Genomic DNA, 137,455 nt, shown 5'->3' with positions numbered 1-137,455 from the left:
AGTTCCCACACTCCGGGCAGCTTGCCTTGACTACTTCTTTCATAACTTCCTATGTCGCGGACCTGTTTCCTTCCCTTCCCATAGCATCATAGGATTGCAAATACCTTAATATAATGGTCATAAGCAGTTCCCACACTCCGGACAGCTTGCCTTGATTACTTCATTCATCACTTCCTACGTCACGGATCCGTTTTCCTCCCTTCCCTTATAATTTTTGGAATGCAGATACCTAAATCTAATCGTCATAAACAGTTTGCACACTCCAGACTGCTCACCTTTAGTACTTCCTTCACCACTTCCTACGTCGCGGACCCGTTTTCCTCCCTTCCCTTATAATTTTTGGAATGCAGATAACTAAATCTAATCGTCATAAACAGTTTCCACACTCCAGACTGTTTACCTTTAGTACTTCCTTTAACACTTCCTACGTCACGGACCTCAAGCTAGTGGCGTCATTTGATTATATTTATGATTCATACCGTTTCTGTTCTAATATCTGTGGAATAATGCCATCAGCTATTTCTTTATCTACTGCATTCAAAAGTCAACAGCTGATCATATGTCTTTGTTTATGTGTCAAATACTGCTTCCATAAGGATTACATTGAAACTTTGAGACCCAGTGGGGCGGATTCCTGAGAGTTATTTTTAACGCCATATAGATGTTGGCACTCACAGATATGGTCTTTATCACCACCCAAAATTTGAAAACGATTGATTCAGCCGTCTAGGAGGAGTTTGCGTATTACGAAATGCATAAAAGTCGACGTATAAGAGCTTCGCTCGCTTCGCTCGCTCCGCTCAAAAATTAGAAACAAATATTATAAAACTAAAAAAATGTAAAAGAGTTGAACAGAGCCAAAGAGGTTATAAAGCAATCAAAAATGTAGGTGCTGGCCAATAATAAGATGTTTATTAGAAATACACATTAAAAGATTCAATACGGTATAGGAATCGTAAAAAAACTTAAGCCTAGGCCTGATGTTTGCCTACTTTACCTTTACCAATCAAAGGCTAGGCCTATAAAAGGTAGGGCTTATATTGGTTGGTAGGCCTATGCTGGCCTAGATAGCCCAGAAGTAGGCTAGGCATTAGGATAAAATATTAATAAATCACTAGGCTGTCATCGGCTTAAAGCTTGACATTGTACAGTAACTTATAAGCTTACAAGTAAAATCTTATAATTAGCCTACACTTAAATCTTATTTTTGATTTGGCCACTTTCCCGAGCTTGTACATACTTTACCTTGTACCACTGTTTATGCATCTGTAAGTCAATTGATAATATTTCAAATTATCATTTATGTGTTTTTTTTTTAACTTTTAACACCTTTCTTTCTGGCTCCAACGATTGTTCTTGAACGTTTCAAGGCTTCTTAAAAGTAATTGAAACTCAAAGTTCCCTTTGCATCATTTTGTAATAATGGAACTGTAGCAGAATACTGGAACGGGAACGGGCTGTAGATCATTTTGACGTGCGAATAGTCACTTCGTTATAAATTATAGGAATATGAATGTGCGGTATAATATTAGTTGACTCACTTACACTACAGCTCATTTAGCTACACGATTTAGCTTTAGCTAAGCTCTCTTTCACGCTGCACGACTAGTAAACGGCAGAAGTAAAATAACGGCAGAACGGCGGTATTGGTTTACCATAAACGCCTGCAACGATGCGCTGCAAACCGCACGACGTGTAGCTAAATGAACTGTAGTGTAAGTGATTTTTAAAAGGCAGGAGGCAATGTGTCGAAATACAATCCATAGATCACACCGGGCTACAAAGTAGATTTAAGTCTTCAGAAACTCCTGTAACGAGAGGTGTGCCTCAGGGATCCGTTCTAGGCCCTGTGCTATTCCTCCTCTTCATAAATGACCTCCCCTCATGCATAACCCAAGGTAAACTGTGCCTTTTTGCAGATGATACTTCCCTAGCCTTATCCAGTCCCTCCCTAGAGTCACTCGAGCAAATGGCATTCATAGAGGCAAATACATTGCTTCAGTGGTTTGATGACAACCTTCTGAAAACAAACACTGCAAAGACCCAGCTGATCAACTTTCGAATCTCAAACAGATCCCACAAAGATCCGAATCTGTCACTTCTTCTTGATCAAACCTTCATTCATCCTGTACAGTCTGTTAAATTTTTAGGCATCCACTTAGACGAATGTTTAAACTTCAAATCTCATGTTGATTACGTGATAAAACGTGTAAGTATAGGCATTTTTGTACTACGAACATTGGCCACAACAGTCTCGTGAGAAGTTCTTCTTTCTGTTTATTACGGCTTAATATTTCCATATCTAGTTTATGCTCTGCCTGTTTGGGGATATGAAAATAATCATACCTCCTTTCTTTTTAAAATGCAAAAAAGGCTATTCGTGTTATATTTTCTCTTTTCAGAAGACGATCTTGTAAGGAATCATTCAGGTCAGCTGCAATTTTGACTCTTCCCTCACTATACATCTTTGAAACCCTTTCATTTGTAAAAAAACATCAGTCATTATTTACCACCAACATTAGCTCCAGTACATATAACTTACGCACATCATACAACTTAAACATTCCCGTCCATTCAACTTCATTTTTCAAACACCATCTCCTTTACAATGGAATTAAACTTTTTAACCAACTTCCTCAACATCTAAAGCTGGAGACTGATTTGCTCAGGTTTAGGAGAAAACTTAAACAAATTTTGGTTGAAAATGCTTGCTACAGAGTCCGCGATTTTTCCACTGTCATGTAGTCAGTGATTTCTGTCTTGTTAGATTACTAGAAGGTCACATTGTTTTAGTTAGTAGAGTTTTTTTTTATATTTTATCTTTTGTACATTTCATTATAAACTTGACTATTCCAATGCAATGTAATTTTGTAATTCTGGAATAAAGAACTTATGACTTATGACTTATGATCCGTCTTCTGTTTTTGTAATATTTATCATGAAATAGGCTAGTATAGTATACGAGCCAATTCCTGTGATTTATATAAATTCAGTAATTTTCCTCGTATACTGTACGAGCTTATCCCTGAATTAAAAATAATTCATACGTTTGGCCATAGACTAACCAACACAAGTAGACTTCTCATCCCATTGTAAATTTTGAAGCTCGTTTTTCATGTCTAGTTCATGTATGCCACACCGGGCGCTAGTGTCGACAAAATTTTGTTTCTATTATTTTAGGGTTAATTTCTTTATTTTTGCTTTACTGTTTGGTTAAATAACTAGGGGACAATATATTGTTTATGATCAGATCGTATTATTTGGTTAAACAAGGTTTTAAATGACTGTATTAACGGGAAACAAATTCTAAACAAAGCACGACCTCTACATAAACCGTACAGAACTAACAATAAAATTGTCTTCAGCTGTTCCATTAGGATGAGAAATCTACTAAGGGAGTATGTTTTATCTATGGTTTGGCTCATAGGTACTATGATCTGTAGAGTAAGTGAACCCTCTTAATTTTTATTTGATATTTTCGATAGGCTCGTATAGTATACGAGTCTGTAGTGCAAGTGAACCTTCAATATTATTTACGAGGCTCGTAGAGACTATGATCTGCAGAGTAAGTGAGCCATGTGTTTTAAGAATAACATATTTGGAGGCTCATAGTGTCTATGATTTGTAGTGTAAGTGAATCCTTACCGCAAATACCAATGAAAACCACAGAATCGTCAATATTAATGTAGAGTGCACAACGAGACTGCATATAATATAAGCCTACCTCTCGAGCGAATAAAAGCATTGCTTGTTTCATTCCTTCATCATCGGTTCTGCTTCTTCAGTGTACGAGTGTACTAGTGATGTGACGAGTCGGGTACTTTCCTGACTCGAGTGACTCGACTCGCCAACTGCCGTGAACTCGAGTTACGAGTCGAGTCAGACTCAACTCGAGACGTTCCGAGTTCGTGTGAGTTCGGCATTCTCCGTACGAGTTCGTTAGTTTTGAGAGTCGGCCGACTCGGTACCGGCCAATAGCGTGTCAGCTTTACGAGTCGACTCGACTCGACTCGAGACGTTCCGAGTTCGTGTGAGTTCGGCAATCTCCGTACGAGTTCGTTAGTTTTGCGAGTCGGCCGACTCGGTACCGGCCAATAGCGTGTCAGCTTTACGAGTCGACTCGACTCGACTCGAGACGTTCCGAGTTCGTGTGAGTTCGGCATTCTCCGTACGAGTTCGTAAGTTTTGCGAGTCGGCCGACTCGGTACCGGCCAATAGCGTTGAATCTATGCGAGTTGACTCGTAAAGCTGTGACGCTATTGGCCGAAAGCGAGTGCGAGTAAACTCGAGTCAACTCATTACGTCCCGAGTTCGTTAAGGTTCGGCTTTCTCCGTATGAGTTCGGTTTCTTGACTCGGCTTTTGCGAGTCGGACTCGTAACGTTACGAGTTCGTGTAACTTCGGCAATCTCCGTACGAGTTCGTAAAAGAACTCGAGTTGGAATTGAGTTGACTCGAGTTGACTCGACTCGGGTCTTGACTCGAGTCAACTCGACTCGCCAACTCAACTCGTCACATCACTAGAGTGTACTGTTTTGACTGTCTGCATTATTAGTCTGTATTGTGTATTCCTTCATCTTAAAAAAGGTTAGGCAAAATAAAATGCGTAGGCCTAATTTTTAATTTTGTAAACAAACATAAGCTTTGAAAAGTTAAAGGCATTGAAGCACATTTAAAAAGTGCAGGTTGTGTTCAAGTCCCCTCATACTACTTTAAATTCATAATGATTTATTTGTTCATTGAAATTAGGCTAGGCCTAGGCCTATTTGACATAAGATGAATAAGTATATTTAATATGAAACCTTATTGAGTACCGATTACCTTTAAAGCAAATACAAAAATATCCTAACCTACCCCAATGATGAATAGGCCCAAACAATAAGGTTAACTTAATAAAGGACCTAAGTCTACTATTATTTTCATTTGATAGGCTACAGAAATCTAACTAATAACACAAATCAAACGTAGGCCTATGATTGTTAAAAATTGTTAAGATTAAAAATACGGAAAAACATTGACTAGGCTAGCTTATAATTAGGCCTAAGTTTAGCTTAACTTATCTGAAACCACTGGTTATTTAACCAGTGCAGTTGTACGGTAATCGTTCTGGGGTAGACTACTGTATCTGTTGTCAAAAACAACCGAATGAAAATATCGATTATTCGATTGTTTTTGATTTACCGTTTGGGTCTGGTTAGTTCGGTTAACCTTACCTAACTAACCAAACGATATATCGAACCGTTTTCTTAAGGAAACCGACAACAATTTGCAATACCAATCGATATATCGATTAATATTTTCATTCAGTTGTTTTTGACAACAGATACGGAAGTCTACCTTCGTCCTGCCATCCAAACTGCTAGAAACCTATATTTGAGGTACAGGAAACCTAACTTTTTGTATAACTGTAAGCTACTCGTAATGGATTTTCAGACTTATATGTAGGCCTTGGGGATATTTAAGGTAAACCTAAAAACTGAGGACAGTCTGGTCTGACCAATCAAGGCTCACTGAATCTAGCAACCGAATGACAATATACCAACCCATTTGTCTGTGGACATATGAAATGTCAACAAATGTATTCCCCTACTCTTCAGTTGGTATTGATAAATTGAAGTTGCTTATTATTTGAGGCTAAAACCAGCACGTTCGGTATTTGTCGGGTGTTTGGTAATTGGAAGGTTTACCTCATATCTAAAATTAGGTGTCTCTTTTTTTCTAGACAAAAATGGAAAGAAGAAAAAGTAACCACAAGAAGAGGAGGAGGAGCAGGTCATTGACTCCCTCTTCAGATGAAATTAGTCGTCCAAACAGGAGAAAGCATGAGAGAGACGACTTTCTATATAGTAAAAACCACCATTTGGACACCCCAAAAGCAAGAAAAGTGCCAACTAAGCCTAGTCGTTCAAGACCACTCGATTTTTCATTTCATAAATATAAATATGAACTAAACAAAGTATTCTGTCGAGACTCTGATCTTGTTCAAGATATTGACGATTTTTGGCTGTTTGTAGAGAAGTATGAAAATATTAAAAAGAGAGCTGCAGAAAAGCAAAGAGGTCAGTAAATTACAAACAAATCACTATTTGTTGGATACATATATTTAATTATGTTTTAAATACGGTATGACTTTAATTCCTTGCTAAAATAAATAAAATGGTTAGGTACGTATTGTTCAGTACCCGATTGTAGTGTTAGTGATATAAAAATAAGACAACCCCCTGAAGTTGTCACACAAGTTGGCAAAATGTAGGACATAGGGTGAATATTATAGGGTACAACCCATTACCTGGTAATTATTCTGTATGGCTACAGTGGTTAAAAATATAATTTTGATATGTCTACTTACAGTTTTTTGCACGTTCCGAAAATGCAATAAGTGGGAGGTATTATAAGTGACCGTACAGTAAATAACTAGGCTATAATTAACAAACTTAATTTTCGATGTAATCCAAGTTAGTGGTGGTTTGGGCAAGTCCAAGTTCTAGCAGCCACTAACACTTAAAGAGGAGAAAGGTTTGTGGAGTGGAAACAGCTGTCTTAGTTGTTTACATCCGATGCAAAAGAAACAAAACTAAGTACCTACACTTGACAGTGTGAAAGCAAAACCTTAATAACAATTTGTGGACAACGATTCAATTCGTAAAAGCAAAGGGACTTTGATGCCGTTTCAAAAATACAGTACCGGTAACACTACTACGATACATAACTATAGTAACCTTGTTATTGTCGGAACGATCCTTTGTAGTTTGTTAAGACTACAGCTGTTTCATGCTTCAAATGGAGCACATCATCAGGTCGAAAGAATGAAATGAAATGAAATGTGCTTATTGTCCTTTGAATTTCTCCAAATTATTGACAATGTCATAAAACAGCTAAAGTTATAGCATAGTCAGTTAATAAATACAATATAGCTTTAGACAAAATGAGACATGTTACAATACATATTTTAAATATTACAATTGCATAATCGTTTTCTTAAAAAAAATCATTTAGAGAATAGAAGCCGGGGTTGTTCGAAAGCCATCTGTAGAATTTAGTTTTAAAAGTATTATCAGGATATTTTTGTATTAAATGTATTATCATGTTATATATTTTTAGTGAGATTACAATATGGCTTTTAAGAGTTTTAGACAGTCTGAAAAAATCTATGGTAGCAACGTTTTTATTCCTTGTATTATGAACATGAGAATTTTGTTTGATTGTAAGGTCTACGGCGCGCCGGGGTCGCGGCCTTTCTATCTGAGGCTCTCCCGTACTGAGGCTCTTCTAAATATAATAAAACTAGAACCGCTAGCCATTCCAGGGCAGTCAGTAGATATATTTTATTTGTATCACCTTACAAATAAAATGCTCGGAATTGCTCAAGTCGAGCTGGGAAACTCCAAGGTCCTTCCACTATTGAATTTTGAACAAACCGTATTTGTTGTCTGATAAAGCTCAGAGTGACACCTCACCACAGGGGGTCAACGATGTCAACACGCTCATCATCGCTTTATTGATAATTTTTAAAACAATTGTCAACGCTGTGTTGTTCTCAAGTGTCTAGTGCCAGGCTAATTTGCCGGTCTTTCTAAGACAAAACAATTTAATAAACTAAAATAGTTCCCTACTTGAGAGGCTAACTCGCCGGTCTTTCAAAGATAAAGAGAATGTATTAAACTAAAACAATTCCCTACTGGCCAGGCTAACTCGCCGGTCTTTCTAAAATAAAAAGAATTTAATAAACTAAAATAGCTCCCTACTTGCCAGGCTAACTCGCCGGTCTTTCTAAAATAAAAGATAATTTAATAAACTAAAACAATTTCCTACTTGCCAGGCTAACTCGCGGGTCTTTCTGAAATAGAAAGAATTTAATAAACTAAAATCAAACTTTAAATGCCAGGCTGATTCGCCGGTCTTTCTTCAACAAACAATTATTACTGTAAACTCTAAATATAAACGTTAATGCCAGTCTCACCAGCCTGTCTTTCTTCAATCAAACAATTCTAACCTCTGAATATCAAACTTAAATGCAATGCTCATTCCCCAGTCTTTTTAAATAAAATAATTTTAAACTCTAAATACCATTTGGAGATATAGCCTCTGGATCGTTATTGAACATAATTAAATCTAAGGCTTATCTTACGATCCAATTTATTATTATTTGGAGACCTAGGTTTCTACGTCGAAACGTTTGTTATCGTCAGTCCTTTGTCTCATGGGCTAGCTAAACTTCTTGTTTGCCATCTCTTACTTGAGATATTGTTGATTTAGTATAACTAGTGTCCCTGTTGCTCAGTGGTGAATGAAATAGTCAATGCAAGCATACGGAGTGTGGGAACCCTTTGTGACAGTTAGAATAATGTATCTGCAATTCTAAAAATGTAATGGGAAGGGAGGGAAACAGGTCCACGACGTAGGAAGTGGTGAAGGAAGTAGTCAAGGCGAGAAGTGCGGAGTGTGGGAATGTTGAAATTACATATAGTACTTTATTGTGTAATGGCAAAATGTTCTGCCTCCTAGAAACTGTCAAATAGTTAATAGTTTAATATCATATGTTTTTGGTTTTGTGTTTTGTAAATAAGATAAATAATTAGAATGGTTTGAATAGAAATAAAGTTTTTTACAAGTTCAGCTATGTCCTTATTTAAATGTTAAAAGCTACAATTAAAAGTAATAAAAGTAAAAGTAAAACTACAAAAATAACAGAAGGGAACCCTTTGTGATAGTTGGATTAATCTATCTTCAATACTAATATGCAATGGGAAGGTTGGCAAACAGGTCCACGACGTAGGAAGTGGTGAATGAAGTAGTCGAGGCGAGCAATCCAGAGTGTGTGAACCTTTTGTGACAGTTAGATTAAAGTATCTGCAATACTAAAATGCTATTGAAAGGGAGGGATACAGGCCCATGACGTAGAAAGTGGTAAAGGAAGTAGTCAATGCGAGAAGTGTGGAGTGTGGGAACCCTTTGTGACAGTTAGATTAATGTATCTGCAATACTAAAATGCTATTGAAAGGGAGGGAAACAGGTCCATGACGTAGGAAGAAGTGAAGGAAGTAGTCAAGGCGAGAAGTGCGGAGTGTGGGAACCGTTGGTGGCAGTTAGATTAATGTATCTGCAATACTAAAAGACTAGCGGAAGAGAGGGAAACAGGTCCACGTTGTAGGAACATCGAAGTATATCAACACAACATTGTATATAAAACAAATTGTGTTTTATACTCCGATGCGTAGGAAGTGGTGAAGGAAGTGGTAAAGGCTGAGTGTGGGAACAGTTTGTGGCAGTTAGATCAATGTACATGCAATACTAAAATGCTGAGGGAAGGGAGGGAAACAGGTCCACGACAAAGGAAGTGGTGAAGCAAGTTTTCAAGGCGAGCAGTGGGGAGTGTGGGAACCCTTTGTGGCAGATAAATAAATTGGATAATACTTAAATATGGGAAGGGAGGGTAACAGGTCCACGACATAGGTAGTGGCGAAGGAAGTGGTAAAGGCATGCAGTGCAGAGTGTGGGAACCGTTTATGGCATTTAGATAAATTAGTTAGATAAACATATATTGGATTGTTAATCATTTTTAGGTGATATAATAGCTCTATCGTTTGTATCTGTTATATATCATCATAATAGCTCTATCATTTGTATGTGTTATATATCATCATTATAAGCCATACGATATTTTTAAGGCCTTTACACTTTTCGGCGGCAATTAGTTTAAGTTAGATTATTTCAGTTTGGCTTAGTTTTGTTTATGATAGGCCTCAACAAATAAGGAAATAGGCTTCATTTAATCAAAAGACATTTTGTACAGAAACGATGGATTTACCTCCTATCGATAATTGTTGGAAATCCATTACGTATATCACCAATGACTTTGGTTAATTAATGGACGAGAAGTTAGGATTGTTGTTAACCGAGATTTGGTTAATTTGCCCATACAAATAACATTGTGTTCACCAGTGACACCGTTAAGTTAGTGCGAGTGAATTCTTTTGTTGCACTCACGTTCAATCATCTCGTTACGCGCAGAATAAGCGTACTACTAGTTTATAATGAAATGTATGCACAATGTGAAGCTGCCACACACCAACGCAACGGCCTTGTAATAAGGCGAAAAAGTACAAGCTCATAAAATGTAATTAGGCCTAATTGAATTTTTTACACTGAACCTTAGTTCTGTTAATAGGCTACTTTCATTTATGTCTTTATAGCCTACATTGTTTTATTCATGATTAAAAATATTTGGGTGGTACACAAAGACAAAATTATTAATTTATGTGGCATTGTACTCATAACGGAACTATTCCATGATACAAGGCCAATGGGTCAAAGCATTTTTGAGTTTCTATAGTTGAAATTATTTTTACAGGTGGTCCTGCACAATCCTCAGTTGAAAAATCAAATTTTGATAAATCCAGTCTAATCAACCTAGTCTTGACAACTAAAGTAGAAGAGTTGGAGGGAAGACTTCCTCCTCACCATGACGATCCATTGACAAAACAAGACCTTTTGGATTTTCGAACGATTCTTCTTTCCTACCTTGATTTCAAGCAGAAAGAGAAGTTCAACAAGTTACGGAAGCTGAGAGAGACTCAAGCAAACTTGCCCGTGTTCAACCACAAACAGGAGATCGTGGAGGCAGCAGCTCAAGAGAGGGTAGTGATTGTTGCTGGAGACACGGGATGTGGAAAGTCCACCCAGGTACCTCAGTATCTTATGGAGGCTGGATACAAACGAATAGGTAAGCATTTTATAAAGATTAGGCCTATTTTTTTCTAAATGTACACTTTGTTCTTAAAGCTAAATTTTAGCATCTCATTTAGTCGAGTAGGCCTATTTTTAACAAATTTTCCTATAGGAAAGTAGCATAGATAAAACATACTCCCTTTAGTAGATTTGTCATCCTTATAGAACAGCTGAAGCCAATTTTATTGTTATTTCTGTACGACCAACTGTAGGGATCGTGTTTTGTTTACAATTTGTTTTTTGTTATTTCAGCCGTTTAAAACCTCATTTAACCAAATAAAATGATATAATCATAAACAATAACTCGTCTCCTAGTTATATCACCAAATAGTAAAGCACAAATCATGAAAATAACGCTAAAATAATAGAAACAACATTTCGTCTACCACAGCGATCAGTGTGGACGTACATGAACTAGACTCAAAAAACAAGCTTCAAAGTTTACAATGGGATGAGGAGTCTAATTGTGTTGATTAGTCAATGGAAGGAAGTAGTTATTACCGTAGGTGGCACGGCAAGACCTAGGCCCGGGACCGATTTACTTTTTCATTTTGATGTCTCCAGAGGCCAAAAACACCATTCGTTGAAATTTTTATATAGATTTATATGCGTCCGTGAACGCGATAACTTAAGTAATTTTTGTCCGATTTTGATGAAATTCGGTTTAAAGGTGTAAGGCGAGATAAACTTGAATGAGTTCGCGTACCAGCATGATTGGACCATGGGAACGGGGTTTTATGGGGTAAAAATGCTTTTTCTCATTTTTGACCCTCAAAACACAAAATTTCCCAATTTCTCTTTAGACCTTTTTAAAAAGCTTAGAAAACAAATAATTTAGTATATCAAAGTGTTTTTGTATTTTTGTGTTTTTGTTATTGGTAAAACAGAGAAAATAAAAAAAAATTAAAATTACTGTGTTATTCTTAGGGAGAATATTGTAAAATGTTGTATTTTGCTTGTTTATGGATATATTTTGATCAAACTTGGCAAATTTATTTTATACTAAGCTATTAATATTTTACTGTAAAACACACTTTATTAGTTTCCTTGTAGCAGCAAACCTAGGCACTGGTTAAACCTAATGTTATTTAAAAAGATTTGATTGAAAATCAATTCAGACAAATGGAAATTCGCTTCATTGGCGTCGTCAGCATCAAATCTTTGAGGGGGACAAATGTAGGACCTTGTAGGACAAATGTAGGAGGGGGGCTACCGGGGGGCTTGGGTGGTGTAGCACCCTCCAATAAGGCAGGGGGTCCGGGAAAATTTTGAATTTTCAAAGCCGTTTGGTGACTTTCTAAAGCCATTTTTGACACCTAAAACCGTGCCCAATTGTCATTAAACTCCCATTTCACCTGTTGTTTGTCATGAGCAAATAGACATTTTAAATATTAAACTATGACGATTGCATTCATGAATTTCAAAACACACTGTAGACTACGGCCATATCCTCCTAAAAGCCGTTGGGTGACTTTCTACAGCCAGTTTTAACGTCTAGAACTGTGTGCAAAACCTCCCATTTCCCCATTTATTTGTCATGAATAAGTAGAAATTTTTAAAACTAACTATGACGATTGCATTCATAAATCTCAAAACACATTGTAGGCTACGGCCGTATCCTCATAAAAGCTGTTTACTGACTTTCTAAAGCTAGTCTATATGATTAATGTCTACATCTGTGTCCAACGGTCCAAAAACCTCCCGTTTCACCTGTTATTTGTCTTTGTCATGAGCAAGTAGACATTTAAAAAATCAAACTATGAACTTGTATTCATGAATTTCAAAACATAGGCCTACTGTAGACTACAAAGCCATATATTTAATCCTAAAAGCCGTATCGTGACTTTATAATGCCATTTCTAACGGCTAGAACTGTGCCTAATTGTCCTAAAACCTTCCATTTCACCTGTTATAGCCATGCAAGCAAGTAGATACACGTTTTTTAACCTTACGTTTTTCTCCATTTCATAGATCTGTCACAATATGTATACTGTAGTATCGAATTCAGTAATAGTATTGACTATATAAACTTTAATACTAGTTTTTATATAGTCAATGGTAATAGTCTACTGGTAGTACGCTGATTGCTGATTGATGCCTGTGTAAAGTCAGTGGCTAGCAGACAATTTCACAACTAACTAAATAGCCTATGAGTATGGAACATCAGGAAATCAGCTTTTTCGCCGTCCTCGCTCGCACGCTCTGCGCTCGCCTTTGCCCTAGCATGTCTACAGCTGACTGCTGTAAAAATTGGATGATGCGTACAACCTTCCATAGCGTAATATTGTTTTATTCGTTGTGCTATTGCCCACAAAGTTTATCCATGTGGAACTTAATACTACTCCTGCCATCGCTTATAAGTTTAATAAAAACTACATTGATGATGTCTGTTTTTTGGCATTGTGTGTTTTAAGAACAAAATGTACGTTTAAATTTACAAAACTGACTTTTCAAATATTGGGGGGGACGCGTGCCCCATGTCCCCTATGGCGGCGACGCCCGTGATTCGCTTAGTCGGCAGGTTTGCTGTGGCGGGGGTATTTTTTTCTGAGTAGCTTTGGGAAAGTGACGGTTTTAGGCTAGTACCTTTTTCAAATCAGAAAGTGGCAGCTTCAATCTTGAGAAAAGTGAGTCCCAGTAGATTATCAAAATCTAAGATTTTGATGGCTGGATACTGAATCCAGCTGCCCTTGTCTTTTAAACTTTTAAAGGATGACTAGTGTACCTGTTGCTCGGATTCGAGCAATTGCTAAGTATTATTTTAAAACCGCGTTATTGTAAAACGAATAACATAATTTCATAATCATAATTTCTGTTGACTTTAAAAGATTCGACTCAAAGATACATAACAATACTCAAGATGTATATAACAGATCGATATAATCAACATTTCTTGTAAATATCTTATCATTTTTCAAAAGCTGATCTTGTTTTTTAGTGTTTTCTACAAATAGCCTTACTCATAACCGCATTAGGTTGTCCATAATAAGGATTATACATAAAAAAATACATTTTTTCTATTTCTTCTCCTTGGTGGTGTTCTATGACTTTCCTATGTTTCCATAGTTTGCAAATCGGCTCTTTCAATAATTACTATGAAATGCAGCATAGTGTTAATTCAGTTTTCTTTTTAGTATATCAAATTATCCAGGCTCTCTCGTTTTTTTCCATTGTAATATTTATGCCAACCATAATTCAAAAAAGTAAATATTTCATTTCAACCAAGTCAGTAAATGTTTGTAGCAAACTGTTAAATTAGCATACTTATTGACTGTTTACAATCAACATATATTCTTCTGTTTACTTTTAATTTCTGGCAACAGCTGGAGTTTCATAACAATGTTTGTTTCCCATGTTAATCTTATGGAGAAATACGAAACTTTAAAGGGCCCCAGGGCCTCACTCTCTAATTATTTCCATAAAAAGAAAGTTTCCTGCACAACTTCACGTTACGCTCTTTCCAATGACACCAAAAACATGTCAATCGGTTCAGTAGTTTCGGAGGAGTAATCGTCACAAAAATCCTGCTTGCGTATTAAATAAGTTCTAGTGTCCCTGTTGCTCGAATTCGAGCAATTGCTAAGTATTACAGGCGTTATTTTAAAACGAACTTCAACCAAGTCAGCAAATATTTGTAACTAACTGTTTTATTAGCAAACCTATTGACTGTTTACAATTAACCTATGCTCTTCTTCTCACTTTTGATTTCTGACAACAGCTGGAGTTTCATAACAATTTTTGTTTCCCATGTTAATCTTATGGAGAAATAAGAAACTTTAAAGGGCTCCAGGGCCTCACTCTCTCATTATTTCCCTAAAAAGAAAGTTTCCTGCACAAGGACTGCAGGGTTCATTTTCTGCTCATCTAAGACATACTTATCTTGCTTTTCTTAGGTAAAAAATTTGATACTCAGGTAGGCCTACTTTAATGTTGTATCTTAGAATTGTCGAGTATTGTAAAAGTGTAATGATTTGTTGGTTTCTCAATTCAGCTTGCACACAGCCTCGCCGCATTGCATGCATCTCCCTATGCAAGCGAGTTGCATTTGAAACTCTTTCGGAGTACAAAAGCAAGGTTGGATATCAAATTCGCTTTGAGAGAAGTCGAAACCAGGAAACAAGAATTGTTTTCATTACCGAAGGACTGCTATTGAGACAGGTACATCCATGGGGTTTCTTAAAAAATAAATTCTAAAGCACCTTTTGATTGGTTAAAACTTTGTGAGGTTAAAGCACACTTTTTGAGTGGCTCATTCAGCCATGTTCTTTTTTTATAAAACATAGATTATAGCTTGGGATGTCTAATTCAGTTTAAAATAAACAGTATCAGCAATCTGACTCATACTTTACCCCTTTCACTTCTCAACAACCTTTATCATGAGTAAGCGATGGGACGGGAGTAACTATTATATTTACTGGGAAAATCACAAAAGTTGCAATAGCTTTTGAACCATAACTTTTACTAAGGGGGAATTGCACTATATTTTTAAGAACTACAAGGACCATAAAAGACAAATCCCAATCATAATCAGCTTAAAAAAAAAAATGTTCCGTTATTTTATAAGTTTTTATGGGAAAATCTAAATTTAAAAACAAATCCTGGGGATACCATGGATTAGTACCTACATTCAAAATCCCATCAAAATCGGACTTGAGGTTTTTTTAGGACACTAGGCACGAGCCCGGGATTGTTTTTCACATTACTTTAGACTAGACCTAGGGGTTGTGGCACTGTCACTTAAATAATTATTAATATCCATTGGTGAATTGATTTGGTGGGATTTAACCCGGGATCTCAATGACTGAAGTCCGACGCTTTAACCACTAGACGAGCTCGCTCCCCCTCTTAGTAATTTGTTTCATCATGCTTTTCAAGAGAATCAAATACTTCAAAGCATCATGGAAAGGACTACATGTGTGGTCTGTAGCACTATACACATCCATAAATACATACATACAGACAGACAGACACACACACTCATCACTTCGAAAACCACTTACTTACAATACTTTTTCCATATACTATTATGTATAGAGGGAGAAAGTAAAAGTCAATGATATATATCGTCAAAAATCAGCAATGTGTCTTCAGTATCCTTAAGTCAATGGTATGACGTAAAGGTTCACTCATCCCACATCACAAGGAAAACCTGTAGAATATTTTCTTTCCGAAATCTCACTGAGTATCGGGTCAAAATTATCTTATGTTAGTTCAAGTTGAACGACTTCCCTAGTGTGTTTCCTAATTGGACTTGTTATACCAGGCTGCAGGTGAAGGACATCTATCAGAGTATGACGTCCTAGTGCTGGACGAGGTCCATGAGCGTCACCTCCACGGAGACTTCCTGCTGGGAGTGGTCAAATGCTTACTGCTCCAGCGGCCAACACTCAAAGTTATACTCATGTCTGCCACAATCAACATCAAACTCTTCAGTGATTACTTTGGAGATAACACTCGTGTTATCCAGGTAATGTGATTAATATCAACTACCAGGGGACCGAGCATTGCTCGTTGTGCTTAATTTGTTTGAGACGTTAAATAAACTTAGTCCTACATATCTACAATCTATATAATTAATACGCTACATGAAACTTTGTCGGTTGAACTCCTCTGCCGTTTCTTAACCGATTTTATCCATTGACGTCTCATTGGAAAGAGCGTGTCGCGTAGATTTGCAAACTGGCCTTACATTTTTGAAAATGTCCCTTGGGCTCTGCCCCAGTGGCTTTGAAAGTTCCCATGTTATCCTTATGAAGAACATAATTGTTTACATTTTGATCAGCTGTATAATTGAATTGTTGTTATTTATCAATGAAACGCATTGAGTACATTTATTTACTATTTGAGTTTGTGTAAACATAACCCCCAAGACGGATCGTGTTAGTATGGTTGTATCTTAAATTTGTGTATTTATCGTTGTTTTGTGTCACTATGACGGATCATGTTAGCATGATTGTAACTGAAATTTGTGCATTTATCGTTGTTTTGTGTAGCTATAATTTGCTTATTTGTTGTTTTTTTTCTTTTAAATGACTTTGACGCAACAACAACGAAACAGCCAGGAGGCGTAATTGTGATAACGACCGCAGTTACAGAACAGTGGCGCGTAATAGGCTTAACTCATCACAGTCAGAACCTGACCCTGGACAATCTCAACTATTAGGTTACAAATGCGCCCTACCCCAAAACGACTTTTCGTTCTCAATTGGCCCTCTATCAATGATCTGTGTTGCCTGTACAGCGAGGCATTTTGAGAAGGAGAAAACCGGCTGGAATGCTTTAGGTTTATCAATAACCAAGGTAAACATGGTCATGGTCTGGGTTACACACCGGTAATCTTTTAGTTGACTCTTTTAAACTCATTGTAAATGTGACTGTTATTCGTTTTGAAATAACTCCTGTAATACTTTGTAATTGCTCGAATTCGAGCAACATGTACACTAGTATCCATGATATTATAAAACATAACAGTAGGACATTGACGTTGCTATACATGTACGAGTATTTAATGTTGATGGCAATAAATGGTTTTTATTTTATTGGAATACAGTCTAAAATATGTAATAAAACAAACTATTCAAATAACATTTACGGAAAGTAAATAAAAGAAACATCTTATAACACTTAAAACATATATTTACGCTTATACTGTTACTCACAAGACACTTAATATACATAAAAGATGGTAAGTGGTGATCGATTTCGATTGGACACTCCAATCACCATCAGACCCAATAGGCAAATGACAAGAATCTTGAATGGCCAAAAAAAATTGTAAAATTTTGGTATTGTTTCAATTTAAAGCTGTCTCATTTAAATAAAACAATAATTAAATGGTATAAAAGTTTTTATTATCTTAAAGTAGACTTAATGAGAAAGCTAATAAGGCAAACCGCAGATTTTTAAGACGCTTAGTTGTCCAACTATTGCTGTTTTACTAAAAGCTTACATAAATCCAATATGGCAGAAGTTTTTTTCCCAAATGGCGGCTTTCCGCCACTTTGATTTTTCTCGATTTTTAGTATGATGTTGTGGACACTTTTATTGAAAAAATCCCATATATTTCATTTCTTTTACCTTAATTTTGATGTTATGCTACACTAGATTTTTTTACACTAGATTGACTAGCCTAAATATTTAAATTGAAAATCTATTTTTGTACATATTTAAAGCAGAATTTACTTGAATTGTTGTTACTTTGAAGGCTGCGGCCTGGAGTTAAAGATGGCCGTGCTTGCAGCGCATCGTCGAAAACTACAAAACGTCTATTCTTATTTTTCCTTGAGGGTTTTAATTCAATGTTAGCATAGACAATATATTGTTTTGCGGTAAAAGACTCTACATTTTTGAATATTTGTATTCATCCCTTGCTTAGTAATACACCCCAAGTGTATTTATAATCAATGCTAAATAGTATTCATTGGAATGTTCTTTTCTTTTGTTTAGTAATTTGCTTCTGTACTGTAGATGATTTGTTACAAGCATATGTTACAATTTATTTATTTACATTTTCTTAAAACTGACATAGCTACTTGACAATCCATTTAACTAATGCAAAAATATTGAAATTTAATTTTAAGTTTTAACGAAAAACAAATTTTCCCAGAACAGAGCTTAGAAGGGATATTGTTTTTAGCCTAAAACTATGATATTTCTAACAAATTGGAGGAAATCGTTGGAGCCGTTTTTGAAATCATTGTGCGCAAACGTTACTCATAGATAACTGTAAAGCTTTAAACTATTGATAAAAGTTAAAAGTGAATTTAGTTGAATTTAGTCACCATAGCTGATGATTGTTGTAAATAATGCAAATTATCAGCCAAAAAACTTTTCCTACTGTTCTATTGAAAAAAAAATTAGCTAAAGCTGGTCCATATAGATGGGACACCCATAAGTTAAAGCCGTGGACGTAGAGTTTATCTTACAAAAAGACACTAATATTCCCTCTCATATTAATATTTTGAGATTAAAAAACATTGTACAGGGTTACTTTGTACAGGGCTGTGACCTTTTTAGTAGCCTATCCCAAAACTGTGATACACTAAGGGGCGGTTTGGGAGCTCGAGCCCAGCTAGTACGCGCCTAGTGTTAGACGCGCCTAACTTTAGTCCCCGGACAAGAAACCAGGCTTGGGAGCTCGCGCCTAAGTTGAAATGGTCGTAGATCAAGTATAGTCGCGCCTAAGTTGCAGCGCAGCTAGATGGACAGGGAATCGCGGGGAATTCATGTTTTGACGTTGGCAACGGCCACTGCAGAGCACGTTACCGTTGACAACAACAAACGATGAACAATTGAAGATGGATACAATTTTATCATGGTATATCAACGGTGGATAATTAGTAGACTATGGTTTAAGTTTCTGCATTGTACCATTGCAAAAATTTAGTTTTGTAAGATCGTTTATTTACATCTCAATGACGGCTATGTTTTATTTCTGGTACTACACCTTATAAATACGTACAGAGCAACATAGGCTTCTGAAAATCAATATGATTTCTTTCAGAGATCAAAAACATTAGGTAGCCTAATCATTTAACAAAGATTACCCTGTGTGTGGAACGGTAACATCTGAAACTCGGTTTCATGCAATAAAAAGCTTCAAAATTAAACAGCAATTGCCCTGTATAATATATGGGTATTGACGGAAATAAAATAAAGAGTATTTTAAGTAATTGCGGAGGTTATGATAGTGTGAAGCAAATGTATACCTATCTGATAATACTTACAAAAACATTTTTGTCAATTAAAAAATTTTTAAACATGACACTCTTTTATCTAACTTTCCTATAGGGAAGTAGCTATTACCGTAGGTAGCACTTAGTTCCGGGACCGATATACTTTTCCATTTTGATGTCCCTAGAGGCCAAAAACATCCCCTATTCGTTCGTCCCTATTCGTTCTAATGTTTATATAGGCTATGTATAGCCCATAGATTATATACACGTCCATGAACGTGCCAACTTGAGTAATTGTTGTCTGATTTTGATAACATTTTGCATGAAAGTGTAAGGCGCGATAAACCTTAATGAGTTCACGAACCAGCATGATCAGACCATGGGAACCCGGAGTTTTATGGGATAAAAATAGTTTTTTTACCTCAATTTTAACCCCCTAAAACATAAATCTTTATCTTTAAAATATTTTAAAGAGTATAAAAAACAAATTAGTATCTTAAAATGTTTTGTACGGTTAATGGCTACAGAGACTATTCAACAAATCTTAAATTTAAAACTTCCATGTGATTCTCATGGAGAAGTTAACTGTTGTAGTTTTGTAGTTTATGGATATATTTTGATGAAACTTGGCAAATTTATTTATTTTATATAAAGCTGTTAATATTTTAGTAAAAACACACTTTATTGCCCTCCCTGTAGTAGTATACTTACACGTAGGTAGTTCTAGTTACTTGTTAAACCTAAAGCTATTTAAATAAATTTAATTGAAAGTCCTATTAGGTTATTGGATATTCGCGTAGTCTGTAGGTTTTCTGTGGCGGGATTATTGATACGCAATAAAAATAAAACGATTATAACTGTGAGCTATTTGCAGTTTTTTTATGTTTTGTTTATTATCTCTTCACTCTTTCGTAGGAGGTGAGTGGGGGGGGGCATGTATGCGGTTGCTAATTTTTTCCAAGCTAATATAATATTTATAATTAAGGTACGGGTGCTTATAACCAAACTATCAGTTGAAATAAATTATATTCAGGCTCCATATTTTTATTGAAGTTAACAGTTAAGACAAAAACAAAATAATATTTCGTTAAATTACTTCCCGCAAGATTTTTTTATTATTTTGAACAACAGAAACCTAAAAAAAAAACTTTTATCAAATATACTTTGAGGGTAATGAAATTGTTCGGAATTTAATAACGAATTCCAATATAACATTCTTTTACTTAATATGTAAACAATTAACTTGCTAATGAGCTAATACCGGCATGATGTCGACTTAGACCTGCCCCCTGGCAGGACTAAAGTTGGGGACTAAACTCACTGATTTTTATGACGAAAACATATCTCTTAGTCCCGAAATTGGTCTCCCAAACCCACCGAGACTATCTCTTGGGCTGGCGCCTAAGTCTACTTGACTCCCAAACCAACAATATTTAGGCGCGAGATTATCCCTGCACAAGTTAGGCGCACGCCTAACTGATCCCGAGCTCACAAACCCGTTTTCGAGGCGGCAGCCTAAAATACCGGAAATATCCGGATTTAGTCGCGGACTAGCGCTAATACCGAGCTCCCAAACCGCCCCTAAATATTCCCACTCTAGCCGACATGTTCTAAATACAACAATACCATTGGCAAAGGTATGTGTATTTACTACTTCCCATTAATTGTAATTACTGCTACAAAAGCATTGAGTGTGAGGAAATTAGCCACCACCACTAAAGTTGTTTGTGATATCTAGATGACCACAAGAGTCTATGGTGATTTTCGTCTCATTGGGGTCCTTGTAATAGAGTATTAATGATTTATTGTTGGTGAATGAGGTAGAACCCAACTACCTTACTCAATGGGGGGGGGGGGATATGGACCATTGGTAAATTGGCCTATTCTTTTGTACTTTTTTACTCATAATATCCCTTTCCTTCAGGGTTTTTAAAGAATATATAGCTCAGGCTGCACTTTCTTTCATAATTTGTATAAATGTTTAGTTATTTTAGCTCTGAACAACTCGTAACCTTTGACCATGTATTGGCTAAGAAGTGAGCACCAACACAATGCTTGTCTTTTCCATTGTACTCTAAAGTAAGTTGAAGTTAAACAGCATTGTAACTGTAGGTTCCTGGAAGATTACATCCAATTAAACTTCACTATCGACCAATCATTGTGGAGGAACGTGCATCCAAGTCTGAGAGATTGAACCCTGGACCATACGTTCAAATCATGCAGCTTATTGATGAGAAGTACCCTAGTAAGTTGAGTATCCTTCAGTTACTAATAAACTAGTGGGTAAGCTACTGTATTTTTCTTTTGTTAGTTATGAGTGTATTTTAGACAAATGACATTTAGACACTATTCCCCCAGTCTGGTCTCGGACTAGCAGTTACCCGGCGTGCGTTCCTGCGCTTAACACCTATTATTTTAAATGGCAATTTGTTGTTTACGATAAATAATAAAAAAGCAGAATATTTATTTTACTTTAAAGCCAGTGGATAAACAATGTTTTTTTTTTTTTTTTTTTTTTTTATGTTTTTGTTTTTTTTTTCATCAGGTATATAAATATCCCTCAAAAGGTCAATCGCCAAAATTATGGCGACTTGTTTTGAACTAAGTGTATTGTCATGTTTTGTGTTGCTAAACAATAACCTCAAAAGTCTTTAGTAGGTTACATTAAATAAAGAACTTTTGTCTTGTTTTCCAACCTTGATATATTTCAATTATTATTGAATTTCTAAATTTTACTTAATAAAATGTTGTTGTAGAGGACGAGAGAGGAGATTTGCTGATTTTCCTGCCTGGGATGAGTGAGATTACAGCTGTTGTGGATGCAGCCAAACAGTACAATGAGAAGACCCAGGGCTGGATCATCCTGCCACTACACAGCACTCTGTCTATATCTGATCAGGATAAGGTAAACATTAACTACATCACACTTTCTCTGTATGATTTGGTTCATTTCCATGTATAAGTATGTAGTAGGGATGTGTTGATTCTTGATACCACTGATACTTAGGCGTTGGTATCGGTATCGAGAACCGATCATCAAAAGTCGATACTGATACCCGTCATGCCCACGTCGTCGGAAAACTTACCGCGAACACACAAGACAACGACGACGTTTCTGTGACCGTGGGAGACGATGATGTCTACACGGCTGCGGAAGATGTTCATGATTTTTGCAAAAGACAGTTTTTTTCTCTTTCAAATGTAAGAATGCAACAAACAACCCGTTGTAGTACAAATTCAGTCCAATTGTTTTTTTCAAATTGTATTAAAATGCAAATTAAATCTTTTAGGTAGATTTCTGTGTAGGTAAATCTGTATTCATCTTATCATCACTATATTATGTCAGCTACAGTACCTATGTAACCATTACATAGGCCGAGGCCTGCAGAAGTCTAATGATTACTTTGAAGTATCACACGACAACCTTTTGAAATGAAGATGTGTTTGTTAAGGCGTTGGCATATAAATTACAGCATGAGAAAATAAAATACATTCATAATAAATAGGGATGGACGGGTCCCGAAATTTCGGGAATTTTTCGGGAAAAAAATATTCCCGATTATTGGGACGGGATTACATTTGATTCGGGAATTTTTCGGGACGGGATTTGGTCCGATCGTCGGCAATTTTGCCGCGTCGCGAGTGCCGATAACGCCGCTATTGCGAGCGATAGGTCCCCGAACACCAAAGACATTTCGACGATCGTGCCGTGACCGCGGAATCATAACGACAATCGCGCCGTGACCGTGATTATTGGACCGACGATTGCACCGTGACCGCGAGTCATAATGACGATCGCGCTATGACTGCGGAGTCATACCGACAGTCACGCCGTGACCGCGGAGTCATAACGACGATCACGTCGTGACAGCGATTCATGGACCGACGATCGCACCATGACCGAGGATTCATACCGATGATCGAGCCGTGACCGCGGAGTCCTAGCAACGATCGCGCCGTGACCGCGGAGTCATGCCGACAACCGCGCCGTGATCGCGAGTCATACCGACGATCATGCCGTGACCGCGAGTCATTACGACGATCACCCCGTGACCGCGGAGTGATACCGATGATCGAGCCGTGACCGTAGAGTCCTAGCAAAGATCACGCCGTGACCGCGGAGTCATGCCGACGATCGTGCCGTGATCGCGAGTCATACCGACGATCATGCCGTGACCGCGAGTCATACCGACGATCATGCCGTGACCGCGAGTCATACCGACGATCATGCCGTGACCGTGAGTCATACCGACGATCATGCCGTGACCGCGAGTCATGCCGACGATCACCCCGAGACCGCGGAGTCATACCGACGATCATGCTGTGACCGCGAGTCCTAGCAACGATCGCGCAGTGACCGCGGAGTCATGCCGACGATCGTGCCGTGATCGCGAGTCATACCGAAGATCATGCCGTGACCGCGAGTTATATCTACGATCACCATGTAACCGCGAAGTCATACCGACGATCGTGCCGTGATCGCGAGTCATACCGACGATCGCGGAGTCATACCGACGATCACCCCGTGACCGTGAGTCATACCGACAATCATGCCGTGACTGCGAGTCACAAGTTTCTATAAGTAAATAAATAAAAGTTTCTACAGGTAAGTTTCTATACCTGTAAACTATTACCCATTTTTTTTGTTTTTTTGATTTTTGTTGATTTTGTATGTCTTTTTTGGTAACTGCAATACTCAAGATTTTCTTTTTATGCACAGAAAAAAATCCCATCCCGAAAATCGGGAAGGAAATAAAAATCCCGTCCCGTCCCGTCCCGAACTAAAAATTCAATCCCGTCCATCCCTAATAATAAATGACAACAAAATTATTAAAACCAATTATAAAAGATGTTTTTGTTTTAGGCTACAACATTTAATTTGAGTTGTTGAGCCTGCACTGTTTTAGTGTAAAACCTGTTAGATTGTAGTAAATTACTAACCTGACATAAAAAATGTCAACATGCTGTTCTCCTGGCTGTAATAATTCTTCTTATTACGGGAAAATCAAAGGAATATCATATCATATCACAGGTAAGCTTAGTTATAACTGGACTTCTGTTCAGGCCAATCAGTCTAGGCTAATTGGCCTACGTATTGTTATCGTAACTGTACTTCTGTACAGGTCTAGACATTAAAGCGCATTAGCAATTTACTTTAACAAAGAGCTTTTGATAACACTGTCACATTTATATTGCTTACAGAATTATGTGGGTTTATACAATGCCATGTGGCATGATGTTTATTTGTAGGAAAATTTTTCAAAAAGAGATTTTTAAGTCATCGGGATTCTAAACTCAAATGTAGAGAGTCGAGCAGGAGAGTCTATGGTTCGTACTACAGTGGCTAAGACGTATAATACTGTGTAGGTGTTTGACTATGCGCCTGAAGGTATCCGCAAGTGTATCGTGTCTACTAACATAGCAGAAACATCAGTGACTATTGACGGTGTCCGCTTTGTCGTGGACTCTGGCAAGGTGAAGGAGATGAGTTACGATGCAGTTTGCAAGATGCAGCGACTCAAAGAGTTCTGGATCAGCAAGGCCAGTGCGGAGCAGCGCAAGGGACGAGCTGGTGAGGTGTTTGTCTATGGAAATAAGTATTTTGTTAATTGGTTAACAATTAAAAGTCATGAGAATATATTAGATTAGATTGGATCTTTGACTATTTAATACAACAATGATTGCTTCCGTATCCAATAGTCATTGATTGTATTTAACATAGGAAGTAAGGCTTCACTGGAACAAGTGTTAGGAGTAACTACTGACACCTGTAGTAGTTAGTAGTAGTGCAGTAGTAGCGACACACTAACCCAGTAGTAGCGCTTGACACATAATCCGGTGAACTGCTCTGAATATGGCTGTCTGCAACAAGGCCAAAAGCCAAGTATTTATACGTCTCGCCACCCTAAGTTGAGGCAGCCCAAACTGACCGGGAGGGTCATTACCGGCTGGTCCTGCACAAGCCTTTTTACTGATTAGCAACACTTCCGTGAACGCTCTAGTTCAATAATTATCATTAACAAATTTTAAATCCGATGTATAAATTTAGTCATATACCATTAATAACTTTGATTTAACAAACATTTCCGTTTTTGTCCCACCAAAAACGGACAATGTTTACGGTTTGTGAGCTATAAACAAAAAACCAAGTAGTGTTTTTGTTTATAGCTCACAAACCGTAAACATTGTCCGTTTTTGATGGGACAAAAACGGAAATGTGAATTAAATCAAAGTTATAAATGTAAATGACTAAATTTATACATTGGATTTAAGATTTGTTAATGATAATTTTTTAACTAGAGCATTCACGGAAGTGTCGCTAATCGGATTATAAAGGGTCGTGCGGGAACAGCCCGTAATGACCCTCCCGGTCAGTTTGGGATGCCTCAACTTAGGGTGGCGAGACGTATAGTAATAAGTTTCTGTCTCTGACTTTGTCGTATGCAGAAGACCTTCTAGTGTTGGGTTTGATTTGTTTGATGCAAACACAGGGGGCGATGCCTAAAGGGTGAGTTTTTAATCTATAAGTATAAAAGAGGATGTTGTTATGTTAGTATATTTGTTTGGCAGTGATAAACTCAGACACCGCTGGACCGATGGCCACGAAACTTGGTACATACAAGTAGAACCTCGATTATCAGGGGTGATGAGGGGGATGGAGACCACGTATAATTGAAACCACTTTAATCCATCATGGCATATATAAAACCATAAAAAAACCTAAAACTTTATAAATGGACGTTAATGTAATAAATATTTACATATTGCATCATCAAAATACAATTAGTAGGCTATTGCGCAGTCATGATATTTTAAGTCATTAACCTTGGTTCAGTAGTAATAAATATCCCCCGCTGCAGCAAACCTGCCGACTAAGCGAATTTCCGTTTGTCTGAATTGATTTTCAATTAAATCTATCAATCAATCAATTTATTTATTGAACAATAATAATGGATACATGCATATTATACAATAGGTGCAAAAACCATACAAAGCTTGTCTGCACCAACATATTATGAAAAATCTATTTAAATAACATTAGGTTCAACGATTACCTAGGTTTGCTGCTACAAGGAAACTAATAAAGTGTATTTTTTTGTAAAATATTAATAGCTTAGTATAAAATAAATAAATTTGCCAAGTTTGATCAAAATATATCCATAAACAAGCAAACTACAACATTTTACAATATTCTCTCCATAAGAATAACATGGTAATTTTAAATTTACAATTATTTGAATTTTGTCTGTTACCTATAACCATACAAAAACACTTTTGTACATTCTAAATTATTTATTTTTTGAAGCTCTTTAAAAACGTCTAGAGAGAAATTGGGAAATCGCGTAAAGAACAGATTAATGGACATTCTAGTATCTATTGCTAGTCACAGGCTACTGCTTCATGCTGTTTTAGGACAGAAGAATGTCAATAAAAACATTAGATAACTCATAAACAAGTATAAAATCATAGTAAGTCAATTTACTTAACAATAATAATAATAGTCCTAAAATAAAATATAGATAACAATTACATAAACCATCGCTTATTATTTATCTTTTTCCTCTCAATTCTTTCTTCGGTTTCTCTTCATACAAACATTCAACAAGTTGTCATGGCTACTTATACCCAATCAAGGGCTACTAAAGTTGTCATGGTTACTGATTGCCCAATCACAAACTGTTGTGACATAGCAAGCGCACATCAGACAGATGTGTAAGGAGCAGACAGCTTGACCTTGAAGCTATCATCTTCTTTCTCTTGCCTCTGTTTTATTTTTGTCAAATGAATTGTGATGTTTCAAAAGAAATCAGAAACTTTCATTGTCATAATTTGCAAGATACGTGCATATGACAAAATCAAGAATGAGGTTATAAGTTCAGCCAAGAAATAAAACAAGACAAAACCAGATAAATAGACAAACATGATTATGAATTGATTCAATGCACAATCAATTTAATAGTTGGGCAGTAACAATAAATAAAAATAAAAATTGTGGTGTGGAAAGCATTGAGCCTATAAGAAACAATGACAGTAAAAAGCAAAATTGTAGAAGCCTGCTGCAAATAAATAATTTGAAACAATGTATTCCAACACATTAGTCTAATCATACATATTTTATAAAATTTTCTTGGACAATGAGGTTAATGTAATCTAATTTTTGGGCATCCATTGACCATGGTTAAGCCACTGCCCGGTTGATCCGCCCCCGATTAATCGAGGTTCTGCTGCACATGTAGAATTTCATGGAGTAGGTTTATACACCATCAATGTCGTGATAACTTTCAGGGCTTAGCCCTGTGACCATCTTAAAGGTACCCATGTCAGGGATTTTGAAAGAATTTTATTTAGATTCGTTAACTAACAAAACATATGAAAGTTAAATAATATTGAAGATGCATCAGCTGTTACATTTGTTTAAATACTTTAAATTTATAGTTTGTTTATTTTTTCCCTGAGTTAATCTTTTGATTCTGTCACACAGTTTAAAGCAAATAAAAGATTTTCATCTATAAAAATCAATAAGTACGATTGAGATTTGCCTGTATAGTTCGCATGATAAGTATGTGTAACAGTTTTTTTCAGTAGATTTCGAGACCTACATTATTCTCTTAATTATTCTTGCCCCGTTGCAAAGCACGAAATGAATTGATCTATTAGACAGAAACAACAGATAAACATGAGTCATTGAGGGGCAAAAATCATGCAAGGTATTCCTGCATCAAAACAGTAGTGAAAAACGTTTTTTAAATATGTCCCCTACCAGCTGTCAAGTTCTTCTGCATGTGTGGTGTTTAACCAACCGGTTGTGATTGAGTTATAATTTTAACCAAGAACAGTTTAGTCTTGTTTTAAACCATCTTTTTACTACTATCAGAATGGAAATTTGTGAGTGTTTTTGTGTGGTAAACTTTGACTAATCAACGTCGACTATTAGGCAGGACTGGGCCTGGAGTATGTTACCGCTTGTATTCAGAGGAAGACTATGCTGCAATGTCAGCCTACACAACTCCCGAGATACAGCGAGTTCCACTAGACTCTCTACTGCTACAAATGATTTCTATGGGTCTTCCTGATGCTAGAAAGTTCCCTTTCATCGAACCACCACCCACTGACACCATCGAGACAGCTATTCTATCACTGAAGCAACATGTAAGTGTGAATGTTTCTAAAATATATTTTTGAGAAATTACTTAACGGCTTATTAAGGAGTTGTTATTGGAAAGAGATAGAGTTAAGCCAGCTCACCTGAGTCTGGGGACTTAGAGATAGAAAAAGTAACTCCACATAATACTGATATTTTGTCGTAAACAGTTTGTTCAAAAAGTTTTTTTTTTTTGTATTAGTGAATTTCCCTTAAGGGAAGAAGGAAGGAGAGTATTAAAAATTGTGAATTAAAAATTCCATGTTATTCTTATGGAGAATAAGTAGGGGTCTGCGGTACACCGAAAAAGTGGGAACGGTACGGTTCTGGCTTAATTACGGTCATCGGTTTGGTACAGCATTTTACGCTGTAGGAATTCGGTTTTGTACAGCCTATTGTAATAATAAATTACTATCGTAGTCAACGTTAGTTGGTTCCGAGCACATTAAAGGGCTATCAGATGTTTGTTTATGATCTTCATAATTTATTATTAGGATGATGATGCAATAAAAACCCCATTAGCAATCCCAAATCCATTAATATTTTATTATGACAATATTTCCAAGAACTGTTGAGTTACTTTTATTCCTTTACGACTTTCTCCTATTCTATTTTATCATAAAACAATAGTTTTAAGATGACTGTTAAATTTTATCTCCAACTCAGTCAGTAATTTTGTGAATATTCAATATGCTATAGCGACCTTAAAACCCAAGCTATCGTGTGGAATTGATGAGATCCCAGCTAAAGCTGTAAAACACTGTGCAAATCAACTCGTAATTCCGTTAGCAACTATCATCAATAAATCTTTTACCCTAAGTCAGTTCCCATCCTAATAAGAGGTTTTTATACCGACTGAAGATTGACCTACAGGTCCGAAATTAATATCGGATAACCACAATAAGGATTGCTAAGGTAAGAGTTTACATTGTCAATTAATTACACATGGTTTTAATACGTTTTTATATTGATATATGTATATAAAAAAACATTGTTTGTCTAATGTTTCTACACCCGGAAAAAGATTCTGTGTGTCACTGATCGTGTTTTAAAATCAAAGACACCAACGATGGGTTAAAGTAACATAAGGTTTTCAATTATATCAATTATTTAAAAAGAGGACGCCACTATGTGCGTATTTTAGCCCAAATATGAGTGAAGGATGGGTTGCACAATCTTGTAAGTATTTGGTTTCCCTAGACTTCCGACTGAAGATGGACCTATGGGTCCGAAATTAATATCGGATAATTACATTAAGGATTGCTAAGGTAAGAGTTTACATTATCAATTGATTATATACAGGGTGATTGATATAAGTGTGCCAGCCATTTTATTCAAAAACTGTAAGAGATATCAAAAAAAGTTAAATGGTAAGTGCCTTGGATTTTTTATTTAAAAAATTATAGTCAAGTCAAAAAAATTATTTTAGCCGCCATTTTTCCAATATGGCCACCAACTTTGATTTTTCTTATGGAACACCCTGTATTTTATGATGTATTCTGGTAGAAAAAGTAATTTTAAGACGATTTTATTCTTGTGATTTTTTTCATAAACCTAACCGTTTCAAAGATAATAATGGTTTAAGTTGTGAAATTTTGAATGGTTTTCGAACAAAACAGCTGGCATGCTTGCTTAGGCCTTTATCGAAACTCTTTCTCATGCAGAAATTTCAAAACTTTAACCATTATTATCTTTGAAACAGTTAGGTTTATGAAAAAAATCACAAGAATAAAATCGTCTTAAAATTACTTTTTCGACCAGAATACATCATAAAATACAGGGTGTTCCGTAAGAAAAATCAAAGTTGGCGGCCATATTGGAAAAATGGCGGCTAAAATAATTTTTTTGACTTGACTACAATTTTTCAAATAAAAAATCCAAGGCACTTACCATTTAACTTTTTTTGATATCTCTTATAGTTTTCGAATAAAACGGCTGGCACACTTATATCAATCACCCTGTATAAGCAATCCAGAGGCTAAAATGATTGACATGTGTAATCAATAAAATTGCACATGAAATCAATTAAAACTCCTATTTTACAAACGAACATATATCAAACCCACTATGTAAAGGACACAACACAATTAAATATTTTATAGGGAAGAAATACAAGTTTTGACACATTGTAATTGTTATTATTATTATTACTATTTTTTCTATGCTTTGTGAGAATACATGCATGCATGGGCGTTTCACAGTGAGAGGTTATGTTCAAGTTCAAACCAAACGACTTCAGCTTCAGATTTTTCTTTTTTTTTCTCAATCAACTCAGCTCAGCCGGCACTGCCAGTCTGCTGTGCAAACAGTTCAAACATGGTCTACGAACGTTGAAAAACATAGAGAACCAGATATGAACAATCCAAATAGTATTCCGTAGATTGTAAAGCAATTACTTATGTCATTACATTTTAGATTTTTTAGTGTGCTTAAGAAAACTTGTACTAGAAAAAAAAATTCGAACTTTTTGTTTGTTAGCCTTATGCATCAATTGGACCTCGCCGACAAGTTTTTTAAACTTGGAGAGGCCATGCTGTTGTAATTTCTATAGTAATTATATTTGAATTTGATATAGCCTAGCAAACAAAAACAACACAATCGGTGACACACAGAGTTTTTTCCGGGGTGTTGAAACATTAGTAAAAAAGACTTGAAACATGCAATACAAAAACTTATTAAGCAACCTGTATAATCAATAAAATTGTACATGAAATCAACAAAAACTATTACTTTACATATTTATAAAAATATATAGCAAACAAAAACAACAACGCCATCACTCACGGAGGGCTCCATGCTACGTGACTCTTCGGGCTTCAACTGATTAATCGGGGTTTAGTGGGAGAGGTGTGAGATCAAAATCAAGTTCAATTTGTTCCTAGAAAGATGCATGTGAGGTCCTAAAGCTGCTGGCTGGCAATATCACATATTTTTCCATAAAAACAAATTCACCCGGAGGAAGACTCTGTGGTGTCACCGACGGAGGGTTAATAGAAATAGATTTTATTGAAAATCCAAGGAAATTTGCTTAATCTGCAGGTTTGCTGTGGTGTGAGTATTTGAATTTCTCATCAATCTATTTTCTAAGGAAATGCTACACTAGGAGGCAAACTGAGTGTTTATTAGTGACCTGGTTGTGCATCTGTATACCCAATGACTCGCATACTTTTATGTGAGTAGCCAAACTCAATTTCTAAAAAAAAAATACCCCCGCCGCAGCAAACTTGCAGACAAAGCTTTGCCTGATTGGATTTTCAATTATTTGTTATGTGATCACAAGTGGTTTTTAGTGGAGTGGGTTCACAAATTGATAAATTTATTTGGAGGCCAACCTTTTTTGTTTTCTAGATAAACAGACTTTGAGATTAAAGTGGGCTCTGAACTTCTAAGTTACAGCATTCCAATAAAACTATATATTTTGATGAACTTGGTGTGGGGGGGGGTTGAACCTATACCTCCAGGACAAACATTCTGCGCTCCACATCTTTCTTGTTTAATTTGTTTGGTTTTCAGTCAGACATAAATGAATATGAATACGTTATTATGAATGTTACTAATTTTCAGCATTTTGGTTTGCAGGGAGCTCTGACCAGTGAAGAGAAGCTTACGACGGTAGGTCAACTATTATCTGCTCTACCCGTTGACATACCTCTAGGTAAGATGTTGATCATGGGCTCACTGTTCCACCAAGTAGAGCCTGTACTGTCATTGGCTGCTGTTCTGTCTGTCCAGACACCCTTCACACATCGGGCCTACAGAGACATCGATTGTCAGGTAACTTTTTCTGACGCATGATCGACGAAAATAGTAAATTATTCCCATAGTGCCCAAATTGACACTTAAAGTGTCACAAAGTCCAAGACTATTTGAGGTTTCAAACAGTGTAAATTCCATCTATACTTATGAACAAAAATACCACTCATTCACTATTACCTCTCAGCTACTCAGCCATTTATGTTAAGTCAGAACTCTTGAAAAAAAGAAAAAATATATATATAAAAAAAATTTATCTGGCTCTTCAAACATCCAACATTTGTACCCATGCAGTGTACTCAGTGCTTGTTTCAGACTCTACGCAAACAGCTAGAGTCAGACCATGGAGACCCAATCACATTGTTGAACGTGTTCCGAGAGTGGCTGGAGGTTAAGCGGGGGGAGAGAGCAGCATCACGGAGTTGGTGTCGTAAGAGAGGTCTGGAGGAGCAGCGGTTCTATGAGGCCACCAAGCTGCGGGCGCAGTTCAAGGATTTGTTACAGGTTAGGTTTGGATTCATGATTAAGAATTTCATTTTCAACTCAAGGAAGATGGTTGTAGTGTTTTACTTGTCTTCTTTTCTATGGTGGATAAAAAGGTTTTCTTTTGGGTTATGCGTTAATAGTATCGTCTTGAATCTATATCCATCTGGCCAGGTCACATTTACATCCCATAACACCCCTCATATTATCATTGTATGGCCGGTTAAAAAAAAATATCATTTGAAAATTGCAGATGATGGCTAAGGTGGAATCAGTCTAAACTCTAAAATGTCAGTCCTTAGTTAAACATTGATCGAAGTACTGTTAATGAGTGGTGACTAAATCGTTTCGATGTAACTGGCAAAATTTGTTTGGGGGGGGGGGGAGAATTTAGGCTATATTGTAACCAGTGTAAACTATTTTACATCATAAAATAGAGAAATAAACAGCTAATTGCAACGGTCTAGATTTTATTTTCTGCAATATAAAAATATTATAATTTATGTTATTAGTTTTTGTGTAAATAACAAAAATCCTAATTTTCCTATATCAAATGCATGTTATTTGGGTTTGACGTGGTTTAACACTAAATGAAATGGGGCCCTTAGTGTTGAACCCAAATAACATGCATTTGATATAGGAAAATTAGGTTTTTTGTTATTTACACAAAAACTAAAAGAGATACAAAGTAAGTGTAAATTACAAATTTGTTATGAATTAAAAAACCTATAAAATAAAGTGCCACTTGACATAATGTTGCTATTTAAAAATTTTGAACAATGAGCATTTGCAAATTTTCAAAAAAAAATTTTTTGGGAATTTTTATTATTTAAAAAAACTGTTACTTGTCGCATATCACAGTAAAGCTAATTTCATAACGAGTAAGAAAATTCAACCGGAGAAGGGCTAAATGCATTGGTATAGGAAACACAGAGTATTAAAAAAAGTATAGATTTTTTCAAAAAAACTGTCGCCATTTTGAAACAGAAAAAGATCATTAATTTATGTTTTCGCCAAAATGTTTGTCAATTGAATACCTTTAAAATGATGTATAACATGACATATGTTTACATTTGAAAATTCCGAGATTCATACTAGTGACCCTCAGTTTTTGGCACACCTGTATTGGGAAAAAGTCAAAAATATTTTTACGGGATTCCTCGGGTCGATTTAGCGGCAAATAATTTTATTTCAACCTTGTACGTTAAGCCGTTTTTCCGTAATCAATTTGAGACACCTCTCGTGGGACACCCTGTAGATTAGTTGGAAATGTTGTTGTAACTTGCAGGCTAGGGCTGGACACTCCAGCACATTCGATACAAGCAGAGCTACTTTGAATATTTTTGACAAATTGGATACACGACTTAATGATTTTCCTCCCTATGGATAAATTAAATTTGAATTAATATATTTAAATTTCTAGATTATCCATACAGGTAATCACAACGGAACCTCTCCATGTCAACCTAGATGAAAGAATGAATGGAACTGCCGCTGAGTTGCAATGACTGAATCGTTACTTTTTAAAAGACTTGATGACAAACGCACGTAGCTCGACCACTCTTCTATAACTACAGATAATGGCAGTGTGTAGGCTTTCCAATGAGCCTACCCCCACCACCCTCAGAGGACCTGTCGCTGAACAGTGCGTGGCAGAAAATAGATCCGTTTTGTTGCTGCACCCTGTATAATAATAATGTGTAGTTAAATTTTACCATGACCCTTGTACATTTTCTTTTTTATTTTTTTAACCATACCTTTTTGGTAGAACTAGTACGGATCAAGAAATAAAAAATCAAATTTTCATTCAATGCTTTAAAACAATATATATCATAAAAAGAACACACACACACAAATAGTGAATTAATCTAAACATGAAAAATGCAAAGCCCTCACTCAATGACTTATTCATCACCAATTCTCCAACTTGGGATAATCTAGGTGTACCTGGTTTGTAATACAATAAACTCTACTTTTGGTACTAACAGTTCTTTATTTCTTCTCTAAATGTGTGTGTTTAAATTTTATTTTATTTTTTTTTTTATAAATATCTTGAATTTTTACCTGAAGAACAAAGTGAAGAAGTGAAGAATTTTTACCTTTTTGGTGAAGTTTGTACACCTCCTCAAATGGAAACAGTGTCTTGGCTATTAGACATTTGATCTATGGAAGGTAGCTCAGCTATTGTAGCCAGTACGTTAGGCATGAGGTCTTGACCATGTTTTGAACAACTTTGAAAGCGTGAGATCATGGACTCCGAGGTATACAGTATATAATTATATCGCAAGCAATCAATGCTTCAGCCGTTAACATACAGTTCAACATGCAAATTGATTGTAGCATCAGAATTGTGTTGTTGTTGGTTCAAAGTGTTCGTGTCTACTGTTTGTAATCAATGGATTGTTGCTGCACCGGGAAAGTGCCTTAGCCACCTTGATAAGCTACCCAAATCCCTCATAACCTAATCACCCTGAGAGTAAAGTTTTTTAGCAAATCAAGGAAATACAGCAATGTTTTCAAGATGACTTTGTTTAGGAAAAAACAAATTGTTGAAAGCAACTTCATTTCTACTCTAAAAGTGCTAGGATAAGTTTACCAGTTAATTGGTAGTTAATTGCTGTCATCCAATAATTATTCCCAATTTCACAGCTATATTTTACTAGTGATGAATTTATTTTACTATTTAAAAGTTTACCCAAGCAAAGGGCGGGCAAAACAGCCAGTAGTATTCTTATTTTGGTCCTAAAAATCTTAACAATCTCATACTTAAATTTCCTCATTTACTCCCTAAATTACCTAGATTTGTTCACAGGACTGTGGTCTACTGAAGGCCAGTGAGCGTCCGAGTGCCAGTCTGTCGAGTGCTGAGCGCACACTGAGGCATGGTGAGGTTAAGCTGCTTAAGTCTCTAAAGCGCTCGATACAAGATGCAGCCCCTCGCACTAGACGCACACTCAAGCCGGACTCCTGGACCATTGCTGAAGACGAGGACAAAGCTGCGGTTGATTTACGAGATATTGACTTCCGTCTTCGCAACAACAACTCACAGATTCAGGTACACGTTAACTGCAGTGAAGCAAAAATGTCATTCCTAAAGGTTTGCAAGTTCATGTGCTGATTTAAATAAATAGGCCTATAGGCCTAATTCCTTTTGTTTGCAAAGTTTTACATTCAAAATTTCCAAATTCGTAAACAAAGTTTTTAATATTTTTTCCTAATACCTAATGCAGAACATATTGTGCTGAACAAATTCTTCATTTCATTACGAACGATTCAAGTGTACGGTTCAATAGGTTTGCCCTGTTGGTTTAGTTTATATGAATTTTCAAAAATATGACTGTAAAATCGCCAAAAATGCCTTGCCACTACAGAGTTTACCTATTGCCAGTTGGAGGGTTAGATTATCACACTAGTTTTCTTTGATTAATTTTCTTTCATTTACTAGAGGTTGCTTGATGTTTCAGGATCTGCTTCAAGGGTCAAGCGCCTGCAGTTACAAAGACCTGGCTATGCTGAAGCTCATCCTCACCAGTGGTTTCTACCCTCAGTTGGCTGTGGCTGATGAGTTTAACCACTGCAAGGTAACTTTGTTGCTTCTTACATTCTGAAAAATCTAAGCTGTTTCAGTGATGTACACAGTTTTGTTTATCAAAGCTTATACAACAAGTTCTTTTGTTGTTTTAAATTTTTTTAGATCATATGGTATTACATTTAATTACTTTTTTGTCATACTGCAGCAAAAAACAGCGTTTTTAATGCATGCGTTATGGGTCTAAAGTAGGTCTTTTACTCTCTAGGCAGTAAAAATAATTTTTATTCCCGAGAGAGTAAAAAGCATTTAAACACATTTGTAAACTTTGATTGTAAGCAATCGCATGTAAAAGTATGTATCGCTAGTATTAACTGGTTGTAGCTTATAATTGCATTCTTTTTAACAGTTCGACATATCAATGGTATAATATACACGAACACAATCGTAATAGTCAAAATGCATATCAATGCATTTAATACAAAGACAGTGTACAGTTGGATTTTTTAGCTAGTAAGCTTGCCGAACTCTACCCTTTTTCAACTCATAACAAATTACTTATAAATTGTCTGTGACACTTTCTGTTTCACTGTTCTCCATGGACATCAATTGAGTGTTGTGTTTCGTGTCTGAAAGCTAAATAACAATGTTGACAGACAGTAAGTGAGCAGTTGTTCCACTGCCAGACTAAGCCGTTTGTCTCACTGCACCCTCTGAGCATGTTTGGCAACAACTCCTCTGTTCTACAACTGGAGGATGGTGATATTGTGCCAGGACCAGGGAAACACCCTCTCAGTCACCGACATCAGCTACTCTGTTACATGTAAAGTACAGTAGAACCTCAGGGGGAGGGAGACCACAGATAACTGAAAACCACGGTTAATCCAACATGACATAAAACAGTTATTACTAACCCATAAACAACTCCTAATATTGTATAAATGGATGTTAATGTGATAATTTGCTTATTACATAATCAAAATATAATTAGTAGGCTATTGGGCAATCATGATAATGTGTTAAGTCATTAACCTTGGGTTCAGTAGTAAAAACTGTAACGTTTAAAATCACATATTTCTCAAACTTATACTCAAACAACAAAATTGTCAAACACTGTACAGCAAAATAAAGTACAAAACAATAGAAAGAAACAATAGTAAGCTGCTACTGCTAGTAATAGGCTATTGCTACGCTGTAACATAAAAAAAATTAAAATAATCGTAGCCTGCTTAGAGATGATAACAAAAGTCGTAAAATACACGATGAAGATAACAATGACATGAAAACATTTATTCTTTCTCTTTGTTCTTCTATTCTTTCTTGAGTTTCTCTTCATCCACATATTCAACAAGTTGCCATGGTTAGTAATCACCCAATCACAGGCTACTAAATTGTCATGGCTACCAAATACCCAATCACAAACTGTTGTGACATAGCAAGCGCACAGCAGACAGATGATTGTCAGTGCAAGCGGATATCTTGACCTTGAAGCTATGCTTGACATTTCTTTGTTTTGCTTCCATTTTACTTTTCTCAAAAGGGCAGAAATGGTTAAATATACTAAACACATACGTCTCAACACATTAGACTAACGAAACACAATTTATAGGTATAGGTCTTTTTCTTGGACAATGAGCTTATGATACGTCATTTTAGAGCCATCTATTGACCAAGGTTGATCCGCCCCCGGTTATCTTTGTCTATGGATAGAAGAACTAGACACTCCATTCCCATGTTAAGCTTGTCGCTAGTTTTATAATCAAAATGAACAAAGTTGAATAGATCCACTGACACAGTGCACTATTGTAAATTACTAATTTCTTACAATTATAACAATTTTTCAACACAAATAATCTACCTCCATATCTTCTGTTCCTCAGCATCTTCTTCACTAAATCTCATCTTGATATTCAGGGAGCTCAGTTGTTCTTTATTTACTGCTATAATTTAATATATCAGCAGCCCTACTACGTGACCACCTAAATTAAAACTCATCTTGTATTTATGCACTCCGTCTTTTCACCTCTTCTTAGGTCGTCCTAGAGGTTTTTCCTTCCAGATTTCCACCCCACACATCCTTTACAAAAGCCCTAGCAGTTCGTCCAATCACCAAATCACTGGATTATAATCCGCTAGGTGTACCGCACAACATCACCTCAAGGTCCAAGTGAAGAACAAAGTTGTAAATGTGTTTCAATGCAACTGACAACTCCCACTCCGAGGGATACATTATATTTTTGGATTGTGTTACCTATAGAATTGGTTATTATTTGAGTTTATTTCAGTTGCATTGCAGGTAAGTTTGTAAATTGTCATTTTTTGTTGTGTAGGTCTTTGCTTGAGACTACAAAGGCTTTTCTGGTGAACACCCTGAGGATGCCAGCCGTCCAGACTCTGCTCATCTTCTGTCACGATCTTTACACCAACATTGATTTGACAAGGTCAGTAATACTCAGCTCATAATTAGTACAACAATTTTATTATTTTAAATCACAAAAGCTCTCTAAGCACCATTGAACAGTTTTACTTCAACAATTAAAACAATGGGATGATTTTTCAATTTTGTATATCCTAGTCCCTATTAAAAATAATGTCTTCCAAATTTTTATTAATTCTGACTTCAAAAACTTTATTATAAAACAAAAAAAGTTTTTAATTTTCTTAAATTCAGTGATAATCAACCGTCTCGAGTTAAGACTTAGGTGGTACAAGATGAGATGGTTTTGTTGTCTCATTGCTGCAGTTATCTCTGGCTTTCCCCTAAGACAATTTACATTTTAACCTATTTAACTGACTTGAAATAACCTTAAAGACCAGTATGTTTTTGGGAAAGTGTAGTCAAGTCTGAAATATCAGTTAGGTCTCCGACAAGCTCCCGTCACAGCAGAGAGAGCTATTTCAAATCTGACAGTAGCATTGTGTTATTTAATTCCCCTATCACTACTTTAGCACACACCTATGTGGGATACTCAACTACTCAGTATCGTGGTAGAAGCTTTTAAATTGTGAAAAGGAAAATTGACTGTTATGCCAAGCATGAACAAACAATGTTCTTCAATTATAGCAGGTGTACACAAAATAAGTAAACAACAACTTCGCTTAAAAATTACTGCAAAGTTTTCCTAACTTAGAAAGAGTGACATACACCATAAGAAAGATACTAAATCTCAAGTTTTTTCCTATATAATACAAGTGTTCAATATGTGAACCACAGCTTGCTTTGCAGACATCTATTTCCTGACCAAACTTTTTAAAGAGTGGCCTCATCAACAATTTGCACTACAGCTGTAAAGCGATGGTTAAATCCCAAGAGATTTATCAGCAAAGAAGGTACAAAAACTCTGTCTTTGACATAACCCCACAAGCAAATCATGCCCACGTTAAGATGAAGATCCATACCCACCCTCTGCGTTGATATCTCAAAGTGTTTAAAGTTGAACTCAACCTGATCATTAGGACGTTGCTGGTCTCCCGGAGCTCTTTCCTTTTCCTAAGTAACCTGTGGCCTTGAACTTCCGATGCCAGTTGTAGATTGACTTTCTATTCGGAGGGACTCTATGATAACTCTTCCAAAAACGATGTTAAACATTGGTAGCAGATCGAGTTCTTTCAAACTCCAGCACACAAGAAGACTTTTCTTTAAGCGTATCGACCATTTTTAACTAAATCAACAAATAACAATTTCTCAAAATTATTGGCAATGTTAACAACAGACAGCTGTGTGGAGAAAAACCCAGTGGTACCAACCACAGCTATGTCAAAACGTAGATTGTGTTAAATTGATGTACAAAGTTGTTACTTCTTTTATGTACACCTGGTTTTTTGTGGTTTTTAAGGTTTTTAACTAGGTAAAAACTTAAATATAAACAACAAACAATAATCATAACATGTGTTGGCAAATTAAATGAAAAACATTAATCCAGCTGTCTCTACACTTTCCCTTCTCTAAATTTGTTTTCATTTATTTTCCCTGTTCATATGTTTGGAATCTAAAAAGAGTTGGTGGGAGCTAAAAATATTCTATTCCTTCTAGGCCTATACAATCTCCCATCGATGTTGACCATATAATCTCTAGTGTTGGAATTTGTTCCAACCACTAGTCCATATTGCTTAAAGTTAGACACCCATGACCAAAACTCACTCGCTCTTTATTTGGGTAGCTCTCTTACACAGTGTCTTTTGTCGCAGTTTCGCTTCTGTTTTTCTTTTACTGAGGAGTTTATTGCCTATTGTTTAAGTCTGGCCACTTTGGCTCCAATGTTTTGTCCAAAGTAGGAACAGTGCTTCTGATTTTCCTACCAAAAAGAAGCTCAGCTGGACTGTAACTTAGTGGTAGAACGATATGCTAATAGGCTCTCATAAGGATCTTGATTTTTCTTTAGAATGTTTTTAGCAATTTTAACTACTTGCTCTGCCTGTCCATTGCTTTGTGGAAACATCAGGCTGGAAGTAATCAGTTCAAAGTGGCATTCCTTAGCAAACTCCCTGATCTCTCTTGAATAGAATGGGCTGTTGAAGGGGCATTGGTTTTGTTCACTTAGACCAATTCTATGTACTTGGAAAAATAGTCTTGAATGACTAGATAAGTTTTTCTTTCGTGCTGAAGCAGATCAGCTCCCAATACTTGCCACGGTCAATCAGGCAAAAGTGAAGGGAGGAGCTCACAAGGAATATGTGAATTTTAATGCAAATAAGGCATCCCTCATCCCTCCACCTTTTGTTTGATATCATTAGTTACTCCCGGCCACCAGACGGCATCACGAGTTCTTGAAATACACCTGTTAACACCTTGATGTCCAGTGTGAATGATGTTCAGAACATCTGCTCTGATTTTACTAGGAACAAATAATCTCCTGCCATGGAGAATCAAGTTGTTATGAAGCACCAAATCACCTCTGTCTTTAAAAAATGCATTTTTCTTCAATTTCGTCCAATCATCAAATTGAATCGCATCTTTCAATACCCCACACAAGGTATCCTCAGCTTGGACACTCTTTATTGTTGCCATTCGCCTGTCAGTGACAGGAATGGATGACATTACTTGAAAAACGTGAATTTCCATTTCGTTTAGGATATCTCCAGTGTTGTCTTCATCCCTCAGAGCCATCGGGTTCCTTGATAAAATATCAGGAATAAAGATGTCTTTGTCTTTTTCGTGATGGATATCAAAGCGAAAGGTAGTAACTTCATTTGAAACCTTTGAAGGCGGGCAAGAAGACTGTTGATGGGCTTATCACCAAGAATTTGGACAAGCGGTAAGTAATCAAATCAAAAGACTTTCACCCTGACACAAATTGAGAAAGTCGTTCGCAAGCCCATGTTAAACCCAGAGCCTCTTTTCTATTTGAGCGTATCTCTGTTCAACTTCACTGAGACCTCGAGAAATGAATTTAACTGGCCGCCCAATTGAAATACACTTTACATACGTTTGAAATACACTGCCAACTGTAGAGTTTCAAAATGGAGAAAAGGTGCACGGTGTGAACAAATTTGTGTGAGTTGTGAAGGTAGTTTTAGAGAAGGCTGTTACCATTTGCCTGACGTTGTCGGCTTCAGTTGTTCATCAGTTTCAGACAAGGTAGTGACAAGATTTAACCCTCCGATTGTTAAGCGTTGCGTAATCGACTCACAACACACCTGCCGTGGTGTTATGCGTCGCTTTTGTGACACACAAACATCGTTTACGGCGAAGGCTCTGGGACTGACTGAATCAGATTGAACTGGATCGAGATTGGTATCGCTATTTTCGGCATATTCTAAGCTTTCTCCTGATGTCTGTTTATAGACACTTTTCATATTAGTTCCAAAAATATTGTAGCAGACAGCTGACGTGCGTATTTGTAAACAACTTGGTTAACCTCGCACCGATGACTGATGTGTTTTATTACGTTTAACACTGTTTTAGTGTTAAAAATAAAAAGTAGTTATATACGTGGTGCATTAGAAGAAGAATAAAGTGATTTTGAAGGGCTGGTTGATGATCCTGAAGAAGTAGGTAGTGATATTATGTAAATTATCTGCCAGATTCTTAGCTATGGTTAGGCTATGCATTCTTAGCTATTGCTATTATTATATTTTTGTAATCCTTATAAAATTTAGATCAAAGTGGCTATTTTAAAATATTTGTAGACCTACAAACTATAAAAACTTATTGAGCGCAAACATACATTTTTTTCATTTTTTAAATATTTTTTGACAAATGTTAACCCCACAAAAATTGTTGAAAATTTTTTTTGTAAGGTTACATAGGTTAACCTTAGGTTAAGGTTGTTATTACATTGAAGCCCATAATATTCCAAACAAAATTATATATAAAACAGTATACTTTAGAGTGTTTTTAAGTTTCTAAGATACATTTTAATAAAACCCTATGATTGCGCAATAAATGGGCCAACATTAATACCATTACTACGTACACTTGGAGGGTTAAGGAAATCTTTTATGGATTGACATGTGAAAATATCGTGTCAAATAATTTTACAGGATAAATATTTAATTTACAATTTTACTAATTAGTATGTTGGTGTTGTGTGGCCAGAGTGGTGTGTGACAACTGGCTGGAGGTGAGGTTCCCAGTCCCAGATGTGGCTCAGGCCTTAGTAAAGAGAGTAGTGCGGGCAAGGACGCACTGGGACAACCTACTCAACATGCGGTTCAAAGGTATTCATCATCCATCCTATCTAAGCAGTTAATGTTTAACTGTGCATAAAACAAGTCAAACCCTGTGTAGTTTTGTTCAAGTAGAGGCTCTAGGCCAGGATTTATAATTGTAGAATAAGGAGGATAGCAGCTAGCTTGCCTTGAAAAGGTGTAGGTAGGCAGAACACACAACAGAAGATAAATTGAACACACAATATTTCGTCCCCTGGAGGACTTTGTATGGAAGACTTTTCCAAATTGGGATTTCAGTTTCTAAGTTAATGATATTTCCAGCCTACTCTACCTTTTAGTTTGATATTTATCTTTGAGTACTTTGTATTGTTTTGGGTATTATTAAATTTGGGTTTTGTAAGCGAGTGCTGAGTTTTATTCCTGAGCTACGCACCCAGTACCTCTCGATATTTTCAAAAATATCCAGGGTCGTCTCCTTTAAATAAATGGGGAAATAGGTTTTCTTTTTCCTATCGTCCCAATTGTTAACGGTCGCTGCCCTTTCGTATTAAAAAAAAGGATACAATGGACTCTGACTGAGTCCCTGAATAATTCCCTGGATGAAAAAATGGGAGCTTATTCTGTGCTACCGCCATTTCCACAGGTTCTTCTTCTTCTTCTCCCTGACTATCGATTGAAATAGATGACAAACTAAAATCATCTACGTCCTCATAATCATAAACATTTTTGTAGAAATTTTCCGTTTACTCTATACTATTACCAAATCTCTCTTGAATCAAACTAGCCCTCCTATTCCACCTCGCAATATCCTCATAAAACTGCCAAAATTGATTATTCTGTCCCTCTTGGGTCACTAATCTAATTAACCTACTGTAAGGCTAGATCTCAAAAATTCCAAATCTGCTCCTTTCAAAATATTTAATTTAAATTTAATTGCTTGTCCTTATCCCTTTTTAAATTTTTAATATCCGACAAACTTAGATCCATGCTTAAAAACTAACTTTTACATTTTCATAAACCTACGCACTAAACCTATTGCTAAACAGCTAAAATCACACAAGTGTGATAGCAGAACGCTGTGTTAACATGAATTGTTTAAACATTGCCTCAAAGTATGTCTTGCTAGACACAATTGGACTAGATTGCTTAATCCCTACTGAACAAAGTACAGTGCAACCTATGTAGCAATACTGCTAACTATGCCGAGCTAGCACAACAAACCTAGCATGTCCTAACAGCAACCCAACTCGCTCTTTATCGTTAATAAAAAAATGTATTTACAAACAAAAGGGAGCCAAAATTAAAATTACCAATTCTACTTTAGCGCTTTCAGTCACCCACTAAACTACACAAAGTATTACACATACTTGGGGAATAACGAATAGAAATTCTAACAAATAGCAATATGACTAACTAATAACTTCTATCAGTTACTTTTCACGAGAAACTAATAACTTCTAACTAGTTAGAATTTTTAACTAACTTTCCCAACTATGCGGAAGCCTCTCAAATTCGGGTTATTTATTTCACGTGATCAGTGAGGGTGGCGTGCAGCCGTGAGAGGTCAGCGCCCTTGTAAACAAACAACGTGGGGGGTGGGGAAAGAGAAAGTCAAAGTCCAGTTGCTTTGGAATACAGTGTGCCTGTGGAAGGGCAGTGATGGCCAACACCCCAAGCACTGAGGGGTGGGAAGGGGGAATGTCGGTTTGGTGATTGATATATCATCTCAAGTGTCAAAACATTGTCTTCAGTTGATGTTCATTATCTGACAAGTTTTAAGTCCTTTGTTTCTGTTGTAGTAATGTAAAATGTGACAATGTTTGATTAAAACACAAGTACCAGGGGACCGAGCTTGCTTGAGGTGTTTGATTTGTTCAAGAGGTAAAAAATAAAGCTTATAAGCCTACAAATATTTTTAGTCTTACTAAGATGAATTAAGTTGTAAAGTCAATTCGTTTTCGTTAGACATCCACTCATCCTTAATTTACCTTACAAACTTTTTCATGTGGACGAGCAATCTAAAAAATGCCTACAATAAGCATCAATCAATATAAAACTCATGATACATAACATCTGTTATCGGTAGACCGTTATTGCATTAAGTCACTGGTATCGCGGAATCAATTCGTGCGGCGCATCGTCGAAAACTACAAAACGTCCTTGGCCTTTCCTTTAGATTTTTAGTTCAATATCAGTGATTAATGTTTTGCGGTAAAACACTTAATGTTTTTGAACAGTCGTAATTATCCCTTTGGTTAGTAATACATCATACAATTCAAATGTATTATAAAAGCAATTCTCAATAGCATTGCAATTAGAGGAAATCGTAGAAGCCATTTTTTAATCATTGTGCACAAACTTTACTCATATTATAGTATAGATTAGTAACCAAGATGTGTCATTACGAAATCCTTTAAAACAGCCACCCAACAAACAGCTAAATTCTACAAAAACTAACTTTATTTTTTATCAGTTAGTTTTTAAACTAACTAATAACTTCTATCAGTTACATTTTACGGGACTAACTAATAACTTCCAACTAGTTAGAATTTTTTACTAACTTTCACAACTTTAACTATGAAGTGTTAAGCTGTTAAGGAACACCAATCTAGGGGAATGCTACTGTAGTATAATTATGTTTACACCTACGACAAATTTAATTCTCTCCAACATTGAGTTTGTCAATTTTGTTACTATAATTATATATTACAGATGAAGACTGTGGCAGCCTAGAGAAGGAATTGACAGAGGATTTGGTTCACCTGATGAATAGTCAGGTGGTGTACAGCATGCGTCGTCTGTTAGCAGCTGATCTCAAACAGCTGTTTGTGGGTGTGGGTCACAACACTGCATCAGGTTCCAACCCCCTCAGTCCTGGAGAAGAAGTCACCAACCACCCTAAGTTGGGTGGAGTTGTTCTAACTCCGTATCTCACATACAACTGGTTAGTAATTGTATATCTCGTTATGGAAGGGGGGGCAAGGGGTATAAAAAAAGCTACAGCTGAGCGGCAGGTTGGGTGTCATAGCTTATAATGGCATACCTTATAATTGAGAATTTGTTCCATAATTTGTAATCGTGAAAATGTGGCATAGCTTATAATGGAAATAGAAATTTGTTCATAACTTATAACCATAGAAATGTGGCATAGCCTATAACAGTTTTTATAAATGTGGCAAAACTTATATATTTCAAATAAAGCTGTCTGTTCGTTGTCAGCACAGGATTCCATCGGAGAAGACAGAACCATTACTGAGGATCGGTTTAACACATTGAACCCTATGGGGGCTAACAGGGCTTATAAGCATATAAAGGGGGGGAAAAGTCTCGAGACAGTTGAATACTTCAAAAAGTAATAAAGAAATAGCTTCGAAACTTTGTACACAGTTACTGAGCATTGAAATACACACACACATTATTAAGTGATGCTACCTCTTCAGGGGGATGGCCACTAGGGGCCAGAAGAAATTTTAAATGTAAGCATAAGTTGATAAGCAAATGCAATTAAAGGTGAATACTTTACTAGTAGAATACAATGCCGCAAACCCGAAATCAAAGGGACAACTGAGTAAAAAATGGTAGCTGTTAAAAGATTTCTTGAATCTGCTATTTTGAATCTTTGAACGGGTGCCATTTTTTACTTAGTTGTTCTTTTGAGCTAAAATTTACGGCATTGTAATCTACTAATAAAGTCCTTTAACACATTCAGTGCTGACTACATCAATTGATGTAGTTGCGCCACGAGCACTCCTACCGGCCTACATCAATTGATGTAGTTGCGCAACCCCCACTACGTTAGTTCAGTATGTTTTTCTAGGCAATTTGCTAACATTTAATATTTAACTTGAACTTGTTGTATTTGAGTTTGTAATAAACTACAAGTAGCAGAGTGGAAATTTCTAGTTTTCAGAATGTTCTACATCAGCAATTTTAACTAGGGTTTTTCATGAAGACTGATTAAAAGGTTGTTTTCAGCTTGGTTGATGATTTCACGTTGGAAACTTGGACCTGTGACAAGTGTGAGCTTACAGCAGCTCTTAGCTTCCTAGAGAAAGAGCAGCACTTGATGGAATGTCAACCTACTACTCAGAGTTCTGGTTAGTGAATGTGTTCAAATTTTTGGTTTAATAGACGTTGAGAGTATTGTGTGACAAGTGAGACAAAAGAACAAGTGTTTGCCATTGTAATAAAACCTTAACTTTTCACTTACGTATATGTAAGCACAAGCCAATAAAAACTTCTAAGGAAATCACCGGCATGGGGTTCAACCTTGGAGGAAAATTTAGAACTAATATGGTTGTAAAATGCAAGAAAATACCAGCAGGGGTGTGTTATAATAGGACTAAAAGTGATTGATAATTGGGTTGATCCCAGGGTAGATCAACAGTTCAATACATTTTTGGTTTCCGGTTCTGGTGGAAATAGGCTACTAACTTACTGACTTGAAACTTTATGTAAATACGTGATTTCCCTGGACAGTAAAGTATAAACTTAGGCCATTTATTTTGAGCCTAGGTTTATGATTTAGTGTCCAGGGAAATCACATATTCACACTTTAGGTACCAATAATTTTACTATTTTGACACAAACTCTCCACATGGCCGATACTTAACTCAGTTTAACTTACTTATAATAGATGAGATGAGCATGACGCCATCTAATGCATATTACAGCAATTGATTGGCTTTTAGAGATTTGTCATTGGATCCAAATCTTAAGCAATTACCATTTGCAGGAAAAGTGGTGTTATTATCAGGGGATTTTCGACAAACTTTACCTTTGGTACCTCATGCAGGACGTACTGTCATAGTTGAGAATTGTCTAAAAAATAACCCATTGTGGCCCTGCATAAAAAAGTGAAACTTACAAAGAATATGGGTGTATATGATGGGAAAAGGTTTTTGCCAACTTTTTATTAGAGGTGGGCAACAACTCTTTGCCAAGGACATCAGATGGGTATCCTATTTTACCGGAAAGGTTGCTTGGTATTGGCTCTCCAATTGATTTAATATACCCGGATGTGGAAAATTGCATTGGGACTGGGGAAATAAAGAATTGCGTAATTTTTGCCCCAAAGAATTCAGATTGTGACATAATAAATAATGATGTTTTATCCACCATTCAAACCGAAACTAAGGTTTACGATAGTGTTGACACATTGCTGGCCGACAACATGGATGCAGAACTGGAATGTTCAACGGAATTACTCAACAGTGTTGAGATTAGTGGCCTCCCGCGACACCATCTTTGTTTGAAAATTGGTGCAGTCGTTTTGTTGAATACTGCAAAAGGCTTAATAAATGACAAACACCTACAGTTAGCTAGATTACACGCAGGGCCGGACTTAGGACTTCAGGGGCCCCGGGCAAATTTTCCAATGGGGCCCTAGGATTTCAGTTCGGGGGGGGGGGGGGTCCTCCAGTGGGATTGGGGGGTCCTCCCCCGGGAAAAATTTCTAAATTTAGGCTTCAAATAGAGCAATTTAAGGCCAAATAAGCAATAAGTTCTATAAAAAAAATTGTTCTTAAAATATAACTATTTTAACATATTTTTATATACAGCATGTTTTAATTTTATACACAAAAACTAAAAATGTGTTGCTTTGTAGTACTAGTGACGGCATATTTGGTATGGTAGCATGGTAGGCTACCATAATATATTTGGATTAGAAGTATTGATATATTTTTGTTTATTACGTATTTCAATTATCGATTATTGCCGTCGATTTGTATGGTTTTTCAATATTACTACAATAAAGGTGTGATTATTTTATTTTCATAATGGTTTTGGTACCTATGGCATTCTCGTTTTTATAATATGTTAAAGACCTAGCATGAAAAGTACCATTACGGACTTTCAAGTTAGAGTTTTTTATTGACGAGCAAAATCTTGCAATGTCTAATAAACACTCACAAGCTAACTATTTATATGAGTAACTGAAAGATGTTTAAATGGATCCAATATGGATTAATACAACACAAACATAGCATTAAATACCACATTACTCACTTCAGCTTTTTTTTGTACTGTTAGTTTGCAGAATTACAATAAAATAACACAAAAGTAAGACAATTTCAACCAACTTGATGTGACCAATAGTCTCAAAGGACAAACTATGGGAGTAAAGTGAATAAAGTGATTTAAATTGTTTTGGATAGGCGATAAGGCATTTTATGTGTGTGTATGCGCGTGCGTGAGACAGACAGGACTAGACAGGATCCCTTATCAGCTCATTATCATTTATTGTTGCAGCTGCTTCTGCTTATTCGCTTATTTACGATTTCAGTCGTAAACGCTCGCCCACTCCCAATAAATGTAATTTTTTGTTAACATCAGCCGACTCTAGTTGTTTTAAAGTGTCTATATAGATTTAAAAAATCTTACTGGTGCTATATGATTTTGACTCCAAAGACTAAATTGGAGACCAAAATTTTGACGCATAAATTAATTAATTACTATTTTACAAAACCTTTAAATTGAACGGATAATATACTTCTACCCCTTAAAATCCTGATTGGTATATACTTAGAGGTAAAAGAAAAGAATAACATTTAATAAAACATAAACGGTGCAATGTTTTTATTTTAAAAAGTATTTGAACTCCAGTGAATCTCCATTTAACACAACACAATTTTACAAGTTACGTTCTACGTTGGGACAAGAGTTTTCATATTTATTGTATTTTTGTCCCAAGCGCGGGACCCCCTTCAACTCATTCGCCGCGGCCGTACGTTCGGGCGAGCGGCTTCATTGAAACTGAAACTTGTCCGTCACAGCCTAGCACATATGCTCGTGTAAACCAGGCCTAAGCGTGGGGCTAAGTGCAACTCTGAGAAAAAGTCCCTTAGGGTCAAGAATTTCATTCCTAGTAATGTCTTAAAATGCACCTAACAATAACCTTAAACATAGGATAACGAAAATAAAAATAAAGCCGTTACAAAAGAAGGCCATTTGGTAAGTGTCTGATCAATTTTCAAAGTTATTAATAAAAACTACTGTACAAAGGGGGCCCCTGTCGGGGGGGGGCCCCGGGCGTTCGCCCCCTTCGCCCATAGGTAAGTCCGGCCCTGATTACACGAAAACATTGTAGAATGCAAGCTTCTAACAGGAACCAATGAGGGAGAACAAATATTCATTCCCAGAATCAAAATGTGTCCATCAGAGACAAATCTACCATTTAAGATGCAAAGATTGCAATTTCTTCTCCTGTTAGCATTTGCTATGACAATTAATAAGGCACAGGGCCAATCGCTAACCAAATCTGCAATTTACCTACCTAAGCCTGTATTCACTCATGGCCAGCTTTATGTTGCCCTTAGTAGGTCTAGGTCATTCAATGGCACTAAAGTTTTCATCGACGAAACCGGTAACTCCGGGGGGGTATTTCCATATGGATGTTTTTCCACATCTAACGTGGTGTTCGAAGAAGTGCTACTTGACTGACAACATTTTTGTTCAATTAAAGTTGTTATTCTCCTTTTTTTAAATAATTTTGCGGCGCATATAGCCGCATGGTTGCACTACTTTATTGTATTATTTGTGGCAAGGCTTGAGTTAAAAGGTTTCAATATCAGTAACTTTATTATTTTTAACATGTTTACAAAGGCTATTTCTATTTTACATGTCATCCTACCTTTATAGGCTTATCCAACCTTGCCACTGCCAACATAAATACATTTATGTTATTTATTTATAACCAGTTAGGCAGTTATAGATTTTCTCACTTATGCCGATACAATATACCTCCAGTATTAGTTGTTCTTTTATTTACTGTAGTGGCTGACCATGAAATCCATACTATTTATATGTTTCAGAAAACAAAGAAGTTGAAGAGTTTTCAGCTCCCAAACCCAACAGTATTCCGTACAACTGTCCGGAGTGTGATAGAACCTTGCATCTCACCCCAGTAGAAGTGTTGAAGCACAAACGTTCTCATGTTAAATCTTAACATTACATTGTATAGATGGATAAGTTACAGTGTGACCTGTTTTATTGTCTTAATGACAAGTTAGTTCATTGTCTAACTATCCTGTCTACAACTGTGGTATATTGATTACCAGATAGACTTTAATTTTAAAAATTCTATCAAATTCTAACTTTTAGATTATTAACTAAATATAAAAAAAAAAATAAAATAAAATTGTTGTACGGTGGCTTCATAGTAGCCCAATTGAGTGTCTTTAATACTTTTTTCGTTTTAATAAGATTTGATTTTGTTCCATTTTCATTTTCTTGTATAAATTGTAAAAAACACTTTTCCTCCAATTATTGATTTTATTTTTTTGTGTTCTTTAGTTTTGTCTCAGACCATGCAAGCCATAAACAAACAGTAAGAATTTTAAAAAGTTCTAGTAAAGTTTTTATGTAAAAAGAGTATGTACATAGTTTTTAACTCACCGTGTATATACATATTTACATTAAATAAACTTGTATATAACAATAAAATAGTGTTGTTAAAAAGTTTCAAAGAATAAAATTAATTCAGTTTACCTGTGTAATAGGTAAAGTATTCTTTTATGACTAAATTGTTAAGAGAAGGGTGAAGGCACCGATTAAGCTTGAGTTTCCTCTTGTATCAGACACAGAAAATTTGGCTATTAAATGTAAAGAATAGTTTAAAAGTCTTGTCGGTATTGTCACCTACTCCCTAATGATAAAACTTAATACTGTACTAATACTCCATATTTGTCATATTGTGTCAAAAATTCAAGGGGTGCCCTTATGGTTGTCCATGAAGTTCTTAGGCACCCACCGAGCAAACACTTTCTTCTAAGCAAGATGATCTGTCACTATCTCATGTAGGAGTGGTGGTGAAATTTGTGGAAAAGTGTCATGTAAAGTCGTCAAAATAAAATATTGATTTATTGATTTACTCAACGGTTTCTTCAACTTCAGTGCTTCAGTGCTTGCTTCAGTTCATCTGTGACTAGTCATGGCCTCCCGCACTGATATTCATCATACACGTTAGTCCTTCCTTGGTTAAACATGATACACCACTTTCTTACTGATGACTCATTCATCCCATCTTCACCATAGACAGCTTTATTTTGCCTATAAATTCCAATGGGCTTAACTTTTTGAAAGCTAATTACACTCAGTACTTCACATATGGCAAGATGTTTGATGTTTGTTTAGCGCTGCCATTTTTAAAACGCTGAAAAAACTAGTAGAGTGATGGTTGTGTGTGTATGTCTGTTTGTACGGGATAAACTCATAAATTACTAAACCGATTGGACCTAAATTTCACAAATAATAAATATATGATTACAGTACCGAGGATCAGTTTAGAGCTATCCCTGCTTTGATATTGTCTGACTTAAGGCTTTGCCCTCTGGGCTTTCAAAAGTTCTGAGGTGAGGCTTTTAAAAGTAAATATTGATTGGTCTCTATGTCAACAACTCACAATGTTAACATTTTCATGGACATTTAAATGTAAACCAGTAGAACTTTAAAATTCACTTTGTTTTACAATTCCACAGAGCTGATCCAAACAAATTAACTTGCTATTATAACAAGTGATTTTATATTACCGCACCATTGACTGTAAAATAAATTAATGTGTTGAAAATTGTCAGGTTTAAATTTCCATCATAATAAAATGAAATTCCACTGAAACGTAATTGCTAAAACTAGTTGTAAATAAATTGTGAGTTTCCTTTATATTGATTTTAAAATTAAAATAAACTAAACCCACTGTTCTAAATAACTAGGTGGCATTCGCAGAGACATCCGCAAAATTGAGTGGAGTCATCAGGGTTCCATATACTGTATATTTTTATTGATCTTCACCATCGAGCTTCATAATTATTTTTACTTACAATATTAAGTTAAGAGAACATTTGTGTAAAGATAAATATTGATGTAATTAGATTAGCTACACGTTGTTTCGTAATAAAGGGGAGTAAAAAAATACAGAGATGTAATTTTACTAATTTTAGGCATTTTCGGAGACCTGCATTTACATTTTAATTTTAAACCCTCTGAGTTAGTCACCAACTTTGGTTTGGAACTTTTTTTATGTGCTCTTTTTTAAGCTTGCACTGTACTATTTAAGATACTTTTTTTTGTTTTAAGATTTACTATTGTATAATTTATTATTTATTTTTTGTTTAAAAGTTGTTGATTTGAATTATTACAATCCAATTCAGGCTTAGCATTATTAATAAACTTCAATAAATCCTCTCAAATAAAATTTACAACAACTATAGAATTTCGTAATAGTCATTAGAAAATCTTCAACGTTCAATTGAAAGAAGAATGGATAGAGAAATTGAAACAATGTATAAATAGAAAATCCTGTTCAAAGTTTAATTAATTGTGGACTTTTGAATTCTACACTAATTAAGTACTAAGATGTAATCAGCATGTAATTGAACCAGTTTCAATTACAGTATAAATTTTAACTATGCTTATATAAGACACTTCAGTTTGCAAATTTATTAAATCTTATCTTAAACTTTATAGATAAAATGAACTGCTTGGCAGAATATTTGGATAAACTGTATGAGGATTTAGTAGTAAATGTAAAACTTCCCACTCAGCCTGAAAACTTTGCTAAACTACAATAATGTAGAAACAAGTTTGAAGTGTCTTTGTTTAATCTGGAATTTAAAAATATACAAATAGTTAATAGAGCAATGTATCTTTCTGAAAGCATTGAAAATCATACCATGTTATTTTATTTTGGATTACCTATATTTGAATAAATAAAATTGATTGTTAGACATAAGAAACCATTGAAAATCTCAATCAACCATTACACGTTAAAAGACAATATAAATGAGATATGATTAATTTACTTTATAATAATATCTTTATTGCCGTGAAACAAATATAACAGCATACAACAATTCAAAATACTCATCACTAAAAAATTACTCAAAACTTATCATTTGATTGATTAAGAATCTCAGAGCAGCCGAACACGCATCTACTCATTTGTGTTAAAAAAAAAACTCACCCACAGTGTAATATTCCTTATCAAGCAGAAATCTTTTTAAAAGCTTTTTAAATTGTTTTTCGTTCCTCTGTTTTCTTATTTTTTCAGGAAGCCTATTCAGGAATCTCACCCCCGTCTGAGGCGGCAAGCTTATGGCTGCTTATACAGAGACATTGCTTTGAATTCATTTTTCCTACACACCATGGTAATAGAAAGGCTATTTTTAGCTTCGGGGTTAACAGAATAATTGGTTATCCGAAACGGCTCTCTCCCTTTTATTTCGGTTAACCGGGGTTCTACTGCACAACAATGAACTACTACAAACTCAAAACTCATAAACTAATACAACAGTAATAAATTGAATGGTCAAACATTTGTGAAAAATCCTGAAAAATGCTACAATAGTCGGGGTTACGGCCGACTAGAGCATTGAATGGTCCCCTCAAATCCATCCATCATTGGAGATTTCCATGACTTTCAATGACCAGAATTTTTTTCCATGACTATTCCTGACTTTCCAGAATGTGGACACCCTGCCTGGCCTTGTATTAGGCTGCATTTAAATTTAGAAAACGTGGCAGCTACCTAGAGAGGCAAGAGTAAGTAGGCCCAGCTCCCTGAAGCCCTACAAGACTCTCACCTGTAGTTTAGCCACTATTCTGAGTGCTCTCTTTTGACGGCGGAACAACCTTTGGAAGTCCGCTTCTGCACATCCATCCCAGAGTGCAATGCCGTAAGAAAGATGAGGGTAAATAAGGCCAAAGTAGGCCGTTAGCAAAACATTTTCTGGACAACATTTTGAGAGGACTCTTAAGGCAAAACAGCCTGAAGACATTTTCGTACAGACGTCAAGGTGGTCACTCCAAGTGAGCCCTCGGTCAATGGTGATCCAGAAACTTAAAATAATGAACTTGTTCAATTTGTGAGTCATCAATCATGACTGTTACGGTCTATTACGGTTTATTACCTCTGCTGTGTTTAAGCATTGACTCTTGGATATTGAAGATAGTATATATTTTTGTTTTAGGTTTTATTAAGAGGCAGTGAATAAAGGATGTTAGACTTTAAATAAGGCAATTTATTTCACCTGAACAGCGTTTCATAAATTAGGTTAAAGTCTGAGGGAAAATCATTGCAATATGACAATATTCTAGGGAATTTAAAATACCTAAATACCATACCAGATATTTTGGAAATTTGGCACCTAAGTATCAATTCACAGACGATGTAGGTTTGGTTAACATTACGGTTGAATCATCACTATCAAAACTTTTGTTATCTGACCTCCCTGTAAATGATTGCCCACTATGAGATCACAAGCTATTTCCTAATGGCATCATTTTAAACATCAAAACAGGTGAATTGATACAGTCTTTTATACAACTGCAGACTGTACTTAGAAAATACACATGGCTTTAGGCCCCTGCTCTTGCACGGCAACCTTTAACTCCAGGCCGCGGCCTGGTAGAATTGGCAACATTGCAAGTAGTGTTGTTTAGTGTCAGACATCCATCTCAACAGAACCATTAGTATATAACACCAGATTAAAAATTAACCTACCTCAGCATAATCTTGAATTTTATACTAAAAAGACATCTTACATAGGGCTAAAATTGCTCCAGTCTATACCAACTCGCATCCGTAAAGCAACAAAATTTAATAAATTCAACAGCTCTTAAAAGAATATTTTTTAAGAACTCCCTGCTACTCAGTAACAGAATTCTTTAGTATTAGTAAAAAACAGTTAGGCATAACTTAATTTGAATTCCAAATACTGTAATCCTTAAAGTCATGGTTTTGTTAAAAGTAAAAGTAAAGTAATTTTAGTACTCTTTTTATGTATTTAATTAGCAGTAAGCAATTTTGAATTTAGCTTATGACTCTATTCAAGTTCATGTAATGTGAAACTATAATGAATAAAGAATGTTTTGACTTTGACTTTGAGACGTCCCATACGATAACATGGCAGACAGTGACATCAGCTCATTAATTCACATTTTATTGATTTAAATTTATGAACATAAATTTATTAAAATATTTAAAATCAAACATACGGAATTGAAAATTAAAACCATATGCATTGAAAATACATAATCTGTACATTTAAAGTGGATTCAATATTTTCACTGTCCAGTAACCAAGCTTTCGTAAATACACGAATACTATTAGCTGCTTCCAAACTAAACAGCTATAACAACCCTACTTGCGACGTTGCCACTTTGAAGGCCGCGGCCTGGAGTTAAAAGCAGCCGTGGCTCTTGTCTATATTTTCCCATGCTGCATACCAACATACATTAGAAACGCATCAAAGTCCATCAAATCCGTGTGTATGAATCTTACTTCGTAGTGACATAAGTTTGTGCTTGCTTAAGTTTGTGTTGATAGCTATGAAACAAAAATAATTGAATTTAATCTATTTGTTACGTAGCTTTTAACAAGTACCTATTTTGTAAGCTTTTGATATTTAAATATAATATTTAACATTTAAAAAAATGGTTTTAGTTATTTTCTTTCTAATTTGACACTTTAGCTCAAATTCAAGATTGTCACAGCAGGTTAGGCTGAATAGTAAATAGTTATTTGTGTAACTAGTGAGCAAAGTGGCACTTTAATGCACACGAGAGCAACGTTTACGCACTCGCCTGCGGCTCGTGCGGAATGATCTCGAGTGCAGCAAAGGCCCCCCTGAGCAGGGAGGATGTTGCACTCGTGTTAAAACACATTATATTTTTCCTACAGTCACTATAAAGCATATAAATAATTAGTCTTTCAAACACTATACAACACGTTTTTAGGTTCAGCTTGCAACACAAATAGGTGCCCTAGAGAAAGTAGTCCCCGGTCCGTATCACTCCGCTATTTTTTCCTTGGCAAGCAATGTTCTCCGCGACTTGAGAAAATAGTTCCGTATATTTTTGTGATTTGCAGTGGTTTCCGCGCCTAAAAAAATGCTTTAAAGGTATTTTCTTGTTTATTAAGATCGTAGGAATGTTTTAAAAACATTTAAAAGAAAAGTCCAGAAAGTTCAGAAATCCCGAAAAGAGAACATAAACTATAAACATGAAATGACAGGTTAAATTGTAGTTATAATAGTCAATCAGCTGCTCATAGTAATATTATCTTTAAGTGTTGCCAACCTATTTCCAAGCGTACACGGATTACGTGCATAATAGAACCACGCTGTTTTGTGTTGTTTAGTTGGAATCCTGATGTTCGCCAAAGTATAGGTAAACCGTACGACAAAGTATAAATATGCAGCAATTAGCAGCTTTCTGTACTATAAACAGTACAAGGAAGCCAACTTTGTCGGGTGACTGCAAGAAAAACTCTATTGTCTCAAATGATGTGGTTTGAAAAGTAAACCAAAGAATAAAATAATAAACTGTTTATTGAACAGAAAGTATAAACACACACATGGTTAGGATTACAACCCCAAAATATGAAAAGCTTGAAATAATCATAATGAAACAAGAATGTTTTAAAAAATAGCATAGAAATAAAGTTCAAAACAAATAAAAATGACATGCAAGTAGCTTAACTATTCTAACTTGAATCCACAGTAAGAGTTAGATAACCAATCTGGAAATAAATCATTTTCTGTCAATTAAATAAAATTATTGAATTAAGTTCATTGAAGTTTGGTACTGTACAGTTATTTACAAATATAAAGTGAATTCCTTCTCCCTGTTTACTCAAAATTGATATAAATTAAAAAACCGATAAAAAATGTGAAGTTTTTCCATAATGAAAAAGATAACTCTTGTGAGTTTTAGGATTCCCTACCTTACTGACAAAAATAGCCTAGATGAAAATGTGCAAATAAATACATAGCATTTTCATCTTGTGATTGAAATTTTGGTACTTACGTATTGTATCGAACAAACCTAATAATTATGACGTAATTGGATTAGGTTATGAAGATTTTGTTACTTAAACTAATTAAAAACTTATTAGGAAGTCGGTTTATCGGTGTGGTCATCAGGAACTCGGTTTATCGGTGTGGTCAGTATATTACGTAAGTAGGCCTACTAAAATTTTTACCCATTAGTTTTCTGACATATAGGCTATAACATTTTGTGCATTTATTTCTGTCAGAAAGGACAGCCTGTTGTTAAACCTATCCACAAAATCCTTAACAACTCTGGCTTAGGGCCATATTTATTTATAAAACAGTTACCATACCTCACAATAATTTATAAAAATAGCCTAATACCCATTCCAACATTTAGAAAGAGCGTAGGTCTAAAGCAGACATAGCCTAGCTTGGAGTGAAAAAAACATAGAACCTTATTTAGGTAGGGCAATTGATATTTACCTACTTGAGTTATAATTTACAAATTTAACTTCACATACAGAGGTATAAATGCAGTGATTGAAAACAGTTAGGCCATACATGTACTTTATTATACACTTAAGGATGAGATTAAAAAAAAAACTATAGGCCTACATTACCAAAACAATAAGTGGCGAATCTCATCTTACTGTAAAGTGTTTATGGAGTAACACGCTTCGGGTCACGGGGGAACATGGATGTCTTACGAATATTATCGAGTCCCAGATACAGCATAACAACTCGTTCTAAGCCAATACCACCTCCAGCATGAGGTGGACATCCATATCGGAATGAATCTATGTAAGCCTTTATTTTTTCAAGGTCAATATTGTGATGAAGAGCTCTTTGAGTCAACATTTCAGGATCGTGAATCCTTTGAGCACCTGACATGATTTCTTCTCCTCTCATAAATATGTCATATGAGTTGGATCTTTTGGAATCTTCAGGGTCGGGCATTGTATAGAAAGGACGCACAGCTAAAGGGTATTTGTCCAAAATGTAGAAATCTGTATTGTACTTAGCTTTGACAAGCCTTCCCAACAGCTTTTCATCAGGTGTACTCAAATCATCTTCATCACCGATGGTTACTCCAGCCTCTCGAAGCATGCTCAGGCCAGTAGAGAAGTCCAAACGGAGAGGAGGGTCGAGAAACTTGAAGGGTTCAACTGCAAACTGCTGAGCAACAGTTTCAATTTCAGTCTTATATTGGTCTCGAAGTCCTTTAAACATTTCAGTGAAGGTATTTCCAATTGTATCTAGAACTTCGTGGTAGTGGTACTTAAATGCCATTTCCAGATCAAGTCCAACGAACTCAGTCAAATGACGGTGAGTGTTACTGTCTTCAGCTCTAAAAACTGCACCAACAGTAAATACCTTGTCAAAGTCAGCAGCAATAGCCATTTGCTTGTACAGTTGAGGGCTCTGTGCAAGATATGCAGATGTCTTAAAATATGAAACAGTAAAGACATTTGCTCCACCTTCACTGGCTGCACTAATGATTTTTGGAGTGTGAATCTCAACAAATCCTTTGTTGGTTAAAATATCCCTGAATAGTTTGCAAACACCAGCCTCTAGCCTAAAAATAGCTTGATTGGCTGGTGTTCTTAGATCAAGAACTCTGTTGTCCAGCCTCGTGTCCTGATTGACTCTTATATTAAGACCTTCTTGGTCATCATCTTTAACCGGTCTTGCCGCATCTTCAATCAGGAGAGGAAGTTGGCTTTTGGCTTCACTTACAACCCACAGCTCATTTACATGTATCTCTACCAGGCTTTGGCTACAAGAATCAATTTTTTTGGGGACGTTGCTCACTTTTCCGACAACATCTACAATTGTTTCTTTATTTATGTTTGAAGCAAATTTAACCATCTGTTTGCTAATGGTTTCAGAAACATTGACAAGGCATTGCACAGTGAACTGTTGTTGACGGAGTACCATAAAACATTGTTTACCTTTTGCTCGGCTGGTGTGAAGCCTTCCTCTAACCAATACTATCTTGTTCTCAATAGAGGGTGTAAGGTCTTTGATATGATAAAATTCTTTGCTTCTCTTCATATCCTCTGCACTACTTCGAATGATTCCAAGCGAACCATATTTACCTTCTGAGACATCCTCTTCTACCTTGTTGATATCTCCTTGTCCTGAAGTTTTCTTTGCTTCCTTCTTGGCTGCTTTTTCTGCATCTTTGGCTGCTTTCTTTAGAGCTTTTTTGGACTTTGGGTCTTCTGTTCCACTCACAGTATCTTCTACTTTACTCTCCACAACCATCTTGGGCAAGAGAATACAATAACCAAGCTATGAATTATGATTACAATACAAGTTAAGGACAAATAGATAAAAGTAACATACGGTGTAAAATAGCACACTGGGTGATGATGATAAAATTGTTTGAGGTTAAGGTATTGAGGTTAGACTGTTAATAAACTTATGATCTCATGATCTGATGGCTGATCTGATTCTGTTCTGTTCTGATACGTACGGCTGAGGCTTGGCTGAGGCTAACTGGCCTTGGAATGGAATGGAATGACTGAGTGTCGAGTGAGTAGTGAAGTGCTGGTGGGTGCTGCATGCACAATTTTTATTTCAGGATTAATTTTGCCAGCAGTGTCATTTGGTTGTTTCTGATTGACTATAATGAATGTTTACTAAAAAAAATAGTTCTGTTCATAAAATAAAATTATATATGCCTCAAATTCAATTTTATAATTTATAACATAATTATAACATAATAATTATAACATTAACTGTCATAACTTAACCAAACTTGCTGATAATGAAAAATCTAATACAGTAAAGGTAGGAACTAATCGAAAAATAGTTCTGTTCATAAAATAAAATTATAAAATACCTCAATTTTATATTTTTTAAATATAAAAATAAACTGTCATAACCTAACCAAACTAGCCAAACTTGATGATAATAAAAAAATCGAATGAAGGTTTAATAGAAAAAATAGTTCTGTTCATAAAATAAACTATAAATGGCTCAAATTCAATTTGATAATGTTTTAATTATAAAATTAAACTGTCATAACCTAACCAAACCAACCAAACTTGCTGATAATGAAGACCACCGAGACCGATATCGTTACACCGTATCGTTGCGGTAAGGGCCTCTTCACACTGGGCCACCATGGTGGCGACACCGGTGGCGACACTGGTGGCCGGTCAAAATATGCATGGACCACCAGCTCAGCCACCAGTGCAGCTGCAGCCACAAAGCTCACAGTTGGACGTCGAAGAGGCAGGTGCTTAGCGTATATATTTTTTTGAAATTGTGAAAACATAAGAAAAAAACCTTTTTTTTGTTCATCCGTTTTTATGATATATAAGTACCAGAGAGACTTTTCCCATTCACTACCAAGACCTTAGAATTTAGAAATAACCCTGACACGTTTCACAATTACTACTTACTCAAGAATGAGTGTTTTAAGTTTTGATGAGCTTCTAGGACGTCTGAAAGAAAAAATATCTCCAGAAGAGAAACTGCTACTAACGTTGTGGAAAATTAAATAAAAACATAGTTAATATATCATTTATTAATAACACTGAAATACCTTGACTCAATGTATACATTGCAATGACGAAAAGATGTAAATGAAATAGAGTACCTATACATTTTGTTATATCAATAAAATCGTTTCCCCATATTTATTACCTTAACAACTTCAAAAGATTAGTAAACTTGTATACTGAGTAATGCCCGCTGGTAGTGACTGGTGGCGCTGCCAGTCGCTCCAATGTGAACAGTCCGATAAGAAACCATGGTACGACGTGGTGGTGCCACCAGACTGGTGTCTCTGAAAATCGCAACCCCGAGCCACCGCATTTCTGGTCACGCGGCCAGACGCGCCACTAAAGCTCAGTGTGAAGATGTCCCATTTAAAACAATGCTAATGTAACGTAGCCACCATGGTGTCGCCACCGGTGTCACCACCATGGTGGCCCAGTGTGAAGGGGGCCTAATGGTGTTCTCTCCTCCAGAGCACCAATCAGAAGCCTCCAAATGACACTGTTGGCAAAACTAGTCCTGAAATAAAAATTCAGCGTCCTGCCTGAGTCAAGTTTTATCTATGGTCAAACTGTGAAGTGTGATAGTGAACTCCAAAAACTCCATTCCATTACGGAGCGTCTAGATATAAAGTGCCGCGCATGCGCGCTAGCAGGAGCGCCTGTTTGTAGAAATGACAATTAAACAGTCCGGTTACTTTTAATGTAATGTAACGGTTGGGAAACGTAACACAAGTTGTGGCTGGTAACTGTTTCTGTTAATTTGGAACGAACCCGTTATGCGGACACTTGGAATTTACCAACTGTGTGCGTATTTCGCAACTATTACTCAAATTTCCCAACTATAATATTCAGATTTCCCAACTAATATTATTACGTTTTTAACAATGTAAAAAGCTACCTTTAAACCCCCTTATAATAGCTGGCATACACAAATAACAAGAAATTAAGGTTTCTCACACTTTGTTACGTTGACTGTAATTGATTTTTTAATAAACACGTACTCAGTGGAATAGTGGATACTCCTCTCCGCCCACAGCTAAGAAAGAAATTTCCATAAAAAAAGTCTTGAATTACTGTTTACTAGACACGTTACGTGTCATACTGTAGTTTTACTCGAAACATTATGATAGGCTATTTCCAACACCTTTTTAAACATTAATTATGAATTTATACAAGGGTAGATGTCGTCTGCTTTGAAAATAAACCTCTGATTCGAACGAACTCTGTTCGTTTAATATGTCACCACTTCGCCTTAAAAGTCTAGAACCTGTAGATCTTTATGCAACTTATGGGGATTGAGGATGCACCTGGGGATTGACAATTCCCTGGTCTTCAAGGCTAAAGCTGGGTTTTCCTAGGCGTGGAATCGGCGAGCGGAGAGAGGAACGCGGAGAGCGGAATTGAAATTAACATGGCATTCCGCTCCGCTTCTAGGAAAACAGTAACATTAAATTGCCTAAGACAAGTGGAGTCCGCTCTCTGCGTTCCTCTCTCCGCTCGCCGATTCCGCGCCTAGGAAAACCCGGCTTAAGGAGAAGAGGAACCTGTATGTATGTATGTATGTATGAAACCGTTGAAATTCATTTTGTTGCAGCTTAGTGTATATTCTTCGAATGAATTTAAAATTATTGTAAAATGGACTGATGTGTTTTATTTGTAAGCAATTTGTTTTACAGTATTTTTGTCGTTGTCATACATTGTAAATGTGTTGCTACAATAAATATTCAAATTAGTTTATTTAGCTACAAATTAACAAAACAATTCCATTGGCTAAGTCAGAAAAAAGTACAAAGGACACTTAAACAACGTTTTTGTACTGTTTTGACTTGAGAGTAACAGTAGATTATTTCATTGATGGTTTGACTCAAATGATTTGACTTATCACTTTTTTACTTGATAAAAATAACTACCTCGATAACACCATCAATGAAACATAATCCAATAATAATAAGTAAGTTAAAGTTACATTCCATTCCACTCGGACAGGATCCAATTCATAAGATATGAATATGTGCTCGGTTACGTATACATCTTGAACTGATTTTCTTGGCTTCCTCTCTGTAGTACATCCGAAGCTTTTTATTAAGCTGCGCAATTAAAAATAGTTGCTATCTGTATCAACCTGAGACATGTGATCGCGGTCGCGTCCGCGCGCCATTTATTGGCCAAGGCCTGCCACTGCCAGTGCCACTGCCAGTGTCAAGTGCCAACTCCAACTACGCCGTCTGTTGTGGAATCTACAATACTGTACAATTAATATACAATACGAATACTGTACTAACCAAAACCAAACCAACCACTAACCAGGCAAAGGCAGAACGGAGAACGATAACGATAAACGATACAGTAGAGTGTCAGCGTCCGTTTCGTGATTCGTGATAGTTACGGCTTGACTGACTGATTGAACGATTGATTGAAGTGAGAACGAGAAGTTTAGTAAACTGCGCTGGGCGGCTCTTCGACTTCGAGTCTTGTCTCTTGTCTTCATCTTTATTTCGTCTCGTTTGGGCTGGTGGAATCTATGCTGCATCAGTTAACACAAGCAAGATTATTATGTTTTGGAAATAAGTTAGAGACTACGCTTTCAGTAAGTAACATATAGCCTAACTAAAATCTTAAAATTTGTAAACAAATTACTCTTGTCACATTAATGTTTACACCCAAAATTTTGTAACCTTCAACTGTTTGTTTACGAATTGTTAGACACAGAGCTAAATGATTTGGATGTTTTACAATTTGTCATTGTGTTTAAAATTGTTATAAAGTTTTGGTTTGGCTGTTAAAATTGAATCTATGTTCTCAAAGCTAGTTCATGTCAAGGTTAAACTAACTTAATGAAGTGTAACTTACCTAGCCTAAATTTTTTACCTTGAGGGTTTGTAGCTCCAATTTGCTGGAGTTTACAGTAATCACTTAAGTTAATGTAAAATTCACTACACCTAACTTACTGTGTTTAAATGTTTAGTCATTGTAATTTTAATACAAGAACTTATTAAACATAATATAGATAACTTAAATAAGTTAGATTGTTTTAAATGTTTGCCAATTTAAAGATGCACTGAAATAGCAGCCTATTTTACACAACATTCACGTAAAGATGGTGTTAACGATACAAGTAGGCCTAGATATTTATGGCGAGTGCCTTTAAAACATTTCCTAGCGGAGCGTCGTTAAGTCTTCAGACTATTTACACAAGTTGCGTAGCCTACACTAAACTTGCTTTACCTAGGCCTACAACAGTTTTTTAATTACTAACAATCACTCTTAGGCCCTGTACACATGAGGGCGGCAGCCGCCGCGGTTGCTATTTCGCGGGAACCGCGGCGGTTGAAAGTACAAAGGAGCAAATGGGACCGTTCACATGCAACCGCCCACTTCCAGTCAACCGCAACAGACCGCGGCGGTCGTAGATTTCCCTTCGACCGCCGCGGCTGCCGTGCGGTTGGAGTTACTTGAGTTGGCATGAGAGCGTACACATGAGGGCGGTAGCCGCCGCGGTTGACTGCAGTGCTACTATAGGATCACAGACATCTGCGCGCTTGCCCTGTGGACATCGCTCTCTCTCTCTGTGTTGGTGAGGTGTTAAGCTGTGGCTGGAGTTGATGTGGTGCTCGTAGTGTAAGTTTACAATGGCCATGCGTGCTGCTGTGGAACCAGAAAACTTTGACACTGAACTTTTCATTAAAGAAGTTCAAAAAGAAGATACGTTTGGGACATAAACTAAAAAAGATTGCGTGGCAAGAGTTAGTTTAGTTTTTTGCTGAAAAGAATTGTCAAGCATTACGCGTTTAAAAGAAAAATGATTGGGTAAATACAGTACTGGCTGTCGAGCGACGGTCAATTCACACCGCAACCGCAGCGTAACCGCGGCTCCAACCGCTGCCATGTGTACGGTCCTAGGCGGCCGCCGCTGCGGCCACCGCGGCGGCTGCCGCTCTCATCTGTACAGGGCCTTAGCTTCTAAGAGAGGTTATGTTTCCATTTATAACCTCTCATTGCCACTGACAATGATACAATGACTCGTACACCAACAAAGTTTTTAACTTACTAATTGCACCGATCATTAACCCTAGCAGTGGCCAACGAACGTAATACGCTCGTTCGCCAGGACGCCTAGAATGGCCACCAGCGTAATACGCTAGTATGGGCCGAAATTTTTCTTACGCTTATAATAAACGCTGATATGAACAATATAACATTCAAAAGATCACATTCCTGAACTTTCATTTTATTAACTTATATAAACAAACCCTGTAGCAGGTAGGCTATTGTCAGGACGATTAGAAATCAAATGAATTTTTGGCGCGGCACGACTTTTGCAGCTGACACTTGAAAACTGTCAAAACACTACTTGTTTGGCATTATCCTGCTCGGGTATTTTCGCCTTGGAATGTTGCAGGTGGTACCACTGGATAGCCATTGATTTTATCTTCATTGTGGTATTGATTTAGAACGAAATATTGTTGCACAATAGGTCCGATTTTATGAAAACAGCTGTTTTTTAAATTTTTAACAAATGGCCAACCAGCGTAGGTAATACGCTAGAACGGAAAATACGAATTACAAACAGTGTACCGTAAGTTATTATTACTAGTCATATAATATGTAATTTTGAAGAGGAAGAAATGTAGCTTGTGATAGTGGCAGCCCTGCGCTCAGGGTTATTTCCGTTTTCTCTCACTAAGACAACGAAAGTCAAGTCATCACTACTGTCAAGGTCTCATACACAAAGTGCCTTGTATTCGCCATTGCTGTTGCTGCCGGTGAGTTGTCGCTCTCGTTTTATCCGCGATTTATTATTAAATTCGTTATTATTTTGTATTGTTAGGGAAATGTGTGTGTATATAACAGTAATCTTCATTCATTTTACTACGCATGAATATTTACTGAATAGTGGGGAATTGTGTTTATAAAAGTTTTTATTTTTCTTGCGGTTGTATTTTGCGGTTTTTCGTTTATTTATATTATTATGCTCCTAACACGTAAAAAAGAGTTTTTACCCAACGTGTTATACATTTTTATGTAGGTAGCCTAATTGAATACACTGGGCCATTTCATATCAAATCAACAAATAAAAATCAGTTTTCAACCTGACCATCTTGGATTACTTTGAAATTTGGTATGCTTATAGTTCTAACAGATACAAACAGAAAACTGTTTTTTGTTTATTTTTATCTCTCCCCGTTTATTTATAATTAATTTTTAAAAACTTCCAAAATCGGCGTTTTTTTACTTGCGGGGAGATTTTGAAAAATTCACAGACTGAGTTCTGGTTATACTAGAAAAGGCAGAAAGGTCCCATTTTATTCCTGATGTTCAGGGCTTTAATTTGATATGCAACATGACTATATTCTAAAAGATTCAATTTTTCAAGAAAGTTTTGAAAAATGTTACGTACCGTATTTAAAAAAATGGTATTTTTAAAATTCTGAAAAAAATGTATGATGTACTTTACACTATTGACTATAAATGCTGTAAGTTTCATTATGGGACGGACATGGGATCACACCTAAACACTAAAACTTAGGAGTAATGCTTCTGAGGGTTAACATTCACTATGCCTACACATTGAAACAGCTGCATAATAAGCCTAGGCTAATTAAAAAAAGTTATACGAAGTAGGCCTACTCACAAAAACCAATAAATGTCCGTCTACCTATCTCTATCTTATAGTTTAGCTTTTTTCTGTCTTTAGCTTTCAAAATGTACTGGATTCCCTCCATTTTTAAGGTTTCCCTCCAATTTTTTAGGTTTCCCTCCAATTTTTTACATAACCTATAAAACATTCTCAGAGAAAGTAGAGGAGATTCTTTGTTACTTACTTGTGCTAGTGAGTGGTTATAGTTTGTCTTTACTAGTAGTTCATTGTTTCTTCAAGAGATAAAAACTTTATTATAAACTGTTTAATTGTTTGAATTTGCCAAATGTAATAGGTGCTAAACGAATGTATTAACAATATTTAAGTGTTTCGAGATAGTTCGTAGGCTTTTAGGTGACAAGGCCTTATACCTACCTCTATAAAATATAGGCCTATAGACATTAAGGTTAAGGTGCTTAGATTTGAATTAGGCCACATTACAAATATGATTGAACATCTTAAATAGTAGCCTGCCCCTTAAATTATAATGTCAAAGTTACCTGTTTCTTGCTGTAACCCATTTAAAGAAAAAGGTCACAACAATCAAAAGAAAAGCTTACGTAACGTAACTAATTATATGATTGAAAAATTGCCTTCTTTGAATTTAGGTCAAAAAGTATGTGACAAATGCAGAAAAAAAATTTCCAAAGTTGTGAATACACATGCAGAAGAATGTTTAGATTCTGACACAGATTCCCAGACCTCTCAAGTTTCCCAGACCTCTCAAGTTTCCCAGACCTCTCAAGTTTCCCTGGCTGATCCCGATGCCCTTTTAGACATCCTAAATAATTCACTGCAGGTATTGGGAGAGACACCAATTAAAAAAAAGAGATTAAGCGAAAAGAAGTATCCTAAAACCAAAGTTGCCAAGGTTACATCTGCAATAAAAAGAAAATTGAATGTGTCTTCGGACGACGAAGATAAAAAACATGACTCCGAAGATGAAATAATTCTGCAACTGAAGGAAAAATTTGAAAATTGCTCTACCAGAAGTGAAAAAATGACATTGTTAACGGTTTTGCCAAAAAGTTGGTCAGTAAATAAACTAACAAATGAATTCTCTTGTTCCACATACATGGCTAGGAAAGTTAAGGAATTGGTAAAAGAAAAGGGGATATTATCTAGCCCTAACCCTAAACCTGGAAAATTGCTTGATCAGAAAACTGTTGACTTAGTTACAAGTTTTTACTGTTCTGATGATATCAGTAGACTAATGCCAGGGAAAAAAGATTTTGTAACCATACTAGCTAATGGCAAAAAAACACAAGTACAAAAGCGATTAGTGCTTAGTAACCTCAAAGAAATTTACTCTAAATTCAAAGATGAGTACACCAATGTGAAGATTGGTTTTTCAAAATTTGCAGATTTAAGGCCTAAGAATTGCTTGTTAGCAGGTGGAAGTGGCACTCATAGTGTTTGTGTCTGTACAATACACCAAAACTTCAAGTTAATGATCGATGGTTGCAGGATGTCAAAATTGGCTGAAGAAGAAATAACATATAAGCACTGTATTGCTAGAGTGATGTGTAATCCTCCTTTGCCCAGCTGCTATTTCAGCGATTGTGACTTTTGTCCAAAATCTGAAGCATTGGCAGATCTTTTCAGAGACACTTTTGATGCCAACAATATAGACCAAGTGTCGTACAAAAAGTGGATAACAGTTGATCGAACTTCATTGGAAACTATTACATCATCTTCAGAAGAGTTCATCGATTTGTTAATTGAAAAACTTGACCAACTTAAACGACATTCTTTCATTGCAACGCAACAATCCATTTTTCAGAGCAACAAAAAGAGTGACCTAAAGGAAGGTGAATTTTTAGTAGTTTGTGACTTTTCTGAAAACTACTCATTTGTTGTCCAAGATGAGGTACAAGGTTATCACTGGACAAATACACAAGCAACCGTCCACCCCTTTGTTGCATACTACACTGAAGATGATCAAATCAAACATGTGAGTTTTGTGGTAATATCAGAACACTTAACTCACGACACAATAGCAGTGCATCTCTTCCAATCTCATTTAATTACATTTCTCAACGAGCACTTTGGCAAGAAACCATCAAAAATATATTACTTTTCAGATGGTTCAGCAGCACAGTATAAAAACAAAAAAAACTTTATAAATCTATGCCACCATGACGATGACTTTGGTATGCCTGCTGAATGGCATTTCTCTGCCACTTCTCATGGGAAAGGAGCCAGTGATGGTGTTGGTGGGACAGTAAAACGGTTGACGGCACGAGCAAGTTTACAACGACCTCTCTCGGAGCAAATTCTTAATCCTCATCAATTTTACCAGTACGCTAAAGACAACATAAATGGAATTCATTTCAAATTTTCCTCAACAGAAGACCACATTCAAGAACAACTGAAACTAAAGGAAAGATTTGATAAGTGTTGCACCATCACTGGCACTCAAAAATTGCATACTTTTCTTCCCCTTACCAGAAACAAAATTACGACAAAACAATATTCTAACTCAAATGAAAGCCAAATAGAGCGAGTAACAGATTTAGATTCAGATCCTGTACCCTTCAGAGAGATTAAATGTGGGGGCTATATTGCATGTGAATATGATGACCAATGGTGGATGGCATGTGTTCTTAGGACAAATGAAGAGATGGATTCAATTGAGGTCAGCTTTTTGCACCCACATGGACCAGCAGCATCTTTTTCATTCCCTCGTCATCTAGACGTCTTAGAGATCAAGAACAGTGATGTGAGAGCAATACTGAACCCAAAGACAGCAACTGGAAGAACCTACACACTCTCACCAAGTGAAATGCTATTGTGTTCTAGACTTATATTAAAAAAATAAAGTGCAGGGTTCACATTCCAATATTTCTTTGTAAATAGTGTAAATTTGATATTTAATACAGCTAATAGTTTGTGTAAAGGATGCTTATTTTAGAAGCCCTACATTCCTACAGTATCTTCTTATCTATTTAATGACACGTAAGTACACAATATCAGCCTATTAAAATGTTTAAGGGCGTATAAATATAGTAGTTTCAAAACACTTTCACTAGACACCTTATAAAAATGGAGATACAACAAACTTTTGGGCTAATAGGAACAAACATTGTTTTATGTTTAATAATTATTATGTTCATTATAATCTTAAAGCCATCCCATGATGAAACAGCATATAGTAGCCTAAATAGTTTGACAGATAGCCTATTATTAGTTGTTTGTAAGTAGGGCCCCTTGATACAATATTTTTCCCAACTAGGCATTATGCAGCCAATGCGCAATATATGCTCACTCAGAAACATTACTTTGAAGATGTAGTGTTTAGGTGTGATCCCATGTCCGTCCCATAATGAAACTTACAGCATTTATGGTCAATAGTGTAAAGTACATCATACATTTTTTTCAGAATTTTAAAAATACCATTTTTTTTTATACGGTATGTAACATTTTTCAAAACTTTCTTGAAAAATTGAATCTTTTAGAATATAGTCATGTTGCATATCAAATTAAAGCCCTGAACATCAGGAATAAAATGAGACCTTTCTGCCTTCTCTAGTATGAACAGAACTCAATCTGTGAATTTTTCAAAATCTCCCCGCAAGTAAAAAAACGCCGAATTTGGAAGTTTTTAAAAATTAATTATTAATAAACGGGAAGAGATAAAAATAAACAAAAATATGTTCTGTGTTTGTTTTTGTTAGGGTAACAAACGTGGAAAATTTTATAAAAATCTGAGATGGTCGGGTTGTGACCCTTGTTGATTTGATATGGAATGGCCCAAGACAAGATGATTATGTTGGTTTGAAATAAAAAAATGTTGTACAAAAGTTTTATACTAAATAGGCCTACTATGAAATTTTTTTTACAAAATCGCTAAAATAAAAAAATATTATTTTATTTATAAATAAAAACTGTTTATACCATAAACTTTATGACTTTTTTTGGATTCCTTACTTTATTAGCTTTACAAACATGTATATATCATTATTGGTATACATGTAATATATTGGAATCAGCTGATAATTTGGTTTTATGTTTATCATGAAAATGTAAACAAATAATATTATGTTTTGTTCTATGATTAAATGAGTTTAAGTTAGTTCTTGATTTTATTTCACTGGCGACGATGAGTAAAAAACGAACCCAAAGATGTGAAGATATTGGTTGGAACAATAAAGAAGAGGTGCGAAAGAGAATGGAAAAGTTTTCAATAGAACCCTATGATGAAAAATTGAACTGGGAGGATTATGAAGCTCACTTCCAATTGATGTGCAAGGTAAAGGGATTGGGTGATGACAGTGATGAAACTGAGGAGGCCAGAAGGGATCTTCTTCTAGCATATGTTGGACCTGTACCCCTCAAAAAGGCATCTAACTTCGTTTTACCTAGGCAGATTTATGACATACCAATGACTGAACTGCTTGATACATTTCGGTGTGTTTATAAACGTAGTAAAACATTCTTTGCAGCGAGACTAGACTTTGTAAAATGTGTGAGAGGAAATGATGAGAGTTTTTCAAATTCCGTCTTACGTTTAAAAGAGTTAGCCTCCTACTGTAAACGACAGGTATTTTGAGGAAAGAGTAAGGGATAGATTTGCTGGTGGCGTTAACTTTCCACAGTTTGAAGTTGAAATCAGGCAAAGGTGGCCAGAAGGCATAAATAAAGATGGTTCGCGTTTAACATTAAATGAGTTGGTGGATTTAGCTGAAGCGATGGATAGAGCTAAGCGGGAAATGAATATTTTAGAAGAAGCTATGCCTGTAATTAACTAGGTACATAACTACGATAAGAAAAATAGATCTTTGGCAAAGGAAACATACAGCCATTCTACAGAAGATTGTAATCAGTGTGGACTAGTACACAGTGGAGAATTTTGTCCAGAACAAAAGTCTAAGTGTTTTTCATGTGGAAAGCAAGGTCATTTCTCACGACAATGTGGAACCAAAAAGACAAAACAATGTCACTTCTGTGGAAAGATGGGTCATTTTCCGCGACATTGTCGTTCAAAAAAGGCCTATTTGAACCAAATCATAAAATCTGAGGAAAAAGAGGTACAGTTAGGAATTTCTGAACTTAAACCTGATAGGAAGATCCCAAGAGCACAAATTAATGTTACCCTAAATGAAGTACCAACAACCATGGAGTTTGATTCAGGAGCTAGAGCATCGATGATTGATGCACCCCTGTGGAAACAAATTGGATCACCAAATTTGAGGGCATGTAAAACAAAATTTGTCGCTTATGGAAACAATACCCTGGATGTTTTAGGAGAGTGTGAAGTTAATGTTAAAGTTTATGGACAGATTAGGAAACTTAAGGCTGCTGTGGTAAATGGAAACGAATCTCCTTTGTTTGGATTACCATGGATGCTTGCCTTCAACATGAAATTACCACCTAGTGTTACGATTCGTAAGTTGGATAACACCAATAAAGATGAAAATGTTTCTACAGTAACCGAAGAGGAAATTAGGGCCTAACCAAGTTATTTCAGAGTTTAGTGATGTATTTAAGAAAGAGTTGGGAACAATTAAAGGCTATCAGGCGAAGATACATGTTAAGAGTGACTCAGAGCCTAGGTGTTTTCCTGCTCGCAGAGTGCCTTTTCAACTAAGAAGTAGAGTTGAGCAAGAACTAAACAGACTGGTAAGTGACGGTGTTATAGAAAAGGTAGACCCTTCCAAAACTCCTATCAAATGGGCAACACCAACAGTAAATGTTGAGAAGGAAAATGGCACAATTAGAATATGGGGAGATTTTCGGGTAACCTTAAACCCAAACATTGTTAACATTGTTGTTACCCATACAACACTTTTGCCAACTTTTGAGGAACTGACGAATAAAGTATCTCGAGGGAAGCAGTATTCAGTTGTCGACTTGAGAGATGCATATCTCCAAATGGAAGTACCTATCGGAGGAAGACAGAAAATATCTGGTAATATCCACGCATGTTGGATACTATAGATACAAGAGACTACCATTTGGTATAACCTCCAGCCCAGGTATCTTTCAGGAATACATGGAGAAGGTCCTTGAAGGCATACCACATGTGGGGGTACTTCTAGATGATGTAATCATTACGGGCCGAAACAAAGAAGAACACCTCATGAACTTAAAGGAAGTATTAAAACGAGTGAGTGACGCAGGGCTAAAAGCGAAGAAAGAAAAATGTAGATTCATGCAGAATTCAGTCACCTATCTTGGACACATTATCGATGAACAGGGTATCCATCCAACAAAAGAGAAGATTGAAGCAATACAAAAGGCACCTAAACCTACAAATGTCAAACAGCTTAGGTCTTTTTTAGGATCCATAAACTATTATGAAAGGTTTATCCCTAGGTTGCATGCGCTGTGCTCAAGGTTACATCGACTTACTAGCAACAGATCGAAATGGATCTGGACAGAGAAAGAAGATGAAGTATTTACAAAGGTCAAAATGATTCTTTCGGAAGAAGACACAGTTGTTCCATATGATGAATCCAAACCTCTAGTGTTGGTGTGTGATGCGTCAGAAGACAGTCTTTGGAGTGTCCTAATGCACAAGTGTGAAGATGGTCTGGTAAAACCAATCGCGTATGCTAGCAGAACTCTTTCAGATGCTGAGAAAAGATACTCGAATATTGATCGAGAAGCACTTGCAATTTTATTTGCTGTAAGAAAGTTTCACCAATATGTATATGGACGAAGCTTCACGCTTGTCACCGATCATAAACCCCTTCAAAGAATATTTGGAGAAAACCGGAATCTTCCAAAGGTAATGAACTATAGGTTGGTGAGATGGGCCCTAGAACTGAATCAGTACAATTTTCAAATCAAGTACAGGAAAGGAGATGAAAACGTTTGTGCTGATGCACTATCCCGTCTTCCCATCAGAATCAGAGAAGAAGCTACTGATGTAAGAGACATAAAGTTTTTAAACATGGATAAAGTTGAGACATTGGTGTCCTATAAGGAACTCAAACATAACAGCAGTTTGGACAAGGAGATAAAATTAGTACAAAGTTATGTGCTAAATGCATGGCCAGATAAGGTACCAGATAACATTAAAACATTTAAACAAAGGAAAGAAGAATTATCAGTTGAAGATGGTGTTTTGATGTGGTTTGGTAGAGTTGTTGTGCCAACAAATATGAGAAAAAAAATCTTGAGAATTTTGCACTGTGGCCATCCTGGAATTTCAGCTATGAGATCAATTACCAGATACTATGTATGGTGGCCTGACATTGATAAAGACGTTGAAATGCATGTTAAGACTTGTGAAGCATGTCAAGAAAACAGAGGAAACATTGAAGAAGTCCCGGTCTATCCATGGAACATTCCTCAAAAAGTGTGGGAAAGAGTTCATTTGGATTTAGCTGGACCAGTTGATGGAGTAATGTGGTTAGTAGGGATTGACACGCTATCTAAGTGGGCAAAAGTTGAATGTTTAAGAACAACGACTTCAACTGCCATAATTCAAAGATTGAGATCGTGGATGAGCAGGTATGGGATACCATCACAAGTAGTAACTGACAATGGGCCACAGTTTGTCTCTACTGAAATGAAAGTATTTTTCAAGAGACATTCAATTCGTCATATAAGAACTACTCCTTATCATCCTAGAAGTAATGACTTAGTTGAACATCTAATAGGGACTTTGAAAAGGTGTTACAGAACAACAAAACAAGAAATTAATGATTCTTCATTGGCATTGCAAAATGTGTTGTTCAGTTACAAAAAACAACAGGACGAGCCCCTGCAGAGTTGTTTCTTGGTCGAAGAATGCCAACTATGTTGGACAACATGAAACCAAACCTTAGACAACAATTAGATTTGAAAATTTGGAAGGAACAACAAAACCCAACTCAAAAGAAAACCTTAAGAGCATTCAGTGAAGGGGAAGAAGTATGGATGAAAAAAGAGAATAACCCTGGTTGGACAGCAGGAACAATAGTCAAACGCAATGGCTTACTCTTATGAAGTCATGTGTGGTGGAGTGATAAAAAGAAAACATTCGGATCAACTGCGAAGAAGAGAAGGTGCGGTAGACGATGAGGAGGGAAAAGTGTATTATATTGGAATCAGCTGATAATTTGGTTTTATGTTTATCATGAAAATGTAAACAAATAATGTTATGTTTTGTTCCATGATTAAATTAGTTTAAGCATAGATAAATCATACTCCCTTAGTAGATTTGTCATCCTTATGGAACAGCTGAAGCTAATTTTATTGTTTGTTCTGTACGTCCAACTGTAGAGGTTATGTTTTGTTTAAATAATTTTTCTTGTTATTTCAGTCATTTAAAACATAATTTAACTAAATAAAGCGATTTAATCATAAACAATAACTGGTTTCCTAGTTATATAACCAAATAGTAAAGCACAAATCATGAAAATAACCCTAAAATAATAGAAACAAAATGTTGTCTACCGCAGCGATCAGTGTGGACGTACATGAACTAGACACAAAAAACAAGCTTCAAAATTTACAATGGGATGAGGAGTCTACTTGTGTTGCTTAGTCTATGGTTTAAGTTAGTTCTTGATTTTATTTCAATACACATATATTATAACTTTTTACAACACAAACTAACACTGTACGGTTTTCAATTTTTTTCGGTTCCCCTTTTGTTATAAATTTCTATGTAGGGAAATTAGATTGTCTACAAAATGTGTATAATGAATTTCCCATAAAACATCTGTAGAGATAATTTTACCGAGGCTGCTTTTGAAATTTCAAAAGAATAAATAATTTTTTTTTTTAGTTTACCGAAAAATACGCTGTCTAAATCATTATTATATTACTATTTCTAGATTCTCCTGTTCTTTCCGAACAAAATGAATGCAAGGTTGGCTAGGTTTACTTGTAGAGTTGAATTTTTACTAATTTTCAAAATAAGGTCTGCAAAATTGCCAAAATGGGTTGGCTATTTCCCCACTTTTAACATTGGCCACTGCTAGGGTTAACAATTAAATTTGTAAACACCTGATTAGTTAAAGTTTAAAGCATTAAAATTTTACTTATTTTCTCTCAATCGAACCTCATTGGTCGGTTACTCGTATTGTCAAGTAAAACAATGCTGTTAAGTAAGTAAACGATGCTGTTAAGTTTAAGTGAATCTTTTAAATTCTAAGAACTGAACATTCAATAACTACGGTATCTAGGATATTGTGATTATAATGTGATTCAGTTAAATGCATCCTTGATAATTTTTTAATTATTTTGTTCCAAATTACCTTGGCTAGCAACTTTATATTTTTTATTAGAAATGATTCAGTCAAGTTCAATAGCCTAATAAAGCAAAGCCCTAGTTTTGTAACAAGTCCTCCTTATTCCTAGTTTAACCACCTTCAATTTTTTGTTTATTATCTAAGTTATTTGATCTTAGTTTATTGATTTGTATTTTAACCCTTCCCGGACGGGCGAAATCGTGACATAGGACGGGAAAAAATTTGAGAAAAAAATAAAAATTAATTTTCCTTATTTGTGTTGCGGATACATCCTCTACCCGTCCGCGGATGAGTAGAAATGTAGCGGATATATCCGCCACCCGTCTTTGAAGATATGGCCATGACAACGTTAGGCAATAAAAATAAAGAACAATACGTAAACAATAATTAAAGTACAACGTAATGTTGAGCGCAAAACGTCGAGAGGGAAGCGTAGGAGTGGTGGTAGGTGCGTGGGAGGGGGGGAGGCGTGGAAGAGGGGTTGGCGAGTGAGAGAGGGGGGAGTGCGGGGCAGAGTGCAGCCATAGAGAGAGCAAGAAAGTGGCGCCTTGGTACCGCCAGGGTGTCTACCAACCGGGAAATCCGGGAAAACCGGGAATTGTACTTAATTTTTTACTGGCCATGAAATGTACGGGAATTGTCCTTAAATGCCAGACTATGTCCTTAAATTTTTAATGGGCAATAATTTTATTGATCGCTAGTTGGTTAGGAGCACATAAAAGGTTTATCAGATGTTTGTTTACATTTTCATAATTTATTACTAGAGTAATTATGCAATAAAAATCCCATTAACAATCTCAAACCCATTAATATTTTATCACGACAATCAAGTGTCAAGTCAAGTACTTCCAAGAACTGTTGACTCAGTTAGCTAGCTCATAAAAGTTGTATCACTTTTATTCCTTTACAACTTCTTTTTTTATTACTAGGGCTTATTATGAGATTACATTATGAGAAATTATTATGAGATCCCAAACCTATTTTATGTGAAAATAATAGCTTTATAATGGCTGTTAAATTTCACTTCTTACTTGTACTTGGCTTGAAGATTCATTTTGCCGCGGCCATTGCCTAGTGCCATAAAACTGTTTATAGTTTCATATTAAACATGTAAATAATCTATAGTTTTATTTTGTAAGTTACCCCCTTTTTATGGATATTTTTTCTTTCAATTGACAAAACCACAAGCATTGTTATTTGCATTAATGTTTTATCACTATGTAGGCCTGCTTGGTTTCAAATTATGTCATTGCATTTTCTGTATCTTTGCCTTATATTGTTGGCTATTCAGGTTTCAATGTTTTTTGTTTCCCATATATTTATTTATTGAGTTGTATGCTTTAAGCAATCTAAATCTTAAGAACTAGAATGATGATAGTGACTTTGCTGCTATTATAACCTCATTGTTTGTTACCCAGTTTATTTAGGCCCTCCTAAATAATTAGGCCTAGGCCTGGGTATTTTGATTCTTGAAAGAGCTGTAAAATGTATTAAGAAAATGTAATTGAGCCTAGATAAACAACTAATGATTGCTATGTGTCGATATTAGCGAATTTCCCTATAGGGTAGTAGCTATTACCGTAGGTGTCACGGTAAGACCTAGACCCGGGACCGATTTACTTTTTCATTTTGATGTCCCCAGAGGCCAAAATCACTATTCGTTCAAATTTTTATATATGTATATATATATATATATATATATATACGTCCGTGAACGCGATAACTTGAGTAATTTTTGTCCGATTTTGATGAAATTTGGTTTAAAGGTGTAAAGCGGGGTAAACTTGAATGAGTTCGCGAAGCAGCACGATCGGACCATGGGAACGGGGCTTTACGGGGGGTGTTATGGGGTAAAAATTGGTTTTTCTCACTTTTGACCCTCAAAACACAAATTTTCCCAATTTCTCTTTAGACCTTTTTAAAGAGCTTAAAAAAACAAATAATTTAGTATGTAAAAGTATTTTTGTTCGATTATTAGTAACGGAGAAAATTAAAAAAATTGTAAATTTAAAATTTCCATGTTATTCTTATGGAGAATATTGTCAAATGTTGCAGTTTGCTTGTTTATGAATATATTTTGATCAAACTTGGCAAATTTATTTATTTTGTACTAAGCTATCAATATTTTACTCAAAAACACACTTTATTAGTTTCCTTGTAGCAGCAAACCTAGGTACTTGTTAAACCTAATGTTATTAAAATATATTTAACTGAAAATCAATTCATACAAATGGAAATTCGCTTAGTCGGCAGGTTTGCTGCGGCGGGGGTATTAACTTTGCAAATGAAAATACAATAATCTTACTCTGTGCTTATTGCTTATTGGTAGCCGCTTACCATACCTTGATTTTGTACTAAGAACTGAGCAACAATATGCATTAAAGATTTTTTTTTCAAAAGTAGTCGAGAGCCTAACGTTGTGCCAGGGCGAATCGTGCCAAATTAATCCGCCTGGATAGGATAAGCTATGTTATGAAGTTAACGTGACCGATGGAGATATTTGTTGCTATCGCAGGAGACAATGATTGCGTTTCTCTGTTACACTATAAAAGTTTTACCTAAAGTATAGGTAGGCCTATGCTTGTTTACTTTCAATAAATTTCTATTTTGAAATTTTTAACTCTAAGGCTATCTATTATTATTTACTCTTCTCTCTGGTACAACTACAGTTAATAACAAGATTAATACAGTTTGACAAATCAGGAAAATTATTCGGTAGGCCTAATGACACCGACAAAGGTTACGTCAAAGTGTCCTTAAATGTACGGGAATTGTCCATGAATTTTTTATCCAGAATGTAGTAGACACCCTGTACCGCGAAACATCTGGTTATTGCTCAAGCACCTGCCAGTTTGTCTGAAGAGAAGGCGGATATAACCGCTTCCCGTCCGGAACATCAACAAACATATGCGGATATATCTGTCACCCGTCCTTTATCGCCAAAGACTTAGGCGGATATATTCGTTACCCGTCCGCGAAGGGTTAAAAGTTACACAGACATATGACTTAATCCTCCTATGAATACTTTTTCCAGCATACAAACCTTTTTGCACTAACCCATTGGGGAAGGAATTAATGCACTGCCTGCAGCATCCTCTGTTCGCAATTCATTTTATTGAATTTGTATAGACTTTTACTTTTAATTTAAATATGATTTCCTTGCAGGTATTATAGAACTTACAGATAAAAAATGGCCGGAACCACTGAAAGCCAAAGTTTTGTTGCAACACCATCTCCTGTTTTGAGCCAATGGAGAACAACTCAAGATGAAGAGAATGGGAACACGGTTGAAGCTACTATGCTGCCAAACGGAAATTCCCCGCCTAGACCTTCCCTAAAGAAGGCTGAGAGTGTGGAGGTTGTTGATTGTAAGTACGAGTAAAGGGAAAGTCAATTTAAACTTTGATTGTAATTTCTTTAAGATAATACAGTCCAACCTCAGTATAACGAATCTGAAGGGACCGAACTAAATATTCGTTATATCAAGGATTTCGTTAAAACGAGGTTCGTTATATAGAGGTTATGTTTGCAGGAATTTCGCTAAGTCGAGGTTCAGAACCAGCGTCGGTCAATATAGGTCGGGATTAGACATCATTAAAACACAATTAACCCTCCCAGTGTTACTTGACGAAAATTCGACAAGCAGCACACTTTGTGTAGTGTTACTTGTCGATTTTTCGACACGCAGACATCGTTTACGGCGAAGGCTCTATGACTGACTGAATCGGATTGAACTGGATCGAGTTAGGTATCGTTCTTTCCGTAATATTCTAAGCTTTCTCCAGAGGTCTGTCTCAGCGCTGTACGTTCTCTGAGCCGATCGTAATTGTAGCAGACAGCTGACGTGCGTGTATTTGTAAACAGCTAGGTTACCCTCGGACCGATGACTGATGTGTTTTATTACGTTTATCATTGTTTTAGTGTTAAAAATCAAAAGTAGTGATATACGTGTTGCATTATAAGAAGATTTAAGTGGTTTTGAAGTGCTGGTTGATGATCCTGAAGAAGTAGGTAGTGATATTGATGTAAATTATCAGCCAGATTCCTAGCTATGGTTAGGCTATGCATTCTTAGCTAAACGCTATGTACTGAAATCTGTTTTTTGCCCATAACTTATTTATTTGCAAATCTACTTCCTTATATTATTATATATTTGTAATCCTCATAAAATTTAGAACAAAGTGGCTATTTTCAAATATTTATAGGCCTATAATTTATACAATTTCATTGAGCGCGAACTTATTTTTTTTTTGAAAATTTTCGAAATTATATTTTTTTTTACCTAAAATTTTTTTTTTTGAAAAAATGTTCCTTATGTTTTATATATAATATTGAAGCCCATGATTTTCCAAACAAAATGGTATATAGAACATTAGAATTAACATTGTTTTAAGCTTCTCAGATCCGTTTTAATAAAACCTTGCAAATGCGCCAAAAATAGGTGGACATTAAGGCCTAAACTATGGACACTTGGAGGGTTAAAGTAGCATAGGCTACAATACTTTACAGTACAGTGTTTACATTGTACAGTAGAACCTAAATTATCCGGCATAAAAAAGGGGAGGGATCTTGAATATTGCGCAGTCATGAAAATGGCATTGACCTTGGTACAGGTTAAAAAACTGTAAGTTAAAAATCACAGCTTGTTCTAACCCTCCTAAAACCTAGCCAAACACTTTATTGCATAGTAATAAACCATGTAAAGAACAAACAAAACAGTAGTAGAAAGTTTTGTAAGCTACTGCTCGTGATAGGCCGGTAGGCTACTTACAGTACAGTACTGATTTATCACAACAGAGGAATGTCGATAATAATCATTAACTATAGCATTGGTGTTGCTAGTTGAAACAAATCGTATTGAAAACAATAAATTATTAGATAAGTCACTATAAAAGTGTATAATCATAGCCAACTTAAAGATACCAGTAATAAAAACACTCGAAAAAGGAATGTTAAAATAACGATGTTGCTATTCATTCTCTTTGGTTTTGTTTTTATATTCTTTCTTAGGTTTCTCTTTATCCAAAAATTGTAGCAGACAGAGCAGACAGCAGACAGAGATGTGTAGAACGGAGCAGACGAATGTTAGCGCAAGCGATTACGTCACCTTTCTATTTCATTTGATAAAGAAACAGATTTTTCAAAAACAATAATGGGGTGGGGGATTTGTTATATCGAGGGAAAGACGTAGACAATTCGTTATGCAGAGGTTAAATTCGCAATGTAGAGGTTCTGACAATGATAAATTCGCTATATTGAGGTGTCTTATTTTAGCCGAAATCATGAAAATTTCGTCAAATCAAGGTCGTTGTTATGGTTTGTTCGTTATGTAGAGGTAAAATATACATTGTGTCTTATGGAGAGTTCTAGGGGATTTAAAAAAAATTGTTATATCAAGGAATTCGTTGTATTGAGGTTCGTTATATTAAGGTTAGACTGTATAACTCTAACTTATATACATTTTGTGCCACAAATAGAGCAGACTTGAATGATACTTTTGTCTTACATATTATTATTAGGTATGAATTGTCATTGGCATAGTATTTTGGTTCTTAAACCAAAGCATTTTGGTTTATCCGGCCAAATTGTTATGTACCGTATCCGGCCAGGGGCTTGGTCCTGTGGTGGCTGGATATGAGGGGACAGGAGGAGGTGGGGGAAAACTGTGGTAATTATGTAGGAGATTGTGACCATGGGAACATATTGATTTATGCCTATATTATTATTAGAAATTTCTATGTTGTGCATTGGAATGTTGTGAGATGATCTTTGTAGCTGTGTTACTAGCTAAAGGCATATTCTGCTTGGAGCGACTGTAGCGATAGTTGCACAGCGATTATCGCTCAGCTAATATCGCTGTTGCGGCGTCCATTTTGCTTAGATCGATTAATTTTCGGTCGCCGCCCGATGTTTCATAGATTGTTGAATACCAGCACTCACATTTGTGAAGTTTTGAGTCCGTTTTCTATTTTTTAAAATTATACTCCTCAGTGAGGAGTTAGAAGACGAAGCTCTACTTGACCCTAGTGGAAGTATCAATAGGCTGATCGATAAAAAATACATAGTGATAATGGTGATACGTAGGATTTGGGACGGATACATATCACTAGACGTCACTAGATAGGATATAAATAGAAAACTGTAGTGATATCAATTAAAAAAAATATATAGCCTAATTTATATCAATTAAAAAATTAGTGATATCAATAAGAGTACATGAATGTCGGAAAATAAAACCTGGAGTCTAAATAAAAAAGATTTATTCATACAAAAAAAAACTGATACACAGTATTAACACCCACACTACGTAAATAACACAAAGTCAACTTGAAACAGTTAAACATTTTATATTTAAATTTGAAAAGATGAGGATTACCAAAAAAAAAAAATTAAAAACAACCATTTGAGCAATGACCAATGCAAAGTTTGCTGGAAATAAAGAGTCGCCTGTTTCTTCTACAATTTAATGTAAAAAACAAAATGAATGTGTAAGGAAATATAACCAAAACTGCACAATCGAAATAGCACATGAATAGAAAAATTAATTTGAACAAAAAGTAAATTATGCTTATTTTAACCCCTATTATTAATGTGCCTACTAAGTGAATAGCACTGTTTTGAGGTTCTGCACATGTGTCGCTGCGTATCAGTCGCGGCTTGATTATCGCAAGACTGGTACCCAGGGCAGTGGTCCACGACTGTAGCTAGCAACTCTTGCAACATTGCTCTAAGCAAAACAGGACAACGCATTCTCCGTTAGAAAAGTGCTCAACTACTATCGCTACGCGACTATTGCTGCAATCGCTCCAAGAAAAATAGGCCTTAAGATCAGCTGGTTCATCAGTCAGGATAATTTATTCAAAGCCCAATGATCAGGAACAGCTGGGTAAATCAATCAATCAATCAATCATTCAAATATTCTTTATTCAAGTTTAGACAATATGTCTTAATTAGCACCATTAAACTTACATAAACAAAAAATTATAAACTAAATAATTAAAAATGTAATTATGTAAAAATAATAATTAGGTCTAGTTTTGAACCATCAAAAAGCTACTGACTTTTTGAGGATCGATCCAGCCACCTTTTGATTACTAGGCAGGAGGAGGTAAAAATGCATTTACGCACACTGAGATGCTCAATGGCCTCTCAGTAGTGCTGGACGGCGGGCTCAATGTCCCCGGACTACCGGCTAATACAATCCCCTCATCTCGTAGGACACTAGCCTGGAACTGTTTAGCACATTACTTCGGGCTAGGCCGTTTAAACTACGCCTTTTACACTACCGCTTTCCTTTCCTCCTCAGAAAACTCCAAAGTATGGCCTCGATGAACTGCTTTACACAGTTCCAGGTTCTCTCGCCCTGGAGCATAGCTCCAGCAATGTTGTCAGGAGTAATATCGACGGCGATCTCAGAGATCTTGAGGCTCGGCGGACATGCCACTTGTTGCAAAAGAAGAAGGTACGTGTCTGCAATGCCGGGACAGTACAGACAGTCCGGGCTGGCAGCCTTCCCCATTCTGAGCAAAAAGGCCCGGAAGTACTCGTGACCCCGTGAGTCCCTCGTGAGTCACGGAGCACCCAACCTCACCATGCTCCCGTTCCACCCATGGTCGGATGCTAGGAATGAGCCTTGCGGTCCAACGTCCCCGAGACTCGGCCTCCCATTCGCGCTGCCAGCGGTCGAAACTGCGGTCGCGTTCTTCTCTGGCAGCAGTCAGAGATACTTTAGGCCTCCTGCGGTAGATCGCCTGTTGCTCCCTCGCGAGATAGAAGACGGGGATGACACTGTCAATCACCATGACTGCAGGCTCGGAGACCATGCGGTAGGCGGAAGCAACTCCCAAGGCCCCTCGACGCTGAACACGGGAGAGCCTGTCACGGAAGACACACCTCTCCAGCACATGAGCCCAGACTTCAGCGCCGTACAAGAGAACTGATTGGACGGCAGACATCAGTAGGCGGCGCTTGCAGGAGCGGGGGATGCCGACGTTTGGAAAAAGCCTACTAAGAGCAACAACTCCCTTAGCGGTTTTGTCAACAGTTCGCTTAATCTACTCGCCGAAAGACATTTTTCTGTCAATCATAACACCAAGGTACTTAGCATACGGCTTGTTCTCTAACTGGGCATAGCCTACTTGCAAAGGAAGAGCGGTGGGAAATCTTTTCTTGGTTATGACCACAATTTCTGTTTTTTGACCGCAACAACAAGCCGTGGTCCTGCAACCACTCGTTGACACGGACCATAACTACACTAAGTTTAAGCTCTGCTTCTTCCACGCTTCTGCCTGCAACCAAAGCAGCGACGTCGTCAGTGTAGCCAACGAGGCGGGTCTCGTCTGGCATTCCGAGTCTTAGCAGAGGATCGATCCCTGTGCAGCCCGAGAAGTGACAGAGATCCGGCGCTGACGTTCGGTGGTGTCAAAAAGCAAGACGCGGTCTGAAAGATAGGACTCAATCATTCGCAAGATGTAAGGAGAAACGCAGAATGTGTGCTCGAGCGTCCGAAGCATGTCACTCCACCTGGCGGAATTGAACCTGTTCTTCACGTCATGAGTGACGAGGAGAACTAAGCGGCGCGACCAATGACTGTAGTTCACCGCACTCAGCACTGCTCAACTACCTCTCGGATGGCATCAATGGTCGAGTGACCAGAACAAAAACTATGCTGCTGCAGGGACAAATCACCCGCAGAGTCAATAGCCTCGGTCAGTCTGACACAAATTAACTTCTCCCTCACTTTGCCGCCGGTGTCAAGTATACACAGTTGGCGGTAAGAAGAGGGGCCCGGTGCACTCTTCCACCTTCCTCGCCATTTGAAAAACGCCTTCTGCCAAACAGGCGTTGAACATATCCAACAGTAGCTTTGGATTGTACTCAACAAAGAGCTTGAAGATTTCCGCAGTAATGCCATCAGGACCGGGTGCTCTTTGATTTCTCAGGGATTGGACAGCGGAGGTAAGTTCCTCTTCCTGAAAGGCTGGGAACGCGACAAGATCCCTGAAATCTCAAGTTGTTCGTGCTGGGTGCTTTGGAAACAACGAGTTGACGACAGCAGCCATGGCAGCAGGTTCCATGACTACAGGCTGGTGAACCAGTCCCTAGCTTTTGGGTTACTATCTTGTAGCCCATCTCCCAGGGGTTGTTGTCGACGTTCTGTCACAGTTGCTTCCAGCACCTGACCTTACTCCGGTGACCTTGTGCTTTGCCGATCTGGCAAAGACGACCGAGGTTCCAACGTCAAGGCGGATGGGCTGAGTTGGCATATGGACGCCTGCGCTCAGGAAGTACCCCAAAAAACAATTGCCTGGTGATCGCTTGCAGAGTAGTCTTCGGAGGCTCGCCAGTCAGAGATACCAATGGCTAGGCCTTCAGATGCCAGAGAGATGTCAGGAATCGTTTCTCTATATCTCAGGCGACGGAAAAGTGAAGATATTGCCCGGGCTTAGGATATGAAGACCCAGCCTGGCTGCCATCTCTAAAACATATCGTCCCCTTGTGTTTGTTTGGGGTAAACCCCATTCCACCGCCCTAGCGTTGAAATCTCCACAAACAATTGCCCCACCATCGACGTTTAGAATCTCGTCCTCTAGAGAGTCGACCATCTGGCAGTACTCTGCAATGGGCTGGTTGGGTGTGAGGTAGCAGGAGAAGAAAGTTAGACCTCTGCTCCGCACCCACACGAAACCGTTTCCTGCACCAGAATCCAAGATCAGTACCTTCCCAGGGTCGAGGGTCCGAGGTTGTGCTTAAGCAGCACAACGGCTTGATCCCGCAGCGTGCTTGATGGCATCATTCTTCAAGCCGGCCTCTGTGCAAAGGACACGAGATTCAGCGGAGCTGCAAACACTGGCCCTGTGATCCTGGCCGCCGCACTTGTAGCACATATTGCTTCTGTCGAGACCTTTACAGCGATTAGCTATGTGGTTGAACCCCAGGCATTTGTAACACCTGGGGGCTACGAGCTTCTCGCAGACCCGGCATCTCACACATCTGACCTTTATGAGCCCTTCAGCTAGGAGTTTTCTCCCATCTCTAGCTCCCAACGTCAATATCACGATCTCCTTCCTCGAGAGTTGGTCTTCGAGACGAAGATCTTCATCACCGTGGGTTCCCCGAGGACAGACTTGACTACAGTGGAGACCTCTTCCTCAGTCGTGACTTTGTCGATGTCCCTTACTTCCAACGTTTGGCTCGAGAATTCGTACTGAGACGTTTGCACCAAGGATGGATTGCAAATCGGCTCCGAAATCTGCCTTCGTCCCGGAGGAATGGCCAAGCTCTACTAGGGGGTCACACGCTCTGGTTTTTTTTAGCGATTTGATGACAGCTCCCTTCTCTTCGGGCTTCGCCTTTTGACGTATTGTCGGCTTGATTAGAAGAGCGTCAAGGCGTTTCTTAGAGGCTCTCTTCTTGGGCTTCTTTGCCGTCTCGTCACCATCACCAGGCTGGACAACATTGACTGCTGAGGAGGGTTCTTCTGCTTGCCCTTCCGTTTGGCAACTGTCACCCACTCTTCTGGTTTTTTTTTTGTCGACCTTCTTTTTCTTCCTAGTGACAGGCTCAGCTGGGCTTGAGGTGGCTCGCTTAGAGCTGGCCGCAGTTGAGGACGGTTGTCGTCTGTTGTCGTGGCAAAGTCTGCGTCGACGAAGAGACGAGGGTCCTTTCACAAGAAGACTTCCAAGACTTGCGGAGGTGGAGGATGTGGTTAAGATAGGACTCCAGCTTGGTAATCCCAGTCTTAACGTCTTGGTTCAACGTCTCTGTCTGCGTGTCGCAGACTTCTTCTGACTGAGAGTGTCAACTCAAACACTTCGTCAGGAGGTCCTCCTCCTCCTGCCTGGCCAGGTTCACGGCCTCGTATGGCGAAGCCGATTTCTCACTGCCCTGCTCTGGCAGAGTTTCTGAGAGCGACAATGGATCGGCACTCAGGGTGAAAGAACGGGGTCGAACAGGGGAGCAACTCAAACGTGAGCTCTTCCTGAACGGGTCGAAGTCCACTTCAGGTGTCGTTTCTGCCTCTTTTTTTGGGTTAGGAAACCCGAAAGGTTTTCTTTTTGGTTGTGTTCTGCCATTTTTTCAATTGTTTCCCCCCTATGCTGTGCCCTCGTGAGAATGTTACCCTGGTTCACATCGTGCATGGCAATACTCCATGCCCTGCGCCCCCCAAAACCCAGAACGCTCCAGACAAGGCAGTGGCCTCGGCAGAGCCCCCCCAAGGCCGCAGCAAGGCCCTATCCGGTTGCCATCCGGCACTACTGGGGCCAAAGAAATTTTTGCCGGATGATAGGGCAGCCAGGTCTAAGCTGACCCGGACCCCTGTACTATCCAGCAGCCTGGGATGTGCAAGAATGACCCAGTTTTTAAGCTGTATCCTCTACCTGAACGGACTTCCAACGCATTGGGAGACAAAAGGACACAGAGCCATACGCAAAAATATACCAGAGTGATTTGGAAAAATTTGGTCTATTGATTTTAAATGGGATATGTTGGTATGCAGAGGGGACACTAAAAAAATGGGGGTGCTCCCCCCTTTTTAGTCGACTCTTACTACGAGCAAGGGATTCTGTTCTCTATTCTAATCCCGGAGGAGCATTAAAACCACTGAGCTACAGCCATAAATAGTTAATTGCCCTGCTCCAGCTTACTCAGCAGTGATGTAGGGTCTTTTTTATCACTATCTTTCACAGCCATTTTGAAGAACCAAATCATATCGAGGAAGCTTGTTGAAAAACTTGATGACACACTTTCATTTAATTTCATTTCATATAACTTTATTCATTAAAGTACAATACATAGATACAGGAATGGCGTCAAGAGTAATTTAAAAAATTGGTTAACACTTAAGTTAGGGTAACAATACTTAGCCTAGCTAATTTCTGTAAATTCAAAATTTTACTATTTCCAGATAAGAAGCTCAACAGAGGAATATCCCGTGCTACAGATAATGTGAATCTCGTTTCACAAGTGCGCTGCGAACTTGTCTTGGACAACATTGAACAAGATTTCTTCATTGAAACTCCTATCCATACATTTACACTGCCAGATTTTGCAGTATATGCAGGTTAGTAGGGTCAATTCATAACAGGATGATTTTGTGTCTCATTTAAATTTGTTGGTATGAGTGAGTGTGGTCTGTATCTACTTAACCCTTTCGCTGCCAGCATTTTTCATTTGTATAATCAAGAACCGCCGAGGCCATTTTGTACTTAAACGCAATGTTTATAACTTTTTATTTTTGCAAATATTTTGATAACACTTTTCTTCTAGAATTGTAATAAAATTGCCTTTATAAAAATATAATATTTATAAAGGTTTGAATGGATTTTTTATGTTACCAAATAAGTAAAAAATATAAAAATAAATAAATACAACTTTGAGTACAACCAAGGTAACTATATAAATAAAAAATAGTTTATCAATATTCCTGTTATTTTTATTATTTCACACATTTGCTAGTAAGCATACAAAATTTGAAAATCCTACCTTGAAAAATAAGTTTCTTTTCAAGGTTTGAAATATATTGTCTTCAGAGAGTTTTGATGTCTTCGCGTCACTCAAATGCGCTATATAACGTCTAATGCCATATCATGCACAAGAAAAGGAAAGAAGCCTACAGTTTTTCTTTATGCCAAAGAATAAAGATAACACCGACTATTTACAACATAAAACTATATACATACACTTAGCCTAACAAATTTAAATGGTCTAACATCGTCTACGACCTATGCAGATGTATGATTCTAAATTACTCATATTTTGTAGATCAGTGTAGTTATGGTTTGAATTAATGAGGTGATTAGCAAAAGCAGATTTGGAGTTTTGTAGCGGACCGCTACAATAGCGCAAGTCACGTGACCACGATGCGCGCGCAGTCGAACCGGGTAGGCACGCGCAGCGAACCAAGAGACGAGTACAGTGTAGTGTCGAGCGCCTGGAGCTGTACATCTAACTGGATAAGTAACTGTAGCCTAAGATGTCTAGCTAATAGAAGTAGGGGTTGGGGAAGGGTGTAGGTTAGGGCAGGAGTTGGCGTTTTATATGCGACTTGTACTTTATGTTTCGCCATTTCTTTCCTCAGTGTGTTGTTAAGTACAACTCCGTATTCTGCAGAGACATATTTCTTGGGGTCTTTTTCTTGGTTTTCTTTAATTTTATTTTTCTGTTTGTTTATAAGTTTATCTATTAGTGAGCTCTCGTATCCGTTGGATACTGCGATATATTTTAGAATATGTAATTCATTGTTATAGTTTTCTGGTGAGAGTGGGATAGATAATAGCCTATGTACAAAGCTGTTATAAGCAGCTGTTTTGTGGTTATGTGGATGATGGGATGTAAAATGAATTGTCTGGTCTGTTGTGGTAGGTTTTCTATAAATTCTAAAATCCAGGCAATGGTCGGTTCTTGTAATTGTGATGTCCAAAAAATGTAAGGACGTGTTTATCTCAGTATCAAGGTAGGCTCAGTTTCAAGGCTCACTTAGCAGCACAAAACAGCTATAGTTATTTTATAACACAAGGATCAATTGACGCAACAGGTAAATTAAACCTTTTATATTTTGCATAATCTTGATCCAGAGGCTAACCCATCATACCAATTAATTGCACACCAATCTCTGTCAAGTTATGAAATATTGTGTCTCTACTCACTGACGACTTATTTCGACCAAGTTTAGTCATAATTTACTAACTAAAAACGCTTCAGAACAACTAATAAATCTTGAGAAGTTATCTACAAACGTACATGATCACTGTTCAACGTCCAATATATCGGACCGTGGCGGCCAAAGGGTTAATGTACTAAATAAAAATAATATTTTAGTCATTATTATGTATGAAGTGAAGGTATTATTTATTTATGCTCTTACTAATATTATAAATGTGAAAGTTTGTGTGTTTGTAATTGTTTATGTGTTTGTTTGTTTGAAGTTCAATTACGCATTAACTACTGGTCGGATTGAGTTGAAATTTGGTATGGTGATAGCTCACATTCCCGATTAACCCTAGGACTGCCTTCCGCCGTTTAGCTGGCGGTTTCATGTGTGCGCTCGGTGCCCAACTGCCGTTTGCCGTTAGTTTGTGCTTTTTTTTTCAAACGCTTATTACGCAATGAAAATTATCCAGAAGCGTAATAATTTTGATACCTTGGAAAGAGGAGATTCTGAGCTCTTATTTTCATATATAAACGAACCTAGTAGCACAGATCAATATAACTGCTATCATAATTAGAACAATATTTAGTGTGCGTAACATTTTCGAGCGGTGATCGACAAAGTCTCGTAAAATATGTTATCTTGAAAAAAATCTACAAGTCTTAATTTTTGCCTAAACAGGAAGTGGTTGATAATAAATGACAAATAATGCTATAGGGATGATTTTAAAATTTCAATGTAATTTGTTCTTCTTCTTCAGAGGATTTTCGACAGTTCCTAGAGAAGGACCTAATTGCTGTGTCAACACAGCAATCTCTGGAGCAGGCCAATCGTCTAAACTGGTGGTCGGCTGTATGTCAGAGGTTGTGGCCCTTGTCTACCTCTGGTGACGGAAACTGTCTGTTGCATGCTGCGTCTCTTGGTAAGTTTATCTTATTTGAGGGATTGTTGTGGACATTTTATGATCAGTGAAAACAAGATTTGTGTTTTTTTTTTGAATCTGGAATCTTATCCTGTCTTCTGGTGAGGAAGTATGTAAAACATAACAATCAGTTCTTAAAATTAGTCAAAGCTGGACAATCATAATAAAAAACACAGGGAACTAAATTGTAGTCTAAACAAGAAATATAAAATCCTGAAATAAAACGACAATTAATACAAGTAGAGAGAAACACAATGGACGTTTACATAAGATGGTGGCTCAAGCAAGACTTAGTTTATTTGTAGTGATGTGTTGATACCAAAATCTTTTGATTCTCGATACCAATACTGTACGGATACCTGTAAAATCGTTTCTCGATACCAATACAATTTTTTTTATAGTTTTTACAAAATTTTCTGAATGGATTGGCTATATACTACACCAACCACTGTCTTTATATCCTCCTATAACGTATTTTTGAGGTAATGGGGTATTTATCAAGTCAAGAAAAAATTTATGAAGCAATACAAATTACTAACTAGCCATTTGAAGTTTTAAGCCTTTATAAACACATTTAATTATTATAAACACATAACCAACAATATAAAAGGTAAATAAAGATCTAACTACTAAAGTCAAAATGAAAATGTTATTATAACTGCAGATGTGCCAGCCTAATATTTTCAGTCAAGTCTAACTCGGGGTAATATTGTGATCTCAAACACGGTCTTGGTGACACCATGATCTTCTGGGATCAATGCCATATCCCGAATATCTTCCTCAATCACGGAAACATTATCACTATATTTTGCAGACCCGCAAAATCTTGTATATTGCTACAACGGTAACAGAAACGCAATCATCGTCTCACACGGTCATGGAAACGTTATCAACGTCTCCCGCGATCACAAATATCTGATACCAACGTCAAATCGGTGGTATCAAGACTTCAAACATCCCTAGTTATTTGTCTGTCAGTCATAGGCTTACACCCCATTAATATTGACTGCCACCTAAGTTGGGACTACCATGGTCAATTCTATTCTAAAAAGATTGTCATTTCTATACATCTTTGAAACCTTAAAATATATCTACTTTGCACACATTCATTCTCATCCATCATACGGTTTGGCCGTATTAAACAATTAATTAAATTAAATAATTTGGGATGCGTCAAAACAAATCTGGTCAATATGTTAATACTTATAGAAAGCTATTTGAATTATTTTGAACATAAATGAGGAAGACTTGGTAAAACTATATTGTTACATTTTATGTACTTTTTATATAGGTACCTAGTAATCTTAGTGAACACTAAAAACACAAACCTCCAAACATGCTGTTGTTCTCCTGACCTGATTTTGGCATTATATTTAATCTTGTGGAACTGCTGCTAATAAAGTATTCACATCTGACTTCACTTGATATATTTACATTCATCCAAAATGTAAACATTAAAAATTTGGAAGCCCATGGGGCGTAGCCCAAGGGAAATATTAAAATAAAATGATTTAGTATTGCATTGTCATCCATTTGTGAGCTATGTTTCAAGTTTCAAGTCTCTAGTTCATCGGGAAGATAGTTTAAAATCGATTGCAAAATTTGTACCAAACAGACAAGAAAGCGAGCTAATAAAAACGTTTCTATTAGCTACGTAACGTAAAAACCATTTTCACCCCATAAAACCTCGTTCCCATGGTCCGATCATGCGCGTTCACAGACTCGTTAGAATCAACGTTGTAAATAACTACTGGATTGCGCTCTCAGTGGCGTAGCGGGCGCTGTTTTCGGTCTTGCTTCCCCCACTCTCTACTGGCAAGATAGCGGCGGCGTACCTCACGTGCACCCATTTCAACACTTGTTTGATGTAACAGTGTGCGGTTTTTAAAACTGTGATTAAAATTTATCAATATCTTTAATTGTACACTAAGTATGTGTTTAAATTAAAATGGTTGTGTCTTATTCCGCTTACAACTGCACCAACAGAGTAGGTACAGAAAGGCAGTGGCATTTCGTTTCACGTGTAAAGTACCTAATCTAATAGATTATAAACAAGATGTCTGAGTAAGTGATTCCTTAACTCGATACAGCATGTTTAACTTAACTGAAATTTGTTGATAGGGTTAAACTAAAACTGTACATTGTAAAACATGCACAATGAAATAATTGCGCCCGGGCTCATTTTCTCAGAGGTCAGTCAACACTATACGTTATATGATGCTAGGTCGGGATGATATTCATTAGGTATAATGTACTATTCACATCTTGTGCAATATATCCCTACTCAAAAAGAAAAAAAAAAGAAAAAGGCAATTTGAGTTATTATACACAACTGACTGATTATGTAACTAAAAGTAAGCTCATTAGGGCACACAAAGATGTTTTAAGGTAGTTAAGTACGTTTACAATGTATCAACTCGTCAGCTTCAACATAAAGGAAACTTGAACACAAAAAGACTATTTGTAGCCGCCTGTTCCCATTTTGTGGGCACTATTTTTAAGAGGCACGTCGAGAATATTTCTTTTGGGGAAGACACCTATCATGTGATAGCAATTAATGAAGTTTGTTTGTGACCTTTTTATTAAAATATATTGCCACCACTCAGCTAAACGAAAAAGTATCACGTTTACGCCTAACATAGGTCTGCAACAGAAACTCACCAAAATTATTTTATTCAAAAATATTTAATGTTGTTTTCATTAATTAATCGAGTGTGAAATTACAAACTTTGTACTTACTATCCTTTCTTTGCAATAACTTATTATTTTACCATGTATAGTTTTGAACTGGTCATGACAGTTGTGTGAAAAAACATCTAAAATCAAGTTTTGTGAATGTGTAGTTTTAAAGAGTTCAAATGGGTTATTCATTCTATGCAAGAAACAAAACATACATTAAGTTTTTAGTTGTAAAAAGAGTTTGACATGCATTACCAATTTTTCATCTCTACATATTTAAACAGAGCAGCATCTAAAAAGGTGTGTTTTATACGGTGAGTGTATGGGCTGCGCCGGCTTCTGCCAGTAGAGAGGGGGGGGGAGCACCGGAGCGCCGGACCGCGCGGCCAACACCGCCCCGGACCGCGTTGGTTAGAATAAACGTAAAATTACATGTTTGTACCAAATTTAATCAAAATCGGATGATTTTTGCTTGGATTATCATTCTATCAAACACATATAAATATGAATTTGAACATATGGTATTTAAGGCCTCTAGGGACATCAAAACAAAACAAGTTAATCGGTCCTGGGTCCATGTTTTATCATGAGAACTACAGCTTATTCCCTCTATAAAAATGTTCTAAAACATTTCCTCCTACACTTAACATTAGAAAAACCTTTAGGAGAAAATATTAGTTATATTATGTGACCTTTTTGAGCATGTTAACTGTCTGTGACTTTTTCTTCAGAGTTAATGGTAGAACATAATGATTAATGGTAAGGGTTATTGGTTCTTGAATGATTCAGGCTTTATGTGAACATTTGCCCCAAAGGTATGTGGGGGTTCCATGACCGACTGTTAACTCTGCGCAAGTCTCTACATGCGTTCTTGTCATCCTCACCTCGTCACGAGGCTTTATGGAGACGCTGGAGAAGACAACAGAGCGCATTGAACGCCCAAGCCGGCCTCATTTACTCAGAGGTAAAGCAAAGGGTGTCATTATTCTTAAAAAGAAAATAAAACAACATACACAACCAGCACTTCAGACAATTAGTCTGTGTTGTGAATACAGCAAAAGTACTGATAAGTCACATGAGCAAGCACTGGAGAGGGCAGAGATTTTCACAATAGCCAAAGGGTTAAATAGCATCTGTCATCAATTGATAGTTCAATGACAAAAAAAAGGCATCTGGGTCCAGGAGCGATCTCACTTAGAATCAAACTTGCGATGTTCAGATTTGACAGGGTTCCCACTCAACCGTGAAAACCTTAAAACCGTGAATTAGCCATGAATTAGGTCAACCGTGAAAAGACCTTGGTTTAGCCGTGAGTTTGTTTTTGAAACCTTAAAACCCCAAATATGTCACCTGGAGACGACACAAGGGGCGAGTTTTGTGAAACTGAATGCAGTGATATCGAGACTGTTGTGTGTGTGTGAGTGGGAGAGACACAGAGAAAGAGAGAGAGAGAGAGAGAACGAGTGAAAGAGAGAGAGTGCCAGAGGGAGACAGTTTAGTCTTAGTTGCTTAGTGCTCATAGTGGTCTCAAAACTCAAGGCCATGGCTTGAATTACGTCCTAGTTGTATTTAAATAGGGATAGGCCGATAACAGAATTTCTCGATTTGATACCAGTTCTGAAATATTACTCCACGATTCTTGATAATGATTCCATATAAAAACTCATATTTAAGGAGGAAGTTGCCATGGTCAATGTTTTGTTGTTCGTTTAAATTCTGAATCAGACAACGATCGTAGCTCATGCCAGCCCAAAATTATCGTGCACTCTCAGTTAAATATCGTATCCAAGTCTGATAAGTAAACGGAATCAGGGAACCGCTCTTGCTTTTTACGAAACGAAATAGTCATAGACTAAAAACATCAAAATTGAGGTAGCACTGGCACAGCAACTCTGCTAGAAAACCGAGACGCTGTAAAATGTTGTTATGTTGGTACCACTAAAAGAATCAACCAGCTCATTCGCTGTTGGCTTAATTGCATTCCCACAATATCCTAGTTCCAAAGTACTATTCCTACAGTACAAAGGGCAGCAAACGTCTCACAATTCTCGCATTCAGTACTGCCTTCGGTTGTAGCCCTAGTTCAGTGCGAGCAACTATTGCCGGTATTGACTTGACCGCAATAAGTATTTATTATTATCTGTGTTCGTTTTTCGTGTAGCAAGCAATGGCGGAACTGTACTGTAGTGTAGACTCTAGACAGACAACGTACGATTTACATAATACGGTTCCCAATCGAAACGACGCTCGACTGTGGATTGAATTGATGTTTAGTATTTAATATGTTATTTAAAATTTGATTAAATAACAGGCTACAGCTGGTGTTTTCTGTGACCTGTCCAAAGCTTTTGGCTGTGTTGATCACTTAGTCCTTCAGTTCAAGCTGAGTGATTATGGTATTAGGGGAAGTTGTCACTCTCTATTGAGTTCTTACCTTTCTAATAGAAAACAAAGAACTGTAATAACACTGGATAAGATCAAGTACTATTCGCCATGGGAAAACCTATCGGCAGGTGTACCCCAAGGTTCAATCTTAGGTCCTCTATTCTTTCTAATTTACATTAATGACCTCCCTTAAGCTATTGATCAGGAACTAATTCTTTTTGCAGATGAAACAACAGCCTTGATAAAAAATAATAGTACCTCTGAAATGCTATCTTCTTTTGAAAATGTGGTTCATGACATGGAGGGTTGGTTCTTGAACAATGGATTAAAACCTAATCTTGAAAAAATGCAAACAATAAAATTTTCTGTCAGAAACAATGGTAATAAAATTGAATCCCTTAAATTGGCAACGTCTCATAAATTTGTAGGTGTTTACACAGATAAATCACTTAAATGGGATGTACATCTGAATCAATTAAAAAGTAAACTTAGATCCATGTCAATTGTATTTCTGCACTTTAAGGGACTGTGTTCCTAATGAAACTCTGAAAATGGTTTATCATGCTTATGTAGAATCAGTATTGAGGTATGGTATAATCTTATGGGTTCAGGCTACCGGAGTCAAATCAATATTCAGGCTACAAAAACGCATTATCCGTATTATGACCAACTCTCATCCACGTAATTCATGCAAAAACCTTTTTCGAAATTTAAAAATCCACACCCTAACAGGATTGTACATTTTGGAATCACTAAACTACATTCATTCAGCTAAAAACTTCCCCCCGGAATCAATTAAAATCAACCATAGATATAATACTCGAAATGAAAACATTTTTAGATTTCCAAGGCACCGTTTAACCCTTTATGAAAAAAGTCCGTTATATGCTGGGCTGAGGCTGTACAATGTGCTGTTTGCAAACTATAAATTGTTAAGTGAAAATAATTTTAAAGATAAAATAGGTGAACACTTACTTGGCAGAGCCTTTTATTTAATTGAAGATTTTCACAATAACCCTTTAGTTTAGAATAGTTTTATCATTCAATTTCGTCAATTAAAATTATCTTCTTGATTACTATTTCATTATTTATATTCTAATAATTTAACTCTGACAATGCACCTATTCTGTATGTACCAACACATGTAAAGAATGTTATGTGCAAATAAAATATGTCTATGTCTATGTCTAACAGAGTATACCACCACTGACTATACTATCAATCAATGATTTTAAAATTAACAAGTGTACCTACAACAACCATAAATAACCAATAATAATATTTACCGTCCAAATAAAGTATACCGACCGTTCGATTTAGGTTAAAAGATGTAACCGATTAGTCATCTGTTATTTTGCCGTTTGTCAAAAGTAATTGCGTAACTTTTCATTTCAAAGAGTAGTCAAAGGATTTCATGGTCTTGTGTTTTCCTGCATGTATAGATCCAAGCAATGTTAAATTTAATAATGGTGTCGTATTAATTGGCTACAAAACCTTGTGTACTGGTTAGAAAATGCATTACATAAAGTTTTGTCATTATAACTTACATTGTTTGGGGACCGTGAAATTTATAAAAGCAGACCGTGAGAACCGTGAAAACACCATTAATTTTGTTGAAGAAAAATAGTGGGAACCCTGTTTGAAGGCAAACACTATAACCTAAGAACACTTGTTTTGTTAAAGATATGAGTTTGAAAAAAATATTTTAATTGATGATGTGATCAGGTGGAGTGGAGGAGGGAGTGGAACGCCATTGTCAACATGGCCTCTACTGAGCCAAGGTTGCGGAGACTCAGTGTTGCCAGGTGAGGGAATGACAGGGAAATTTATCATCAGTGATTCATTCTATTAAGGTTCATTCATTCAGATGTTATTATTGTGTAGAATAAACTATATTATTAACTTTGATTTTTGGAAGAAAAATTACGAATGCATAAAGGAAGAAGGAATGGATTCACAGCCAAGTCACCTACCTGAGAAAAGATTTTAAAGTAGTTTATAGTTAATAAACCCGTTTATACGATTATACATATTTTATCCCTTCAAGGCAGTGACATTGGTTTTGGATATCTTTGTACCATGGCAGTACGTTACATCACTTACTCTGTTTGAGCTGTCTAAATCAGTATTGGCAACTCAAGATTGGCAGGACTGGGTTATTGGGCATTTGGGGAGTTCTTCTTCCTGCTGTATGGAACTCTTGATTTATTTGTGTTAGCTGTGTATCTGTTTCTGCTACCTTAATGTACAATTCTTCAATTCATTGTACCATTGTACAAAACATGTACATGTACAACATTCATTGTACAATTCATTGTCTGCTACAATTCTAGAGCAATTTAAAAGAAAGAATGTAGCGAGTCATAACGTAGATATCTTTTATTTTTTAAATATAAATGGATTACTGGTTATAGTATGACATGGAAATGAAGTCTTTCAATTCCTTATTTTCTGGACTCTGAGGCAACCCATTTATATTCACAATTCCATTTTGTCTTTTAATACTTTACCTCCTTTAGTAATATCTGTTGGTTTGTGTGTTTAGCGACCATAGTGGCGAGATCGCTGGAGCAATTTACGAGAGTTTGGAGGAGATCCATGTATTAGCGTTGGCTCATGTTTTGAAACGTCCGATCATTGTTGTGTCAGACACAATGTTGAGGGTGAGTGATTCTGAATTTGTATTTTACTTGAGTGCAGAATAGTAGCATTCTGAGGGCATTCTTGAGATATTAGTATATACTTTTGGTATCAGTCAGTTAAGATTGGCCATTGCAATGTGTTAAACCTCCACATTTCTTAATGAAAGATGTAAACCAGCACTATGGGTGGCTCTCGTTTTTCTCATTATATATATTACAATGAAGTGCCGCAAAGAAGGAATTATTGCAAACAAAGAACTGTTTGCTGCTGCCAATAACATATTGGTTAGCCTACATTTCTACGTGTTAACTGAGGACTACATTTTGTATCATTGATTTGTTACAGTGGAATGTGCTTAATTCAAAACCCCCTAGTTCAAAAACTATTTCAATTTTAATTTTAATCTCCTCTTGGTCCCTAGAACTACCATATAAAGTCAGGGTAGAAACTAGAAATATCATGGGTTAATTGAATATAATGTTGGTTAATTCAAATACTATGACCATTGATAATTGACAACGAATATTAATATGCCAAATTATTAAACTTCTAACTTTACACATCACTTGTGTTGCCAGCACAGTTGTGCAATAAAGAATGTCACTTTTTAATTTTCAATCTATTTGTTACCAATCTTATATTTCTTACTACTGTAGTCCCTGGTATAGTTGTTTGAACTATTCAAGTTCCTACTGTATTTGAGATACTGTTCAATATTCTGAGTTTTCAATGTTCTGATGGAATGTTTATCATTTATCACTGTAGGACATGAATGGAGAGCCTCTAGCACCTATCCCATTCGGTGGCATCTACCTGCCTCTGGAGTGTTCTCCGAGTGAGTGTCATCGCTCCCCGCTGCTGCTGGCCTACGACGGAGGACACTTCAGTGCTCTGGTGGCCATGGACACTCCAGCTGACAACACCACTGGTGAGTAAACCATTCAGATGCTGAGAAAAATAAGCATATCTCTATTGTAGGTTACAGTGGAGAGCATGGGACTTCGGTTACAAAAAAAAAAAAAAAAATAGTGATAGCATACCGGGTTCAAATCCCAACAATTTACTATGGATTCTATCTAAGTGATAATGCCACAACCACTAGGCCTAACCTGAAGTAATGTGAAAAACAAATCCCGAGCTAGAGCTTAGTTAAAAAACAAGAGTTAACAGATTTGCAAGTAGTTAACAGATTTGCAACATTGTACATCTGATCCTGATCCCGGTTTAACAACGCTGATGACCAACACACCCGCGTTTATTTTAATGGTAGGAACAATCTTTTGGTAAAAAAATAGGTTAGATTCTCTATAGACTTTCATAGTCAAAGTTAACTGTAGAATCCCTTAGTAAGCTTTATTTTATGAGAGGATCTATCTTTGAGTTAGTAGTTAGTAGTTTGGTTAGCTGTTGAGTGAGTAAATTATGAAAATAGTTATATACCGTGAACAATAAAGAAGGCTTTCATGGTAACCAAAAATTGGCTCATCTCTTCCAGAGATTGACCACTTTACGGAAATAGCAATAATACTGATTGACGCTTCAGATGCGTTGCTGTAATTCATCTTCAGGTTACTACACCTAAACTGATAAAGGCATATTTCTTTCTATTAATTGATGGATGTTAATATTTTTGTTTAGCCTGTTCAACGACACAGTCAAATCCAGTAGACCAAGGTTTAAGAGATTCCTGGTTTGATCCAAAAGTTTGTTTTTCTTTCTTTCTTTTTTGTAATCCTTGGCGTATTTTTTGATCATTTTATAAAAAATACAGTTAATTTTTACAAAAAGTTTGGAATAGTTTCCCTGAGAGATTTATATTATTACAGTATGTGTATAGTCTCTCTGACTGTCTGTTTTTTCAGTGCTTTCTTCAGCCATCCCCCTGGTAGACGTAACACATGAGTTGTTGCCAATTCAGTTCTGTATCGACCCTGGTGAGAGGGAGGACTTTGGAGAGAAGATGGAGTTGGGCCAAGCAGAGTGTCTTGGCCTACTGAAGGAATACTTGGATGTCCTCACAATAGATCTGCACGTGAGTGTTTTAGCTGAAAACTAGTATTGTAATTAACGTAACTGGGTTTTGAGGAAGAGTTTGTCTTTTTGGCAGATTTTACATTTTAATCCTTCTTCTGTGGCAGCTTGAAAATTTACTTTTGCTACAAGTTACTTACGCTAACTTGTGTTATCAAAACGCCAGTTTGATTATGGGATAAGTCAGTAGTTATTAAAAATTAAGATTTTAATAAATGATCCTGTTTAAAGAACATTGTTGAATCAAGCCTAAAGAACTAAACTTACTCTTTAACGAGGATGTCACATAATTCCTTCAATACTCATCTAAGACTACACTCCCTGGCGTGACTCGGTGTTGTAGTACATTGAATAGTAATTACCATATAATCAACTAGCAGAGTACCCGTCCTTCATACGGGGTTGGCATATAAGTATAATCGGTCCATTAGTTTTCATGTGATGGAACTGCAGAGTTACACACAAACATCCATACGTTCACATTTATAATATTAGTACTAAATGGTCCAAATTGATATTAGTCTGAACAAAGCTATTATACAAGGCGTCTCATTCGTCCTTCATCCGCCTTCCATTCATATTTGAGTAAAAGTACACCTAGTTGTGTTTCCTCATAGAATAGTAGTTATATGCCAACATTGGTGTTTTAAACATTCATTTGCTGATGACATTCCAGTACCATACCCTTATGTGCACCGATTGGAACTGTTGACTTCAGGTGTATTGGTTGGTTGCAGTTTTATGGCCTATAACAATGAATAGCATGGTATACTAAAGTCCCGCTTATCTGAACTTATCGGAACCATACTCTGCTTGGATAACCTAATTGTTCTTGTCAGTCATATAAATACAGTCAAACTGCATAAACAAAAATTATATGACCTTAAATATCCTATATAATTAATTAATCCCACAATTATGAACACATAATTGAAACACATAATGAATTACGACAAAATCATGATCATTCCCTGCAATCTTGGCAATATATCATCACCTCCTATTTTATTAGTGCTATTTTACTGCATGATTACCTTAAAAGAGAATCTTTCCAAATCACTTGACAGATAACGCAACGGAACTCTCTTAGTGAATGATGGACACTTGGCCATGGGATATTGGTAATTATATAAAAAATTTAAAACAACAAATAATAAAAAAAACACTTAAAATATTGTTGATTGGCCATGAATTTTATAATTTAGAAGAACTAATAAAAACATAGCTTAAAACATGTTTTTTTTTTAAATTATATAATTAATGTATTGTATAAAATGATCTACAAATTATATGATGTTCAATATTGTGTATAAGAAATTGCAGTAAATATTCTTGTATATATTAGTTTTGTTATTAGAAACAAAAAAAAAATAATAATAACATGACACATTCATGAACTCTTTCTTTGTATGTGTTGAATAAAGATTGATTTGATTCCAAATTTCTCTCTTCCATGACAAATTCACATACTTTTTCCTGGTTCCTATGGTATGAAATAAACGGTACCTGGTTTCCCTGTCGGCTGAACACCTTTGTTAGTATCCAGAACATATAGCTTTGTTTTTAATTTAAATACGGCAATCATTTTTCTCAACATGTGGTTTGGATTAGTAGATCTCTAGTGTATGTAGTACTTAGTTAATTCTTAGAAACTTCCTATTTTATTACCAATTAAAATGATATCTAACATTACATTGATGCAGGAAGGAGAAAATACTTTGCAACAAGAGAATATTTTGCTGCAGGAAGGAGAAGGTCTAGCGAAGAACCTGGGGAAATTGGGAAGCATCGGAAAGTCTGTTGGGCAGAAGCTGCGGCTGAAGCTGACTCGCAGCAACTCTCAGAGAGGCTGCAAGAACACTGGGATACTGTGTGCGCAGCTGCACACAGATAAGAGACATGAGTACCACGATACTATGATCAAGAACTATCTGCACACAGCGCGTGTGCGGTTCAACCAACAACAGGATCAGTTGGTCAGCAACATACCCTCTACATCTTTGTAGCATGGTCACCATCCACACTCTATCTTCCTCACAACCCTCATCCTACTAAATATTGCAAAACAGAGCAATAGTTTGCGAGTCAGAAGAAGACTTCATAGTGGATTTGAACTGCTTATTCGGAGTCTTCTCCTGACTCACTGCCAGTAATTTAACATTTATCACCAACTAGTAGGCTTTAAATCAAGTAGGCCTTTTATTATCAAGTTGGTGATATGAGGAAGCTTTGTATTGCCTGTAACCTCACACTGCATGGCAAATCAGTCACATTTTACTGTGGTGCTTAGTTGCAAATTTGAAAAATTATCTACAATAGACTCCCTCTTCGACACTTCGGTACCAGACCCTTGCCAGAATGGTTTAAATTCTAAACCATCAGAAGATAATAAAGTGGTACTTGGATGGTTCAACCATCATGATACCATTGTAACAATATACTCAAAATTTGAATTAGATAAGTTTGGTGGCAATAAAGAATCTGAAAACCGAAAAATAATTTTATGATCAAGAAATATTAAGAATAATTCAACATTTGAGTTAGATAAGTATGGTGGCAATAAAGTATTTGAAAATCCATTGCACATACTGCAAACATTAAGGGTTTATTATGTCTCTGCTATTTTTTCAGTAAGTCAAAATAATTTAAGGTTGGTTTGGTCATATCCCAGTTCAAAGTCATGCTCTACTGTACAAAAAAAAAAAAAAAAAAAAAAAAAAATGAATGGATACGTTTTAAAATCACATGCTATACTATTTTTTTATACTTAACAATAACAATGAAATGTAGGTTGGACTTAAGGTTGTGAATTGATGGTTTTAAAGGTGATGTAAGAAGCATGTGTGAGTGTGCAAGTCATATGCCTCTTTCTGTTCTAAGTTCAAACAAAACAAATTCAAACAGGAGGGAGTCTACTGTATTAGTAGAACAAATGTAGGATTGAGAAGGGATTCAAAATTGAGAAATGATAAAGGATGCTAAATTAAAATATGAATTCAAAAGTAAATGGTCTATATTATTATGGCCTTTTTCATTTCAGCCAACAAAAATCTTTTACCAATATAAATTTAATGAGTCAGTTTAATTTGAAATGTAGTGTCGTCAAATGATAGTTAACGATGAAATTTGTAATTTTAACACCAACTGATAATAGCCTGATTGTAATATTAATGTCTGAAAGATTTGTGTAAGATAAAATTTGATATGGAGATCAAGCCATGTCTGCTAAATGTTTACGGCTAAATGGAATGGTTTGTAACTATAACTCTATGTCTCTCATAGAATTATTTTATGCTCATATTTTCTTTTATTGTTCTAAAATGAAGAACCAATAGCCATTTGATAAAATTGCCTAGAAAAAGAATTTTCTACTTACACAATCTTTAAATAAGAAAATTTGAAATTTCTTATTTCACTACAAATGTTAATATAGTAATAACGAAGAAATAGTAGCAGTTTAAAATAAAGTTGATTTTTTCTATTGTGTGAAGTTGAAGTTAGTACCGGTACTTAAACTTCTAAAGTGTTAAGACAAAGATCCTAGCATGCTTACTGCACTGTAAATATAACACATTCTTGCCTGAAATGTTTTCCTTTTCAGTCATCGGCCCTTCTTCTTGCAATATATATCTGATCTTTGTATGCTTAAACCCCTTGTTGTATGATATTCATTTGAGCCTGGGTTTGGATGAACATTTATGAAGTATTTGGCTTATCACTGGAACACTTAATCATCAGGTATTAATTTTGCTTTTTTCTGTTTGTTAGAAAGTAAATTTTGGGAAAGGTTTTTATGATAATTCTATGTCAAACCATATATTCTAACCAACGATCACATAAGACCAATAGATGGAGCACCTTGGCCGCGACGTGAAGCCAGTATTTTTCACTATTCTTCACCAAGATGACGGCTAAACATGGGGGCCCTAGCTAAAGATGGAGCCCTAATAGCAGGCACAACTTATTAAATGTTAGTTTATATCAATGATATCCGTGACAATACGCCTTTGTATTATAAATATTTCTATTACTAACACTATGACTTTCAAAATACGCTTTTTCTTGTAGCGTTTACCCTTTCTTAGAAAAAATTATTTACATAATTAACAACAAAAACTTTTTGGGCAAAAGAAAAATTCTGAAAAGCTACAAATTAATTTATAATATACCTATTTCGTATTAAAGTTTGATTAAGTTCTGGCGTTTCGTTTACAATGTACGAATTTTCAAAGTCTAAGACATTTTCAAAAACTCGTTATACAACTCTCCTTTATCTTCTGACTGTCGTATTAATTTTTTTGAAAGAGCTAAAATTTTTAGATGAATACAAAGAATAAAACGAAGAACACTTATATGAACTCTGTGTTTTTTTAATTAGTTTAGTAATTTTTTTGTATATTTCCAAACTTGAGTATCTAAACTGTATTACAAGTGAGGTTGTAGGCAGGATCGGATAGAATCTGCCCTCATGACGCAACGTGGCACGGCGGGTAGCCCCTATAGTACAATTTAAATTACAACCAAACTACGCCAACTAAAAATTTAATAAACATGATCAAAAAAATTCAACTCTTTAGCTACAAAATCCACCGTTTTTAACTTACCTGACCAATAAATAAAAAAATTAGCAGCCGACGAACTTTTTCATGTCATATTTTAAAACTCATTTAAAAGAACCGACTTTATTTGAAGATTTAAAATAGAGACTTATTGACATCTTTCATACGAAGTTTCAACGATTTACCTTTAGTCTAAGTAGGCTAAATGTAAAGTTATTTTGAAGTGGGACATTGAGTTTTGCTGCTGTTTTCATCAGCATCTAAAGCTTCTATCCTACAGTAAGATGGCGGACCTGGTTTCAGCTGCTTGAATGTTAGTTAGAGGCGTGCTCCAACTATTGGTCTTATGTGATTGCTGATTCTAACACACGTCCCCATAGAATGAATTATTATCATTACAGAACAGCTTGAGACAATTTCAAGGTGTATGTCACAGTGAACAACTGTGTACCTAACCTATTATCCTATTATTACAATATTAGTATCCAACAGGTATAAATTTACAATAACATTAAATGAAAATGTGTTTTGTGAATTCATTGAGCAAAGATAAGTTCCATTAAGATTAAAGAACAATAATTGATGAGGAAATGTGTTGTGATTGTGAAAGGTGGATGGTTGACCTTGGTTGTTGGCTAATTTTAGACTAATAGATGATCCTATGAACATGTATCTTCGCAAGTTGATTAAACTCAAAAGAATCAGAATCCAAAACCATTATTCATATTGTATATAAATACAGAAATAATGTCAAAATTACCCTATATTAGAGAAGAAATAAAAAAACAAAGCGAAAAATATCAATGAAAATTAGAAAGCCATCCAAATTTCCTGGTAGTTGACCTCCTCGGTAATAGTGAAGCTACATATAGGCTCAAAAGAGTTAATCCAATAGACCTTCCAAATTGTTTCTAATTAAATTTTGTATAAGCTTTTTTACGTTAGTGCACTTGATGGAGTGTAATTAACCCATGTTAAACTGTCATGAAATTTACTTATTGTTCTAGTATAGAATAAATTGTAAATAAATACTTGTAAAAAAAAAAAATCAAAAGTAAAATAGTTTCTGTGCTGCACTCTGTGGAAACATTGTGGCACTATTTCAAATCATGACTAATACAGCATGTTGTGATTATTCAAACCTACAAACAGTTGCCGGGTAACAGCTAGTTATATTTATTTGTAAACATTGTAGTTCAAAAAGTCTGACAATGGCCCACATAAAACCCTCTGGGGCAGAGCCCTTTTGACGGATCTGCACGAAACTTCACACAAACCATCCTTGAATAATGCTTAATAATGCCTAAAAGTTTCATTACAATCTGTCGAGCGGTTTCGGAGTCCATAAGGTACATACATACATACATACATACATACATACATAGTTCCTCTTTTGTAGATATAGATTTAAATTTATTTTACTTTTTAATCTGTTTTGAAATGGTATTTTTCTAGTTTTAAAAACTAATATACAGTAAACTCTATTATTAATGCAGACTAATTTAGGATTAAATAGAATAATCGTAACTATGACAAACATCGGGACTATTTTTTGACTGTTTGGGTAAACACATTTGTACAGTAAAATACTTTTTACAACAACAAAAATATTAGTGTATTTGTAATTTTAAAATGCAAACAGTAATATTTTAAAGTAAATGTCCAACATTTTAGTTTATAGTAACCATGACGAAGGCAGGTAGGCCTACTGCAAACTCTTCTCAATCGTACAGTTGAATCCACACACACATGACTATTAAACAGAATATTACGGACCAATAATGTGTAGTTTTCAGCAAGTGATGCAGTTCTAGCATAGCTGATTAATACTTTGATTAACTGCTATGAAATGGCTCTCCCGAGTCAGTTTTAATAGGGGTTTACCCAGGGTTCCAAGTGAATTCCCTAACTTTCCCTGACCTTCCCTGACCACAGCATATTTTAAGTACTGTGAGTTTTTTCTTAATATTTAGGTATAAGTTTATCGCTTAAAAAAACAACTTTTTATTTAATACGGCCTCCACCATCCCCATAGCCGCCATTACACCAAATTTTAGTGAATTTCCCATATAGGAAATAAGGCTATTACCGCAGGTCTCATAATAAGACCTAGACCGCCAACCGATTTACTTTTTTTGTTTTGACAAATTTGTTTATTTCATATTAAGCTATCAAGATTTTAATAAAAAGCACTCGTTATTATATTTTCTGTAGCAACAAACCAATGTACTTGTTAAAATTAATTTTATTTGAATAGGAAATAATTTTAAAGGAATATTTTAAAAATCCAGCCAGGTACAGTAGACCCCCTCTTAACCGACCTCGTATTAACCGATAATCGGATTATCCGCCTTCGGTCGTAAAATAATACAGTGTGTTTTAACCGACCTTGCTTTGAGAGCAGTTCGGTTTAACCGCCGCTTTCTAGGAATCTTGACATTTCCGCTCCCACGCTGGGTGATGAGAACTGAACCATACGCTTATCTCTACAGGATATGACTAAGAAAAAGTTATTTTATATTGATCACAAAAAAATAGCATATTGTCAGTTTGTCATCATCGTTCGTAGTGCGAGCTTATCTGATCTAATTTGTTATCTGTGCGGCAAATTTATAACATCGTAAAGTGCGTTACTATTTTGAGAACTGATTATCTTATCGCTGGAGTAAACAAACAACGCAACTTGTAGGGAGGGCAGGGAAGGGGGGTTAACAACTCCAAGGTCAAGATAGTTTTTGTGCCTCGAGCCTCCAGTGAGAGGCTATAAATAAATATCCTGTCTTGTAACAAAATGGTTGCTTGTATCTTTATCTTTGACAAAAGGTTCTGTACTGTATTACAATGGATTTGGAAAGCATCAATTAATACATTACAGTACGGTACTACATCTTTTTAAATAGGAATTTTTATTGACTCTTGCCTAGTACTATAATATATTCCACTGAAAGTAGGCCTATTTGACTTAACCGTGTTTGGTGTTTATTTGTGACTTTTCTATCAATACGAAAAAGGAGATAAGAGTAGTTTATTTTATCAAGTATGACTTCAAAATAATGATTATATAATTCCAAATGAATAGCACTTCTTTATGTTATGATTTAAGGGATTGCCCGTTTTAACCGACCTTTTGAGTTATCCGACATAGGTCCGGTCCCATTAGGGTCGGTTAATAGGGGGCCTACTGTAAATGGAAATTCACTTAATCTGAAAGTTGCTGTGGCGGGGATATTTATTAATACAATACCAAATAAGAAATAAAATTCAAAATACTTACAGCTCTAAATAAAACAAAAAAATGGAAATAAAAATTACATACACACCACAGATTTTTCAGAACTATGTAATCTGTTCCGCAACTATCTCATTTCAATAATAACTAATCATAAAAAAAGTTAACGCAATCTATAGAAGTTTTTAGTAAATTTCTCTAACTTAACATAGCCTTTTTTTAAATTTTCCCTGACCCTATACCTATTTCCCTTACCTTCCCTGACTTTCCAGACTGTCCGCGGGAACCGTGTACCATATTGCTATAACATAATTAATAAATACATTAACAAAAGTCAATGTTGTACTAATTTAACTGTGTATGTCTTTTTCCGTACCATATATATTCTTATTTTTTTTTAGATTAAATTGTACAGAACGGTGTTGTAGAAGATACAGACTGTATGCAACACAGTAAATTGGTGCAGTTATGACACTGACACAATAGTTTTGCATAATTTCATTTTTACACGACAAGTACAGTATATTTGAAAAGGAAGTATTGAAAAACTTTGCATGCGTCTGAGTTTTTAATGAATGTAATGTCAATAACAAAATATTTTCACAGTATTTTACATGTTTGTGTATTGTCTACATAGTTAATGATGAACTGTATATCTGAGTCCGAGAGTTGAATACAAGTTCTACTCTGTTCCATACTGTTATCTTTTACAAATGAGGAACAAAATACTTGATTGACTATGTATTATATTTTACGTTTTCTTGCAGTACAAGGACGGCGGCATTGCGACGGCACCACGCTACGGCGCAGGCAAAAGCCAGTTCTACACAGAGGCAGACCTAGAGTCTCACGAGCGCATAAGTCAACTGACTCCCGTAAAGCCAATTACCAATTCTGACGACACTGTGTACCTCTGTAACTCAACGTTCTACCAACCGAGCGAGATGTGTCGGGCAGAAGGATGTCCGTTCTTCGGCAATCCTCAAACACAGAACTACTGCTCAAAGTGTTTCCGGGAACAGTTGCAGTGTAAAGAGTCGTAAGTGTAAAGAACTGTTACTGTGTAGGGTTGTAAGTAAACAACTGTTACAGTTTTTAAGTCGTAAGTGTATAGAACTGTTAATGTGTAGAGTAAGTACTGGACCGTTACAGTGTAAAAAGAATGTTTTGAGAACTGTTACAGTGTGTCAAGTCATAAGTGTATAGTACTGATCTAATGTAAAGAGTTATAAATTCAAACAACTAACAGTTTAAAGAGACGTAAGTGTTTCAGTGGATGTTCCGGTGTTGCGGTACGCTGTACCTGATTTTCTGTCAGATTTTGCTGGTGTTTAACCTGTACATAAATCCCTGCTTTATAGCCTATTTATCTGAGAATCTAGTGCAATCGTGGAGACATCATCAGGTTAAATGTAAGAGCATCAAGTTCAAACTAAACTGTGGCTTTTTCAATTATGTTGTACTGAATTAAAATATTATGATTTTAAACAATTTTTTATCAAGAAGAGATTTGAAATAAGTCAATTGTTTTGAACACAAAAGTAAAAATCCCAAGCCACAGTGTTAACACATCAACATGTGTCTTCAACTTGTATGTAGTTTGTTAAAAAAAAAACTACTGACAATATTTATTTAACTTTAATTTTTTTTACCATATCACAGTATTGTCTCTAATATTGTTTTTCATTGCACTAATGATTTTCAGATATATTCATTGTGTCATACAATATTTTGGGATGTTTTTAGTCTGTATATTTTATTGTTTTATTGTTTTTTTATCACCAAATGTGTGATAATGTTCAAAATCTGTTATTTAAAATAAATGTTTTCTTGTTAAATGTTAAACTGTGTTAAGTATATTTTTGTAGTTAAACTAAACATAAATCACTCTGTTGTGTGGGTATTTATTTACTTTGTTATGTGGTAGGTGTGGAGTATGTTAGAAACCTTTGTTGATCCAAAAACTTAAAACTTTGTAGGTCGGATGAAATATCTGTGAGATTTATAATCTCAGGCATAATCAGACCAATAATATGTCATCAACCGTCAGTTGATAATACAGAGTAACAAATCTAAGAAGAAACTTATCGTTTTGCAGCAACTCATGGTCAAGTTTTGGAAGCTGTTTACCATGGCTCATTGCCATTGTGTTTTTCCCACATCAAAATTTGGAAACAAAATTAATCGGTTTGTTAATGAAAAAAATTATTTTTTCACTAATTTTTGCTATTTAAATTTACAACACGTTCACAGACAAAGTACAAACTGTACTATTGCAGTTGTGTTTCAGTACTTCTGTTTACTATGTGTTGAGCCCATACAAATCCCTAGTTCGCTGTTAACATTTGTTTTAGCAACATAATTAGAAACATCCCCATGTTCAATTTGTCGGCAGATTTTTTATCAAAATCGGCATAGTTGATGTGAGCCACAGACAGATTGTGATGATCCAAACTACTAATTTCTGACGAATACACAGACCTTTTTACCAATTCAAACTAATGGAATTACTTGTAAGCTATAGCAACTTTTATGACCCAACTTGGTCAGCAAGAAAAAATAAGGTAGAAAATTGAATTTTAGACACTAGGCATTCTGTGACTAGCTAAGACAACTACATTCTTTTTTAATACAAAATTGGCCATAGCTGGTTCATATAGATAGGATGTCTACATACTTCAGTATCCAATAGTCAATGATAATACCTTGGATTAAACATACTCATAGATTTCTCATCCTCTGGATCTTAAAAGTTTGGCCCCCAACTAACTTGGTCAGTTATTTCTATTTGTTGCATATTTTACAGAATCGTTTTGCATTGCTTAGGTCGACCATCACATTTTTTGTTGCTAGTCAGTAGTGTTGATGTAAATACATGTAAGTACAAGTAGAAGATAAGATCAATTTTTTTCATTTTTCTGGGGCATTAGTTTATGCTGCAAGTAAAAGCAAGCGTATCAAAAAACTGATATCCATAAAAAAAAGTAGGACTACTACTTAATTACGAAATATTTGTTTACTAATTCACTTATTTTTTTACATTAGTGTACGGTAAGATTATTTAGATTATACTTTATACTTTTTTATTAAAGAAAGTATAAAGGTATATTAGGTACACAATACAATGGTATAAGTCAGATAACATGTTGAAGGAATAGCATGCAGTGCTAGTGAATTCATGCTAGACAATTAATTTGTCGCTTGCAAGATGAATGGGTATAAGTCCTTAGCATATTAATATGTACTTACGCTCCTTCATCTTGCAAGTGTCTAATTGTTTATGAATGAGAACCTTTGCATTGAATCAGTGAGTAGTTTCAATGGCGCTATAAATGCACTGTTATGCATGAATGCTATGTCAACGTGTAACCAGTCTTAGGCAAATTTGCCCAATTAGGTAAACTTACTAATGAGTTTAATAATTTTTCATTCTAATGTAAACATTTTCAACAATATTTCCAGTTTAATTTGGTAATAATACATGTGTTTACACCTAAAACATTTCCTACATTGTATTCTGATTACTAAGCAATAGAGCTGTAAGGTGAAAAATAAGTAATATTTTGGAAGTTTTTTTTCTTTTCTGATGGGAAACAAAATTATTCTATACTTAGGATATTGGTTTTATTCTATGTTTTTGCTTGGTTTTATTTCTTTTACTTTAACAGCAAGTATTTGCACTTATTTATAGAATTTAGGATATTGCTTAACTATTGTTTTGCAATTTGTTATTGTTAATGTTGTTGTTTTAGCTTGTACTTTTTTATTTAAATGCTTGGCACTGGACCATGTTTTTAACAAAACGCAACTAAGGCGACTATGAAAAGGCTTAAACTTTTTTTTTATTTCTTATAAATGGAAGTTAACCATATCATCAGGGGTGTATTGGGGCAAGATATACAAGCTTTACAAATTTCAGGAAGGATAAATAAGAAATATTACATTTTGTTTTACTTGATATAAAAAGTTGGTAGCAAAATTCCTGTGTGTATATAGCAACCAGACACAATGCTCACTCCTCTTTGTCCTTGCTTCATCTCACTCCATGCTGTGTTTGAAACATTCCCTGTACAACCACTTCATTAATGTAGATAGGTTAAAAAGTTAAAGAAATAAAAATTACAAGATAAGTTGCAAATGGTTCAAAAGTGATTTTTCTTCAGATTTGCTTGTACCTGGTTGTTCAATCCTTGATACAGTTGTTGAATGTTATTAGTATTTAGATCCCCCACTACAATTGCCTTTGATTTTAATAGAAGTGATATACACTCTTTCTAATCACAAGATGATGAAATGTAGGTGGTTTCGGTTAATGTATTATGTTGCAGCTGATTGACAAGTGGTGCAAGTAGTATCAACTGTAGGGGATAGATTTCTTCCCCTAAAACCACCTACGTTTCTTGTTCGGAGTATAGTACCTCAAACTTGTCTATTGAATTTCGCTTGTTAGAATCACAAACACATTTGATATAATACTTAGCAAATTCGTCCTAGACTACCACTGTCTCTGTAAATTCTAATTTCAATTTTGCTTTGTGTATTGTATATATTAATAAGTGCCATACTCATTTTTATATTACCACTTCCTCCTCTTTGATCCAATTTATAGTTGCATAATAAACACCATATATGTGTAGTTTTAACTATGGTTGTACTGTACATCATAGCTGCAAATGTCTACAGTTGAATATTTTATTGTGTAAGCTGTGTTAAACAATTGTGCCTCTTGATTCAAATATTTTCCTAATATTACAAATGTTTTGTGTAAATTATGTTGTAGCTATCAAAATAATTACAATATTTTTATAGACATGTTCAAATAACCGCTAATTACTATTTTTCTAACTACCTTAGAGAGAGATAGTTTTGAACTGCATATTGTTGGTTTGGCCAGTTACCGTAATCTTGGCATTTGTATGGCAAGGCGTTTTCTGTATATTTGAAACTACTTTTCAATTATTTATGTTTTTCTTTGAAGTTTACAAAACTTTGCTTTGGATTACAATTCAATCTAAAAAATGTCCTCCCTTTCCCTTCTTTTGAGGAATTATTAGGTGGTCCCAGTAGAGTCACAAGTAAGCTTTGTGTTTTCAAATTTTCAGTCAAAAGTTACCAACAAATGACTGCAAGCTGGCATTCTAATGTTAAGTCTTGTTTTCAGGCGTAGAGGTTAGAAAAAAAATTGAAATGGCTGTTATATGAAAAAAAAAATGTAAATTTGCTTTAAATAAAAAAAAACTGTTGACTGTAAAAACTGCTGCTATTATACATATATAATAAAAAATAAAAATACAAACATTTTTTTGTTCACTTTAGTTTGTAACTATTTTTCATTTTTCAATTAACACATATTTTTGAAACAGTTAACAATATTTTCCGCTTTCTTGATAGCGTTTTACTGTAAGGATTTGTCTGACTCCCATAGGTTACAATTTCCATATAGTAAATTTGTGAGAAAATTGGGTTATTTATTTATTTTTCTGTGTTACTTATGTTATTATTGTCTGGGAGTGTATTATAAGGAATTACTGAATTTATATTTTGCAAAATAATACTGCAAAAAATACTTGATACAGTATTTCTGATAACAATTCATCAGAACAACATTACCAGCCTTTCAGCACATGTTTTAGAAACTCAGCTGATTCCTTTTTGTACTTTGCCAGACATTTCATCACTAGGGCCTAAAGTGACTCTTTTCGACCCGAGCTCCGTAAAATAAGCGAATGTTGAAAAGACACTTTTTGCCCGTGTGGTGAACTATATTTTTCGTCATATTGCACCATAATTTGAACAAACTATGTTACAAAACTGAAATAGTTGTCAAAGATAGATAAACCTTTCAAAACTACTTCCAGCTTGTTTTCATTTTAATTTGCTAATGGAAACAAGCAGCTGTTTAGTAAGTGATTCAATCGCTTCCTCTATTACGATTGTGTTAGTGTACTATTATACTACAGTATCAATATGTCAAAATTTTTACAATAAGGCAACAATTAACTACAATCGATTATACAATCGATACATACTTTTGATACAAATTGTTTACAATTGAAATTTACAACTGAGTTGACAACAGCAGATTTTTACTCCCTATGGGCTAAAATTGCTTTTTACTCCCTTGAGTGTAAAAAATGCTACTTCAGACTTGAAACGCATGCATTAAAAACGTTTGTTTTGCTGCAGTATGACGAAAAGATCATTTTCCAGCTGCTATATCCAAGATTGTTTTATTTTACAATAAAATACCGTAAAGTTTCTATAGTGATTTGAAACTGCCAGAGATAGCTTCCAGCTAAAAATGTTCAAAGTTTGTACAGGTCCAGAGTATTAATAAAGTCTACTTAACATTTTACTTATTCTTATTTACAAATCCTTTTCAAACATTAATTTTTACTTTCTCCCCCTATCTATGTAATTAATGCACTACATGAAACTTCAACCATTTCTTAACCGATTTTATCCATTGACGTCTCATTGGAAAGAGCGTGTCGCGTATATTTGCAAACGGGCCTTACATTTTTGAAAAATTCCCTTGGGCTCTGCCCCAGTGGCTTTGTTCCCATGGAAGTTCCCATGTTATCCTTATGAAGAACATAATTGTTTACATTTTGATCAGCTGTATAATTTAATTGCTGTTATTTTTGTTTAAATTCAATGAAACGCATTGAGTACATTTATTTACTATTTGAGTTTGTGTAAACATAACCCCCAAGACGGATCGTGTTAGTATGGTTGTATCTTAAATTTGTGTATTTATCGTTAGCATGATTGTAATTTAAATTTGTGCATTTATCGTTGTTTTGTGTAGCTATAATTTGTTTATTTGTTGTTTTTTTTTTTCTAATGCCTCCGACGCGACAACAACGAAACATAGACAGGAGGCGTAATCGTGATAACGACCGCAACTACAGAACAGTGGCGCGTAATAGGCTTAACTCATCACAGTCAGCACCTGACCCTGGACAATCTCAACTATTAGGTTACAAATGCGCCCTAACACTACCTCAAAACGACTTTTCGTTCTCAATTGGCCCCCTTTTAATGACCTGTGTTGCCTGTATAGCGAGGCATTTTGAGAAGGAGAAAACCGGCCGGAATGCTTTAGGTTTATCAATAACGAAGATAAACATGGTCTGAGTTACACACCGGTAATCTTTGAGTTGACTCTTTTTAAACACATTGTAAATATGACTGTTATTCGTTTTGAAATAACTCCTGTAATACTTTGCAATTGCTCGAATTCGAGCAACATGTACACTAGTACTAGCCTATAGTATATGGAGAAAGTATTGTTTACATTTATGTACCTTTTTGTTTTCAAGTTATTAAAGAACATGCTCTATATATTTTTCTTGGTAGTCATGAAAGAAAAAGCTAAGCAGCATATGAATTCTTTTATAATATTTGAAAAATGTACAAACAAACAAAAAAGAAAAGCCACCAGCCATTGTTTTCTAACATGATAGTCTTATTAATCTTTTGAGTATAAACTCCATTTAAAAAAATATTTGTACAGAAAACATTTTCTACTTAAACAAACTTCATGATATCTACTGTTACTGGTTTATTTGACAAAAATGTGGAGTAATATGAAGACTATTTTGAAAAGGGAATTAAATAACTTCTTGATCAGCATTGTACGTGTTATTAAATTTACGGAAAGCAAATAAAATAAACGTCTTATAACACTTAAAACATATATTTACGCTTATACTGTTACTCACAAGACGGTAAATATACAAAGAAGATGGTAAGTGGTGATCGATTTCGATTGGACACTCCAATCATCATCAGACCCAATAGGCGAATGTAGTTTGTCGCCTATTGGGTCAAAATCGATCACCACTTACCATCTTTTTTGTATATGTACCGTCTTGTGAGTAACAGTATAAGCGTAAATATATGTTTTAAGTGTTTTAGACGTTTCTTTTATTTACTTTCCGTAAAAGGGAATTGTCATCTATATTTGAACAAAATCATAAATTTGTCTAATGGTAGCCTATATTTCATTTCTAAGACTTACTCCTTTTGACACATAAAAAAATTGCCATTTCCATGAATTCTAGTAAAAAAACAACAAATAAATTTATGATTAAAATTAAAAACAAATTAATTACTACACATTCTGATCACTTAAGAACTTATCTATGTATATACATAATAGGTTTTTCTTAAAAGGTTTTTCTTATTTTTTATTTATTAGTATAGATTAGATAATCTATATAAATAAAATTAGAGTTTTGTCTGTACATTGCTTAGAATAATGAACTTTTTGGTTATTTTTACATTTCATAGGTCAGAGAAACCGAATCAAACCTTATCTCAATTTCTGTCTGTCTGTCTGTCAGTCTGTCTGTCTGTCTATCTGTCATTCTCTTGGTAACGCTAAAATACGCACTTTATTACAACTACTCCTCAATAACTATAGCACTGTCCCGCCTGAAACTTATTTTCCAAATACTATACATATATGAGATGGTTTTAGACGTATTTCATCGAATATGAGACAGTTAGATATTTAACAGTAAACCCTTGAAAATCAAGTTTTTGTCGATTTTTGACGTGGAATTTCTGGAAGCCCATGTTAACCTTATGAGAAATGAAATTATTGAATCTTAACAGCTGTTTCAATTAAACAAGTTGGTTCTGTTCTGTGATGTTCAATAGCATTAAAGTTACAAGGATTACCAACAGGGTGCAGCACTAGCACTATTATTTCTTTTACATTTATGACAACAGCTAATTTGCAACCTGGAGGCGAGTGAGCGTAGCGAACGAGCTAACCTGAAGGCAAGTGAGCGTAGCGAACGAGCTAACCTGAAGGAAAGTGAGCGCAGCGAACGAGCTCCAACATACAGGTGAGTGAGCGTAGCGAACGAACTTCAACCAGGACGTGATTGAGCCATGCAAACGAGATCAGATAGTAAAAATAAAAGTAAGCCTACCGTTATAGGATCGACCGGCAGACACAGAGGTAATTTAACCTTTTATTGATTGTCATACCGATCCGGAACAACAAAAAACAACATAAAATGAAGCTATGTATAATAGTTTGGCCAGCATATCTTAAAATATGCAAACCAACTGCTGTTCTTTATATAAGAAGGTTTCAACTGAATATTATAAGATCCCCGTGCGTAGAACGGGTACACAGCTAGTGTTAATTAAAATAAAACATTCCTGTAAGACACACACACTTTTCTAGGATACATCCATGTGAACAGAAGCAAGATGACATCAAGTAAACTGATGCTAGTGAACAGGCGCGTGAAACAAGCAAACCCAACTGCAACAGACAATTATAACGTTAAAAAACATATGCCTTTGAAACAGAAACGTAAATTGGGTTTATTTTAAATGGTTTGTTACAACAGGAGGGGGTAAGACGGTAGCTCAGTCCGTAGTGCCACGAACTTTGGGCCCAAGGCAGAGATGTCGTGGGTTTGGATCCTAATACCTGCCACTTCTTTTTATCAGTACAGTTTACCTTTGTACTGTACCCGCGAGTCCCCTGTTTTGCTGGATACGTTCGCCGCACTGGCCCATGTGGACGGACAAACGCAAGACTAAAAGAGGCCCGCCAACCTTATAAAAAAAGTTCAATACGTCAAGAGCATCTAGCATCTGAGAACTAGTGGAGTAGTGTCTAAAACTTAACTGTGGAGAATTAATGTCCAAGTCTTAGGCTCAGTAGTTGAAACTAGTAAAGTTAACTTTTACAGTAAAAAAAAAAACATTTAATTAAAATTTTAGAATTAATATTCGGGAAGTACAATACAGAATAGAAGAATTATACCCTTAAATGGTAATTGTCCTGCTTACAAACATAAAGTAAACATTTTTTAAATACACTCTTTACAATTTCTTGATTTACTTTGTTCCCTGGATTGCCAGTGCCTGAATTGGAAACTTACTAGAGGGTCGACCTGCCCAGACGTTTTCACCAACTTACCAGCGGGGAACATTAATACTACTGTTCTCTTTCCCCTTTGTCGGACCAAAAAGCCCTCTTGACTTGTTTTTGGTCGATAGCAATAACACCATGAGTGGTACCAAACAGCACCAGACGAAGATTATTAGAAGCTTTAACTCATCTAATGTCAACTACTTCAAATTAGCATTATAGTATATACTGGAATTAGTACTGCAATTTCATTGATTTTGACGTATTTTTTTCCACTTTCCTAAATGCCATGGAAGTTTGTTTTCAGAAATAGGTCGTTGGGCCTGAGGCATTGGGGTACCGCAAGAAATCAGCAGTGAAATGGTACAATACTGAACTTTCTCAAATGTGCATGGAAGCCAAGAAGTTGTATGACTTTTGGCAGTGGGCACTGAATTATAATGTATTGGTCGATGTTATGAAGCGAAGATACACTGAAGCCAAAACCAGATATAAGAAAGCTCTTGAGCAAGCTAAATTAAAATTTAATGCGGAATCGATTGCTTCAGCACTGAACCAGTGGAAAAGGGCTTGGGAGCTAATAAACAAGTCTAAGTGCAGAGTGACATCCCATTCGATTGACTCGCTGACACCCCAGATCTTTAATGACTTCTTTGACCTCTCCTCGGTAGATTACATCTGTAACCGAGGCGTCCCAGCTGTTCGAGAAGCCTACTGTCAACGGTCTTCGAACTTTCACGCTTAGACCAGTGTCAAGTGACAAAGTGGCTAAAATAGTGAAAAATATGAAAAGCAATAAGAGCCGTGATATCTGTGATATCAGTTGTGACCTTGTCAAGGTAGTGCTTCCTGAAATTATCTGTTGGTGATCAAAGTTGACACTGTTACTGACAAATAAGTTAACTCACCCAGAATGTCTAAGAAGTTAACTCTAGATTTCAGAACCAAACGCTCTGTTGGTGGGGCAGCTAGTTGAATGTGGATGGTGGCATCAGATTCATTTCTAAACAAAAAATATATTTTTAAAAAACTATCCTAAATATTAATAGGCAAACATGTTTCGTGAAAACCTTTTTTCTCTGCTCGTGTGCAATGCAGAGAAAATCTACGCATACTGTTAGAAATATATTTTGCTGTAGATGTGTAGAATCCCTTTATAAATTAAAATAGACTAAAAAATATGCACAAAAAATGAATTTAAAATTTAAAAAAATTTACATGGGCCTTATGGTTTGCCATGCTGGTGACGAAATATAAACAGAAAATCAAAACCAATGGAAGATGTTCTAATCACATGTTTTATTTACAGAGTGGGGTTAAAATAGAGAAGTCTGCACATTACATATTTTTGGTTGAGTTTTCGACCACTGGATGTCCTGTAGTTGAAATTAATAAGAAATATGATATGCGTCTAATTTATTTAGCCATACTCAATGTTTCATGAAAAAGAAACTAGGAATAATTATTTGTTTTCCTACTACTAAATATTTTATATCCAGTTTTGGTCTACTAAAATGATTATTTTCAAATGGAAACCAACAGGAAAACAGAACTAATATCTTAGGATTTGTAGAGGTGCGATTTCTCCAATACAAAGAATGTCAGTTTGGTGAGTCGATAGCGTCACAGACTTCGGGTCCAAGGCTGCCGCTACTTTTTATCAGTACAGTTCAACCTTGTACTGTACTGGCTCACCCTTTGCTTTGCTGGATACTGTAAAGAAAAAAATAAACGTTCTTTACTTACTTATTACTTCAAAATATACTCTTTACATTAATTGATCATTCCATCACTAAAATCGCCTCACACCTTTATGTAATGCAATTTGGCTATTCCATATAGGTGTGAGTACAACAAAAAGTTGCCCCCTGGTGGGGTTTCAATGAATTTAATTTAGTTGATCAGACAACTGAGGACCAATCACAGAGCCGGCAGTGGAAGTAAGATGTTGTATTGAGCCCTGATAATTGTGTATCCCAGAAGTCCGATTTATGGACCGTTGAGAGGTCTGATATGTCCTCCTGAAAGTGCTTTCAATAATCTTAAACGTAACACTTCTTAAGATGCAATAAAAAGTATATCAAATATTCTGAATGCAAAATTACACTCTTTGTTGAAACTTTGTTAAAACATTGGTTTTGACTCTGAAATATTGAAACGATTATGCGAAATATTGATGAACCAATATATAATAAATTATGTGTCAATTGACTACTTAATGATACTGTACTTTATTGCAATTGTTCGGTTAAGCCGATTACCTTGAAAAGATTAACACAGGAGAATTAATAAAATTGATGAAAGAATAAGCTTTGTGTATTATCACTATAAATAATACAAATATTACAAATAATCAATATTAATATTCAAGTTTCTGCTAAAATTAATAATATTCAAGTTTCAGCTATAATTAATAATATTCTAATTTCTACTAATTACACTTCAATTTAATGTGAGAGAGTATTGATTGTGGTCTTTTTGACTTTCTTTCCTGAAATATTGACAGCAGAGCCTCGGGAACCTAGGTTTAATTTATTCAATCTGTTTTAGGCTATTAGGCTTCCCAAAGTATGGTATTTACTTACAACTGGCCAGTTGATCTTATGTGCAAAGGGGCTATTCGTAGATCTGTGTACAGCACACTTTGTTGCTCAGTAGCAAACTGGACCAAAACGACTACTGAGTCGTTTGTTTAATTTAAGTTAAAAGTATGATTTTTATGGCGTTAATGGAAGCCTACCTTGTAGCCTGTATTGACACCTAACCTTCAACCGGGACAATGCTCTGATTGAAACCTGAATTTGCACCCAATCAAATACTCTCAGTGATCTCTTTATGTATTTTTGAAGTGATTTCAAACCCAAATATTAAAGCAAGAACAAATTGTAACAGTTTTACGTGACAGACAGCTGATTACCCTAACAATATAATTTGAATTTAAGCACGAAACTAATATGAAATTTAACTGGTATAAAAATTTACCCAAATTATTAATATAACAATATCTACAAATGTATCACAGTATGTATTTTAAAATAAGTAAATGGCAATAATTCTAAAGCAATGTGACTGAATTTACACACTAAGACATGAAACCTGCAAGAAACATGATTAAACAAATATGAATGTGGACAGATTGGCTTCTCCTAATGATATAAATACAATTTACACAAAACATTTACTTACATACACAGAAGACAATTTTGACGACACATAAACATATAATTACGACACTGTACTTGGGATAGGCTCTACGAAAATGGTCAAATCTGACGAATTTTGCCGGTCGACGTCGAACTTAAAGACTCGTTTTGTTTCAATTCGTAATTTAGTAAATGCTGTTTCACGGTTTTAGATATCAATGCACTCCGGAGATCGAACAATTGATTCGTTGACGAAATACACGTTACGACTACCAAAAGTGATTTTTGCAAATTGAAAAGGAGAATTTAAAGATTTCCGTACATCGCGGCTCAGAGCTTGGTCCCAAGTGACCGTTAGAAAAAGACGTCCGCACAAGTCAGCAAATTGGTGTTCCTCCGCGCTCACGTGATTGGCCGTTGTTGGTCCTTGCCTTCGCGCGTTTTCAGTTTGATTTGAATTTTCATTTGGTCATTCATTTTGAATCGGTACATGATGCCCCCTTGCCAAAAAAATTGGCCCGAGCGACCACAAGGTCCGCAAGAAGACTTCGTCCAACCCGGGACAATTTTCAAACCGGCGGCGCGACGCGACGCTTGTGACGGCGGAGAGACGTTTACACAACAGTTTCACATTTACACAGTTACAATTTACATACATTTAAACACGAAACAATTTCTTCACATTTACATTTTTTTGAATAATACTCATATAATAAATATTCAATATTAATATTTTCAAAGTGTGAAAAACATGCTGGGAAAAATTTTATTTTAAAACAATTTTTTTTTCATTTTTTCTTATTTCTATTTTTTTTTTTTTTAACATTTATTTTCTCTTTTTTTTTCCATTTTCCATTTTTTTTTTTTTTTTTCATTTCATTTGTTTGCCTTATTTCTATTTGTACTGAGGGCGAGAGCGATTTGAGATGGGAGAGCTGACAATACCTGACACCAAAGTGTCTCACAAATTACCACTTACATCTACTCCACACGAGTGGTGAAAAACGCGCACGCTTAACCACACTGTAGAATTACCTAGCACTCAATGAAGCAGACAGCAGCAGTTCATTCATGGTTCACTATCGGCGATCAGCTGTTGGCGATAGAGTGGGGCGGGTGGGGTGGGGAGTAGGTCATCGACTCGTGTGTGGCGCCGAGTGTGGTCATCGAGATGTGGCGCACCAGCTGTTTGAAACCTGTACTTGATAGGTGTACGTTGTCTGGCTTCCCATTTCGATACTTCTTGTTGTATAATGATAGATTCATTGGTGCGAATGGTGGGAATAGTTTATGGAATTTTATTGATTGAATGGATGGAGGATTATTTAAAGACTGGATAAAAATATTTAAGGATTTAATTTTGGGTTGAATATGGGGGGTATGTAAAGTGGGAGGGAGGGTGGTAATGTAGATGGTTTTGTTGTGGGATTTCAGTAAACGGATAATTGTCTTTATATTGATTTTGGTTTTCTCTGGGGCAATGGATTTGAAAATGTCATTAATTCCAATGAAAATTATGCATGTGGGTTTTAGCACTGACACTTGGTTTCTGATAGCGCACTTGAGATCTTGAGTAGTCCATCCGCCGTGAGCAACACTGTGTTCAATCGACCATTGTTGTGTAGTTGATTGTTGTCCGCCGCCCACTCTGACCAGCCTGACCCCTTGCGAGTCTCCCAAAACACTCACAGCGACGGGTGACATTTCTCTTCACACTATTCACTGTTGGAGAAAAAAATGGTTTGGTGTTACCGCCTTAAAATTAACAATATTGTGTTAAAAAAAAAACGAGTCGGTACCCCCTCAAACAAACGTAGGCATTAACAACAATGATTTTTTTTTCTAATCTCTCGAATAATACTTTTTTATCTGACATACATGAACTACTTTCGCAATGGATGGGTCCCGATTCAGACGGATTTTTACATTTACCTGATTTAATACTTTAATTACAGTATACGGTCCATCCCAGGTATGAGTTAGCTTATGACTGATTTTATTTGCTTTGTTACTAGGCGTATATTTTTTGTATAATACCAGATCACCTTCAGTATATGGAGACGGTTTTCTATTTTTATTGTATCTCTCCTTTATCTTTTGATGAGCTTTCTTAGAGTGTTCTAATATTTTACTCACTCTATCCTCGGCTGTTTCAGTCGAGCATTCATCGCCAAGGTCCCAGTGTAGTTTGAGTGAATGGTTTAACTCTCTACCAAGGAATGCATAAGCTGGAGTCACACCTGTAGTTTCGTGTAATGCAGAGTTCAATCCCATACAAAGGAAAGGTATATTTTCGTCCCATTTCTTTTGGGTTTGAGAATGATAGATTTTGAGTATCATTTTGAGATTTCTATTTAATCTCTCGGATTGATTTGAATTAGGCCTAGCCACTGATGTAGTTATGTGTTTCACCCCTAAACCAAATAAAAAACTCCTAAACATTTCGGACTTGAAAATGGATGCATTGTCCGATACAATGGTTTCTGGCAACCCATGTTGTGAAAAAATCTTATCCTTTAACGCATTAATTATTGTCTTTGAATCTGCTTTTCTCATTGGAATAATCCAGCTGAACTTAGAGAATGAATCAATACATACAAAAGCATAAGCATTTCCTGAAACAGATCTTACTAGTGGACCAAACATATCAATGTGGAGTCGTTCAAAACATTTCTGGGGTGGTTTTGAGTTCATCAAACCTATCTGTAAATTCTGGGCTGGTTTCGAGAGTTGACATAGTTCACATGAACGTACGTAATTTTTTACGTCGTTAAAAACTCCATCCCATGTAAAATTCTTTATTAGGCGTGCTGTAGTCTTTTTTATGCCCCAATGAGAGTGAATGGATATGTCGTGGAAATATTTCATCATCATAACACGCATTGAACTAGGTACCACAATCTTTGGGGAACATTTGATGTTTCTCTGGAATCTTAGAATGCCCTTTTTTATACAATAATGAGGTACAGTTATACCATTCTCCAGATCAGTGATGATTTTACCTAGGGTTTCATCTTCCCTCTGCTTATCACTGAGTGATTCGAACGTTTCTGGAAAATGTTGTAAAAAACAAACTTGATCAGGTTTTGGAGTATTGTTTTGTTTTATAGCTTCCTCAGGTTCGAACATTCGACTCAGAGTATCACTCACAATGTTTTGGGTGCCCCTACAATGTTCGATCTTGGCAAAAGGAAATTGTGAGAGTCGTAGTTTCCATCTAGCTAACATTCCGACACTTTTATCGCAACCCATCACATACGTAATAGCCATGCAGTCAGTTTTAATGACAAATGGTCTGTCTGCCAAATAATCTTTAAATTTTTCTAAACCAAAAAGTACGGCAGCAAACTCCTTTAAATACATGCTATATCTAAGTTGGTTGTTTGAGAAAGTACGACTCGCAAACGCTATGGGGACAGCTCTACCATCTCTGATCTGTTCAAGGACACATCCGACGGAAAATTCGCTTGCATCACACGACAGAACGAAGGGCTGCCTCCAATCGGGCAAATGCAACACCTTAGGCGAAGACAAACACTCCTTCAATTTATTGAAACTTTCTTCCTGTTCTTTACCCCATTTAAAACGGACACCTTTCCTCCTTAGCATATTGAGTGGACGACTAACACTGGAAAAATCAGGAATGAATTTCCCGTAATACGCTGCCATTCCCAAAAATCGTTGAACTGCTTTTAAATTTCGTGGTCGCGGGAAGTTACTAATCACCTCGGCTTTGGTTTCGTCGACATAACATTTTCCGTCTTTGATGACGTGTGACAAAAATCGAATGCCGCGTTTCGCTAAAGTGACCTTGCTTGGTTTCACAGTCAATCCGGCCTCCCGCAATCGTTGTAAAACTTGTTTCAGATCGCGATAGTGTGTCTCTGGATCAGGACTATAAATACAAAGATCATCTACAAAATTGACGACGCACTTGAATTTCAAATCTCCTAACACCTCGTCGACAATTCTGCCTAGCACCTGACTACCTATTTTAATACCCTGGGGACAAGTTCGTGGTTGGTACAATGCGTACCCTACATTGAAAGCTGCGTATTTTCGACTGTTAGGATGTAACAAACACTGATAGTAACTGTTGTTCAAATCGAGCGTAGTAAAATATTTAGCACCTTTAAAATATTGAAAAATTTTATCAACTTCGGGCTGCGGAAAACTATCCATTTCGATGTATTTGTTTAGCTCCTTGTAATTGACAACTAGCCTATACTTACCAGCTTCTTTCTTTGGACGTAGAAATGCACTAGAACTGAATTCAGAAACACTTTTCTCAATGACACCTTGATCTAATAACTCTTGTATTGTCTCTCTCATTATAACCATCTTATCTGGTGGTAAATGATAAGGTCTCTGACGAAACGGAACGATGTTATCGCTGAACTTGATTTTATACGGTTCTGTTTTCGCTGTGCCTATTCTATTTGATATGACGTCGTTAAAGCTGTATAATAAATCGTCAAATTTTGTTTTCTGTTCAGGAGTGAGGGGAGAATCGCCTAAATCTTGTTTTTCGCAACGCGGAATCTCATCGTCGCCTACTAAACAAAGAGAGTGTTCGTTGTCAGCAAAGTTGAATTTTATTATTGACTTATTCAAATCTATGGACATCCTTGTGAAAGTCATGAAGTCATAACCCAAAATCATTTTGAACGGCAGTTGATTCACAACCCAAAATTCGTAGTTCCAGGAAAAATCGCCTAACTTCAAATGAATTGTAGCTTCGTATCTGACGGTGATTTTGTGCTGTGACGCAGTACCCATAGAATGACTTACCTTATTTACATTTGACACCAGTTGTTTATCTTTCAACATATTGAATAATTCTTTACTAATTAATGACCTACTACTACCAGAGTCGATCAAAGCAATGCATTTTAATGAGCTGTCGAACGTAACATGCGCAAATGGCAACTTACCACTTAAATCTACGGCTTCCATTTTGTTTTTGTTGGGGATGGTCGCGAGTTTTGTATGACACCGGGCCCCCTCGTCGATGTCATTTACCAGTTTAAAGAGCTCCTACAGTTTCTGGCTAAATGTCCTTCCTGATTGCAACGAAAACATTTTATGATTCTTTCGGCGGGTCTATTCCTAAGATCGTTGGAGTCGTTACGACGGGGAAAAGGTTGTCGGGGTCTCTGAGAAGGAATAATTTGGGGTGGGGGTGTGTGAAATTGTGGTGTGAAAATCGTCGGTCCAAAATATCGAGTTTCCGCCCTGACGGCACTTGTGACTCTTGTAGCTAGTCTACGAAGTTCTTGAATTGTGTGTGGCCTAGAATCGAACGAAAAATGAGACTTTGTTTCCGGCCTACATTTATTCAGCGCTATTTCTATGACGTCGTTTTCAGACAAGTTTGTTTTAAGAGCAAACGCAGTAGATAATAAATGTTCACAATAATCTGAGAAAGTTTCTTCGATGCGTTGTGGACGATCTAACTCTATTGACTCTATTTCTCTTCGTCGCATTGATGGGATAAATCTGTCTAGAATTTCGACGTGCAAATTATTCCACCCTGATTGAGCACTTACGGACTCAATCCATAACTGAAACAACTGACCTTTGACCTTTGGTAAGAGCAACTTAATTATTTCATTGTCGTGGGACGGAGATACGTTAAAAATCGGCATTAAATCTTTAAGGAATGTAACCAACTCAAATTCATTCGATGCATCGACGTCCTTCAACTTCCTCAAAAGTTCCATTATTACAATAGAATCTGTTTTTGACAATCCCTGATGAACGAAGTTACCCTGCAATTGATTCGCCGGTACTGGAGCTACGAAACGAATTTGTTCGTGGTTCGCTGCACGAGGAGACGATGTGAAATTCGAAGACATTGCATTGTTTTCAACCCTTGGTTCAATCGCGCGAATTGACGATCGTCGATCTCGAAAGGTTCCCTCATCAATCGTGACATATTCTGTTGCGGTCGAATCAAAAGTGAGATGCGAACGTGAGTGCACAGCTTGTTCCAACACGTCATTATCTAAATCCAACAAACAATCACTGTTCGACATGTTCAAATCGCCGACTACATTGTTCGCAATACGCTCTACTTCTTCTCCTACAAATGTGACGTGACCAGCGCGGAACGAATCGGTGGGGGGGGGAGAGACATGATTGCTACGAACGTTTCCTGTTTCTGCGTGTGACGCACCAACCCTACCGGACACAAGCCCTTCGTCTGACACATGACGCCTGCTTGCCATCCTCTGAGCCCTATCGCTTGCCGTAGTTACGTAATTGGGACCGTACAATTGACGTCTCATTTTGAATTGCAAAGTTTTTTTTTTTTGAAATCAAATTCGCAAAAATGCAATCGACCTCAGTTTTATAAATTCACAAAATGTTTCAATTTCCCCTATAAATAAATATAAACAATCACGGACAAATATACACAGATAATAAATAACCAAGTAAACACTGCAATATGAACGGGTATAATCTGTCTTAAAGATAACAAGTGACAAGATAACAAGATTCTGAGGGTCAATATCAATCTTATCTATGCCAATCTGTCCGTAGAAGAGCCAATCTGCCTTGTTACCAGACCTCTCAATATTAGTGCTATCACTTTTTGTAAAGAAAAAAATAAACGTTCTTTACTTACTTATTACTTCAAAATATACTCTTTACATTAATTGATCATTCCATCACTAAAATCGCCTCACACCTTTATGTAATGCAATTTGGCTATTCCATATAGGTGTGAGTACAACAAAAAGTTGCCCCCTGGTGGGGTTTCAATGAATTTAATTTAGTTGATCAGACAACTGAGGACCAATCACAGAGCCGGCAGTGGAAGTAAGATGTTGTATTGAGCCCTGATAATTGTGTATCCCAGAAGTCCGATTTATGGACCGTTGAGAGGTCTGATATGTCCTCCTGAAAGTGCTTTCAATAATCTTAAACGTAACACTTCTTAAGATGCAATAAAAAGTATATCAAATATTCTGAATGCAAAATTACACTCTTTGTTGAAACTTTGTTAAAACATTGGTTTTGACTCTGAAATATTGAAACGATTATGCGAAATATTGATGAACCAATATATAATAAATTATGTGTCAATTGACTACTTAATGATACTGTACTTTATTGCAATTGTTCGGTTAAGCCGATTACCTTGAAAAGATTAACACAGGAGAATTAATAAAATTGATGAAAGAATAAGCTTTGTGTATTATCACTATAAATAATACAAATATTACAAATAATCAATATTAATATTCAAGTTTCTGCTAAAATTAATAATATTCAAGTTTCAGCTATAATTAATAATATTCTAATTTCTACTAATTACACTTCAATTTAATGTGAGAGAGTATTGATTGTGGTCTTTTTGACTTTCCTTCCTGAAATATTGACAGCAGAGCCTCGGGAACCTAGGTTTAATTTATTCAATCTGTTTTAGGCTATTAGGCTTCCCAAAGTATGGTATTTACTTACAACTGGCCAGTTGATCTTATGTGCAAAGGGGCTATTCGTAGATCTGTGTACAGCACACTTTGTTGCTCAGTAGCAAACTGGACCAAAACGACTACTGAGTCGTTTGTTTAATTTAAGTTAAAAGTATGATTTTTATGGCGTTAATGGAAGCCTACCTTGTAGCCTGTATTGACACCTAACCTTCAACCGGGACAATGCTCTGATTGAAACCTGAATTTGCACCCAATCAAATACTCTCAGTGATCTCTTTATGTATTTTTGAAGTGATTTCAAACCCAAATATTAAAGCAAGAACAAATTGTAACAGTTTTACGTGACAGACAGCTGATTACCCTAACAAGATAATTTGAATTTAAGCACGAAACTAATATGAAATTTAACTGGTATAAAAATTTACCCAAATTATTAATATAACAATATCTACAAATGTATCACAGTATGTATTTTAAAATAAGTAAATGGCAATAATTCTAAAGCAATGTGACTGAATTTACACACTAAGACATGAAACCTGCAAGAAACATGATTAAACAAATATGAATGTGGACAGATTGGCTTCTCCTAATGATATAAATACAATTTACACAAAACATTTACTTACATACACAGAAGACAATTTTGACGACACATAAACATATAATTACGACACTGTACTTGGGATAGGCTCTACGAAAATGGTCAAATCTGACGAATTTTGCCGGTCGACGTCGAACTTAAAGACTCGTTTTGTTTCAATTCGTAATTTAGTAAATGCTGTTTCACGGTTTTAGATATCAATGCACTCCGGAGATCGAACAATTGATTCGTTGACGAAATACACGTTACGACTACCAAAAGTGATTTTTGCAAATTGAAAAGGAGAATTTAAAGATTTCCGTACATCGCGGCTCAGAGCTTGGTCCCAAGTGACCGTTAGAAAAAGACGTCCGCACAAGTCAGCAAATTGGTGTTCCTCCGCGCTCACGTGATTGGCCGTTGTTGGTCCTTGCCTTCGCGCGTTTTCAGTTTGATTTGAATTTTCATTTGGTCATTCATTTTGAATCGGTACAATACGTTCCACGCACAGATCCAGCCTATGTGGACGGGCAAATGCAAGGTTAAAAGAGGCCACCAACCTCTTTAAAAAAGTTCTCTTCATTTGAGAGCCCTATCCTTGTTTTGTTTGCTAGATGGATAAACTACAGCTTAAGGTGGATCTAAACTCCTGGGTGAAGGCATTATAACTTATTAGCTTTGTACGACTACATACCAGGATTATTAAGGTAAAGATTACTGAAGGATGAGTGTTCAATAGATCATGGGATATTTTACTCTACACTTACTTCACTTCTTACGATCATCTGCAGAACAGTCTAACATAGCTAAAACTTATAAATGAATGTTAAAATTTCAACCCGAGCCTCCAGGGCAGAAGTCCTATACTGTAATCAGATTATCAGGTTTAAATCAGATAATCATTACACATCAGATGTGACCTTACATTTTTTTATTCTGTTATACATATAATAATAATTAGTTTATTTTTATAAAGTTCTACTATAAACCAAATAGATTAGTCTCATCAGTCACTTCAATGATGATATAAACCTACTGGAGTTAAAATGAGTTGTTTCATATATATCTGAACTTAACTTTTGTAAAAATAAATTTTAAAAAGTGATTACGGTACCGTTTCAATCTGCCCCATATAACTTTAACTTCTTGCTGGTCGCAGGATTGTAGACACTCACATTTCTTGTACATGTTTGATCTTTTCCTTGTTTTTGTTTGGTTTTTATTCCCTAAAAATAGTTAGCAGCATCTTATTATCCTATGCTTAGGAAAGATGTCAAAAGAACAATGAAAATGAAAGCTCCATTTCACAGACTATAAATAATAATAATATCCATGTTCCGCCATTGTTGCATTAACACAGCGTTGTTATTGTGATAATGTACAGATCTGACTATCAGATGTCCTAGCATTTATTATACAATGTCAAACAACTTTATACATATAAGTTAATCTTTACCTTCTCCCCCTACACATAGTGTATGAACTAAAGAGAAAGTATTGTTTTAGTAAAAACTCGAGTTTTTGGTGGAAATATCTGTTTTGGGTCTCCCTGAACCCCAAAAAGTGGTTTTTGTATTTGTGGATGTGTACAGAGCTACAGCCTAACCCTGTGGTCCAAACAACATTTTGGTTTGCGGCACGAATATTAGAACATAAACCGGTATGGATCATAAACACAAACACATGACGTAACTGGCCTGAATCCAATACTAATAACACTAATATATGGTTTAGACATTTCCATTTAAGTAATTTTAAATAATGTTTAGGCTGGCCACTCACAGAACCGGGCTGGGCAGGGCGCGACAGGGGATTTTGCCCTGGGGCGTATTGTGCGACGGGAATTGTACGGGCGCTTATGGAGCGCCACACACAGGACCAGGCGAGGCAGGGTGTGGATAAGACGCCCGAGGGCAAAATGCGAAGCTATCCAAGATTATACCCAAGGCAAGTCGCTGCCGGGCAAAACTTTCTACGCATGCACGGTCACGTGATTTATTCTCTCACAGGCTAACTTTGATATGGATTATTTTACAGCTGATACAATGTATGGCTACTGATGATCCATACATGTAAGGCAAGATTTATATGACTGTACAGTGCTATTACTACAGTGGGGGTTGAATAACTAATAACTCAATCTTGGTTTTAACACTGAGGAAATAGAGGACCAACATACAAGTACATTCCTTACGAAGCCGCTTCTCTGGAGGTATGACTGTTGGTATTTTGTTTTTCTATTCTGCTCTCAACTTTTAAGTCATATGTCAAAATTGACATCCGACAATAATTTAAAAATTTTGCTGAGTCGGCTCGAAGCTCAGAAATAAAACTTCCTATATTTCTTTCAGGTCTATGGGGGCTAAATTTTTCACTTTTCGTGCCACGCCTCGTTCGGTGTGTGTCAGCAGCACGAAAGTGCAAGTCTGGCATCTTGTAGTCCTGCCCCGCCCTAGCTATTACCATAGGTCTCATGGCAAGACCTGGACCCATGTCCGATTTACTTTTTCGTTTTGAGGTGTCCAGAGGCCAGAAACACCATCCGCTCAAATTCATATATATGTCCGTTAGCACGTTAACTCAAGCAAAAATGATCCGATTTTGATGTAATGTGGTATAAATATGTTAACCTACATTTATTTGAACGAGTTCGCGAACCAGCACGATCGGACTATGTGAACAGGGGTTTATGGGAGGTTTTATGGAGATAAACAAAAAAATTGCAATTTCTTTCCAAACCATTTTGTAGAACTTAAAAAAACAAATAATTTAGTATATTGAACCGTTTTTGTATGCCTAATGGTTACGGAAAAAAATAGAAAAAAAGTTTAAATTTAAAATTACAATGTTATTGTTTTGGAGAATAAATTAACTGTTGCAGCTTGCTTGTCTATGGACATATTTTAATAGAATTTGGAAAATTTGTTTACCGGTACTTCATACTAGCTATCAATATTTAAATAAAAAACAAACGTTATGTCTTCCCTGTAGCAGCAAACTTAATAATAATTAATAATATTTAAATAGGAAATAAATCTGACAATTTCAAGGGAATAATTTAGTGTAATTCCAGCCAGATAGATGGAAATTTGTTTAGTCTGCAGGTTTTTGGGCAGGGAATTTTTTTTTTTTTTATACAGTAGACTCCCTCTTATCCGGACACCTTTTAACCGGACATTGGTTTAACCGGACTACACTCGGCGGAAAAGAGGGAGTCTACTGTAATGGTGATTTCCCCATAAAACTCATAAATCAGATTTTCATAAAACAGCTCAAACAATTTTGATTCAAATTTAGAATTATGGTCCTTTTAACAAATCCTCTTAACAAAATTGTACAACCCCAAGTATCTAAAAATGATGGTTCTCCAAACACTATTTTTATGTTTGTGATTTTACCCACAAAATATCAAAGTAACTCCCACTGCTTACCCATTATAAGGGTTTTTTGACAAGCTAATGGGAGAAAGTATGTGTCAGTTCCCTGCTACCATTTATTTTAATCCGAATTAAATCCATCTGTTCCAAACTTTTGCTAAACTGAACAACGTATGATCCCATCGATTAGTTCAGAATAGAAAGAGCTTTTTTTTCAAAAAAAATCTCATCTTTAATTGTAAAAGATTTAACACTGTGCTTAATATAGTTACACCTTTAATTTAGGCAGTCCAAAACAATTTGAGCTACACTATACAGATTTTAAAGAAAAGCCATAGGACTGATTTAATAGTTTTTATGGGACACAAAGTTTGGCTAGCTTATATGAGAAAATTTAGAGTCCTGGTTTAAAGGTCATACAAAATAAAATAATATCAAAAATATTATGTCTTCAGTAAACTTTTAAACTATCCCAATAATAAATATTATGGTGACTGTAGGCTACATTTTTTCAGTTTTAAATTCCTTTTTAAATATAACCAACAGGGGACTTACTGAAATCGTCATCTATACACTGAAGTCCTTTCAGGTCACAATACCTGGAGTTATCTGTAATCAATAAAATAATTGACACATTGACAGAGTTGGTTATGCATAAATACCTTCATCGATTTCACTTTAACAACCTTCATGTAAAGGTGTTGGTAATGCTATTTATGACGATTTCTAGGAACAAGTTGATGTTAGATCACTTCAAACTTCACTAAAAAAGCCAATAATTGTTGTGTAACTTGTGTACATATTTAAACTGAGTATGAATGCAAATGATTGACCAGAACCATAAAATGACTTATCAGTGGCAAGATTTACCAGTGACATTGAAGGACAATGGCATCATAGGATTTGAACGAATAGTGATCTGGCTTCTATGGGGACATAAAATTAAATCGGTCCTGGGTCTGGGTCTTACTGTACCTCCTATCTATTTGTACTGACTATAAATTTTTGCGTTAGCCCAGACTTGTTTTAATACCTATGAGTCTGAATTTATGGAGTTTTTTCCAAAACATACATATTGGTGAATTCTCGTAACGACTGTTATTTATTAAGGCTGACTTCTCAAAAGGTTCTGAATTGCTTCGTGATTTAGAAAAAAGGTGTGTTACTGAGGTTGTTTTGAATGAAATTGTCATGTTTAAAGGTTTAGTTTAATAAAACAGCACTTTCAAGGGGACTTTTAAGGTGCCCTTGTAGTTGGAGGTGTGGTGTAAACGAGGATCTACTATATCTATTTAAAATAGCTGTAAGTTTGATTTAAAAACGAAATATAGATTAATGCTACCTGACCTGGTGTTGGTAGCAGGTGATGATGACAGCCACACACAGACAGCTGATGTTGAGCTAGACAAGCCGTCTGACAGCTGCTGCGACTGTACACTGGGTAACCTTGGACACTTCTCTCCCCCTCCACCACACACCCTCTTGAAACATTACATAAGGGGCTCTTAAAGAAAGTATCGAAGTGTATTAAATGCACATGATCAATGTATCCATGCCAGAAAAGGTTTGATTTTGTTTTGGACAGGAAGAGCAGGCTTACATGTACAGTGGGCGAGGAAAATTAACCAATTTTCAGCATGGTTTGTAATGATGAACATTTCATTATTTATTATGCATTGGTTTGTTTATTTTAGAATAGTTTTTGATGTTACCTATTGTATTTGTTACTTAATGGTACAATAAATCTCTTGAATCTCTTGACTCATACATTTCCTTGTTTAGTTTTAAAGTAAGTTTGTAAAGACGTGTGCAACTACACCTCTCAATACTGATGTTCTCAGAAGTTCTGCTGCCTAAACAAGATTCTCATGGAAATACTGAGAGGTTTTAATTGTGAAAACCCCAACACCTGAGAGTGTTTATGATATGTTTTATACATAATTCTAAAACTAAAAATTAATTGTTAAAACTTTTTTATAAACGCCTGTATAAAATCATAAACATACAAGATTGTATGGATACCTCTGTTCAGTAGAGAGCTCTCTTGCTGAAATGTCCACCACAGTTTCTCTCACACTGTAGAGCAACCTTAGAGAGCTGTCAGGGTCTAAGACTGGGGCTTTGCTGTTTAGAAACATCACTTCTTTGACATCGTGAATAAACACCTACAAAACACTTGAGTAGCAGCAGGTGTTATGGATATGGAAAAATACTGCTAAGAAATGTATTCTTTAGTTAGTTACAATGTTAAATCATGTTATACTTAACTCTAAACTGACAAAATAAGCTGGAAATTCCTTTAGTGGAGGAATTTCTATACAGAGAGATATCTTGTTACTGTGAACCTACAGCTCACAGGTAGCTCCAAATCACCATTTTTCGGCATTATCTTTCAGGTCAAAACCATTGGTGATTGGCGGGATTAGAACCTTGTGCCTTTAGGAGGGAAGGCATGGACTCCAACCACTAGACACACTCAGAAATGCAATAATACCTAGATGTAATCAATCGTAAACTACAAGTTTATAAAGAGAAAAAAGTTGATTTGATTTATCAGTAGTCAAAAATCCATGTTAACAGCCGACTACAAACATTCTGTTGCGTTTGCTCAGAGCTCTTTCTTCAAATTTAATTTTTTGAATCAATCGCTCTCAACAAGAGAACAGATAATAAAAATCAGAGTTTGTTACAAAATACAATAGCAGTTCTTTTTATTCACATGGCCCAAACATTAGGTGGCTTTAAGATCTGCATCAACTAAATCCTCGCAGATTTTAGAAAAGCATTATAATTTTGATCCTATGCTGTGAACAAATTAGGTTTTTAAATATACAAAACAATAGGACTAGATCTTTTCTAATAATTTCAGTAGACAACAACACACTTTGTGTAGTTTTTAGTGAATGTGCTGTAGCTTTGTTATTGACTAAGATCAGTTGTTTCATTAGCCAGGACATTTTATTATATAATCCCAATGTAGCTGAGCTGGGCCCAGTTTTAAGCCATCAAATATCCCCGTCACAGCAAACCTGCAGACTAAGCGAATTTCCATTTGCCTGAACTGATATACATAATTAAATCTATTTAAATAACATTATAGGTTAAACGAGTACCTATAGGTTTGCTGCTACATAAAACCCCGTCTCCATCGCCCGATCATGCTGGCTCACAAACTCATTCAAGTTTATCCCGCCTTACACCTTCAAACCAAATTTCACCAAAATCAAACAAAAATTACTCAAGTTATCGCATTCACGGACACAATATATATATAGGCTATAGATATATATATATATATATATGTACATATATAAAAATTTGAACGAATAGTGTTTTTGGCCTCTAGGGAAATCAAAATTAAAAAGTAAATTGGTCCCGGGCTCAAGTCTTACCATGAGTCCTATGGTAATAGCTACTTCCCTGTAGGGAAATTCGGTAAAAGCTACTGAATTTTCTAAGTACAGAATCAGTGACTTTCTGATTGTTAGGTGAACCCTAAACACTAAACAGTAAATACCCAGCCCAGCTATATCATTCTAAGGCATACAAATTTCTCTGTTTTAAATATACCAGCTGATGTAAACATTGCATATTTGTATGTTTATGCTATTAGTGTCCTATTTTTAGGTTAGAATGGTGTTGAAAATGTATTGTGTTAGGGGAATACGGTGATTAAATATGTAAAAAAGTGTGTTGAATAATTTCAATTTGTATACAAAACTAAAAAGCAGTAATTGCTGCTATGGTCCCCTAGTAAAATAGAAAACTTACCTGAACTGGGAAATTTACAGAAAAGTGCAGAGCAGCATCTTTTGCAAATTGGCTGACTGACATTTTGAAGGGATTTCTAAACAAAACATGTGTAATTTGCATGTTGATTAGATGAAAATACATCAATTTAAGGCTTAAATAATAACATAGACAAAAAGAATTAAATATAGACTGTCAGCCGTGCTGTGGTTACCATGGTTACCATAGGTTCCGGCGCACACCGCTGTAGTTTACGTAGCACGTACGCCGTAACTACATGGTGCTCCAAGCGGCGGTCTATATTTAATTATTTTTGTATATGATAATAAACACATGAGGGTTGTCCGCAAATTAGGGTCTTTCGAGTCCCAACCCAGTAAGCATCAAGCTTATCAATTATCAATCATTGAGATGGGGACGCCACCTAGGTGCATATTTTAACCCAAATATGAGTGAAGGATGAGTGTAGAATGGTGTGAGATGATCTGTGTAGCTTTGTTACTGACTAAGATCAGCTGTTTCGCCTTTATACTGATACCGGCACTTCACAACTATTCCAGCTAGTCCTAACTCCTGTATGGCGACATTGACTAGTTAGTTTATAAATAATGTTATAGTTATAACACTGAAAAATGCCCTGGGTAAGCATATTGGGTGCATTCTGGGAATATGTATTGGTGCACAGGTATAGATGATCCGGTGACTTACTCACTGGTACTGCCTCAAGGCAAGAGTCTTGGGATCCCAGAACGGTTAGTCACTGAATGGTGCTCATCGGATTGTAATTTACACATCAACCTACTATTTACTTAATAATATTAAAATTGAACAAACTTGCCCTCACAGAATAAGTTATTGATATATTATTCACTTATTACGTAATATAATCTATCAAACTGATAAACAATTGATCATTTATTCTATGGAACTGCAATCAGCCGTAGCTACAGACTGGTGTCCAAGAAACTGATCAATATCAAAGGCCGCTGGTGTATATGCACCGTACAATTTCTCCGGTGCATGAATCTTGCACCGGTGGAGGAAAAAACAGGAAATAGCTGTCTGCCAGGTAAACTCACCGGTCTCCCAAAACGACACATTTTTTGCACCGGTCCTGTACCGCT

The 137,455-nt window shown here is 36.1% G+C and overlaps 4 protein-coding genes across 7 annotated transcripts; 2 read left to right on the top strand and 2 right to left on the bottom strand.

The window, feature by feature from the left end:
• Positions 1-4,491: 4,491 nt before the first annotated feature.
• LOC129003061 (probable ATP-dependent RNA helicase DHX34) lies at positions 4,492-51,710 on the top strand. 2 transcript variants are annotated; one of them, XM_054431276.1, is made up of 19 exons: positions 4,492-4,586; positions 5,722-6,058; positions 10,351-10,722; positions 14,719-14,885; positions 15,991-16,194; positions 21,515-21,647; positions 22,159-22,307; positions 24,770-24,974; positions 28,338-28,552; positions 32,124-32,318; positions 32,613-32,801; positions 35,593-35,835; positions 36,245-36,361; positions 36,966-37,132; positions 38,640-38,750; positions 42,848-42,969; positions 45,634-45,865; positions 46,897-47,018; positions 50,736-51,710. In XM_054431276.1, exons 2-19 carry the CDS (start codon positions 5,728-5,730, stop codon positions 50,867-50,869), a joined length of 3,408 nt encoding a protein of 1,135 aa, XP_054287251.1. In that variant the 5' UTR covers positions 4,492-4,586; positions 5,722-5,727; the 3' UTR covers positions 50,870-51,710. The 2 variants fall into 2 exon arrangements, with proteins under 2 accessions (XP_054287251.1, XP_054287250.1); XM_054431275.1 differs by having other exon boundaries at positions 4,576-4,684.
• Positions 51,711-57,230: 5,520 nt separating this feature from the next.
• LOC129003199 (aspartate--tRNA ligase, cytoplasmic-like) lies at positions 57,231-60,140 on the bottom strand. The gene has a single exon (XM_054431482.1). It carries the CDS (start codon positions 59,958-59,960, stop codon positions 58,353-58,355), a length of 1,608 nt encoding a protein of 535 aa, XP_054287457.1. The 5' UTR covers positions 59,961-60,140; the 3' UTR covers positions 57,231-58,352.
• A 3,261-nt stretch (positions 60,141-63,401) lies between these two features.
• On the top strand, positions 63,402-111,801 carry LOC129003041 (OTU domain-containing protein 7B-like). 3 transcript variants are annotated; one of them, XR_008491610.1, is made up of 12 exons: positions 63,402-63,791; positions 79,196-79,398; positions 87,939-88,094; positions 90,442-90,603; positions 94,098-94,246; positions 97,393-97,472; positions 98,213-98,330; positions 99,076-99,238; positions 100,173-100,342; positions 102,045-102,317; positions 103,943-104,079; positions 108,897-109,008. XR_008491610.1 is itself a non-coding variant. In XM_054431246.1 (11 exons), exons 2-11 carry the CDS (start codon positions 79,221-79,223, stop codon positions 109,170-109,172), a joined length of 1,683 nt encoding a protein of 560 aa, XP_054287221.1. In that variant the 5' UTR covers positions 63,402-63,791; positions 79,196-79,220; the 3' UTR covers positions 109,173-111,801. The 3 variants fall into 3 exon arrangements, 2 of the variants coding, with proteins under 2 accessions (XP_054287221.1, XP_054287220.1); XM_054431246.1 differs by lacking the exon at positions 103,943-104,079 and having other exon boundaries at positions 102,087-102,317; positions 108,897-111,801; XM_054431245.1 differs by lacking the exon at positions 103,943-104,079 and having other exon boundaries at positions 108,897-111,801.
• LOC129003265 (pickpocket protein 11-like) lies at positions 111,723-136,415 on the bottom strand. Its single transcript, XM_054431557.1, has 8 exons — positions 136,353-136,415; positions 134,604-134,746; positions 133,929-134,062; positions 133,137-133,190; positions 130,319-130,430; positions 118,945-119,039; positions 117,330-117,418; positions 111,723-112,195 (listed from the first exon to the last, which is right to left on the bottom strand). The coding sequence occupies exons 1-8, from the start codon at positions 136,413-136,415 to the stop codon at positions 112,163-112,165; spliced, it is 723 nt and encodes a 240-aa protein (XP_054287532.1). The 3' UTR covers positions 111,723-112,162.
• Between the last annotated feature and the right edge of the window lie 1,040 nt (positions 136,416-137,455).

The sequence above is a fragment of the Macrosteles quadrilineatus genome, unplaced genomic scaffold (genome assembly GCF_028750875.1).
Source record: "Macrosteles quadrilineatus isolate MER2022 unplaced genomic scaffold, UCM_ALF_1.0 Scaffold_9__3_contigs__length_116548681, whole genome shotgun sequence".
In the NCBI taxonomy this organism is placed as follows: Eukaryota; Metazoa; Arthropoda; class Insecta; order Hemiptera; family Cicadellidae; genus Macrosteles; species Macrosteles quadrilineatus.
Note: the sequence above shows the minus strand (reverse complement) of the source record. Positions and strands in the feature narration are given on the sequence as shown.

Excerpts from the sequence above, each read along its gene's own strand:
- LOC129003265 (XM_054431557.1), bottom strand. The coding sequence starts at position 136,415 with ATGTCAGTCAGCCAATTTGCAAAAGATGCTGCTCTGCACTTTTCTGTA. Across the intron at positions 134,063-134,603 it reads GAGCTCTCTACTGAACAGAG|AGGGTGTGTGGTGGAGGGGG; the intron begins GTATCCATACAA and ends TAATGTTTCAAG. Across the intron at positions 119,040-130,318 it reads ATATGGGGCAGATTGAAACG|AAATGAATCTGATGCCACCA; the intron begins GTACCGTAATCA and ends TTTTTTGTTTAG.
- LOC129003041 (XM_054431245.1), top strand. The coding sequence starts at position 79,221 with ATGGCCGGAACCACTGAAAGCCAAAGTTTTGTTGCAACACCATCTCCT. Across the intron at positions 94,247-97,392 it reads CCGGCCTCATTTACTCAGAG|GTGGAGTGGAGGAGGGAGTG; the intron begins GTAAAGCAAAGG and ends TGATGTGATCAG. Across the intron at positions 102,318-108,896 it reads ACCAACAACAGGATCAGTTG|TACAAGGACGGCGGCATTGC; the intron begins GTCAGCAACATA and ends GTTTTCTTGCAG.
- LOC129003199 (XM_054431482.1), bottom strand. The coding sequence starts at position 59,960 with ATGGTTGTGGAGAGTAAAGTAGAAGATACTGTGAGTGGAACAGAAGAC.
- LOC129003061 (XM_054431276.1), top strand. The coding sequence starts at position 5,728 with ATGGAAAGAAGAAAAAGTAACCACAAGAAGAGGAGGAGGAGCAGGTCA. Across the intron at positions 14,886-15,990 it reads AAGGACTGCTATTGAGACAG|GCTGCAGGTGAAGGACATCT; the intron begins GTACATCCATGG and ends TTGTTATACCAG. Across the intron at positions 32,802-35,592 it reads AGTTCAAGGATTTGTTACAG|GACTGTGGTCTACTGAAGGC; the intron begins GTTAGGTTTGGA and ends ATTTGTTCACAG.